A 144179-nucleotide genomic window follows, 5' to 3' on the forward strand; every position below is an offset into this window, starting at 1 on the left:
TAATCAATCACATGATGGGGCACACCTGCACTATTTGAATAGCAATGCCCATCAACTTTGGGGTGGCCCAGCCTCTTCAACTATTTTATTGGGGGGGGGGACCTTGGCCCCAGGAGTTGGCTCCTATGATATGGTTTTATACAAGGTCAATCAATATATATTCTAAATTGAGGGTGAAATTTGCACCTGAACCTTGTCAAATTTAAAATTGTCCCCAAGACCCACGTCACTGGTCAGCATTAACACCAGGCCTCCTAAGCCCAGCTCAAATGACCAGTCAGTGCTCAGAGGTCCAGGAGAACCGATCTGGTCACCCCACCACCTTTCTATTCTGTGGTCATCCTCAGGAATGACAAAGGGCAAATCCTCACCATACTTTCAAAGCACAGTCAACAGACATTTAAAGCACTTGACTCCCCCCTCTTAAGACGCTTGGAAACTGTAATTCCCCCCATCGCAGGATTACAATTCCCAGGATTCTTTGGGTGGGGGAGAAGCCATGTTTAAATGTATGTTGTGAATATGCCCTTTCAAGGAGGGTTCCTTGCAACAGCCGGGGGGCTTCACACAAACAAAACACTTTTCTCTTTTCTGCAGCTGTAATCGATGCCCCTGAAGCAAATTGCATTTGCAGACAAATTATTGGATCTGTGAGCTAAGCGACGGCTTATTGCATGGGGGAGCCAGAAAAGAGCGCAGGAGAGGGAGAGCTGCGCCCATTGTTGGGATGAAATGAAAAACACTTTTCAGTTACAAATGATAGCAATGGATAAACAACTTCTTCTTCTTCTTCTTCTTCTTCTTCTTCTTCTTCTTCTTCTTCTTCTTCTTATTCTTATTTTAAGGCCTAAAAGGGATTACTGGGACGCTAATTGCCTCGAAAGCAGCAGGGCTTTCCTTGCTTACAATAAAGACTTCAGGGAAGATACGTTTCGAATGAATCATGTGGCAGTGTGAAACAGATCGGAGATCTAAGAAAGCCCTGCCAACTTCGTTTGTCCATGTTGTGCCGCGTATGCCCTCTCCCCTTCCCCGGCCACAGGCTCCCCCTCCCCACGAGCAACACCGCCTCCGAGGGGCTCCGTTGGGGCCGCCGCCACGTTCCGCGACCGGCCCAAGGAAGCAGCGCTCTCCTTGATCCCGGCCGGCAGCCAGGGCGGATCCTTGCAGCTTAGGCGCCGGGGAAGGCGCGGACCGAGGCGCAAAGCTCTCGTCGAGGTCTCCAACTCCCTTGGCTCCAGGGATCGTGCCGGCGGCAGGGCCCCGCCTCGGGATCTCCAAACTTGGAAGGGGCGATGGGCTCTCTCCACTGGCCCGGCGCAGCCCGGCCCGCGAGGAGGACCCACCCCGGGGGAGGCGAGAAGCCGCCCTCACCGTTGCCCTTTGGGCGCCTTCTGGCGTAAAGCCTCTTCGGCGGCGCGCCATGAAGGTCGAGTTCGCCCCGCTCAACATCCCCCTGGCGAGGAGGCTGCAGACGGCCGCCGTGTTTCAATGGGTCTTCTCGTTCCTGCTGCTAGGTAAGCGCGTCTGCGCCCCGTCTAGGTGCCCGATTGTCGCCTAGATCGCTTGGACGTAAACAGAAATTGCAGTAAACGAATGTGTTCGCGCCGCAGGCTAGTGAAAAGTTTGCTTTTCTGAGAGTTAAGCCTGATTGGAGCTGGGAATTGTCGAGTTGGTAGAGATCACGAGGGTCATCCCCCTATAATGAAGGAATCTCATTGCCCAAGTGGGCCTCGAACCCACGACCTCATACTGTACCGACTGAGCTATCCCAGCTGTCGAAGGGTATGCATATACGATCGGGCTACAATGGAATTCTGTGCAGGCAGATCAGTAAGTTTTACTTTGGAGTAAACATGCATAGGATGGGGCAGGGTTCGAGCTCATGCACGGTGCAAGTTGACTCGCAAGTAAGTCTCACTAAGCTGAGGTTCAGTTCCAAGCAGCTATGCTGTAAGCCTGCTGCCTTACTAAGGAGTAAGTCGCACTGAAACAAAGTGGGATTTAGGAAACCAGAGCAGAGTCTGGCTGTTGGCTTGCGGTTCTAAACGCTTTTGCTAGGAAATAAGCCCCTCCTCGCTTGATGTGGCTTACTCCACTCCAGAGTAAGGCAGCAAGCCAGTGCATACGTCTTTGTGACGAAATCCCCATTTAAAGCAGTGGGGCTTGCTTCAGTGTAAAAGTGCTTTAAGCTCAGACTGCACCATCTAGAAACAGGCAAGATGCGTTCAGTGTCCCACGTGGGGATTTGGAAAACTGCCTACTGGAACTTTATACATTTGCGATGAGCTTTGCGCGCTCTCGCAGAAAGGTTGTGATGATGTGATGGCTCTAGCATTCTAAGAGAGCAATTCTATGCAGCAGAAGCTGGAGGAAAGCAGTGTTAAGTGCTACCCCACAAGTCATGTGACAGAGCTGAATAGGTTCAGGCTCCAATTTAAGTCCCTCCTCTCTGGTCCCACACCCAGAATGCCCCTTTTTGGAAGTTACATTTGGTCTCACTTCAACTGGCTGAGCTGGGATGAGAAAATTATGCAGGGCCATCTTTAGCATATATGGTGCCATGGTGCAAATTTTCCACCCAGCGCCCCCCAAAGTTGTTGAGCTTTTTTTAAGGAGTAGTAGGGAGTCTCGCACTGCTAAAAACATACCACCGATCGCGCCATGGAAAGCAGCACGCAGATTGTGCCAGTTAAAATAATGTATCAGAACGCCACCACCAGGGAAAACAGCATCACCGGACAGAAGGGGTGGCGATGCACACTTTTGCCCCCTCCCAAAGAGAAATCAGGAGTGCGCCATCCTCAGTGGCGTACTAAGGTCAGGTGGTGCCATTTAGGTGATTGATGGGTTAAGCAAATAAATTTTGATTACAGTACAGTGGTACCTCAGGTTAAGTACTTAATTCGTTATGGAGGTCTGTACTTAACCTGAAACTGTACTTAACCCGAAGCACCACTTTAGCTAATGGGGCCTCCTGCTGTTGCCATGCTGCCGGAGCACAATTTCTGTTCTCATCCTGAAGCAAAGTTCTTAATCCGAGGTACTATTTCTGGGTTAGTGGAGTCTGTAACCTGAAGTGTCTGTAACACCAGGTACCACTGTATTTGTATACTGTATTACCAAAAGATCATGATCTAGGATTCCATGATCAGCAGAGATGTCTTTTGGAGATATTTAAAGGACTATCTATACCCAGAAGTAAAAACTGCTAGAGTTTTTACTAGTGACACATTTCCAAATTATTACCGGTAATTTTGGATCCCGGGGACCAATGGGCGGGTCGGGGCCGGTTGGCCACAAGTGGGCAGGCAGAGTAGCTTCATTTAGTCAAGCGGGTCGGTTGCGAGAAGAAGCCTCGCGCCCCTTTGGCTCCGCAGGTTCGGGTTGACGTGTCCATCATGCCTTGTACCAGATCTCAGTCTGAAAGCCAGAGCACCATCAAATTCCCAAAGCGGAAATCGATTAGGAGACGTCACAAACCTCTAGAGAATGAGGAGGCTTTGAAACTAGACACAAGCCCACTGACAGTTTCACCCCAGAAGCCAGTCTTGCCTCTCAGCCCGTGTAAACGTCTTGGAGATGACAATCTCTGCAATGTCACCCAGTTGCTGCCTTGCTCCCCAAGTAAGCAGGGTAAAAAAAAGAATAGCTTTCCATCCACTTCTCCCAAGGGCCGGGCTTTACTTTTCAGCGAGCGTTCAACCCCCAAATCTCCAACTAAGGGCAGCAGTTTGGTTCCGCCTCCCTTTCATGGTGGTCAAGAAACCCCTAACACTTCACAGCAGCATCGCCACCCAAGGATTATTAATTTCGGAGGGTCACTTTCTCATAGCAATAAACTATTTCCCTCCACCCACCCAGCAAAAAATCACAGTTCTTTTCAGATGGTAACTTACACTGCTGCTGCCACCCGCTGCTTTAGTAAACAAGATGAAACCCTGCTGAGCACAACAGGACAACTGCCATGGTGCTCAGCCTCCCTTAAGTACGATACTTTCTGGAAATGGCCCTGGAGGTAGGAGCAGAGCCACTGAAGCACAGGGTTCCCAACCCCCACCTCCCTGAGATGCTCCAAAAGGATACCATGATACTGAAAACTGCCAGTCAGTCAAGAGGAGCAAGCAGGGTCACATTCCACCTATCTTTCTCCCAACAACTGTCATCAACCATGGCTACTAAGGCAGGTTCAGTGGTATGGCCAGCCATGAAGCCAGACTAGAATATATCCAAGTTGCCTCCAAGCAAGCCTGAACCTATCAAACCTATCCATTCTTAAGGAAATCAGCCCTGAGTGCTCACTGGAAGGACAGATCCTGAAGCTGAGGCTCCAATACTTTGGCCCCCTCATGAGAAGAGAAGACTCTCTGGAAAAGACCCTGATGTTGGGAAAGATGGAGGGCACAAGAAGAAGGGGACGACAGAGGACGAGATGGTTGGACAGTGTTCTCGAAGCTACCAGCATGAGTTTGACCAGGAGGCAGTGGAAGACAGAAGTGCCTGGCGTGCTCTGGTCCATGGGGTCACGAAGAGTCGGACACGACTAAACGACTAAACAACAACAACAAGCATGAACCTGGACTGTTGCCACCCTTTCTAGTGCTTTGCCCCCAAAGGGGCTATTTGCCAGTGTAATAGTTGTCTAACTACTAAGCCCAGGGAGATCTTCTTAAGGCAGGGACACACCACTGTATTCAGAGCTACAATACCTCTCAGATAAAAAGGAACCTGTGAAATTCAGAGCTACCCAAAATCCTGTCTCGCGGGCAGATGCAAGAGTGCTGATTATCATTGTGCTGATGGTTATTCTTTTTCAAATGGAACTACTGCACCCCACCCTGGGATCCCTTGTGAAGAAGGGTAGGCTGAAAATATTTCAAGCAAATAGCTAAATGAGGAAAGCCCTGTTAAGTTTTACAGCCTAAAACCGGTTAACAATACAAAAGATTACAACTGTTTTTCTTATAATCTGCTTCTGAAGTCAGAGCAGTGAGTCATTTTGATGGGTTCTGTTGAAAAGGGGCTTTCGTTGTACTCCTTTTGCTGCCTGCTAGAAACATTTTTGTTTACCCGGATATTGAGAATGCTGGTGTGTTCTTAGTTTATTGCTGCTTCCAATTCTTTGGATGTTTTAATTGTTTTCACTAAAAATTTCATTTTATTCTTCTTTCTGTAAACTGCCTTGGTTTTTTTTCGGGGAGGCGGCAGTTACAATCACTTGGTGTATAAATTTCACAAAATAAATAAAAATAAATAATATTTTTAAAAACAAACAAACTCGGAGATAGCCACATTTCACTTGCAAACATATCTTCACCCACATCCTAAGCAGCTCATCCAGGTGACTCTTGCCATATGATTGCCCCTTAAGTAATTTATAACTGCCTGACTTTAAGACTCTTCTGTGACATACTAGAAACAGTACTGGATGTACTGGAATTATTTAGCTAGTATATGTGTGTGTGTAGGATGGTAATTTCTAACAGGAGAAACTAATCTTGCAAGTTAGAATGTAGAGAAGAGGTGGAGTCAAAGAGATACCAAAGTTATTGCACAGGTATAATCAGATGCAGCTATTTGGGGGGGGGGGAGAAGGAAATAAAAATAATAGTAGCGCCATGGTGAAGTGCTACAGTATAACCCATGCCCTACTCCTTAAACCTGAATGATGAATAGAAATGGCATTAAGAAAGAGTGCTTCAAAAAAGCACGCAAAACAAATATTTATTGTTCCTTCATTGAGATGGTTTTGCAGGGCTTCAGTAGCCAAGCCTTCCTCCTCTCCCCTATAAAAACATAACATAACCATAACCAGTGGCTACTAATCAGCTCATTCTCCATTGGAAATAACCTTCTAAGATCCTTCACCATAGCTGTCGAGCCATTTGTTACAGCAAACTGAAGTCAGAGCTTCAATTTTCCAACCAAGTCTTGGTTCACTGAGACTTCTCTGTCACATTACTTTCCTCCCTTCACCTTCCTGGGGATTTTTTAAAAAGCTTTAACCACAGTTTAGCTGTAATTTTTAAGAGTAGTTTTTGTGTGAATTACCACAGATCGTTTGATGCTGTACTACTAACTGAAAACAGGGCAAAGAGGAGTTACTAAAAATAGCCATACCAACCGGTGCAGAGTTTTATATACAACCATCCAGATGGAAAAGATCCTGCTGGTTTCCAGTCTACTGCTTGGACCAACAAAATCTGCACAGCCCACCTGTGACTTGAAAAGCTGTCTTTCTGAAAGCACTTCCTTTGATGGGAAATAAAACTTTTCCAAAGCCACAAGTTTGCTTTGTGAGCTACCCTGTACTTTTGGAAAACTAGGCTAGACATTTTTCTAAATAAAGTCCAAGGAAAAGAATGGAAATGAGAATAAACTTGGGTCACTCTTGGCTGCCTGCACACCAGAGTTTTTAAGAACGAAAAGTAAGCCTGCTGGGTCAGGCCAATGGCTCATCTAGTCCTGCATTCTGTTCTCACAGTGGCCAACCAGATGCCTGTGGGAAGCTTGCAAGGTGGATGAGAGCGCAACAGCACTTTGCCCTGCTGCAATATGCAACAAGTGGTATTCAGAGGCATAATGCCTCTGGCTGAAGTGGTAGAGCATAGTCATCACAGCTTGTAGCTATTGATAGCCTTGTTTTAACAACAACAACAACAACAACAACAACAAAATTTTATATTCCGCCCTCCCCGGCCAGGGCAGCTAACACCAGTAAAACTACAGTAAAAACATAATAGGAAAAAAACCCAATTTAAAATACAGGTTAAAATGCAATTTAAAATGCAGCCTCATTTTAAAAGTAGCCCATAGATCAAAACCATAAGTGGAGGGAAACATAAGGGTCAGACTGAGTCCAAACCAAAGGCCAGGCGGAACAGCTCTGTCTTGCAGGCCCTGCGGAAAGATGTCAAGTCCCGCAGGGCCCTTGTCTCTTGTGACAGAGCGTTCCACCAAGTCGGGGCCAGTACCGAAAAGGACTTTGCGACTTGGGACCTCCAAAATGTTGTCATTTGTGGACCTTAAGGTCCTCCGTGGGGCATACCAGGAGAGGCGGTCCCGTAGGTACGTGGGTTTTATAACTGTTGAAATAGTTCTTCTGAAATCTCTTGCTTAAAAGATTCCAAAAAAGGTCCTGATGATGACTGCGGTTTTCTGAGGACACAAAATGTCAATACAATATGCTAAAACTTTTTTGTATATATAGGAAATTAAGATTTGTACATTTCGTTTTGAGAAGCTACCTGTACAATTTTTGCCAATGTGAGTTATGTACAGCTGTTCAGTTTCGCAATCCTAAACTCATTGATCTGGGAGTGAGTCCTACCGATTTCAGAAAATACTTCCAATTGAATGTCTTTAAGATTACTGCCATTGCAAAACAAGAAATGTGATCCATTTCCTAAGCATAAACAAATAAAGCAAAACTCAGCAGGATAGGTTACTAGGTCACTGTTACATATGAAGGCAACCTAAAAACAACTAATTAGTGGTTTTAGTAAATGTACAATACTCCAGCATATTGCAGCATAGCAATAAAGGCTGATTAATTGTTTCATGCTCTGAATTGCATCCTTCATTACAGTGAAGCACTGGACATTTGGCAATTCAGTTGAGGAAGTTTGAAGTACGATTTGTGTTCCATCACAATTTGACTATAACAGCGATGGACTTGTAATCTGGTGAACTGGGTTCGATTCCCCACTCCTCCACATGCAGCTGCTGGGTGACCTTGGGCCAGTCACACTTCTCTGAAGTCTCTCAGCCCCACTCACCTCACAGAGCGTTTATTGTGGGGGAGGAAGGGAAAGGAGAATGTTAGCCACTTTGAGACTCCTTGGGGTAGTGATAAAGCGGGATATCAAATCCAAACTCTAAACTACATACCATACTTTCCCGTGTATGAGACAACATCCCCCTCCATTTTTTAGTGCAGACTTTGGGGTCGTCTTATACATGGATTTCTACCATAAGTCTGTGGTGAGCTATGCGTCAGCTTGGACATTCCTGGCAGTTCCTGAGTCAATGAGGCTGGGCTTCGGAGGTAGCTGTGAAGCCAAGCCGAGACGAGGGAAGCAAGATGCAGGCTCCTGCCATTATGCAGTGAAATACATCACCACTTCCATCAACCAGGGCAGTGGGTCGTTCAGGTGTTTTAAAAGACTGATTTCTTAATTTTGGGCTCCCAAAAGTAGGAGTCATCTTATACATGGGGGCCTCTTCAACGCAGAAAAATACAGTAATTTTCTGTAGGGCAGAAATTAACCAAAGTACCTTGGTGTGACCAGCGCATATTGTTTCCCCCTTATGCTGGTGGAGTTGTAAGGTACAAGGAACATATGTGGTGACATGAAACTATGTACAGTGGTACCTCAGGTTAAGTACTTAATTTGTTCTGGAGGTCCATACTTAACCTGAAACTGTTCTTAACCTGAAGCACCACTTTAGCTAATGGGGCCTCCCGCTGCTGCTGCGCACCAGAGCACAATTTCTGTTCTCATCCTGAAGCAAAGTTCTTAACCTGAAGCACTATTTCTGGGTTAGCAGAGTCTGTAACCTGAAGCGTATGTAATCTGAAGCGTATGTAACCTGAGATACCAATGTACCAAAGTTCTGAAAGCAGGTTGTAATGGAAACTGATATTATTTTTGGCAAACAGGTTTGCCCTGGATGCTAAGTTATGTCTCATCCAATTTTGACGGCCAGTTCTGACCTTACTTCTCAGCCATTAATTCTATATATCTGTTGCTTGCCCCTTGATCTGTCAAGTGTGGAAGGATGCATCTTGTTATTCTATAGATCCATTGCTTTAAAAAAGTCATGTTCTTTACCATTTCCAAAAAAGCCTGACTCATAAAATATGTGCTGCCAGGGGTGATGTGGACCCTACCGACTTTGCTTCTACTTTGGGGCCGTTTGTTATTTATATGACCAAACAATCCCATGGTTGACACATTCCCACTAAATATGAGTTTATTTGGCAACATTCATGATTATTTGGTACAAATATTAACCCTGTATTCCCAGTCACATGGGCAGGGTATATAACTACTACTACTACTACTACTACTGCTATTACTACTAAAAAAACAAATAAAGCAAAACGTAGTATTTACCAAAATCTTAAGCATCCAGAGATTATGCTGATGGTGTTTACATTAACTTTTATTGCTGCTGCTTACCTTGTGAGGGGTGGCCCTGAGGTACGCCAATCAAGGGACTTACTTCTGAGAAGTCTAGTATGGCTTCGTACACACTGTAAATTGTGGACAGCTTGGTGTGGAGTGTTCCAGTTGTTAGTACTACATCAGACTTTTGAGCCAACATTACAAATGCAATTTCTTACTGGTGAGAATGTAGAACTTGGCTTCCAAATTCCAAATGTGTGATGTGTGGAGTGTCACATTGTATGTCTCAGCCTGAATCAGGAGGAACCTTTCCTTCAACCAGTGTGGCTAGTATAGGAGCAGTCAGAGCTGCAAGAGTCCCCTTCATAGCAGAGCTCTTGTGTCCTTATGAAACACTTCTCCATCACTAATATAGCAAAAAGCCATTTGCATGAATTCGTGAAAATACTCTCTTGGAACTTTCAGCTTGTGGCTCATTTGTCGTAACATACATCTAGTTTCTGCCAGAGGCTGCTCTCCAAAGCAGAACAGACAAAGATAGCAGTTGTTCTCTTATTAATCATCTGTAAAGATCAAGGACATGGTGACACGAGGAAGGCAACTGCATGGGGCTTCATGCAGATGAAGGAAATCAAGTCTCCCATCATTCCTGCTCGGCTTAGGCAAGTTTCTGTATATGGATGGGGCCTTACTGAGCATAGGTTTTTCCAGATCTACGAATGGTTTATGTAGCGGAATAACTGCTAGGGAATTATTGGCATCCATTTGTCTCAAAAAACAATGGAGTCTGCCTTGGGGGTGAAATCAAACCGCTGGAAGATCACAACGTCTGCTGTGGCTACAGAGACCGGTAACTCCTAACTGCTGCTTCCCAAGTTGTTTTTGTTGCATTAGCAGCACTGAAGTGACCTCTCTGGGGTGCAAGCCTGGGCAGTGTTTATGGACGTCTTGGACTGTCCAGATGACAATTCCCCTCTCTTGGCCTCACTGATGTGGTCCAAAGGAAAGCAGAGCAATACATTTGGCACCAGCTTGGCTGCAGGTGTTGCCAGAAGGAGGTATGCAAGACACCATCCAGGTATCTTAGAGACTCCATTCTGGATTTGTGTAAAATTTGCTCCTTAGTCTTTTCTTCTCCTGCAGATGCCCCGCAGGGTAGCAGGTACAGATTTTTTTTTTCCTCAGGGAAAATTAGGACCAGAGTTTTCATTCGCCTAGATGGGCTACCTTCCTGGGTTGATGAGCCACACCTGATCCTCACTTCCCTCTATGGCGCGTGCAGAAACCACCTTTTTGACCATTGGACCCACTATTGGTCCTGTCTGCTCAATCTGCTGGAGCCTGTCTACAGGGGAAGTCCCTAACCCACTGAGGGTTTGAGACCCATTGGCTACCCTCCCCTGGTTTAGTCAGCCAGTCGGAACATTTCCCAGAATGTGGCTGCTGTCACATGCTGACAGCTTCTAGCAGCCACAGGTGAGAGCACAAAGGTGGGCAAGCTACCCCAGAAGTAGCACGATGTGTCCCCCACCAGAGGTGTTCCTCTTAACCCCCTATACACTCCATACAAGAGAATAAAATTTTGCAAAAAAATGGCAAAAAAAGATTGAATCTTTAGCACAGTATGCCACTCAACTTGCCCAGTAGTGCAGGGCAGGAGTTCAGGGCCTCACTCAGCAGAATGAGGAAGAGGCCCCTGCCTCAAATGCAGCAGGGCTGGCTTGCCACATTTGAAACATGGCCATCGAAAGAAATTGCAATCCCACCTCTCCACATTCTTATACCATTCAGCCTGGAGTCTAAAATTACCAAACAGCTCGCTTCTTTGTCGGTGAGGATGAATTGACTTTCTGTCATTCCAGCTCCTAAACCATTTATTATTCATTAATAGAAGCTAGAGGCACAGCCTCGGACAAGTGTTTCCTGCTTAATCCAATTAGTGTAATAATGTTTTGTTTGCTGAACACCCAGCACGGATTAAGCAAAAGGGAGACAACTTGCTTCAGTGCAATGACTTTGTGTGGTGCTTTTCCGTTAGGTTTTTCTTTTATGCTTTGGATCCCAAATAATGTTGCGCCTATGTTGTATGTCTGACTGGAGTCCGGCTGTTTAGATGAGGAGCTATACAAGTGAGCCAAAGTGGAAGTCTGGCTCCAAGCGCTTGCTTTCATGTATGCTGCAGTTCAATACAGTTTGAGGGTGAAAATAGGGATGTTGTCTGAATGCCAACACAGCTCTCTCCATCGCTGCACATTGCTGAAATCTCCAATGACACCTCCTGCCATGTAACAGAAGCACAGTTATCTTCTTTTTAAACCTGGGGAATCTCTAATCTCATGATGAATCTGCTTGCATATGTCATCTAATACAACAAGTGGGTGTTGCAGTGCAAATAAATGTTGCAGTGTGTTGGGCTCCCTATTCAGGATTCCAGTTGCTCCATTCTTTTCCACCACCCTGAGCAGTTCGCAACCCACAGCCACGGAACACACTTGGGCTGGATCTAGACACATCGAAGAAGCGTTTCAGTTAAATGCATTGCAAAGTTTGTATGAGAAATCGGGTTAGCAAAAATGGAACTCCACATCGCCATTTGGTGTCATAGTGTTAGAATGCATAAACAATGCATATACAGTGGTACCTCTGGTTACGTACTTAATTCGTTCTGGAGGTCCGTTCTTAACCTGAAACTGTTCTTAATCTGAAGCACCACTTTAGCTAATGGGGCCTCCCACTGCTGCCGCGCCGTGATTTCTGTTCTCATCCTGAAGCAAAGTTCTTAACCCGAGGTAATATTTCTGGATTAGTGGAGTCTGTAACCTGAAGCGTATGTAACCCGAAGCGTATGTAACCTGAAGTATCACTGTACAGTGGTACCTCGGGTTAAGTACTTAATTCGTTCCAGAGGTCCATTCTTAACCTGAAACTGTTCTTAACCTGAAGCACCACTTTAGCTAAAGGGGCCTACTGCTGCTGCCGCTCCGCCAGAGCACGATTTCTGTTCTCATCCTGAAGCAAAGTTCTTAACCTGAGGTACTATTTCTGGGTTAGTGGAGTCTGTAACCTGAAGCATATGTAACCTGAGGTACCACTGTAAAGTGATTTTTCTTTGCCAGTGTAGCTGAGTCCTTAGTTCTCATAGGTTTGTTTGTGAATCACTTCCCTTCCTAGGCTTTTCCCCTGCACACTGCAGGGTCCCCAGCCCACTATCTTCTTCTTGTCTGTGAATGTTGCCATTTTTGGCTGCGAAAGCAACAGCAATCACAATCTGAACATTAGAAATGGAGGAGATTATATATATTTATTATATGAATAAACACTTACATCAGGAATGGAAGTGAAGCTGATGCTCCTCTGTGAACTGGCCACTACTATTTATTTAAAGGGAATCCTCAAAATTGTTGCCAGAGCCCCCGAGAGACAGTTTTTTACAGGTACAGTGGTATCTCTGGATGCGAACAGGATCTGTTCCGGAGCCCCGTTCGCATCCAGAAGCAAACACAACCCACCTCCGCGCATCTGTGTGGGTCGCGATTCGCCACTTCCACACATGCACGTGATGTCATTTTGAACATCTGCGCATGCATGATCTTCAAAACCTGGAAGTAACGCGCTCCGTTACTTCCGGGTTGCCGCAGCACGCAACCCGATAATACTTATCCCGAAGCTACTACATCCCGAGGTATGACTGTACTGGAAACCACAGAGGGTGCAAAGTTCATAATCATAGCAACATATATTCAGGACTTTACAAGGCTGTCATCTGCTGGTAAGTCTAGTATTCAGCAGGGAGCAACAAACTCTGGATCAGGTGAAGGAATTGCAAGATCTAGGCTAGGGAGCACACATGTAAACACACTGGAATCCTTGAGCTCTTCTTTCCTTATAGACAGCTTGTTGTAACACACAGTAATCTAAAGTCATTGTGTTTTTGGTTCCCTAACCCACAGCCCTCAGAATATCCTTGGGGAGTCTGAAAAAGTTTCCCCACCCCTGCTGCTAGGTCATGTGGGGTATTTTATTTCACTCTCACTTCCTCATTGGTCGTTAATGTGTCACCTATGGCCCTGTTTCCTTCAAGCCACCCTGTTTCCCTTAGGGACGTAAAAGCAGATGCAAATCGAGGGGGGAGGGACCCTGGCCAAACCACAAGATGTTTGTGCCCTGCCCTCAATTTCATTTGTGCTAGAGGTGAAACCCAGCAGAGGGAAAACTTTAGAATGCATTTTCAATAATAAGTCCTTGTCTTGGAATATCTGAGGGAAAGTGCCTCTGCTCATGGGAAACACATTTAGGTTGTTTACACATTTAAAGCACCCCCATTCCAATTGATTCATGGGAATTGTAGTTTTCCCCTCGCAGAGCTAGAGTTCCCAGAGCCCTTAACAAACTTCCATCTCCCATTTTATCCTCACAACAACCCTGTGAGGTAGTTTAGACAGAGATAGTGACTGGTCCAAGGCCACCTGCTTAAGATTTATGGTGTTTAGCAGGGGTTTGACCCCTGGGGAAAACCAAAGCCTGCAATTGGGTAGGAGAAATCACGCATGTGGAGAAAGTCAGGGATATATTGAATGGGAAGGTGCAGGAACTAAACTGAAATGAAATGCAAACAAGAGTGGTGGACTAGCTCATCCTGGATGGGGCTGGTGGGAGTTGTAGTCTAAATGACTGACCATTTACTCTTTCAGGTCCCTAACATTGCTCAGAGTGACATGCAGAGACTTACCAGTTGAACTGCCTGTGTCACTGTGTTGCCTTTCACCAAAAATATGTTGTTGTCCAAGGTTTATGTAACTTGGTCTTCAACTTGCTTTTAATCAAAGCTGCTTAAGAACTCTCTCATGTGTTTGTTGTTGATCTATTTAACACCATGAGCTTTGTTAACTTTGCTTAACAGGTCATTCAGACAAACACAGAAAGAACAGTGGGTGTGTTAGTTTGAGCCTTAGTGTTTCTGAGTTCATTTGGCTTCCTACCCTAAGGAAAGCAGGACGCACATCTCAGGGTAAGCCCTTGGTTAGTACAAAAGCAAACCTATCCTATCAGCTTTTGTTGCTATCTGGACTGTGTGGCAGCCTTTGTGAAGTCTTTGAATAGCCCTGCCAGGTACTAGTCATCAAACTTTGTGTGACTTTCATACCTCAAGGTCATGTTGATGTTAAGCCATGTGGAATCCTGCCAAGGAGCTGAAAGGGTAGTAATTCTGTCAAGCCAAGTGAGACTATATTGAGTCATTGTCATGTCAGGAACTTGCTCAGCCACAAATGGAATACGTACATCTCAGCTTTTGGAATAAGTTGCAAAACTTGTGCTGCAGGATATTTGTAATACAAGAACTCGTGACCACTTGCTTGATAAATCAAGAGGAAAGTTTATCATAACTGTCCTCTCCCCTGAAATGTTCTCAGGATGCCTTTGCTTTAAGTTCTGCACGTACATGGGATTATTGTGCAGGCTCTAAATCTGTTAAAGTTTGGCACTGGGAGAAGACTCTCTCTTTTGAAAGTGTGTTACTCAAGAAAGATCTGGCCTTCCATGTCTTTCACTCTTCAATTCCTTTCTGTCTCCTTGTCTCTTGCCAAATAATTTCTAAATTGTGTCGGATTATGTATCTTGGATACAAGCTATATTATGGGAAACAAATGGATTTGATTTGGATGAGAAAGAAAATGGAGAGTTTAAAAAAACAAAGTTTGGCTTTAGACAATTTCTTCTCAAGTTCATTTCCCTTAAAATGGTGAATTCCTATACACGTCTACATAGAAATATGTTCCACTGATTTAAATGAGCTTACCGCTAAGTGAATTGATGTAGAATTGAAAAGCATTGGAGCTTACTTCTGAGTAGACATGAACAGGGCAGCACTGTTGGCTGCCTATTTTCCTGAGGCTCTTCTTTGCTGTATCTGCCACTGTTGTGTTAGCCCTACTCAGCTCCTGACACCTGCATGTTGACTGTGGATATCTGGAAAGCGACTTTTGCATCTATTCATGTATACGTGTCAGGATTAGAATAGTTTAGCATTAGTGTGGTTGAAAGGTTCCTTTTTCGTCCCCAAGCTAAAAATAAATTATTGCCCAGCTTCAGCTTGAAACTATCATGGAATTGTAGTACCGAACCACATATTTTCAGCAGAATGATTAATATTTATCATTTTAAATTATCCAAGGCAGGACATTATGCCTCCGTGCTCTGATTTCTCGTTTTATCAGGCAGAATGACAAAAAAGAAACAAAATAAAGGAGAAGCCTTTGAAAGGGCAAAATAAAACCCCCAGCATTTGATGAAGGATTTCAAAGAGTATACAGTGGTACCTCGGATTACAGACGCTTCAGGTTACAGACACTTCAGGTTACAGACTCTGCTAACCCAGAAATAGTACCTCGGGTTAAGAACTTTGCTTCAGGATGAGAACAGACATCGCGCAGCGGCAGCAGCGGGAGGCCCCATTAGCTAAAGTGGTACCTCAGGTTAAGAACAGTTTCAGGTTAAGAACGGACCTCTGGAACGAATTAAGTTCTTTTTTTTTTTAATAATATTTATTGAACATTTTCAAATATAACAGAAAAATGAAAAAAAAGAAAAAAGAAAGAAGTTTTATATCCTTATTTTCATTAACATCCTTCCAGGACTTCCCCTCCCCACCCCCTCTTGTATTCCAATTCCTTCAAATAAATTCAACAAGTTCTTACCCCAAATTTTAAACTTATTACAATTAACCCAATGTTAAAAATGTTTTTCCCTCCCCTAAAAATCGACCTCGCTCCCTTCCACGAGTTCCCCTTTTAAATATGCAGAACAAATTAAATTAAAAGAAAATAGAAAAAAGAATAAAGTATAATTTAACACCCTTTGGATTCCAAATTTCCCTCCCCCCTTTTCCAATGTCCATCAATGCCTGTTGTCGTCCTGGAGATCCCACATCTAGGCCGAGATCCTTGCCAAGTCCACTTTGCCGTCTTTTTAATAGTCTTTGCCGTCTTTTAGATCATCTTTAATTTCGAACGTCCAATCTTGGAAAGACTTTATCTCAAAAAGGACCATTTCTTCCATCCAGATCTCTATATTTAGGAGTAAAAACTCCAATTTTATTTCTTTAGACCTTTCAAATCTGGATGTCCCAAATGTACCCACTTCCAGCTTTATCCAATTCTTGTTGTTCATATTATTCTTATTATTCTCTCTCCTGGAACGAATTAAGTTCTTAACCCGAGGTACCACTGTATATTGCTAATAAACAACAAAAAAAAAACCTCCTTCTATCTCTCTGTATCACATACTGATATAACAGTGGTGACCTTAGGCATAGGAATGCAAAGAATAGGATAGAGCCCTCCATTGCTGTCAACGGCAATATGGCAGTGTTACGAGTTTTGGGGGCAGAGAGCAGGTTGTATGTCAGAGTTGAGAGCAGAGAGTTGCAGAGAAGCATAGTAGCAAGCTGGTGTGGCTATAGAGGAAGCACCCTCCATGGATTAGGTACAAGGAGAGAACCCTCAAGAGGCTTCTGTTGGTCAGCCATAGGGATCATGATGGGAAAGGAGAAGAAAATGGCAAGGAGGTAAAATTATGAGTTGCATTCATCGTATCAAATGTTTTGTGTTTTCTGTGTCTCTGTTTTTAGCACAATGCTGCTGTGGAATCTTCATGATCTTTGTGTTTGGAGATTACTGGTTTATCTCAGCTATTTATGCGCTCTGGCTCTACCTCGACTGGGAAACCCCCCAAACTGGGGGGCGAAGATCCAAGTGGGTCAGAAACTGGACTGTGTGGAGATACTTTAAGGAATACTTTCCAATTCAGGTGAGTGAAATATTTTGCAGTGAAAGTTAATGTGTTTGTGTGTGCACGCTTGTGCGCTCTGCATATGTCCCAGAGCATGGGGAGGAAAGCCAATGTAGTTTGCATCTCGTTAGGATTCCACTTCTGTTTTGTTTTGTTCCATTATTATTCCTGTGCTGAAATTTTGCACGTGTGGATGGCCAACGTGAAGAGGCCATCACAGAAACATGGCCACACGTTGCACTAAACAATGGCTGAGCACCACATTATAGTCCTAAATAAGCCTTGGGCTTTGCACACTCCCCTCCTGTCCTCCAATGTGACTGGAAGAAATGGTTTTGAAAGCTTTCAATCCTTTCCTTGCTTAACTACAGCTTGCTATGCAATCCTAACAAACCAACTATGGTTGGCTTGGAACAGCTTGAGCACAACAGGACTTATTTCTGAGTAACTGTCATAGATTGCATTATAACTGAGAGCTGAGGTCTCTGTGTCTATATACTCTACAAGTTACACCTCCATTTCTTATTTTTAACCCAAATTGAGGTCTCTTCCAGAGAACCTGTTCTTTGAGCAATCTTCCTTATTTGTGGGTGTGGAGGTTAGGCAACAGGACATCTAGAGAGTGTGGTGTAGTGGTTAAGAGTGGTAGTCTCATAATATGGTGAACCGGGTTCGCGTCTCCTCTCCTCCACATGCAGCTGCTGTGTGACCTTGGGCTAGTCATACTTCTTTGAAGTCTCTCAGCCCCACTCACCGCACAGAGTGTTTGTTGTGGGGGAGGAAGGGAAAGGAGAATGTTAGCTGCTTTGAGACTCCTTAGGGTAGTGATAAAGCGGAATATCACATCCAAACTCTTCTTACCCCACACTTTCCAGAGCATTTCCCCATAACTTTCCATCTCATCAAAATGTCTGGTTGGGGGGGGGGCAGGTTTGTTTTGCAAAAGCAATAATTAGCTTTCGCTGCGGGGTCTGAATTGGCCAGTATGCAATTGCCAGTCAACTTTTAAATTAAGAGTGAACTTCTTACTGAGCCTTTATTTCAGCTCATAAAAACCTCGGATTTGGATCCAAGCCAGAACTACCTCTTTGGGTTTCATCCTCATGGCGTCCTTGTTGCTGGAGCTTTTGGAAACTTTTGCACAGAATACACAGGTTTTAAGAGGTTATTCCCTGGTCTGACTCCATACCTACACATCTTGCCTTTCTGGTTCAGGTGTCCTTTCTTCAGAGACTATATTATGTGTGCAGGTAAGCAGTAAACCCTAGTAATTCAGATGTGTCTGTTTTTCCAAAAATGGAAAATGATGTACAGTATTGTTAAAAAAAATACGACCCTACCTGATTTCTAAAGCAACCGAACACATTTAGCAAATCAGATAATAACAGTGGGCTGTATTTAACATACCACTAAGGAGAATGTTCTGCCAGTTTCAGGAGTTTTCCCCTCTGCTGCCCCCATACACCAAAATACAAGTCACAAAGATTCAGAACTGTAGAACAGCCATCAGAAATTGAGCTCGCAAAAAGATCATTCACCAAAGGCCTTTTCGAAAAGCCACGTCTTCACCAGCCATTTGAAGCAATGTGATGCTTTCACTGGCACACTTTGTTCACTTTGTAAAGTAAGCTCTGGGACGTGGCCTGATTCTCACAGCCCTATTCAGGTGTTCTCCATCTTCCACATCACCAGAGGATGCAGAAAGAGGAGATTCCGCTCTACAGATGTATTCCTCAGGTCTGGGTAGTGAGAGGGTAGGGGGTTGCAGATGGGGAAGAAGGATTTAGCTTCAGTCACCCCCTCACATGATTATTAATTGCATGAGCAGGGCCAGATTTACGTATAAGCTAAACAAGCTATGGGTTAGGGCCCCTCTCTCTTGGAGGCCCCCCAAAAAATTAAAGGGAAAATAAAACTGGATGTACATTTCCAAAATATAAGATAAAAAACAAATAAAACAAAACATACATACAGCAAGTGTTTCGTGTTGTGTAGGCTCCTATGGTGTAAGTAATGGGCCCCGCCTGCTAGCCTGCTCCCTAAAATATCACTGGTTAGATACCTATTAGGTCCATAAATTACCATATAGCATATATTCAACACAAAAAACAGCGACAATTTGTTGTTGGCAAAGGACAGCTGGACATATAAAGGGCCCCATTACCTTCAGTAGCTTAGGGCCTCATCAAACCTAAATCTGGCCCTGTGCATGAGGGGGAAACACCCAAACAGGGGTCATCAAATTCAATAGTAACAACACGTAGGCTTTACTGTTTCATAAGTTAAAATGGTAGTTTGTTACAGAGCATATATAAGAAATAATTGGATCTCAAATACAGATGAATCCACCATCTTTTGGGATAGCTTAAAAAAAGGACATAAGAGCAGAACATTGAAATCTAATCAGAGTATTAATAGCAGCTAAGTGGTGTACTCCCATAATTCCCACAGAACAAAAATAGTTTTAATAAAATTTGTTTTTTTTTTTGCCTGCCACAGTGACAGAATTAATAGAGCTGGTATGCTTAAGGGAAGGTAGACAGAGAAATGAGCAATTTGAGAGTCAGTGGGCCCCTTTTAAGTACATGAAATGAGAACCTCAGTTAATATTTTTTTTAAGCTTTTCCCACTGCTATCATATTCAATTAAATAATTTGATCATTTATGTTGTATATGTTTAAATAAACTGTAATATGAGTTTTTAGAAAACATTTTTATATTTGTCTTATAATTCATTAAGGGCACAATCTTAATACAGGATTTTTTCAAAATAAACAGTAAATTAGTGACTATTAGATTGCATTATGTAATATGTCATTTGTAGACTGTTTGCATGTTTATAATAAATAATTAACTACTGTACGGAGCACAAATTTAACTTCAGCAGATTTTTTCATTCCACCTGACTAATGGTTTCCATGCAACACTGATCGGTTGATTGGGTATTCTGTTATTTATTTATTCACACTTTCAGGGCTGGTTTCAGCATCCAAGAAGAGTGTGTCTCATGTGCTCAGCCACGAAGGCGGTGGAAATGTTGCTGTGATTGTAATTGGAGGAGCAGAAGAGTCTTTAGATGCCCGTCCTGGAAGCTTAACTCTTAGCATCCTCAAAAGAAAAGGGTTCATTAAGGTGGCTTTGAAACATGGGTAAGTTCTATGTGTAGACCTCACCCATTAAGGATAAAGTGGTAACACACAGGACATTAACTGGGAATCTAGAGAACTTGTCAATTGAAATAAGATGGAATGTAGGTACCCAAAACATGAAATGGACTACAGTGGTACCCCGGGTTAACTACTTAATTCATTCCGGAGGTCTGTTCTTAACCTGAAGCACTACTTTAGCAAATGGGGCCTTCCGCTGCTGCCGCGCCGCCGGAACACAATTTCTGTTCTCATCCTGAAGCAAAGTTCTTAACCTGAGGTAATATTTCTGGGTTAGTGGAGTCTGTAACCTGAAGCATATGTAACCCAAGGTACCACTGTACTTGATAGTATTCTATAAGTATATCTTGTCGTTGGCTACCGTCTGTCTCAGGAAACAATGGAGGAGTGTGTCTTTGGGAGTGAAGTCAAATGGTTGGAGAGTTACAGTTCTGTAGAGACTGATATGAGATAGACATGTTTTGTTGTGCTGCTGCAGATGCACCATGGCATTTCTTCTCTCTGCAGTCCTCCCCAGCAGTCACCCTCCTCTGGTCACTGCTGCGGATACACAACCTGTCTGTCTGTCTCTAGCACTGGGGTTGTCTGCAAGGCATTCTCCCAACTTTTGCAATGCAGTTCCCCAACCAAGTAACATCATAGTACGAAAGCACACCTGCTGTGCCACAGGGTGCGTTGACATGCGTTACATTAGGGGAAACTGCTAGAGAAAATTGCATACAAAATCTGTCAATTTCAGTTCTCTCAGTTTCTCATTTTCCCCACCTTCAATTCAGTTCTCCATATTTCTGCAGCAATCTGTGACTTTTTAAAATCATCATGAAAATTCATCAGCCTTTTAATGTGAATTTCTCCTAATACATTTTTGTACGGAGTTTCAACTTTTGCAAACAATATCTCCTAATATAAAACATTTTTGTATGTTATTTTCACTAATATATTCTTCCCTCCCCACTCCCCCCACTCCGATATGTGCCTTTTTGTAAATGGTTGGAGAACTGCATCCCAGAATTTGGATAAGTGCAAATTATGAAGAATTCTCACATTGTTTTGGAAAGTCAGAAATTGATGAATTTGGCTTTAAGTGTGAATTGAATTAAAATTATCCTCCACCCCACATATATAAAAACGAGGGAAGAAGTGCAGTGTTGTGAAATAGATTCCCCCCTCCAATAACAAGAACCAAATATTCACACACAGAAAATAGCTGTCCTATATATGTCTAAGAGTCATTTAATACGTAAGTATGAAATTGCACGTGTAGCAACTTCCTGTTTCATGACTTTTTTTTACTGTGTACTTGCAATATTTCTTTGTAAGTGAGCTATTAGCCAACAGCAGTCCTATGGGCCATTCCCTTCCTGTGGTTATTGTTCCCAATTTCAACATTTCTTGCATTTACTGTCATTTCTAACTTTATACCTTGGTAAAAGAGGCAGCCAACTACAATTTCGTAAAAATCCTATGCAATATTTTTTTCTGCCCTGTGCTCAATACTTCACTGATTTTGGCTGGGGAGAGGGCTGCCTGCCTGGGCATGTGCCCTGTGTGTCCATGCCAGAAATTTTATGCAAGCATATGGGCTGGCCATGCTTAGGTTTGGCAATAGTCCCCACTGGCATGTGGTCTCCCCATGGTTAGCCAAGGGTGAATGGGGCCCTCAGGCCAAAATAAGCTTAGCCACTGACCTCTGATCTATGCAGTGCTATTTTTCTAGAAAAACAGGTGCTGGAACTCACCATGAACACCTCCCTTATTCTCTTAGAATGGAAACGGCGCCCACCTGAGAGGTGCTAGAACTGAGTTCTGGCTGAAAGAAAGCCCTAGACGTATGGCATCTGCTTAGTTAGTCCCATTGGACTAACCTGGTTTAGTCCTGGACTAATATTGCATTTAGTTGTGTAAATGGAGGCTTAGTCCTATTGCCTGTTGAGCTTTTCCTAGGAGGCAGTAGGTAGCAACATGAATTTAGTGCCAAAGTTATTTGTTGTTGTTGTTGTTTAGTCGTGTCCAACTCTTCATGACCCAATGGACCAGAGCACGCCAGGCACTCCTGTCTTCCACTGCCTCCCGCAGTTTGGTCAAACTCATGCTAGTAGCTTCAAGATCACTGTCCAACCATCTTGTCCTCTGTTGTCCCCTTCTCCTTGTGCCCTCCATCTTTCCCAACATCAGGGTCTTTTCCAGAGAGTCGAGTCTTCTCATGTGGTGGCCAAAGTATTGAAGCCTCAGCTTCAGGATCTGTCCTTCCAGTGAGCACTCAGGGCTGATTTCCTTAAGAATGGATAGGTTTGATCTTCTTGCAGTCCATGGGACTCTCAAGAGTCTCCTCCAGCACCATAATTCAAAAGCATCAATTCTTTCGTGATCAGCCTTCTTTATGGTCCAGCTCCTTTAAATGGGTATACTTGTCAACCCATTGACATGAATTATGTCAACCGCATTGTTGCTTTTCTCTGGCAGGGCTCAACTGGTCCCAGTGTTTTCTTTTGGGGAAAATGAACTGTTCAAACAAGTTGCAAACCCCAAAGGATCAAGGCTCAGAACATTGCAAGAGAAACTGCAGAAGATTATGGGGTTTGCATTGCCTTTGTTTCATGGCAGAGGAATCTTTCAATATAGCTTTGGGGTGATGCCTTACAGGAAACCTGTTCACACTATTGGTAAGTTCTTTTTGCTCTCTTTTTGATCTCATATGCACATGTTTAATATACAAATCTGTGTCAAGAAATAGTAGCCACTTAGCCTTTGCAAACGGTTCCATATACCATTTAAGCACCAAATGCAGAAGAGGAGGAAGTTTGAAATAAGCATTTGTCTCTTTCCTGATCTTTTATTTATAGGTTTCCTCCTCTCCCCCTGCCCTTTGACTGTGTTGTGTTTATATGTAGCTCATAGAATTTGTCAGCAGAAAATAATCTACATAACATGCTTCAATTCATACTTTATTACCCGCATCCCTATGTTGTATGGTTGGTGTGGTATGTTGTGTTAAGAACATCATAAGAGCCTTTGTGGATCAGACCAAATGTGTGTTAACTATTATTTCCTTTTATATACTGCTCTTCTTACAAGATCCCAGAGCAGTTCACAAGTAAAATACAAACCAAACAACTGCAACAACAAATCAAATAAGATGATATATTAAAATCACCCAAGCTCTCTTGTAACTTCAATACAGCAGTGAGATAATAAATACTTTGATTGCATATCCAATAAAATACTGACAGTTGGGAAACTCTGGCCCACGAACACTCCAATTGGAGAACAGCCTTTACCAAAATTGTCATGGACTTTGAAGATGCTCAAACTCAGGATGAAAGGGAGAAACGTGCTAAGAGGATGGCACGTTTGGCAAAACCTCCCCATGATCAACTCCTGCCAGGAAACCTATGTTCCCACTGTGGAAGGACATGTGGATCCAGAACTGGCCTCAACAGTCACTTACAGAATCACTGTTAAGACCATGTTCATGGAAGACAATCTTGCTCAGATATGAGTGATCGCCAAAGGAGGAGGAGGAGGACTTGGACCAGAGAGATTTGGATTCCTACTGTACTCAACCAAGAAGCCCACTGGGTACACTTCAGTGATTGTGGATCCCATTATATCCCAGCATGATTACAGATCCCATTATCTTTCAGCTGAACTTACTATATAGGATAATTATGAAGATAAAATGGAATAATCCCCATGCATGTCTCCTTGAGCTCCAAATAATTAGTGATTTAAAAATGTCCACTTACATTCCCATTTGGTTATCTACCAAAACCAGGTTATTGCAGGAGTTTGATAATATGTTGAGCGGTTTGTATTTTTTCCTTTATTGCCTTCCACCATTCCTGAACTTTGCGTAGTTTTCAAATGGCAAACTTCTAGCAACACACCATATTCTTGAGGTCTTGTGCAAGTATTATGTCAGCTGCTTTAAAATGTAAACAGAATCATAAGATATGTTCTAACCACTTTTGTCAGGAGTGAAGAGAGGACTGAAAACCACTTCTGGCTCAACTTTTGATTAAGAGAAGTGCTCTTCTAAAAAGTGGCATATTGCTTGCTACAGTATGATAGGCCACAGAATATGTTGAGAGGTAGATCTGCATTTGTAAATACAAGTTAGAGATCATTAGAGGAGGTGTAGGAGAGAGGAGAAGAGGCTAAGAAAAGAAAGAACGCTAACTGCAAAAACACTAGAACCTAAAAGGACAGGTGCATTACTTTGTGCACTGACTGCTTAATTTAAACTGACCTATGCATGAGCCTTTTAGGGTGGAGCAGGTTCCAGGTGCTGATTCAACCTGTTGCTTTATGAAAGTGATTTAAAAATAGCAAGAAAGAAATGCAGGGTGGATGTGATTGAACAAAATAACTAACTTTTGGAAACTGAAAAGTATACAAGAACAATTTGCAACAAAGACACAGTTCTGTTAAACAAGAACACAAGGTGATCAATTGGCATACTGGTCATTTTAAACTGTGAACGTCTAGGTAAGTAGAAGGACAACTTCTACGATATTTTCTATGCCTTTGTATCTTTGAGTACTTGTAAACATATCCCATGCATATAATAGTGTCCCAAATTTACAAACTAGTTCTAGGTTTAGATGGCACCATAAAGAAACAGGTTGTTCAGATAGCAGCAGTCATTTGATTATAAATACTGAATAAGGAAAATGTGCCCATTTTACTAGCCCAATAAAGTACAATGGTACCTCTGGTTACATACGCTTCAGGTTACATACACTTCAGGTTGCAGACTCTGCTAACCCAGAAATAGTACCTCAGGTTAAGAACTTTGCTTCAGGATGAGAACAGAAATTGTGCTCCGGCGGTGCGGCAGCAGTGGGAGGCCCCATTAGCTAAAGTGGTGCTTCAGGTTAAGTACAGTTTCAGGTTAAGAATGGACCTCCGGAACTAATTAAGTACTTAACCCGAGGTACCACTATACTTCCATTCCTTAATAGGCAGTTGCCTGTAGTTAACAGAGCTGCAGCAGAAATCCTTCCCACTTGCAAATCTATTTTCTTTGGACATATTGACATACTCTGTTTTCAGAATGGCTTCCTTTCGGCAAAAGAATCTGTCTTCAGTATGTGAGACTGTTTGGAAAAGCAGTTCGTTGGATGTAAACCACTTTGATTTAAAAAAAAACAACAAAAAAAAATCGAGCAGTATATAATTTTTGCGAAATAAATAAATAAAATTGGGAATTTTACTTTTCATGTGACCATTCATGTTGTTTGTTTTCACTTGCGAATTGTTGTTGCCATTCATACTGTATGTACATGAAGAAGTGCTGTTAGCAGCCAGGTTGTATAGATCTTTGTTAACAGCTTCTAATGAAGTGGTGACACTGATCCTGCCAATTTCGCCAATATTTCCTCCTTGGACATTGCTGTTGCTCTGCAGTACTAAGATCACACAGAACCATTTTTGAAAAATGTATTCAGGAAACCAACATAGTAAAGGGTATCCACATGCCTCAGTGTGAGTGGTACTGAAAAACCAATAGGTAGATATTCCTACTGTCCACATTTGACAAGGTCATTTGTGATGCTCTGCTAACACAGGGAAGTTTAGAATTTGGATAGCTCTAGAGGTCCCTTACAATTTATGAAAGATCATTAGATATTTGGATCAGAGCAATTACACAGATGACTCTCACTGGGATTTTCTTATTTTGTTTTTGATTTTGCAGTTGGGAACCCTATTGCGGTGAAACAGAATCTGAATCCCACCGTTGAAGAAATTAATCAACTCCATGAGAAATATCTGCAGGAACTCCAGGAGTTATTTGACAAAAACAAAGAAAAGTATGGGATATCAGAGCACGCATCTCTCACATTTACCTAAATGCAGGTTCAAGTACAAGGAGAATCTGATTCAGAAGAGTTGCTTGCTGGTGAAAAGCAACCTTTTACCCCATCCAACCCTTCTCTCCAATAACTTACAAGAGTTACAATCTTCTTGTGTAGCTGGGTACAATGTGACGCATTTGCTTTAAAAAAAAAAAAAAAAGATTTGCAGTTCTCTCTGTATTTTTGTATACCTTTGCTCTATTGTCTGGGAATGCATTTTTATTCCTTCTCTCAATGGATGCAGTTTTGTAACAAAACATTGCAAATCTACAAAGAATCCTAATGCTTTTTAATCTCATGCTTTTTCCGAGACAGACTCAATCTGTAAGCACAGATAATTGGTCTGTACTATGTGAAGAGAGCGCTCATGGAATAAGTCTAGGGCTCCCATGTCTTCAGTCTTGTTCCTCCAGGAAATTTTTCCTACCTTTGAAACAGGTAGGGATTTTGCAGAGGTATGCTCTTGCAGAGTTCAGTTAGTATCCGAGTGGTTGCAGCAGAGAAGCCTTTGGTTTGTTTGTTTTTTTGAAAGAGAAGTGTATTGTGTCCATCTGAGTTGACTGAATAATTTTAAATGTTTTTGCTGAATGCTCGTGTATGGCTTGTTGCCTAGCTATTGATCTGTATTTAACTATGCAATGCAATATGTGGCATATTAGGCGTTCCTAAGCCATATGGTATTGTACTTGAAGTGATTTAATAAGCCAAAGATGCTCATTTAGCAGGGACGGGAACTTTGTACTTTTGTAATTGGTGTGTTTATTTAGAAGAGTAGTGTGATGAGGCAAAATTGATGATTCTCTGGGAAGTTTTTTCACAGCACCCCTCCCAAATGATAATGATAATAGAGGAAGACAAACCACTTTTGCTTCTAAAGGAGCCATGCGTTGTGATTTTTTCCCTTTCAAAGCTCATTCACCAAAGAGACTGTCTTGCAGACTCTCTAGCTTTCAGGTTGAGAGCAACAATTTCAGTGGGGCAGAAATATTTTGACAGAAAAAAGTATTTGTAAACAATCACTCCCCCCCTTTCTGTTCTGTATTACTGTTTTCCCTGGAGGCAAGTGCTTTTGCACCTATTTCCGCTCACTCTGCACTGCTGTCTTTCCTCATTTAAGTCACATAGTGATTCCCACTAGTAGAGTATTGAGTAAACAGGATGACATCATTGCAGCCCAAGGACAAGGAACCTTTTTCAGCTCCCGGCCTGCATTCACTCTGGGGAGTCACATGACAGTGGTGAAGAGGGCCAGAGCAATGGATGGCATTCATTCCCTTTCCACAGTAGGCTAGATTTTACACTCACTCTTACACTCCTCACGATGCTCCATCCAGGCATTAGATGAGTTCAAGGACACATTCCAGCCAGGCAAAAACTCCAAGGAGGCTGCAAAGCAGTGCTGATGAGGGCCAAGTGGGGTGGCTGGGGAAAGTCCCAAGAACAAGATACCATAATAAAGGCCTGAATGGCTGCAACTGGCCCGTGGGTCCGAGATTCCTTCTCCCTGTAACCAATTAAATACAGCAGTGCATTGGATGGCACTGGGATCAAGAAACAGGATAATGCTTCCTGGTTTAGTCACATGAGTGACCCCATCAAATTTGCTTGATTTTTTTGTTCTTTCAAAAGCATGTTTTTTAGTAATCAAAAAGCTTCTGGCAGAGGGGAAATTAAGTCTAAGTATTATCAATGGAAACCATGAAAAGTGAGTTGGTGAAACAGCTCAGTCGGTAGAGCCTGAGACTCTTAATCTCAGGGTTGTGAGTTCAAGCCTGACATTGGGCAAAATGGTTTCTGCATTGCAGGAGGTTGGGCTAGATGACCCTTGTGGTCCTTTTCAACTCTACAGTTTTATGATTCTATGATCTGAATGTGTACAATTTCAGGCATTTGTTTCACTGGAAGCATTTGTCAGTTCAGAATTACACACGCGCACACACAAATTCTAAATTCTTAATTTAGAGTTGCTGAGAGTTGCACCAACTAACCAAGCATGTAGCTATAGTTTTTCATTTGAATCGAGCCCCCAGACAACTGGATCATGCTTTGGAGACACTGAGATTATTCCAGTGCAACTGAACAGCTGCTTGACATGAGTGATGTAATGCAAGAACTTAATTAAACAAGACTGAGAGGAAAATAAAGAGATAATATGAAAATTTGCCAATATTATTTCCCTCTATGAACCACTCATGCTTGAAAAGGGAGGCTGGAAATGGGGAGAAAAGAGCATATATTGTCTGGTCCAGTCCTTTTAGTTTCTGATGAGAACGCTTGCTGAGGGACAAGCTAGCTAAGGCCGGACATCCTAGCAGCTGCTCTCCCTATACACAGAAGGTTGGCTTGCTATCAGCATTTGCTTCAAATTCCCCTTGATACCACATTCTTGGTTCTTATGTCATTCTCAACACTGCTGGTTCACAAAATTATTCAAAGCTCATTACTTCCTCATGCATCAGTTCACTTAAAAAGAGCTGTGTGTGTGTGTGTGTGTGTGTGTGTGTGAGAGAGAGAGAGAGAGAGAGAGAGAGAGGGGTCATGGGTCATATAGCCACTGATTGCCCTATACCTAAGACATCAATGATGGTTGGCCCCACTGAGATTGACAGAATGGATGGCAAGGAGTCTGACAGTAGGCAGAGTCAATGACAAGCAGAGCCATCTCATTCTAGTTTTGTGCCCAGTCTTCTGCTGAGTTTTACAAGGACAACATGGGAAACTGAAGAGAAGGAAGCTGACACGTGGGAGTGGTTAAGGGCAGATTGACTTTGGTGGGACAGTGTCCCGTTCATTCTAATGGACCCATCTCCACTGCCCACACTTTCCCTTAAAACCCCCAAGGAAAAACAGTTCTCTGACCATCTCTAAGCCCTCCCAGAAGAGAGTGACCACTTGCTAGATATGGCAGCAATCTGACTTAGGGAACGGCAATTTGCAACCTTCCAAGTGAAAGCATTTCAGAGTGGGAGTATTGCTTCCTATACTAATCACATAGCCAATCAAGAATAGCCCTTCAACAGGCCTTGCAGTGTGTTGAACAGTTTTGCAAAATACATACATGCAACCTGCTGTTTTCCGCTGCTCCAGCCTTGTTGCTGTATTATGGCTTTTTAAAATACAGATTGATTATTTTGTTGAACAGAAGCTTAAGAAGAATAAACCATTTTGATATGAATATGTGGGTGTGCTTACATGTACTCAATTTTTTATGTGTGTTCTTTCATAATTATCTAGCAGCCCATTGATGAAGAGATTAGCTTCATGCGGTTTTAGCTTAGCCAATGTCTTTCCATCATGGGTTTAACATAATATCTTTATGCTATTTATATTGGCAGCCAGTCCACTAAGATAATCTGCAGACACATCATGTAGTTCCGCTCCATTCAAAGGAGCTGGGTGTTGGTGATTTTCATATTCTTTCCACAATGGCATGTATGCAGCATACTGTAATATAATGAAAATGAAGAAAAGGCAAGAAGGAGGTTTGATTAAGGCTACAATCGTATTCCCACTTACCTGGCAGGAAGCCCCATTGAACTCTTTGGGGCTTACTTCAGAGTAGACATGCACTGTAAATGTCTTGATGTATTAGTGTCTCATTACTGAATGAATGAAGGAAAGGAACAGCTGCTTCCTAGTATAAGGCTCTCAAATTTAATAATGGAAGATCAACATTGCAGCTTGTTGCTATGGAAGGGGAGAGAGTGAATTGTCATTTGGAATATGAGAAGGGGGGGATAATATTATTAGTGTTGTGCATTTACAAAGTAATCTTAAATATTAAATATGTTATCCTTTGCAACAACATTATCCTCCTATTGTGGCTGGATTCTGAAGCAAACGCAGCCTGTTGACCAACTTCTTTTATGATATATTCAGTGAAGTAAAGTGGGTGAACTCCAACTCCCATCAGCCCCAGTGAGTCTGGCCATTAGCTAGGGATGATGGGAGTAGGGATGGGGGAGATATTTGATTCAGGTAGCATGTAAAGCCGAATTTATCAAATTTGAGCTTTCTGAAACAATATGAAAACACAGGCATCCTTTGAAATTTGCAGTTAACTGAATTTTGTGGTGTAGTTTTCCAACCAACCAAGGTCAACCAAACAGTGGTCAAAACAGCATACGAAATGTGTTTATCAGGAGAAATTTGCACTAAAATGCAATTTAAAAAATCATGATGGGTTCTTCCTGGGGGGGGGGGTCACAAATTGCTGCAGAAATGCAGAGAACTGAATTTGAGAATGGAAAAATGAGCAAGTGTGAGAACTGAAAGTGACAGAATCATCCGCCTCATATGAGCATTCTAGTTCAGTAACATCTGGAGGGCCAAAGGTTTCCACACCTGATGTTGAGGAAGAAAACTAACCGATCTCATATTTCAAGGAACATGTTGACTTTACCTTTGTGTAGTAATGCAGGAGCGGGTTATTCCTTGCAGCCAGGTTATTCCTTGGTCCCTCATGGCAAGTATTTTGTCCTGGCACCTGCAGCACTTCTATCAGTATACCTCATATTTTACAAAAAAAAAAAAAAAAAAAAAAGGTTCTGCCTGCAGTTATGCAAGACAAGCACACCTGCTTTATATTTCTTTAGCTCCACTAGATGGCATATCTCCTTTCTCACCATCCATTTGTTATTCGCCAAATTGTGGAAGGGAAAGAAATAGCCTGGAGAGAGCAGAAAGTGAAAACCTACTCTCTGCTTCATTTTTGTAACATCAAAGCAAACCCCTTTCTATTCCTATGCTAAATCATCTTTCAGTGTCATGAGTAGTGGCTTATGGGTATGATTTACACATTAGTAAAATATTCGTATGGTCTGAAGGGAAACCAGAGTTTTATGTTAGAAACACCAAGAACGAGGCCAACACATACATAGCCAACTCCTGAATCCACAAAGGTGCTGTCTGCAGGAAATTTTAAAAACCTTAGAGATGATTTCCGCTAAGCAAGGAGCCAGGTGCCATTTAAACCAACATAAGAGAGAAAGTCATCAAAATTGGGCTGTGGTATATAGCCTTTGCCCCTGTTTCTTCCACCAAGGTCCATTCTATCATCCAATGCCAATCATAAGAAACCTTGCAACTGACCGTCTTTGCTCTGTTACTCATGAGAGGAGTAAGAAGCCTGTTTGTAAGTTCCTAGGTCAGTGTAGGTGGATTTGAGCTGTTTGTCCATCTGCCTTCATCCCTTCTATTCTTAATAAAGCTTTATTTAATTGGGTTGTTGGAGTCCAGAATGTGTGTTTGCTAAACTCAAGGATTTTTGTAATCTCCCATGTGCCCTAACTGCTGGGTGCATTCTACTTGGTATAAGATTTGGGGTGTTAGAGAAAAGGAAGCTATTCTGATCTCTGGGAGAGTTTAAGAGCTAAGTGCTGGCTTCACTCCCCAAGTGAACTAAGAGGGATCTGGCTGGAAAATGCAGGGTGTGTTGTCTCAGGATCCTTTCCCCCCTTTTTTTCTTGAGCATGCCAGGATCCTGCTCCTGCAAGTTTGAGAGACAGTGGTGTGGCAACTGTTACCAGATAGTCAATACACATCTGGCCTACTCTACAAGGCAGTTGTGCAAGGCCTCCTCCTTCCATCAAACACACCAGAACTAATGGTCCTGCTGTACAATCCTGTTGCATAACAGTTGCTTTTAAACCATCTAGTGCAAAAAAAAAAATCTGTGAGCAATGCAGCACAGCGTGCTTCATTCTTAAAGCTTATATCTGTAACGCTATGATCTAAGTAAATCATTGGAACTTATGCACCAACTTGCATAAGTTGTATGATGAGAATGATTGACATATGTGTGTGTAATTATATCTGTATTTAATGACTGGTGATTCTAACAATCAAGTGGGTGATTAGATGAAGTTGTAAGCTTATAAAGCAGCCTTGCAACTAAATTAAGAAAAGCTACCAGTTAGGAGGGGAAAATACTAGCCTGTCCACCCAGTCCCCACTCTTCTATGTTCATACTTGTATTGATGGATGGTTGTCTTGTTTTAAAAGAACTGACAGACAGCCGGTTGATGGGAGCAATATTTGACAGTGCTAATCTGTATTACATAGGATTAACCAGGCTGAGTAATTAACTTGCATAAGCCCTTTAGGGCATTTAGAACACCCAAGGCATTCTTTATATTGTGATGTAAGGAATACTGAAAGGCAGGCAGTATTCCTTGCATTACAATAATTCATTCATTTTAGAGGAATGAAAAGCAAGGATGAATATCCTGTAGTACAGTGATTCCCAATTAGCTAAAACAACAACACCTCAACAACTTTGCTAGTATCCGTATTTTTACTTCTAGAAATATGGCAACCCTACCTAATTGGGAACCACTACTCTAGAACAACAACAAACAACCTATATTGGTGCAAAAGACAGCAACATATGATCACAGATTAGCTAATTAAGATATCTCATTACCCAAACCAATCCGTTCTATTTAGTTTGCATTCCACTAGTGATCCTGCTCCTCTTCCCCTTCCAAACTTGCATATACCACCATTAAACCCCCAAGTACATGAATTGATTTCATGTAGAAGCAAACATATTGCAGTCCTATACACACTTACCCTGGGAATAAGTCCTGTTGACATACTGGGATTTACCTTTCAGCAAGTATGCGTAGAATTGCACTGCAGAACCTTTTATGTTTCTTCTGAACTTACATGCAAGTCAAAGACAGTTCTTACAAGCAGCAGGGAAGAGGCATTCAGGATGTCATAATGCTTGAATTTAGAAGTTAACTGTAAATTGTTTCAACTTCATTAATCCAACAAAATGAAACAACACCCCACCCCTGAGACACACTTGCCAATAAAGTCTGTCAATGATTGGCAACCAACTTTGCCAATAATGCCTACCTGATTACTTCCAATGTCCTACTCTAGGGGTGGAGAACCTCTGGTTCATGAACCAAATGAGGTCCTCAATACCTCTTCAACTGGCCCATGAGACTCTCTCCATGCCATGCTCCTCAATCTACTACTCCATGCTAGCCTTGGATTTCTTTTGACAGACTAGAAAGTGTCTTGTGGAGTGTGATAATGCTTTTTGCTTTCCTTGATGGAAAGATGGGTGAACAGAGGGGTCTCAAAACCTCCAGCTGCAGCATGAGTTGAATGTATCCTATCGTACAAATATAAACTGCATCCATTGCTCTGCTGATTTTTGCCTCTGGTCCCCGCCCCCCAATTATACCTATGAGGGAATGTGGCCCTGAGGCTGGAAAACATTCCCTACCCGTGTCCTACTCAAATGCTACTGCCAAACTCTGACCCTTGGGGAGAGCTGGTTGTGCCCAAGCTAATGTAATATTGACCACAAATTAGGGGATAAATGTTGAGGGGAAACTGACCAATGTAAAAGATTAACTGGACTTTCCTAGGAGCTGCCCACATAGGCATATCAAGTCCCACTAAGCCGTTCCAAGAAATACATTGTGCCAAATATAATGTAATTTTACTGCCCTGACAGAGAAATCCACATCTGGGGATTGGCCAATACTGCCATCTTATCAGGTGAACTCTCACCCACTGAACTTAGTTCCTTCAAGATAAGATTTGAATTGGGCACGTTTTTGTAACTATGCAAGTTTGCATGGACTTTGACTAATGATCTTTCTGCCCTTTGAGGCTGAACATGGTTACAGACTGAGTCTACAGAGCTTTTTTTCCTCTGACATCAAATGGGGTGGATTTTTTTGTTGCTGTTTTGTTTCATTCGCAGATCCTAGAGACTGCTTGCTGCCTGTTTACAGCAGACAGAGGATAGCCTGTAAGGTACAGAAGTGGGCAGGCAGAGACATGCACACTACTGGAGAAAATGTTATAGCGTTCTATCGGAAAAGATTTAAGCTGCATTCATTATACTAGTGCAGGGGTCAGCAAACTTTTTCAGCAAGGGGCCAGTCCACTATCCCTCAGACCTTTTGGGGGGGGGGGGCTGGACTATATTTTGAAAAAACAAAACAAAAAATGAATTCCTATGCCCCCAAAATAACCCCGAGATGCATTTTAAATAAAAACACACATTCTACTCATGTAAAAACGCCAGGCAGGCCCCCACAAATAACCCTGAGATGCATTTTAAATAAAAGCACACATTCTACTCATGTAAAAACACATTGGTCCCCGGACTGTTCCCTGGCCGGATTTAGAAGGCGATTGGGCCAGATCCGCCCCCCCCCCGTGTCTTAGTTTGCCTACCCATGTACTAGTGCTCTGAGCTAACAATGTTATAGGGATTCTGACAAAACATATAATCCACTTCTGTCAAAACAACCACTGCAATGCTTGTACATCCAGATCTGGCCCCTCTTTAGGAAATTCTCCTTTATGTTTTTTTGCTGACCGGTGTTCTTGGCAACCATTCACAAACACAGAGAAGAATGAAAATTCTGTACTGAATGTTCCAAACCAATCAAATTAAAGGATTCCTTGGTCTGACAATCTGGGGAAAGAGGCAGACAGCTGTTGCTTAAGAGTGCATGTGGACAGCTGTTTCTAATCTTATGGGTGAGAGTATTGCAGCATTTGTCTGAGAAAAAGGTATGGGTGTGTGTAATACACATCTGCAAAATACACATTCTGACTTCCATCCATTTCCACCTGCTGCAAGATTCAACCTGTCTTAAAAGTAAGCCAGCTCTACAAAATGTAGGCAGTTGTTTTTAACAGTTGCTTGTATGCCAAGTGAATCATCGTGGCTGTAATCCAAAGCTCTAATTCACAGTCCAGAATCCCTTTTTGGAAGGATGGGCTTGGGTATATCATAGTGTGAAGTACAAATTGTCTCTACCACCATTAAGGTGCCCCATATTTTTCTATACTATATCCCTGGCGTTTTTGCCAGTTGAAGACATATCAATATAGGCAAAGTATGGCATCCTTAAGAAAACCAACCAGTTTTAGGATAAAGGTAAAGGGACCCCTCACCATTAGGTCCAGTTGTGACCGACTCTGGGGTTGCGGCGCTCATCTCGCTTTATTGGCCAAGGGAGCCGGCGTACAGCTTCTAGGTCATGTGGCCAGCATGACTAAGCTGCTTCTGGCGAACCAGAGCAGCGCACGGAAACGCCGTTTACCTTCCCGCCGGAGCAGTACCTATTTATCTACTTGCACTCTGACATGCTTTCAAACTGCTAGGTGGGCAGGAGCAGGGACTAAGCAACAGGAGCTCACCCCGTCATGGGGATTCGAACTGCCAACCTTCTGATCAGCAAGCCCTAGGCTCTGTGGTTTAACCCACAGCGCCACCCGTGTTTTAGGATAGCTTGATCCGAAAATGGTCTGTTCAGAATGAAGTTCCATTCATTTCTATCCAGTCTTTTCAAGCCACAGGCATAGCTGGGATTGTAAGATGAAATGGCTACTACTGGTAATTCTGTGTTATTTAACTATAGTACCCACTCTTACATGGGTGTTCGGTTCCAAGGGTTCCGCTTATACATTAAAATCCTGTATATTTAAACCCTTGGAGTTGCTCCACAGCTAGTGGGGTGGGGGGAGAGAATCCCCAGTACCTCCAGAGTCTGTGTGCCTAGTGGGCCTTGCCCAGCAACAGAGAAGAGTTGTTCTATGACATGGGCGTTTTTCTGGTATAAAATAAAGAGCACACAAAGCTTAAAAGAAATTAAATAAGAAACTTGTTCTTCTGCAAACAATACACTGGGTAGTGCCGTAAACATATAACAGTTAAAATAATTGCACAGTTAACCACAGAGTAATGATCTCCATTTGGTAACGGCACCATGTTAGAGTCAAGAAAACAATATTGTTTGAGCATGAGGTATAGAAACATTGACATATTCAAACACAACCTTTATTACTTTGTTTCAGCAATGCTCTGTAAGCTGTGCTATATTAGCATATTCAGTAACTCCAGAAGTGTCAAGCTGTTTTAGGCAGAAATCCTAACCCCACCCAATAGGCATGGGAATAAGTCCCATTGAATGTAGAGGGACTTCCTTCTGAGTGATCTGTTTTAGGATTGCAATATGAGTGAAGATAAGAAGGGATAGTCTGTGAAGCGCATGTAGTGTTGTGCACTGTTTCAGTTTTTTACTCCGAAATAATGAAAGTATTTTAATATTTATGCTTTAAACAAAGGACCGAAGGTGGCAAGTGTTGATTTTGAAAGCCGCTAGCGCTGAATGGTTACTTGTTGGCTTCATCAGTGTAAAAGTTAAAAGGCATGATTATTGATATTTCATTTTTCACTTAGGGGACTGTCTATCTTTAGAGTTATGTTGGCATGTAATGCCAGTGCTATGGTCTTAAGGCCCATAATATAGCAACCTTGGTGGAGCTAATCAGATCTGCATATGGAAACCCTTACACATATCACATTTAACTCTATTGGAGAAAGGTGCCTGATATTGCCATGAAATAAACGAAGACTCCAGATGGATTTGGTGCTTTTCCAAGAAAGGAAAGTGGTACCTCAGGTTACATATGCTTCAGGTTACATACCCTTCAGGTTACATACTCCGCTAACCCAGAAATAGTGCTTCAGGTTAAGAACTTTGCTTCAGGTTGAGGACAGAAATCGTGCTCTGGCAGCGTGGCAGCAGCAGGAGGCCCCATTAGCTAAAGTGGTGCTTCAAGTTAAGAACAGTTTCAGGTTAAGAATGGACCTCCGGAACGAATTAAGTTCTTAACCCGAGGTACCACTGTACACTCAGCTTTTGTCTTTCTCACTAGCAGCCAGGTGAGTGAGGGGGTCCACCCATTTGCTCTCTGGCTCAGAGCCACTTCTTTTGTTATACTAATGACCGTCCTCAGGACCATTTACTCACAAAGAAACTAGCCTGACTAGTTCAGTAATGAAATTCTCCGTTACATTTTAAACCTTGCTGGATCCAGGACCCCAGGAATGAGAAGGGATTCGGGCATCATACAGATTGACACCCTGCCCACAAAAAACTCCCAACAATATGTTCTTGCCCCGAAGATCTTATAGCTGAATTTCTATGAACCTGTAATGGAGAAATTGCAGCTATCATAACTATAGAATGACTTTTCACTGATTTGGCTAGTGGAATTCTGTTCAAATTGCAACATACCACCTTACCTTAACCACGTCTCTTATTACTTGGTTCTAACATGACACAAGTGCTATATTTGACTACACACAAGTACACACAAAGTTTTTCCACCATTGTGGTTCTGTGATTGCAAAACTCTTTTCTGTTTTTAGGCCCTGTCATAACCTGCCTTGTACAAATATTTTCTTAATGGTAGGATATGAATAAGTAGAATAAATGTGTACCAGCTCTTCTTTCTAAAAATGATATCTAGCTCACCAGCTACTAAATAGTAATCATATTTGCAAGTGAAAGCTGCTAAAATGTCACTCCCCCTCCTCCCAGTCTATTCTACTCTTGCTGGGGTACTGCTCCCATCATATGCAACCATTGGCCATGCTGATTAGTGCTGATGGGAGCTGAGTTCAACAACTTCTAGAGGGCAAAAGGTTCCCCACCGCTGGTGTTGTCCAACACTAGCCATTTACCTAGTTAATCTGAGAATCTAGGGAATGGAGGGTAAAATTATAAATAGTATAATAAGCTATTTGTTTTTTCCTCCTGACCACACTTCACTTATTGTTGACATTTGAGTCTTCAAAAGGCAACTTGCAAAACAGGTCTCACCATGCTTCAAAGGGCTGTTTCTGGGGTTTGTGCCATCCATTCAGGTGGAAAATTACTGTCGTGCTGTTGGAGTTAAGGCCTTACAGTGTGAGAGAGAGACTTTTGGATATTATTTGCAAACAGATGGGCAAGAAAAAAAGATGGTTGTTGGAAATCTTGGAAGCCAAGACTCAAGTTTGGGGCAAGTACTCTTTGGTGAGAGAACCCCAGCAGAGATTTAACATTGCAAAACATGCAGTATAGAAAAGCATAGAAATATAGGATGTAAAACCTTAAAATTGACCCCATTCCAGTGAACTTCCATATCCCCAGACCACACATTTAATAAGTTATAAAATGGTTTACTTACAAAACCCTTCAAATGTCAGATTCAGGTGCTTTTCCATATAGGAGTCTGAATAAGTTGCACAGGCAGTAAAATGTAGCTTAGTTACAAAATGGTACAAGTTTCTAAACTATTGGTAGGAAAATTTTAGTTTCAGACTCCATTCTTGTCTGAAACAAAAAAGGCTGACATAATGTTTCATGAACAGTTCATCAAAGGCATTAAGTGCAATCCTAAATTGGCAGGCATTGGGGGAGGAAGAATAAGGAGGAGTGAGGTTAGAGAGAAATTAAGTGTGAAGCAAAGCAAGATAAAACCTACGGTGATAATTACATAAAAGCAAAATAGTTATAGTGACAATTGACACAATAATTGTTGGTGATAATGCAAACATTACACTTTATGAATCTGGTGAGAGAAAGTGGGGGGGGGCAAACTCGACAACCACTTCTTAAGTCACCTCCAGACTGTCATTATTTTGTAGGAGGGATTAGAACATACCCATTGAAGCAAATAAAGTGGATTAAAGTACTCCATTGCCCAACCCATTAAAAAACAACTTTCTACAGTTAGGAAAGAAATGGGGCAATGCAGTGAAAAATGCAGAAAAACACATAATGAACAAGAGAACATATAAGCATCAGGCAAGCAAAAACAAGGATGAATGCTCATTGCTGTAAAGGTAAAAAAGGTAAAGGACCCCTGGACGGTTAAGTCCAGTCAAAGGCGCTCATCTTGCTTTCAGGCTGAGGGAGCCAGCCTTTGTCCACAGATAGCTTTCCGGATCATGTGGCCACCATGACTAAACCACTTCTGATGCAACAGAACACCGTGATGGAAGTCGGAGCACATGGAAACACTGTTTACCTTCCCGCCACAGCAGTACCTATTTATCTACTTGCACTGGTGTGCTTTCAAACTGCTAGGTTGGCAGGAGCTGGGATGGAGCAATGGGAGCTCACTCCGTCATGGGAATTCAAACTGCTGACCTCGTGATCGGCAAGCCCAAGAGGCTCAGTGGTTTAGACTACAGCACCACCCATGTATAACCTCTCAGCAAACAAATCTGTACAAATGCTAAGTAAAGGGTAGATATAGCTTAACCTCCAAATAAATTTTGTGCTAGCCAACTAGGATGAATGTTCAAATAAACAGGTTGTCTAGAGGAGAGCCATTAAATGTTAAATAGCAGTTCTTATAATGACCAGCTGAAGTTGAACAGTTAGAGACAGAAGCTAGTTCTTTCAGCAGATGCTTCCCATCTCTTTCACTGCCACAACTTAGTTTTATAATAAGAAAAATAGCCCATGGGTGGTAGCGGGAGGTAAATCTCTCTCTCTCTGTTCCACGTGAATTTCCAAGTCTGATTTCAACCTCTGCCCCCCTCTGGGAGAACATTCATACAGCTGAGCATGATGTGCACTTTGGCCCTTAGATTACCAAGTTAAAGTGCAAGTGCAATTTCATTTGGAATATGTCCCTGAGATACAAAAAGTTGGACAAAGGTTTCTAACAGAGTAAAGTTCAAGTGTGTTCAGCTCCATCCTGCTGGCTCAGTTTTTAACGCTGAGATCAATGTCCAGCTTAGAGTACACAGGGCATTTCCTCCCTCACCGATAGTTTGGTTATTGATAGATAATCAAGGCTTTGGCCACAAAGAGGAAGGGTGGATGGAAGGGAGGGAGGGAGAAAAGCTTAGTCTCTTTCACCCATGCACTGTTAATCCTCCATATTTAGATATCTTGGCAATTCCCTTATGGTAGGAAAAGTACCGATAATCAGAAACTTGAAGAAATAGACATTGATAGACGTGTATGCCTTTCTGCTATCACCAATTTGGCAGTGACCTAGACATTTACAATGGCACCTCCTCCTCTCTGCTGGGTCAGGTCATGGGAGAATCTCTTGACAAGATGCCCTTCAGACTCTTCTGTTGTATCAGTGCTGAGTTCACCCATCATTTGAACCAGCAGTTTTGGGGTGGCTTAATAACTGTACATATATAACCACAAAACTAGGTAAAAGTCTACCAGTCTGATAAGTACAGTAGGTTGTGCTTAGATGGGAGAAAGGTCTTGCTGTATTTCATACCCTCCTGACCATTCCAGATCTGCCCATCCTCCATTTCAATTTCCTGCCTTGCATCCCTGCTGGTTCTTCACTTGTTATTGTTGAGCTCAAGCAAGGGACAGGTAAGGTAAAGGTAAAGGGACCCCTGACCGTTGGGTCCAGTCGTGACTGACTCTGGAGTTGCGGTGCTCATCTCGCTTTACTGGCCGAGGGAGCCGGCGTACAGCTTCCAGGTCATGTGGCCAGCATGACTATGCCACTTCTGGCGAACCAGAGCAGCGCACGGAAACGCCGTTTACCTTCCCACCGGAGTGGTACCTATTGATCTACTTGCACTTTGACATGCTTTTGAACTGCTAGGTTGGCAGGAGCAGGGACCGAGCAACGGGAGCTCACCCCGTCACAGGGATTCAAACCGCTGACCTTCTGATCAGCAAGTCCTAGGCTCTGTGATTTAACCCACAGCACCACCCGCGTCCCAGTAAGGGACAGGTAACTGAGTACAATAGAAGTGAAGAAATGGTCTTCTTGTAACTTAGTTATCTGCTCTGAACTCAGGCAAGAGGCTGATGAACTTAAACCAACATTCTTCTCACACCAGGTTGGAGACCTTGTGAGACTTGTCACACATTTAAAAGATTAGGATAGTTGATGCTCACACTGGTATCTTGTTCCAGGAAGCTGCCCATCATTGTAACACATATTCATGTAGACTAGTAAAACATTTCTGGTTAACCCCAAAAAGGGATGATCTCATGATTCTTGTGGTTTAGAAGCTGCCCCAAGCATTTTATTTGCACCAAATCAGGCACAGATTTTAGACCAGTCATTGTGAGGAAGGAAAGTGAGCATGAACAGTAGAGTTAACTATCATAAACAATGTAGAGTTTTGTGCCCCATAAAAGACTTGTTTTATTTTTTATAAATGTGTGGAAATTGTTTCTGTTCCCAGAATTTGAAACTATGGTGGCCAAGTGTGTGTGTATCTGTATGGAGGAGAAAGTAATTTCCCCTTACATGTTTATCATAATTAGCTTATCTGAATGAATGGAGTTGACAATACAGGCTAATATTGGACACAAACTGTTCACCTTAAAGCTTGAAAAGATTAATAATTATCCACTGCAATTTTTCTTAAATACTGGTTATTATTTCAATAATTGTATTTATATTCCGTCCTTCTGTCAAGGGGCTAATGATGGCATACATCCTCCCCCAGGTCCCCCAATTTTATCTATGCAACAACTCTCTGAGCTAGTAGAGAGTGACTGGCCCACAGTCACTCAGTGAGCTTCACAGTGGTGTGATGACTTGAATCTGGGTCTTCCCAGTCCTAGACCAACATTCTGAACATTATGCGGCACCACACTTTTCGGTCTTATATTTTGTCTCTTTAGCTCACTGCTAGCATTCTCCTGTTTCTAATGCTCAGTAGCCATTTGCAATGGCACATCCTCCTCTTTCTACTGGGTCAGGTCATCAGAGAAACCTTTACCAGCCTCTTGGGGACTTGTCCTTTGTAACTGGGGCCATGTAAATAAACCATTGACAAAGGGGCAATGATGATTAATAGTTGCCTCAACCAGCAGATTGGCCGCTAAGACTTACTTGACCTGCTGACTTTTATCTTGTCTGCTCATTCTACAGCTATCTGTTGACTTTACCCTGTCTGCTGATCTTACCTTGGCTGTTACAAATTAACAGCCTTTTGGGCCGCTGCTCCCTCCACAGTCTCTACCTTGCCCCACGCTTCCCTTTACCCCCACTTCAACTGGCCACCTCTTTAAAGAGACAGTAGGAAGGGCTTCTAAAATTAGATGGGAGAACAGAAGCAGCTCAGTTCCAGTGACTCCTGGTCAAGACCAAGGTGCCCTCTAAGGCGGTCAAGGGGACATTCTGCACCTCATGGATCACATGTTGTTTCTCAGGTGCAAAGCTCTGGCCATTGGCTCCCTACAGTGAATGGTCATTGTTATCAACAATTCATGGTTGCATGCATTAGAATTATTCTTGCAAAAGGCACAAATCTCTTAAATTCAAGGGGGGTGATTGCTATTCTAGGTGTTATGAGGTAATTTAACCATGCATTGATGCACTGAATGCATTATGTTGTTGCAACCCATTCTGGGGTCTATGACAAAGAGTGAGATGTTATTATTATTATTATCATCATAAATGTTCTTAAGTTAACTGTACATGTTTGTTTTATAGTTACATTGCTATAATATGATTAGTGATATAACAAACACGTGCACTTACTTAAGTTGCTACTAACTGAATTGCTCACCCACGTTTCATCCCAAGGTCCCAGGATGGGTTATAGCAATATAAATATACAATACGAAAATCAGTAAAAAGTTCTAAAGAGCTGAATAAGATCAGGGGCCCATCTTGTCTGGCAGCTTGTTTTCATGGTAGCCAGATTTCTATGGGGAGCCCCTCAAGGAGGACATGGTGATGCCTCTGACAATGGAATTTGTCTAAACCCCATTTAAAACCATCCAAGTTTACTTAACAGGCATAATGAAAGGAAGTCAGAAGAGGATGCAGGCCATTAGAAGGAAACTCCTATAAATCCCTGGAAATCTGCAAAATCAGTATCAATAGCCAAGAGGGGAAGTGCTCCTGAGCTTGGGTCCCGCTTGCAGGCATCTGGTGGCCATTATGAGAACAGGTAAAAGGTAAAGGTAAAGGTACCCCTGCCCGTACGGGCCAGTCTTGACAGACTCTGGGGTTGTGCGCCCATCTCACTTAAGAGGCCAGGGGCCAGCGCTGTCCGCAGACACTTCCGGGTCACGTGGCCAGCGTGACAAGCTGCATCTGGAGAGCCAGCGCAGCACACGGAAACGCCGTTTACCTTCCCGCTGGTAAGAACAGGACACTGGACTAAATGGGCCATTGGCTTGATCCAGTAGGTTTTTCTTATGTTCTTAACCATTAAAAGTGGCTCCATGCTTTATGTGAGTTGTTTGTCAAAGGTACAATGGTACTACCAATGCTTAAACTGCCAGGTACATGCTCTTAAATGCTCATGTGCTTGGGATGGAGGGTTTAGCACAACCAGGGCTCTCAGCCCCACGTCAGCTGACACTTATGGGTGTGCACCTGTTGCTCACACGTTGTACATTTGCCCCAGAAAACTCATGTAATATAGCAAACATGATTGATGTGTGGAGCTTCTCATAGTGAGCAGATTAGAGACTCAGACAACAGCTGCTTCCTGTACAGCTTTGCTCAGGACTTTAGCACTAAACTGAAAGCGTGGGGGAAAGACCTTAGAAAAGAGAAAGGATGTTGTGGATGGCAGTCAGTGCAACATCCTCCATTGTAGATTGTGGTGCCTACATTGTCCTTCTCCTCCGCACTGCTGTATGAAGTAGCAGAGTGTTGTGGGGATCACATTTGCCACACCTATATAGCAATTCTGTGTTACATCAGTAGGAAATAATCACCTGCCCTAAGGCTAACATCCCTGGTACACTCACCAGGAATCAGAGCATGTTCAAAGGTACAGAGCTCATTGCCAAGTGCAGATAAGTGAATCAAAAGGGTGTTGTAATCTCCATTTTAAATCAATGGCGTGAACCGCTATGTAAACATATGCAAGATTGTGTTGCCTTCTTCCTGATGCAGTTAGTAGCAACCATACTTGCTATAATATGCATAGCTGTCAACCTTCCCTTTTTTTGCGGGATATTCCCTTATTCCAGCGCCGTCTCCCGCTGCTATCCCGGATTGTTAGATATCCCATAGACTGTCCCCGGGACAGGTGAGGCTGCTGATCCCTTATTTTCAAATCTGAAAGTTGACAGCTATGATAATATTAAACATCTTAAATAAATGTCAAGTGTGAGGGGAAACCCCCCCCCCAATTTAAAATGGATTCCTTCCTTCAAATAAGCAAAAACGCTGAAGCCGAGTTTCCTGTGCTCCATTCATGGTTTTCCTGCAGTCTCTATAGTGGTTGAGAAAGAACATGTGGGGATTACATCGTTATGTAATAAATAATAACTTGCTTAGATGGTAGAATTAAATGGCAGGAGTCGATCAGGCAAGCCTCATTGATCCGTATGATAAACTACACACGAACCATTAATTGTATTTATTCCATTTCCTACCGGCCTTTCACCGCGAGGTGCCGGGAAGGGTTGCAACGATGTAGAATAACAGCATTAAAATCAATTAGCAATCAGAAGAATAGGGTGATTTCTCCCTCCCTCTCTCTCTTCCCGTATACATATCAGGCTGCAATCCTGTGTGCATGATATACTTAGGTGCAAGCGCCCCCGAATATTTTCTGACTGGAACATGCACGACACGACTTGTATCATCACATTGGATCAGGAGCAACACATGACGATGACGAAAGTAACGCTGCTGCTGCTACTACTACTAATGCAAGAGCCGATAAGCCCACGAGAGTGTCGTGTTTATTTGCAATGCAAAGACAAGATATATATAATATTGCACTTGGAGCCTACTTTCCCCCAGCAGCAGCTGTTAATGGGTCTCTTGTGTCATTCACCAGCGGCTCCCGTAACCCCAGGCCCGGCGGTGACCGATAGTAACCCTTCGCGCAGCTCCCTCGCGCAACCCTCCTCGCAGACACAGCCGTTTTAGAACGCGGCAGCGCCAGCCCCTCGCGCGCCACCCCTCGCCAGCCAATGAGGATCCTCCGCCGAGGCATATGGAATGAGGATGCTCCTCGGCGGCGGTGGCGATTGTGAGGTGCGCCAGCTCGGAGCGGAAGGAAGGGAGGGAGGGGTCGGCGAGCGAGAGAGAGAGAAAGGAGGCGGTGGCGGGGCAGCTCTGCGGCCTGGGCGCCGCTCATTGGCTCCGAGGGGGTTGGGCCCGCCCCCCGAAGCTGGAGCTACACAGCGCGGCCGGCCGAGGCGACCCTCGGCACACGCGCAGATCCCTTCGCCGGCTTCCCCCTGCTCCGGCCGCGGCGGTGAGTCAGGGCTGGGGAGCCGGTGGGCGAGGGCGAGCCCAGCTTAGCGGGCCTGCGGGTCAGAGGCGGCGGCGGCGAGGCAGGAGGGTCTCAGGCGGCGGGAGCCTCTTAGGCGCTGGCTGACGAACAGGGTCTCCTCTCAAGTGGAGGGAAGCGAGGGATCGGGGCCCACAGCCTAGGGACGGGGAGGCGGCCACGGGCCCGGAGGTGCACGTGGGGAAAGGGCCGGGGGTGGGGGCTTCGCGGCGGCGCTAGGCCTGCTGGCTTCGGGACCACCCGATTTCATTCCGATTAAATCCCGAGTAACTTCACACCGAGGTTACACGTCGGCACTTTCGCTTTTTATTTTTAATTCTTTTGCTCGGTTGAGGCCCGCGGAGGTGGCAGCTGCGTGCACGCTTTCCCCCTGCGAGGGTTTTGCTTCCGGGCAGACGTGCCCGGGGTTGCGCCGCGGCATGTACTTACTAGGACGTCCCGCCTTCCAGGCACGTCTCTGCCGTGCCCCGGTTGGGTGTGCAAAGTCGTGCGCGGGGCGCCGGAAAGGCAGCGGCTTTTTCACACGTGCAGATCCGTCGCCTAGAACAAGAGTCCGCTGACAAATAAGCAGGCGGTGAGCTTGTGTCCGCAGAGTCGTCCTATGCAGGAGGCTCCCTTGTGGTCAGTGGGACTTAGACCCCAATATGATTTAGGTTTAAAGGTAAAGGGACCCCTGACCATTTAGGTTTACGGTTGCCTTAAAAATACCTTTCTTATACTCTCAGCTAGGAGGGAAAAATCAAGAGTAGTAGAGCCTACGCTACTGTAAACAATACTGGGGTGCATGTGCACACACAGCTCTGAGGGCTCTGTCACTTCGTGCCAGCTAGAATTACAGTGCTAATTCTCTGCTTGTGTAAAGATAGTGGAATGGCTAGGACGCCACTTCTCTTTTAGTATGTTAGGAAGCTCTTCCAAATGCACATATAACAACAATATGATACTGGTTGGTGTACAGAAAATGTATAAACAAGCATGGAAAGAGTAGGGAAAACCCACTTTTACACTGCTTTTCCTTTTGCCATTTACAAAAGGATAATAAGGCTGTAATCCTAACCCCTCTTAATTTGGGGTACACATAAATGAATTCAATAGGACTTGCTTCTCAGTAGACATGGTTAGCGTTGTTCTGTCATTGGGTTAGGTTAGGTGGACCGCCCCCCCCCCATGTATATGAAGACAACTTTCACTCAAATCCTGTTCCAAATATGCATGTTCATTGATACACATTGCTGGGGTGCATAACATGTTGCCAAGAAATGCAAATGAGGCTGCAACCTGGCAGCCATTCATATTAAGCATGTTCTGGGTGTTTAGGGAAGCTGAAAACTGAAGTTGTTGTGGATTGCTTCGGCTTGTTACCAGTGAAGTTGGTAGGGACTGGCTAGTGTTACTACAAGATTCTGATCTCTCACAGATGTGTCATCTCTGTTGGGTTGCAACAACCTCTCATGGAGACATCTCCTGGTTTTTGTTTCCCTTTCTGATTCTAAAGAGCAGGGAAAGATATACAATAGTTTTAGTGTGGAGGATGAAAAATGTAGCCTCCCAGTCAGACATAGTTGGCTGCAGCTTAAAACATTGCTTATAAACTGATTCTGAAAAGTTGATAATGAGAAATTGAAATGAGCATTGTAACTAGAGGATCACAGCTAACATGATTGTATTCATACTGGCTGATGAGGTATGCATTGAGTTTGTATCAACAGTGTAGAGCAGAGGCCAACCTGTAATGTTGCACTTCTGACATGATCCTAGATTCTTTCATCAGAGTTGGAGAGGTAGTTCTTTGTTTTGAAGATGCTAATTGATTGAACTACACTGATACATGATTAATCATTAAGCTACATTGAAATCTTACTAGGGTTAATTAAATATCAACTGTTACGGTAAGCCTGCAACTTGCACCCATTTAATTTGTGTGTATTCAGCTTTATGCATGTGGCAAAACATTAAAAAATAAAATTAAAAAGGGGCAGGGTTCTGGGGAAAATGACTTTGGTAATTCCACCTACCATTGAACACAGTGGGTTTTGACTATGCATGATTTTGGCTTTAAGCACAATCCCCAGAACTAACTCTCACACAAGTTGAGGGTCTACTGTATTGGTAAAACATAAGTACAGGATGTGCCTTCAATAAATTCCTGCAATTTTTCCATGTAAGCCATATTTCTGGCTAGTTTTTTTTCCTCATTTTCATTTCAGGTCATAATTATGGCATTTTGAATAATTCAAGCCTTTTGTTTACTCACTGGATCCTGTAGATAGGTAATTGCAGTTACTAATTTCCAATGGGCAAAAGTAGGGCTCTTAAAATCATGAGATTTCATGACATAACTGATAGGCTTTGATTAGGTTGTTTCTTTGATACACTATAGCTGACTATTCATTGTCAAGCTACCTCTCCATTATACGGGAGATAAGACATATTTATATTAAAAGAAAATATTTGTGTAAAGAAAAATAAACAGACAGACCATGTAGCATAGTTCAGTGGTAATGCTATTACTTTCTCTTTTTCTGGATTGCCAGAACCAGGGATGCCAACAGGATTTTCTTGGCCTAGTACACTATATGTAGCTTGTACTTTGTCCCTCACTCACCAAGGGTTATGAAGAAAGACATGAACCTTTTACATAGCTATACCCATTTTAGCATTTATATCAGCAGCAACTTTCCGCCTGGAGAATTTCTTTATCCCCTCATAAGTGTGGAAACTGTCTCCATGTTGCTACTACAGTTGTATCTCAGTTTACGAACTTAATCCGTTCCGGAATTCCGTTCTTAACCCAAAACCGTTCTTGAACCGAGGCATGGTTTCCCTAATGAGGCCTCCCGTCACTGGTGCCCTTCCACCATTTGGCTTCCGTTCTTAGACTGAGTTTGCAAACCAGGACACTATTTCTGGTTTTGCGGAGTTCGTAAACTGAATAGTTCGTAAACAGGGCTGTTCTTAAACCGAGGTACCACTGTATAACCAATAAACACCTCCCAGCTGCATTTACCTAACCCCCACCCCCTCAACATGTCAGGGTTGGGGTACACTTCAGAGCTGTTACTCTATTCCCTCTGCCCCCCAAATGGATATACTAATAATGATATAATTTTCATTGCAGGGAATTAAAATGTCCGTACACTCAATGATTGTTTTGCAAGTATTTAAACCGGAATGCAAGAGTATAAAGTCCTTGTTTCTACCTTCTGCCTTGCAGTAGCAGTTGTTTTTACTGGGCAGCAATCACAACTCTACAAGAAAAGGGGGGGGGACAGCTTCAGAATGAACCATGCATTCTCTTCTGTTATCTGAATCCGGGGGGGCGGGGGGGAACCACACACACCTGAAGGAAGACCCAAAGTCAGCTTCACAATGAACCAGGGTCTTCCTGGTTTTGAGGGTCTTCCCTGGTGGATGTGTGACTCTAATATTTTTCTCTAGCACTTGTCTGTCACATCAGTTGTTTCAAAAATTGGCTAGAAGCACTGAAAAGCAGGAATAGGCTGATGGCTCACAATGCAGACATGGCTCTGCATGTCTTGCTTCATAACTCTTGGTTTGCAAAGGCTAAAGACTTGTTTTTTTATTTTATTTTAAAATGAAAGTTCAGAGTCCAAACTCTGCTGGCTTTGGGCCCAGTTTAGCAGTACTCTCCTCCTGCTGGGCCTGGAGAGGGAATTATACAAAACTGCCTCAATCTTGCTCTTCTGGTGGCACACTAACGTTTCTATTACACAGGTGATTTTTTTTTGTGATCAGTGGTTGTGTCATGTTTTGGCAGTGTTCCGCAAGTATATTGAGGTGTACCAAGAGTGTTATCTGTTGTTGAAGTAAATGTAATAATAGAGATAAGTGTAGGCAACGGTGCCCTACAGCATGTGTCTGGATGAGTAGGAAAGGGCATTCACCATAAATGTATGAATGGTATGTGGAAATTTCTAAAGGTTCAGAGCAGTACATTAAACAGCAAGGGTTATTAGTATGACAAAAAGAGACACGGGTGGCACTGTGGTCTAACCCACTGAGCCTCTTGGGCTTGCTGATTGCAAGGTTCGCCGTTTGAATCTGCATGGTGGTATGAGCTCCTGTTGCTCTGTCCCAGCTTCTGCCAACCTAGCAGTTCAAAAGCACACCAGTGCAATTAGATAAATAGGTACCGCTGCAGCAGGAAGGTAAACAGCATTTCCATGCGCTCTGGCTTCTGTCATGGTGTCCCGTTGCACCAGAAGTGGTTTAGTCATGCTGGCCACTTGACCTGGAAAGCTGTCAGTGGACAAACGCCGGCTCCCTCAGCCTGAATGGAGATGAGCGCCGCAACCCCATAGTTGACTTTGACTGGACTTAACCGTCCAGGGATCCTTTACTTTTATCTTTTTTTTACTAGTAGTGGGTAGGCACTTTCTTCTTTATAGGAGTTCACACCAGAGATGATGAAACATACAAAGCTATCTTTTTTCAGAATAAAATTGCATACTATGGGAGGCAAACTGAGTTTCTTAAATTTGTAGGTGCTATACCACAGAACTATTACCCATATAGGGTGGTGTAATATGGTGTTTATTTCTCTGCTATCACCTGCATGTGGGCACGTTTCATCATGGAAATGCTTTTCTATGTATACCACAAATTGCTTATCCCAGTGCTATGTCTGCTGCAACATGTTCATAATGGTACCACAATTTATGCATGGGGCCTGTCCTTCAGTTTAACCCAGTAGGAAAAGCTTTGATGGTGGAAATGTTTTGTGAGCATATTGCAAAGGCTTCATTAATAAGGGCAATTGCTTATAACAAATGTTTAAAACATCATTATCTTGTTTGTGAAGGAACCCCAGTGTGTTTTGCGGAATTTGGGAAATATTTGTTGGCACATATTGGCTTGGTTAAGATGTAACATTAAACTATGGTTTACCAGTATGTGTTTGAATCTTGTCTGATACCCATCTGGTAGGGCCACAATGAGATTAAAAGTGTCAATTAATAGCAGTCTGGTGTTGTACCTGCAGCCTGAACTGTGATTAAATCTGGGTTATTGAAACAAACAAAAAACTATGGTTAAAAATCACTTTGTCTAGGTTTGGGCATAATGATAAACCATAATTAGTTTAAAAACAGAAGTGAAAACTTCCGATCTTGTCGCTGCAGAAAAGAGAAGGGGGCAGTGCATGACCCTGACCCTCTTGCTCATATAATGATAAACCATGGTTTACTATTATCTTAATATAGTCATTAATGTCGTGTGGAACTCTAGTCAGACCTGCCAGCCTTCACTGTGGCCTCACATGACTTTTAGAGGTACCTTGTAGCTCTTTGGCTGTTCTCTGTAGGAGGAGACCATTTGTGTGAGCCAGGTACTGTGCAAGAAACCTTAGCCCAGGCATAGACAAACTCTGCTCTCCAGATGTTTTGGGACTACAACTCCCATCACCCCTGACCACTGGTTCTGTTAGCTAGGGAAGATGGGAGTTGTAGTCCCAAAAGATATGGAGGGCCGAGTTTGCCTATACCTGCCTTAGTCCCTATTTCTGCTTTCCTTATTGAAGAAGCTACTAAGGCTTCCTAGAACCACCAAGGTTCTACTGGTGTATAAGACAATATATGTTTTGCTAGGATTTACCATGGCAAACATGGATTTTTTGCTTTGCAATGTGTGAATTTACTCTACTTCTCATGTGTGAAAGAATGTAGAGTGCACGGAATGCATATTTAAACAGTACAGTGGAACCTTGTGTTACGTACCGTGAACACTTCAGGTTACGAGCTCTGCTAACCTGGAAGTAGATGCTCCTGGTTGCAAACTTTCCCCCAGGATGCGAGCAGAAGTAATGCACCAGCAGCGCAGCAGCAGCACAAGGCACCATTAGTGAAAGTGCTCCTTGGGTTATGAACGGTTTCAGCTTAAGAACAGACCTCCAGAACGAATTAAATTCGTAACCAGAGGTACCACTGTAAAAGGTTTGCTATTTTTTGTGCATTTTTATAGAATGCTTCACTAACAGTACAGGGTGAACATATTGCTTGTGTGACTTGTCTTAGAAAATAAATTTAAATGTAGCAATTAGACTATTTTATAATTCAAACTTTATTCTTGAAATTGCATCATTGTAATTGTAGGTGACTTTTGGGGGACATCTTCTTACTTCCTATGTATATATAATGTACATAGATGGTATTGTATAAAAATGATATATATGACCTTAAAATAGAACTCCTTAATCCAGGCATAGGCAAATTCTGGCCCTCCAGATGTTTGGGACTACAATTATTATCATCCCTAGCTAACAGGACCAGTGGTCAGGGATGATGGGAATTGTAGTCTCAAACATCTGAAGGGCCGGAGTTTGCCTATGCCTCCCTTAATCAGTTGATTAAAATATAATGGCATAGTTACCACCAACTGGCAAAAGATATGTCTTCTTTCCCCCTGTATAATCTGTAGCTTGAGTCTAATGTGTGGCAAGCAGTCAGTAACAAATGAGATTTTTACAGATGAGATGTGGCCTTTTGAGAACTTATTTTCTAAAGTTCCCTGTAATGTCTTGGAGAAGTTTCTGTTTGTCTGTCTGTATACCTGTGAATATCAAAATGGGAATTTAGGAGTGAGTGTGCATTCATATGGCTGCATGGAACTTATATTCTTTGTCCTGGAGTATATTATAATTATTTTAATTAATTAATTAATTAATTACCAACTGGCTTCTAAGCATTTAATAGAGACCACGCACATTAATTTTTGTCTGGATAACCAGCGTGTTAGAAAAGATGACTTATGCAGAGGGGTCAACAAAGATGTAGTTTCAGTGGAAAAACATTAAAAATGTGGGTACACTTATCCCAGACCACCTTTTTCTATGTGTTCTATGTGTTCCAGTGTTCATGGAGGGCCTGAGCCTGATGAGCTAACAATGGATGGTATTCAACTAAGTTTTACTTGGAGTAGCCGGATTAAAATGAATGAACATGACTAAGTTAGGTCCATTAATTGCAGTGGGTCTCCTCTGAGTAAAGCTTAGTTGAATACTACCCAACAGCCTTAAAGATAGGCTAGCTACTCTGCTTTATCAACATAGAGTTCATGATTTGGGGTATTTGCTGTCTTGATTAGCATTGAAACCTAGTCCACTTGCTGTCCTTAAGTAATCACTTGTAGATACTTCAGAGATTAAACACACTAAACTTAAAATCAAATTACATTTTTCTTGTATCTGAGGTCTAAAGCACCTTCTAGCAAGTCCTTCAACAAAATGATAGCATTGCATTTTGCTAATAAGGGAAGAAAGATGAAAATTACATGTTTCGTTTATGGTTTGCCAAAATCAGAAGTGAGGGGAGGGACAGAAGGGGCCTCTACTGCTGGCAGGAACTCCAAAGGTATTTAGGAAAACTCCTGCATTAAAAGAGAAGCTCCTTCAGCCCAAATATTTGTAGTTTGTGCATCTTACTGCTGGTTCACCAAGATCTAGTACTCATTTTGAGACAAACTTGTATCTGAACTGTACCACTTGCATAATTGAATGCTTTACTGTGTGAAATCCTCGGGATAGTCTAATATTTTATTTGTAGAAGTGGGTGCAATATTCAGGTTTTACACTGTGAAATGCCCTGAGACCTATGGATGAAGGGCAGTATACAAATTTGATTTATTATAGTTGTTTATTATTATTATTCAGTTATGGAAGCTGAATCTGCAGTCTGAAGTGGTATAGTCATGGTGTATCACCTCAGTAAACACCAGGGACTTACGGTAGTCTTTGCTCTTGTAGACTGGATAAGTTTGCATCTCACATCTCCCCTACCTGTAGCTTGGTCATTATTGAAGGCAACATGTCTGGGTATCTAGAGCTGGTGACTATAGTCTTCTGTTTATCCAATTAATCTTAGTCAACTACCAAGTGGTACTTAGTCACAATGATGCTCTAATTCTGTAGACAAAGGACATCTGTTGTATCTATAGTAAGGAATGTTATCTCTCTCCTTATGTTTGAAAGGCTTAATAATAAAGGTTTTCATTGTTTCTTAACCATGCACACATGATGCAAAGCCTAAGCAACTTTTTGATCTCATTGGATAAATGAATCCGATGGGAATTACAAAAGATGAAAGTGTTGGGGCTGCTTGGCACAGCAATGAATTAGCACTATATACTGATCACATCTTACTGTAACATTTGAGGGTTACTTATGTTTCTGAAAGCGGGAAGGTAAACGGCGTTTCCGTGTGCGGCTCTGGCTCTGGCTCTGGCCAGAGCAGCGATGTCACGCTGGCCACGTGACCCGGAAGTGTCTCCGGACAGCGCTGGCCCCTGGCCTCTTAAGTGAGATGGGCGCACAACCCCAGAGTCTGTCAAGACTGGCCCGTACGGGCAGGGGTACCTTTACCTTTACCTTTACCTATGTTTCTGAAAATACAGAACAAATGCCTTGAGGACCTCCTCAAGTGTGCATGCAAGCCTGAAGTTGTAACATACACCCCTGCTCACATTTTTAAAGGCTCTTTTGACATTGAGTCCTGAATGCACTCCAGAATTTGGCACCTCAAATGTCAACAAGGATAGCAAAAAAAGAAGAAGAAGAAAGACCATTTTATTTTATCAAAAAGAAAATAAGCATTCTTACTAAAAAAAGTTGAAGAAGCTGTGTGTGTGTGTTAACAATAGGTTGAATTAAAAACCAATAAAAGAGTATAATTAATTATATTGAAAAGCATGCCTCAGAACATAGAAAAACTAGGATGCAGTAAAATTGGTTAGAGAAAGTGGAGTTTTATGTTGGACGAAGGAGATTTGTCTAAAGTTGATATTGGAAGGAAAACTGAGTAGAACACGGGTGGTGAACCTCTAGACTAGAGTCTGCAGGCCAAACTTAACCCAGCAGGGGTTCAGATTTAGTCCACAAGCATGATTTCCCCAAATTATGCCCACCTGCAGAAAAGCAGTAGTCTGTGATCACCAAATGAGCAAAATAGAATGAGAGATTTAACACAGGAAAGGGACAGATTTCCCTCAAGAGGAAGGGACCCAATTAGGGGCTTGAAAGCACAAGATAAAAGGAGCAGGGAGAGAAAGGGACTGGATGAGACACAGAGAGACTGGGATGACAGAGTAAAAAGCTAAAAGAGAAGGGGCATTCTGCCCTATGGAGCAGAAAGTGGGTGAAGTAGATGGCTTGGGGCTGGTAGAGAAGGCAAGGGGGGAAATGAAGGGTTTGGCTAGCCAATGGACTTGCTTGCCAGGGAAGAGAGGAGTGAGATTTCATATCTTCCTTTATTTCTCAGTTGTTGGAGTTTGTTGGGGTGGTAGTATGGAGACCTCTGAAGTAAGAAGTAGCAGAGGATAGAAAAGACACAAGGACAGTGATGTGTATGTGCTACTGTGTGGAAAGTAACATTTCTGTAGTGGGTTCCAAAGATTCCTAGTTGCTAAGGTGAAAAACATGTTTTATGCTCAAGTTGGGCTTAAATATTAAAATAAAAAAGGCTACAAATGCTGTATTCCTGGTAGTAATTGGGTGTTAAAAGTTTTTAAATGGTGCCAGACAGGAAGCTTGTCCTAAATATCTGAGGTATGGCTCCTACAAATGCATCTTTATTCTGCTGTCCTAATGGGTAGAAGGAAAGGGATTAATTTCTTTTGTGGGTTTTCTGGTGGGAGCCTTGGGCCTTTGAAACTACCAGATTAGCTATTGTGGGGAAAGAAGTAAGATTTTAGGTATTTGCACTCTGGCTTCACATGTTTAGAAAGTGTCTGTTGTTCTTTTCTTTAACTTTCAATTTAGAAGTGTTAGAAAGATTCACAGTGAAGGAATCAATTGATTTCACAGGAGGTGTTGTATCTCTTGAATGTGCTCTGACTGAGTTACTTTAATGGGAGATTCTCTCCAGGCCAAATTAACTTCACTTCTCAGGTACAGGCTACCAAAACAAAAGCTGGATTTTTTTGGGTACTTTGTAACACATTATCTAACATTCAGGTAATAAGTGTTTAACATATGAATGACTGTAGCTCAGTGGTAGAGCACATGTTTTGCATGGAAAGGATTCCAAGTTCAGTTTCTGGTATCTCCAGGTAGGGCTGGGAAAAAACTTTGTCTTGAAACTCCAGAGACCTATTGCCAGTCATTGTTGAGAATGCAGACCATAAGCAAGCTGGACCAGTGGTCTGATTTGGCATAAGGCAATTTATACCAAAAGCACAACAAGCAGAAGGAAACTCCACATGTTAAAAGAAAGATTCTTTGGAGACTACCTCTCCCCATACATGTACTGATTGCTTCCTTGGCTTCTGGTTTGTGATTATCACAGTCGGCTGCAGTGCCTGAGTTGTGCAATTGGGACTGTGACTACTAGTTAATAGTAAGAGATATTCAGCAAGTTACATTGACATGATAAAGCATCAATTAATACCAGCCCTTGCTAATTCAACCCGAAACCTACCACTAAGTAACAGTACATAATAGGGACAGCACATGAGCCACGAAGAAGCCACTATTTCCTCCTTTCCTCCTCCTCTGCTGCCTTCTGTCATGCAGTTATTTTATAGCCCAGGCAAAAGATGCTCCTGCTTGCTTGCCTAGTCTTCACTATCAATGACTGCATGTACAATTCCTATTCTCTGTTGCTCTGCTATTTCTGTTGTCTGCTACTGGAGATAACCCCACCCCCTGCAAGATTCAGTGTAGTGAGGAAAGTGCTGGATTCTTGTAATATGCTTTCAATCCTCAGTGTGCCCTGGGTTGTGGAATATCTCTCCTATCCTTCCCCAATCTCTGAAACAGTTACAAAAAAACAGTCATTGTGTTGCACAACTACCGTAAGTGAGATACTGCTAGCTAAACAGTCAATCTTAAACTACTTCATAAAGTCTATGGTGTTATCTTTATGGACCTTACACTTCTGATTGCTGTACCTCAGATAGTGTGAGACACCTGGAAACCACTGAGCCTCTTGGGCTTGCTGATAGGAAGGTCGGTGGTTCAAATCTGCACAATGGGGTGAGCTCCCGTTGCTCTGTCCCAGCTTCTGCCAACCTAGCAGTTCAAAAGCACACCAGTGCAAGCAAATGAATAGGTATCACTGTGGCAGGAAGGTAAACAGCATTTCCATGGGCTCTGGCACTCGTCACTGTGTCCCATTGCACCAGAAGTGGTTTAGTCATGCTGGCCACATGATGCTGAAAGCTGTCTGTGGACAAATGCCAGCTCTCTCAGCCTGAAAAGTGAGATGAGTACCGCAACCCCATAATCACTTTTGACTGGACTTAACCGTCCAGGGGTCCTTTACCTTTTTCTATATATATATATATGATTCATCTGAGGTATATATAATTTTGCTTGCCAGCTTTAAGCTGTGGCTTTTCAATTCTCGCAATGCAGAGTTCATCTTTGGAATGAATTGCCATAGATTGTTCTTATGCCCCAGTGCATAAAATAGGTCTCTTAAAACCACTTAAGGGATGACTAATGTGTTTGTGGCCATTAAATCAGTCTTGTATTTAACAACTTGCCAGGTAGCTGTGAGTGATGAGGAATTCTATGCAGGTGAGTACTCTTGCCGCACTCCACTTGGATACCATGTTAATGGCAAAGGATGGAAAACTACTTCTCTTCCACATTCAACACAGGAGGGACACCCTCTGCTTTTCTTTCTAATAGAAGGCAAGCTTTTTGTTTTGTTTTCACTAGCCTGCTAAGAGGCCACTAAGTTTGCATTTCCATACTAGCTGCAGAGGAGGGGGCTTGCACTAAATTTTTTGCTGGGGAGTAAGCTTTGTGGGGTGCGACGCGGGTGGCGCTGTGGGTAAAACCTCAGCGCCTAGGACTTGCTGATCGTCAGGTCGGCGGTTCGAATCCCCGCGGCGGGGTGCGCTCCCGCTGCTCGGTCCCAGCGCCTGCCAACCTAGCAGTTCGAAAGCACCTCCAGGTGCAAGTAGATAAATAGGGACCGCTTACTAGCGGGAAGGTAAACGGCGTTTCCGTGTGCTGTGCTGGCTCGCCAGATGCAGCTTGTCACGCTGGCCACGTGACCTGGAAGTGTCTACGGACAGCGCTGGCTCCCGGCCTCTTAAGTGAGATGGGCGCACAACCCTAGAGTCGGACACGACTGGCCCGTATGGGCAGGGGTACCTTTACCTTTAAGCTTTGTGGGCTTAATTTACAAGGCTATGCTAAATCACAAAACCCTATTTTTAATGTAGAGAATATACTTCTGGGTTTTAGGTAGCAATTGACTAACAAAGGGTGAAAATCGTCCTGCTCTTGTGAAATCCTCTACAGGCATCTGGCCAGGAATTCCTTTCTAAAGTGAGCAGTGCTGGGGCTCAAGACCCTGTGGAAGTACTAGCCTCTTCTATTGGAAGGGTTTATTCTAATTTACAATACAGTATGGTATAATTACTCGGGATAAGAGGGAGAATATTTGTTTGTGTCGTCAATTCTAAAGGTAAGAGCTATGCTAGTGAGTTACAGATTATGTCAGAGGTTTTCAACCTTTGTGAGTCCACCACCGTGACCAGCTACATTCTTTCTGTGGCACCCCTGTGGGGCTCAGGAGCCCAGTTATGTCACCATTTGCCTGCAGAGCTGGCAGCCTCTCACCCGTTTTCGAACACCCTTCCATGTGGAGTTTTCCCTTAGCCTCCTCTACTCTCCCCTCTCTTTGGGAGTCCTCTGAGCGCTGCCCGTCCTTGGTCTCTGAGCTGCCTCCCCCCAAAGAGGGGTGCTTTCCAGAGGCACCATTCACCTGCAGAGCTTATAGCCAGGACTGCTGCAATAAACAGATGTGCAAGCATCAGAGAGGGCATCAGAGGTAGGACAGAGGCACCAGAGAAAAGTGTGACAGACGCCAGTGTTGCCAGCGGCACCCCTGACCATCATTCAAGGCACCCCAGGGTGCAGCAGCACACTGGTTGAAAACCACTGGATTATGTGTTTGATGGCACTGCTGTGTTATAATGTCCATGCATTTCCCATTAGTGAGGAGCCAACATTAAGCTCTGCATCTGGTTAGCCAGTACTGCATCTAGTTAGCCAGAACTGCTGACAGAATGCTGAGCTAAGACATCTGCTTGTCTGATTTAATACTGGTTGCCATGTCTTCCCAATACTGTGTATATAACATCAAGCAGTTGTTGCACAGGTAGAGCTTTCCTCATCTTCTTGATGCAATTATGGAAAGAGCTATAGCAATTAACCTATAAAGTGATAGAGGGGCAAGGATTTTTTAAAAATCAGTTCACAGGTAAGCAAACAAATGGTAGACATTTACATTTGCAGTTACTAAACATGAACAATAAAAACCTTATTAATTCACGTCATTTTTTATAAAGTATAGCAATTATTTGTTTGGCTGCATTAGCAGAATAATACTGTGTCTACTGCAGTGTTTCCCAACCTTGTGCCTCCAGCTGTTTTTGGACTACAATTCCCATCATCCCTTGCCACTGGTCTTGCTAGTCAGGGATGATGGGAGTTGTAGTTCAAAAACAGCTGGAGGCACAAGGTTGGGAAACACTGGTCTACTGCAATGTAGAATGAATAAGAATACCCCACAATTGCCACCTTTTTATAGTGTGAAAACTTGTTTTGCCTGAAAGCTTGTTTATAATTTAAAAGCCCCCCCCCCCCCCGGAAATTTTGAATCTAAAGGCGTATTAATAAAATATTTACCAAATAAAATCTTAAGGCTGTGGGTGTGCCCAATACATGGTCATTTCACAGATCACTAGACTGTATTGCTTTTGTGTGGCAATCAACATTTAATGTTTACTATCCTGATGAGCTAATAAAAAGCTCCAGAGTAAAACACCTATGTCATGTATCATGACAGTTTGTTTACCTTCACACACCCCAACTTGCTGTTGACTTGCTCAGATTATATAATTTTGATGACTATCCTGGTAAAAGATCTATTTCACTTTACTTTTGCCATTTCATTACAAAAATAAGAGTTTGAAATCGAAGCAAGATTTCCAGTCCATTAGGCTGCATATGTGCCTTTAGAGTGCAGATTGTCAAACATGGTGACAGGACCTGCCCAAGGGATGAGGAAACTGTGGTCCTCCAGACATTGTTGTACTTCATTTCCCAGCAGCACCAGCCAGCCAAGCCGGTGAGCTGCAGATAATAGGAAGTGTAGTCCAATTTTTAATAGAGTAACCTTCAGGAAAAGTGTTGCATGAAGTAGCATAGGAGACCCGTAAAAACCAACACATGGCAGCTTAATCGACACTCCTGTAGCTGCATTGAAACGTAACACATTCAAGGAAGCAGGGAAAACCCTACAAGTTTGTGAGATCGCGCTTAAAGCATGTTGCAGCTCTCCTAAACTCGTGATGGGCTCGTTGGGCGTTTCCCACTACCCGCTCCTGTGCAGAAACATGTGCAAAAGGCTTCCTTAAAACTACTGGGAGCTCCATAGCGGAGCTTTTCCTCCCTCCCCCCCCCCCACTGAAACAACCGCAGCCGCACCTTAGAAGGTAGGGCTCCAACCCGGCAGCCAAACCTTGCTTATCTTTTGACACCGAACCCCTGTGGAATGCGCGTGAAGCCTGGTTTCCCCGATGCGCGGCGCTCCCTGAGACACACCCCCCTCGAGGGGGGCGGAGTTTACGGGCTGAGGGCGTGGAAACAGGCCAGTGCCTTGCGGCTTGCAGCCACGTGGGCTCCGAGCGGCTCCTTTTGTCTGGGTCTCGGATGGGGAGGGGCGGGCTAGACTCTAGAGGGAAGCGGCCGCTCTTCGAACCGCGTCACAAAGCGGATTTTCCGTTTCCACGGCAACGCCTCCTCCTCCTCCTCCTCCGAGGCTGCTCTCAACCCCCGGGACAAGGAATCGGATGGCAGTGGGTGCTGCCTGGTACACCTAGCGGGTGGGGGGCGGGGGGACGAAGGTCGCCTCCCCTCCCTCCCGCCCACCAAGGGATCCCACTTGGCCAGGTAAGGTTTGCACCCCAGCCAGAGTTGCACCTTTCGAAACTGCGCTGGGCCTCCTCCGTCATCCGGGTGACGATGCTGAAAGACGCCAAGCAAGCGTCACTCGGCTCACTCAGCGCTTTCTCTTCGCCAACTTCCACGCGTTTTCCCCGAAGCTATATATAGATATATATAGATACAAGTTGCCCCAACGCTTTCCTGTTCTCCTGTTAGAAATGAATGGCGAAAGGCCGTTCTTTGGTTTTAGCTCCAATTTTAAGATGCTTATTCTCATGACTGGTTTTTGGTTTTGTAAGATAGCGAGCCACAAACACAGCGGAAGAAATAAAAACATTAAGGCACGTGTGCTATCAAAAAGGAAAGAGGCCCCAAATAATCTTTCCTTTAATTCACGTAATTAGTTCCGGATTTGACAGTTTCCCCTTGAACTGAATACTGCTGCCGCATAGCTTTTTTTTAATTATTATTTATATAATATTTATTAAGGATTTTTTAATTACAACACACAAAACAAAACATACAAAAATATCACATATCATGACATATTTTCTTGTCCTCTTTGGACTTCCTCACATCTCCCGCTCCTGCGTTCCAAATTTATAAAAATTAAACCAGCAATTTATCGCCTTATCCTCACCCTGCAATCAATTTTTCCAATGTTATATCTTAAATTTTAGATATGTTTATTTCACTCTTTAGTACATTAAACTTAGCCTAATAGTTATCTAAAAATTGGTTTTTTCATAAATTTAACTTATCTTCATAATTCACTTCATCTGTTTCGATGGTGCCAAATTGTTTATGATCAAACATCCTGCTTAACATTCATACAATTTACAATATTTCTGCAAATAAATCTTAAATTTTCTCCAATCTTCTTCCACCGTCTCCTCTCCCAGGTCTCGGATTCTGCCCGTCATCTCAGCCAATTCCATATAGTCTATCAGTTGCATCTGCCATTCTTCCAGTGTGGGTAGATCTTGAGTTTTCCAATGCTTGGCAACGAGTATCCTTGCTGCTGTTGTTGCATACATAAAAAATGTTCGATCCTTCTTTAACACCCCTTGGCCAACAATACCCAAAAGGAAGGCCTCTGGTTTCTTAAGGAAGGTATACTTAAATACCTTTTTCAGTTCATTATATATCATTTCCCAGAAAGCCTTCACTCTAGGGCAAGTCCACCAAAGGTGAAAGAACGTTCCTTCATTTTCCTTACATTTCCAGCATTTATTATCAGACAAGTGGTATATTTTTGCAAGTTTGATTGGGGTCATGTACCATCTATATATCATTTTCATTACATTTTCTTTCAAAGCATTACATGCAGTGAAATTCAGCCCAGTAGTCCACAACTTTTCCCAGTCCTCAAACATAATATTATACCCAATATCCTGTGCCCACTTTATCATAGCCAATTTAACCGTTTCATCTTGTGTATTCCATTTTAACAGCAAGTTATACATTCTTGAAAGTACCTTAGTCTTAGGCTCTAACAGTTCCGTTTCTAACTTCGATTTTTCCACCTGGAATCCTAATTTTTTGTCAAGTTTAAAAACTTCTTTAATCTGAGCATAGTGTAACCAATCTCGCACTTTGTCTTTCATTTTCTCCTGACTCTGCAATTTCCAATTGTCTCCATCTTTTTCTAATATTTCCCAATACTTCGGCCATTTGGCCTCCATATTGAGTCTTTTCCGGGCCTTAGCTTCCAATGGTGAAAGCCACCTTGGAGTTTTGTTTTCCAATAAGTCTTTGTATTTTGTCCAGACATTAAACACTGCTTTTCTGACAATATGGTTCTTGAAATTCTTATTAATCTTAACCTTGTCATACCATAGATATGCATGCCAACCAAACGCATTGTCAAAACCTTCCAAATCTAATACATCAGTGTCCTCGAGGAGCAGCCAATCTTTCAACCAGCAGAAAGCTGCTGATTCATAGTACAGCCTTAAGTCTGGCAGGGCAAAGCCCCCTCTTTCTTTCGCGTCAGTTAATATCTTAAACTTAATTCTGGGCTTTTTGCCCTGCCAGACAAATTTGGAAATATCTCTCTGCCACTTCCGGAAATACTCTGTTTTGTCCACAATCTGTAATGTTTGAAATAAAAAGAGCATTTTTGGCAATACATTCATCTTTACAGCAGCGATTCGGCCTAACAAGGAAAGTTTCAATCTTGTCCAACTTTCTAAGTCTCTCTTAATTTCTGCCCAGCATTTCTCATAATTATCTTTAAATAGACTCAAATTTTTTGCTGTTATGTTTACCCCTAGGTATTTTACTTTTTTGCTGCCGCATAGCTTTTGATGGGGCTAGATTATCACCAGGCTTCTCACCCAACACCTGTTACTGCTGCTAGTTGATGAAGTAGCTGAAGACTTAACTGCAGTCCTATGTACACTGACCCAGGCTCCCTAGTAAATGTGCATAGGATTGCAAGCTAAGGTTGCAATCACACAACAGAACGTAAGACCAATTTAACTCCCATCACACTTAGTAGACTTAGTACACTTAGTAGACACACACAGGATTGTATGTGAAGTACATATGAAATAGATCAGTAGCTTAAATTTTGTATCTGGGTGTTTTCAATCCATTATTTTTCTATATTGTCGCCACCCAAACTGGGGCAGAAGCAGATGGTTTGCTGGTTCACTGTGGAGCCTGATACATGTTGCAGCAAAGTAATTTTGTGACATATTTTTCTTTGTTTGCAGTATAGCCCTGAAATGCAACTGAGCAGTGCACAGAAAGTTCAGCAGGTAGTAAAATTAAACTGTATAATGTGCAAACAACTTTATGATAAATATGTAAAATTTATAGCAAGGTGCATTTGTTAAAATACTGTTTTTATTTACTACATTTATAGTCCACCTTTCCTCCAAGGAACTCAAGGTGGGATACATAATTCTCCCTCTCCTCATGTTAGTCTAACCTACCTCACAGGGTTGTTATGAGGATGAGTGATGGTGACTGGCCCAAGGCCACTCAGTGAACTTTATGAGCGAGTAGGGTTTTGAACTGGACGGTCTCCCAAGTCTTAGTCCATCACTAACCATTACACTACACTGGTGTAGCTGATACCTCGTGCATTTATACTTCTGCTCTGCATTATACTTCTGCTCTGTAAAAGGTGCAGGGGAGCAACTGTGAGTAAGATTGTGTTTTAAGTGGGAGTTTCCTTTTCATTAACAGCTATAAATTCACATCATGTACTGTATGGGCCTACACATTGTTTTCCTTTCATGCTCCCTTCCCTTCACTCTACCAAGTGAAACCCTTAAACACACAGTTAACAAACAGCCACAAAATACCCAACAATGTACGCTAGCGGAAGTGCATCTGATGATAACATATGCAGGCTATTGCACCCAAATAAAAGTATGTAGTGAGTATGGTGATACCAAGCCAGAAAAATATATATTCAGGTTTTGTTTCTGGATTAAATATGAAGCATAATATTATCGCCCCTTCGACACCAGCATCATTGTCATATTCTGCATCTGTTTTTAGATATTTAATCATTTTGTGTATGCTTGAATTGTGTATAAATTAAATTGATAATAATAATAATTCTGATACTCATGGGTCCTTGTTAATCTTTTTGATAATTTGACTCTGTGTAAACAGCCTCATGCACTGTTCTCAGAAAAAAAGCAACCAAGTTCAGGACCAAGTACAGATCTTATCAAACATCCATAACTTTTCCTTAGGCCATCTGAATGGAATTCATGGATTGCAGTTTGAGAAACTGTGCCCTAGGACTTCACTCTCATATTATCGTAGAACCATAGAGTTGGACGGGACCACAAGGGTCATCTATTCCAACCCCCTGCAGTGCAGTAATTTTTCTCTCAGTGTGGGACTTAAACCCACAACCCTGAGATTTAGAGCCATATGCTCTAATGACTGAGTTATCTAGTAAAAACTCATTATTCTATATTAGATTTGACTGTTGCGAACTGAGTTGAATGCTTTTATTAAAAAAGAATAAACCTAATCAAGGTTAGGCAATTGTCAAGGTGATTCTAGTTAATTTTTTTAAAACCAAGACAACCCACTTACTTATCAAAAATGAAAACTGTACACTAGAAGTTCTTGTAGTTTTAAGCATTTTTGAATTCTTTTGGATTCTCACCTTATGATCTTGGGGGCAGATGGCCTTGGCCTTCCTTAGGACATATGTGCAAAAGTTGAAGAGAGAATTGTTTTGTTAAGCCCATCAGTAATTCTTCTAGTCCAGTCTTTCAGCATGTTGTTCTTGCATGTTTGAAATTTTATTATTGTTTGCAAAGTACACATTTCTACTATTTGGAGGATACAGGCCGTTGTGACTTAATTCCTCTGTGTGAGATAGTGGGCTTTTATGTTGTCTGCAAGAGAAGCACCTGAAGATGTTTTCTGTTCCAGTTCCTAACAGTAGGCACCTGGTTGTCTGCATCCACTGCTGTGAGCAGGACTCAAATTTTAGAGTATGGCAAATTATCAAAAAGCAATTGTTCCCTGTGATGTACCAAAAATGCAATACCACACGTGGTGGTAGATGTGCATGATCCGCTAGGCATGGGCTAGTAACCAACAGAATCCTGATTTGAGTGAATGGTGCACGTCTCATAGTTGGATAAATTGGCCTGTGACTTGTAATCAATATGATGTATAATTACTTAGTCTTGGATATTAGGTTTTAGTCTTTTTGGTTGTGAGCCTTCCTGAATGCTGTGTTGGTGGGATACAAATCCAGGAAATAAATAAAATGTGATGCAATGGACTATGGGGTACAATGGCAGTAATTGTGTTTTGTCTGTATCTAATTAATGTAGTGCAACTTGGAAAATTTGCAGGTTGGATCTTGCATCTATTTAGGTGAAAGGGCAGCAATTAGTTTTTTATAGTTGCTTTAATTTAGTTTCACATTTTTGTCTTTAGATTTCTGCAACGTTGTGGGTGAAATACTCAGCTGAGACTGAAGCGTCTAGAAACTGCTGTCTCCCATCGGTACCAACCACAACAATGAGAAGTCATTTAAGGTTTCTTTGTCTTGACACTTTGTGCTTTATTCTAGTTTAATTGTTCGTCACAGGATTATCAGATCAGCTGGTAAACACATTTTTATCTGGATTTCCTCCCACTTTCCCATTTAAGTACCGTACCTCTGAAAGTAATTATTGTATAATAATTGTATAATGGGATCGGTCAGTGCATTTCCCAGAACTCTGGACAGACTGATTTTGAATAAATCCTAAAACACATTTTCTTTGAAACAGGCTTTTTTATTTAATACTTCAGTGGAACCTGGCAAAAAATTATTTAAAGCTGCAACCATAATATAGTTTGTCACCAAAGAGGTGTGGGCGAAATAAAGCAAAGAAAGGCTATATAAGCCACCTTGCTCCTTGTAGTACCAGGGTGCAGCTTAGAAAGGGTGAAGTGGGGAATCAACCTGCCTTCTCCCTACCCCCTTGTTTCTCAGAGTTGACTGGGACTACTCATTTTATCTCTAACAACAACCAGAGTTAGCAGGTGCTCTTGAAGAATACCTGCTCTTAAATAGTATTTTTTCAATATAATTTAATTTTAGCTGTGCTGAAGAGTGGGTCTATGATATACTTGCTTCTCTCTCTTTAGTTTATTCCCACATCATCCTTGTGGGATAGATCAGGTTAAGAGACAGTAACTGGCCCAAGGTCACCCAATGGGTTTCATGGCTAGGTGGAGGTTTGAATGCTGGACTCGCTCGAGTTAAGAACTTAATTCGTTCCGGAGGTCCGTTCTTAACCTGAAACTGTTCTTAACCTGAAGCACCACTTTAGCTAATGGGGCCTCCTGCTGCTGCCATGCCACTGCTGTGTGATTTCTGTTCTCATCCTGAAGCAAAGTTCTTAACTTGAGGTACTATTTCTGGGTTAGCGGAGTCTGTAACCTGAAGGGTCTGTAACCTCAAGTGTCTGTAACCCGAGGTACCACAAAGTACTCCACAGTGGCTGTTACTTAATTACTTAAATCTTGTTATATTTTTGTAAAATCACCCTATTTTTATCGTTATTGTTATGCCTTATCATGAATTAATGAAAACATCTCATTAAGTTTACAGTAAAATTAAACTTTCACATAATTCAAAATAAGGTCTAACTATATTTTAAAAAATAGGGTGGTATTCAGCTAAGTTTTACTCATAGTGGAACCATAGGAATTAATTAAAATGACTAAGTTAAGTTTGTTAATTTCAGTGAGTCTACTCTGACTAAAACTTAGTTGAATAATACCCATAACAACAAATATCATACTACCAATAACAGCAAAAAACCACAAATCTTGATCCCAACAAAACAAACAAACACAATAGCCATCTTCTAGCTTCTAGACATCCATAGTAGGAAGTATTTCAGGGGTCACAGGATAAACAGGTCTCTGGCCGCTGCCACTGCCACAGCACCACCTCTTGTAGCTGGAGTCAGTCAGCCCCCCCCCCAGGCCAGGTGAAAATAGGCCAGCACAAAGGGGGCAGTTCCTGCAGGACTCCAGACCATTTCCAGTGAAGAGGAAAGACCAAGGTTGTGGCACTAGAACAAAGCCAGTATTTTCTGTTCAACCTAGATGCCCACACTATTGCAGGGAGACTGCAAGAAAGAGAGGCTTTAGAAATTAAGACCTGCGCTACAACAAGTTGGTTCTCTGTTGGTTACTAGAGGAACTGAACAATGGGGAAGACACAGCTGATCTCTTTGTCCAGTGGGCCTATGGGCCTTTTATGACCAAGCCCACAGGTACAATCTCCCTGCCCAAATTCTTACTTGAATTGTTTACTAGAAGTATACAGAAACTGCCATCAAGCCTGCTTTGCACTGCATATTTGAGGACAGAAATTGGGGCTACTGGCACTGCTTTCTCTTTACATGAAGAAAGGAATCTTTAATCAACTTCATAAATTCGTTAGTTTTTAAAAGTAAAGTGCCACAAAACTGTTAAATTCATGGATGTTAATTGCTGTCTGAAACTGGTTGGCAGAATTCTCTCTAATGTTGTGCTGGTACCAAGCAGGGATTTTCTTGTCCTCCCGGGCCTTTTAGCATCCATTTAAATATTGATATTGGCACATTTAGCTGCTATTTTCTTTTATGGTTATGACTCCTATATTATTTATGTTTTTTAGTGCACATTGTGCAATGTTCAGTGCTACAATTCAATTTTATCGATAGCATGACTGTTTGTTGAAGAGTTCTGTGTAAAAGTTTGCATATCCCCTAGTTTGTAGATTTTGACCACAATATTAATAGCATTAGCCAGACTTGTCTGTAGCTTGCTTACTCCAGAACACATGCAGAAAGGTTGGCTGGGTTGGGTTTACTGAATGTTGTGGTAGCCTTGGTTAATAATTGTGAAATGTAATTGCATGTAAAATATTTAGATTTGTAGTATATTTTTATCCCATCCTTTTTCAGATAGCTTATTATAGCTTATAGCAAGATTCATTTGAAGTACGATGAATGTAGTATGATAATTTGTGGAGAAAGCATGCCCTTCTATCATTATCTGAACTTTGGTTTGTGAGCTAAAAGCATACCATTTCTCTTGCTTTCTTACAGGCACAACAGAAGGTGTTAATGCAAGTTCTGCCAGTGAATTAAACATATATTTAAAGGCCACATAGCAATATGGCTTGGTAAGTAAGGTGAACAAGAAAGATGACATTTTATGATGTTGTGCCATTTCTCAATGTTCAAAAAACGTTCCTTGTTTTTTTTAAAAAGGGTAATTGTAAACACTGAATGTGTCATTCATATTCCTTGCTTAATTTAGCTTTAATGTATGTCTATAATTTGCAGTAAGTACTGGATAGGAGGACTGCAGCTAGTCAGTTTGGTAGGAAATTGTGAGCTATGCGGACCAGTGGCACATTCAGTAGAAAATTTCAGTTTCCTGTGCTTTTTGAAAAAAAAGATTTTGGGGTTTTTTGCAATTTATTTTTGAGTATATTTTAAGAATGACTCTTCTAAGTATACTGAGAATTTTGTACTATCCTTTTGAACAACATATATTTGACTTTATGAGGTCTAGACATTGTTCACAGGTATCTTTATACAGTGGTACCTCGGTTTATGAACTTAATCCGTTCCAGAAGTCTGTTCTTAAACCAAAACCGTTCTTAAACCGAGACATGCTTTCCCTAATGAGGCCTCCCACTCCCCGTGCCCTTTCACCGTTCGTTGACCCAGGTAACGTTCTCAAGCCAAGATACTATTTCTGGTTTGTAAACTAGATCGTTCTTAAACCGAGGTACCACTGTATGGGCTCAATTCAGATGTCCCAAACACATTCTCCAAATCATGGTTTGGAGGCTCGAGAATGTGATGCAAACTCCTTGTGCCTGCAATGCATCTTTCCTTCTACGCTTCCCAGTTTACCTAATCATTTTATCATGATCAGCCACTTGGCAGCAGTTTTCCTATCAACTACGGTTTGAAATAGGTTTGTCAGCCATTGCTTGGAGGCAAAGTGCTAAACATCATTTGTCAATTGGGCTGCTGTTGTGAACTTTGATTAGATAAACCAGGAACCCTTGGAGGAAAGTGCTAACCTTCATTTGACAATTAGCCCCACAATTCTGTGATTTTATGAGTTCGTCGTGAAAAATTTGGTTAAAGAAAACAAGGAAGTGGAAGAGGGACCTGTGTAGAGAGGTAAAGGTAAAGTTAAAGGTACCCCTGCCCGTATGGGCCAGTCTTGACAGACTCTGGGGTTGTGCGCCCATCTCACTTAAGAGGCCAGGGGCCAGCGCTGTCCGGAGACACTTCCGGGTCACGTGGCCAGCGTGACATCGCTGCTCTGGCGAGCCAGAGCCGCACACGGAAACGCCGTTTACCTTCCCGCTGGTAAGCGGTCCCTATTTATCTACTTGCACCTGGAGGTGCTTTCGAACTGCTAGGTTGGCAGGCGCTGGGACCGAGCAGCGGGAGCGCACCCCGCCGCAGGGATTCGAACCGCCGACCTTTCGATCGGCAAGTCCTAGGCGCTGAGGCTTTAACCCACAGCGCCACCTGCGTCCCTTGTGTAGAGAGGAGGGGTAGGTAAATGTCTTTCTCAGTTTCTCTGCCTCAGAACCCTTTAACTGGAGGTGCTGTGAATCAAATATGGGGGACTCATACATGAAAGATGTGCTCAAACATTTAACCTCTCCACTTTTGCTTGGCCTTTTACATAAATGGAATATGAATTTTAATTATGAAACCTAAGTCAATGCGGTCAATGTGTAATGATAATTTCCCCCCTCCTTTTTTGTTTCAGGACTTCATTGATCTTTTTGTGATATACTTTGTAAGCTACACAGGAGAACATGAAATCTTCAAAAATGGACTCTATGAAGCTAAAGCATGATATCAATCCATTGCTTCTTTTTTTTATAAACTTTGTAATCTTGCTTTACACAGTTATAACTTTTATTCCATGGTATTTATTTTCTGGAGCAAGACATGTCATAGCCAAGTCAAAGCAAATTAAAGCTAAACCTGTGAGTTGCAGGCCAGGCAGTGCATACAGATCTGTTAACAGTTTGCATTGCTTAGCATCTGTATTATACCCTGGTTGTGATACACTCGACAAAGCTTTCAAGTATGCTAGGAGTAAATTTAAGGACAGAAAACTCCTGGGAACACGGGAAGTCTTGAAGGAGGAAGATGAAATCCAGCCATCTGGAAAGGTTTTTAAAAAGGTAGGCTATGTTTCCGTCTTTTTTTAAACCATCCCTTTTTAAATGGAATGTGAAGCAGAGGTGAGGAACCTGTAACCCTCCACATACTGCTGAACTACATCTCCCATCATCTCTGCCTATTCGCCATGCTGGCTGGTACTGGTGGCCTTTGGGAGTCTGCCAACATCAGGAGAGGCCACAGGTTCCCCACTCCTAGTGTAATCTTTTATGTTGTAAGGAAGGAGTATAGACATTGCATGTGCAGTCGTGGTATGGAAAGCAGGCTAGCGTATGTTTTTGCGGCAAATTTAAATATAATAGTGCTCCTTGGTAAGTTTGATTTGACAGAGGGAAGCTTGTTTACTGTGTGGACCTTTTCAGAACAGTTGGCTACAGATGAGTTCTCACAAACCTTCTCCTAGGTCTTGATGGATAATTTGTATGTTTGCTACCTTTGGTTGGGATAGTGCCATCTCAAACTTCCAGTTTAGTAATCAAATTCACGGAGGTGGGTACATTTTTATGGCTGATGGTCATCTACTGTTCTAGTTTTTCAAACTTTGTTGACTTAGACCCTTGTTGGGAGAAGTTCCGAGGCTTAAATGGTGGAGGGGACAAGAAGGAAAGGCTGGCCCGGGCAGCAATCGCCTGGAATCTTGGAGGGCCCCCACAGGCCGCACAATAGTTTGTGTGAAATAGCACTGTGGGAAATGGCTGGAGACTTCAGACTTGCTTATGATAGTAGAGAATTACTGATGCATTGCTTAAGTGGGTTTTTACTTTGTTTTCATGAACCCAGAAATCCCATTGCCAAGTTACTGATGGCATCTGCTCCTCCCTCTTTGACGACTGTACTGAACGCAAAGATCTGTTTGCTCAAGTTCCCCATACACTGCAGAGAAAATACTTGTATTTGACAGACCAACACCTCCCAACTCCAAGTCCTTTGACTTTTTCTCTTGGCTCATTTTGGTGAAGGAAAGAATCGGTGCAAGTTGTTCATGCCACATCTTTTTCTTCTCCAAAACAGTTCGAGGTGCTCTAGTGGGCATTTTGGTGTTGGGAGACACTTCCATGTGCCGGAGTTAAACTCAACATTCTTGATTTAGTTCCAGTGCTTCAAAAGTATTGGCCCAGTACATACGTAAACCCAGGACATAGCTTGGCTTAGTGAAAGCAAGCAAACTGCCACAGAAAAGAATGGGACAGTTTTGTTCCTCCCTGATTGTTTTGTCACTGTACTGAACCAGGCCAAGGTTTGGCTTAATGTGCCATTCAGACATGGGCTTGTGGGTTAGGTCTTTCCAGACATGCCAAGAGCTGTGACAAAAGGTTGCCCAAGATTCACATTTTGTTGTTTGTCTGGAGAGCTAAACTAGGAGACTGGGTTCAAATGACAACACAAAGCCAAAAAATGGCTTAGCTGCACAGCAAAATGGCCATTACCTGTGCAGGTAATGTGAACAACGGTGCTGTAAAAGGGAGGAGTGCTCTTGTGATTTTAAAGTCTGGATAATTAATCCCTTCCTAGCATGGAGGTACAGGTTTCTTACAGATCTGTTCAGTAGCTGTCTTTATTTTCTGTCCCAGCAGTCACGTCTAAATGTCCATTTAAAGTCTTCTGTTTCTGGAGAATCACGTAACTGGGATATGGTGTTAAACATAGCTTAAATTGTGCCAATAGAGTAGCATTATTAGAATTGAGAAGAGGTAGGAGCGCTCATTAGTGCCACAGCTGCTACTCTTTATTAAAATTGTTGTTATAACTATTAATAAATAAAACAAAACAAACGTTATACACTGAGCCAGCTTTTGACTTTTCTACCATTTTCTTAAAACAAAGAAAATTGTGTTAATGCCTGGCCAGTCCATCTTCAGGGGTCTTTTACCATCCCCATATAGAGAGACTGGGGACTAACCTTGGACCCTCTCTATGTGCACTACTGCTGAGTTGAGACCCTCCTTCCCACATTCAGCAGCAGTGCAGGGAGCTCAACAAATTAGTCATATTGCCCTTGTACCACTGCTCTCTTACCTATTTTTTATCCTCTTAAGTTTCTTCTTGTTGCATATGGAGGATTTTAATGGGAAGCACGGGCTGTGTGCTCTTGGTTTTTTATATACCCTTGAATGTAAGATGAGGAAAAAAGTATGCCATTCCTTGCTTGCATTCTCTCTTCCTGCCAGAGGTCTTGAGGCAGGGGATGGATTGGTGATAATTGCGGGCAGCCACAAATACTGGCTTCCTAGTGAGTCCAGCTAAAACTTGCTATTCATGAGCAGCGAGGGCTTGTGATTCATAAATGTGCATGACCCTCATCCTGGTTGGCTTGAAAAGTTACAGAAAACAACTTGTTACTGCCTGCACACGGCTTTTGAGCATAGATTAACATTTTAGCTACTTAGTAAGTTTATTTTCTAAGCATAATTAGTGGAATGAATGTTCAGTATGAGGGAGCTTTAGGCCATTCTATTATGCAAGTTATTAAACTACTTGGCAGTTGCAAAATGCAGGGATGGAACTGCTTATTCTCTTACTTTTCTTTTTAAGGGAAAGAGGTGGGGGCAGGGAAGAATGATCTGATTAAAATGTTGAGTTTATCCACTGGCGGACCACTTTTGAGTTGTGGGAGCATTGTAGTTCTTTGGCCCTGAAGTGCAGCCCAGGACAAGCTTTTCCAGGACACTTCAGCCCACGTGTCCTTCCTCTAGCAGCATGGTCATCTTAGTTTCCCCAATTTTTATAATAATGTGTCTGGCAAAGCTTTATGAAGGGCTGTCTTCCATTCTGAGCTTCTGTTTGACCCCCCGCCCAACTGGATCTGGGAGGTGAGAAGAAAGAGAAGTGAGAGTTCAGTTCTTTGCCCCTTACACTCTAAAGCAGCTTGGATAACGTCAAGGGGGGACCGTGAACTCCACAGAGCTGACCTCCTCTCCACAATTGTGTGCGCCACTTTTTGGGGTGGGGAGAACCGATAGAACCTTCCAAGTTGCTCCTGCCCAACCTGCTGCAGAGAAGTGAGTCACATAACTGGAACAGTTATTCCTTCAGTAAGCCTCATTCTCCCAGCTCCATGTCAGTGTTAACATGGTGGCTAAAGTAGGGGAAAAGGAGTTGTCAGACTGCATTTGGTACAGCTCGCATAAAGTATTTTAAAAGCCATATTGGCTTTTATTGAACGTGCTAGACCACTGAAATTGTGAGTGTGGTGTGATGTTAAAAACAGATTCAAATATGCATGCAGATAAGTCATTGGATAATTTTTGTTACTGCTTTCAGCCTTTTAGCTAAGATCAAGTGTAGATTTATATCATGCCCCGTCATCACCAGGTTTCTCAGGGCAGTTCACAAACACAAATACAATAACCAAAAACAAACAAAAACCAAGCTGTAAAATACAACTAAGTATCATAGCCTCCAATTCATCTGTGCCGATTTTTTGAAACATGCTGAAAACTTTTCTGTTCCTCCAGAACTATGCATGTAGCTAAGAGTACACCCCCCCCATGGTCAATTGATGTATGCTTTTAATTTCTATTTGTTTTAAACTAGTTTTTAACTTTCTATAATTTTATCATCTGGTTTTATGTTGTTGTAAACTGCTGCAATATATATATTTATGAGACAGCAATATATAAATCTAATCAATCAATCAATCAATAAATAAATAAACATGACAACGCTGTCCTGTGTCCATAATACTAATGTCAAGAAGGCTCTCTGGTGAATAGCAATCAGAATAAGCACACTTGCTGCTATTCTGTTTTGTTCCATATGATGGCAGTATTGGATATGTTCTAGTTTATTTAAACACAAACAAAAAACCCCCAAGTGTAGATGATAAAATCCTGTTTATTTTCAAGTGCATAATTGCTGGTGAATTTAACTGCTTGTCTTATTTTTTCCTTCCATTACTGAAATTTAAGAGCTTATGCATAAAAATCTAAAGTTTTGGGGGATATTTACAACAACATTCTGCATTCCCATCTGAGAATTGTTTATTTCTTTTGTGCTGAAAAATAGAATTTTATACATTTAGGAGAAAATTGCAGTGCAACAAACGTTTGTAATCTTCCTCTGTGTCCTAAGTGGCACATAAGGTTAATAATTTATGTCAAAACTCTTGTATGGAATCTGAAGAGGAGGCTTTCCTTTTAATTCAGTGAAGGAATGCAAGCTGAAGGGTGCAAGTTGCCATTTTGTGCATGTTGATTTGAATGCAGGTCTCATTGACGGCAGTGGGGGCTTATTCCTAGCAGGTTTTCTTAGGAGCACAACCTTAGTAACCTCATGGCCACATTGAAATTTACTTTATTTTTGATCACAGCAGACTCGTATTTGTACTTAAGTGTTATAACAGAAAGCACACACTAGAGAGCAGTGCTTATCTTTTTATGCTCACTTTTGTTGAACGTTTTTTGCTTGTGCGGTGCAGCACTAGGTAAAATAGCCTTCTGTGTGCAAAATTGCATAGATTAGGCACCCCAGTCTCTTCCTATTAAAGCTGCTGTCGTGGTGTGAGGCAGGGGTCTGGCGACCACACTCAGTTCCTCAGTGGGAGACCAAGAGGAAGGCAGGTTTTGGATCTGGGGCAAACACTGTGCAGCATGGACCCCTTACCCACAGTTGCTACTCCATGTAGGAGCTTTAACAGGAAAAAACTGTTATCTGTTTTGCCAATCTGGAAACCCATAGCCTAGATCAGGCATGTCCAACTTCCAAGAGACTGCGATCTACTCACAGTAGGATTGACCAGAGTTGTTAAGCTTTTTTTAGGGAGACAGAGTTGAGCTTTTTTAGGGAGAATGGACCACAGTTTTTGTAATCAACCGGTTGGACATCCCTGACCTTAGATGTATTAGTAACTTCAGTCCTTTTTTTTATAAACACAAACGTAGTCCAAAAGGCTGGTATGAATCTGAAAATCAAAGTTGTTCTTGGGTTTTCAATCTGAAATGTCTAATTGTTGATAACAACGAACACCCTTTGAAATCCCTTTGAAATTTATTTGAAACCCCTCCTGATGTTGTGAGTGGCAAGACTGCTTTTGGGAAACCGCCTGTTGCAGTCTTAGCCCCTGGTTGGCAGCGCACTTGCACTAGCCAAGGCAGGAGGTGGGGTCCAGGTGGGGTCATTTGTGGGTCATCTCTCTGGCTGGTACAGCATGGATGCTAAGATTGGGCCTGTCGCTATCATGTGGCGGTGGCAGGTCTGCATAGGATCTTCTGTCATCCCATCCCCACTCCAAAATGCCCTGCTTCTGGGGGGTTTCTGGTGGAGATACTACCACTGGTACATTCCACCTGCCGCTTGTGTGGGCACTTTGGGGCACTCCTCACCAGCAGGCCTTCCTCAATGTCGGACGCTGGCAGAGCTTTCCTGATGGTGAAGGCCAAAGAAGCTGTGCAGCACTGAGTAGAGGACCCCTCTGCTCTATTCAGTATCCTCTCCAGCATGGTGGGTTGGGGCTTGGGATTGTTTCACCTCTGAATTCTTCTTGAATAGCACTTACAGATAATTGATACAATTCTGATACCGTATTGGCCTGAATATAACCCGCACCCGCATATAAGCCACACCTTTAAAATTCAAAGGGGGAAACAAAAGCAAAAAAGATAATACCCGAATATAAGCCGCTCCCTTAAAATTGGGTTGCAGGCTGAAAATTGCTGCAGTTGGTAGAATTGTAACTCTTAGCCAATTTAAGGCTTTGATCTTGCAAGCCCGCAAAAGTTACCGTACAATTGCTAAAAGTGCAAATTGCAATTTAATTGCTACAGTTCCGCAGGCCCTCACACCTGCAAATGGCAAATGAACCATCTTAAGTTCTCAAATAGGCAATGAAACATTTTTTTGTTCCATTTTACCGTATGTCTGTTTCAGCAGCGTTATCGTAAAATCCCATTTTTGTAAGGTTGCGAATTTAAGCCGCACTTTCACTTTTCACGGTCGGAATTTGGGGGGGGGGAGTGAGGCTTATATTCAAGACCAATATGGGCATTTGGTATAACAGAATTAATCCATTCACTTGACTAGGGAGATAAGAAACAGTTCCGTACCCTTTCTTTTTCTTTATTGTATTTTTATTCATACAGCACCACTTTGCACGGTAAGTTTTGGAAATTAACCTATGCAAAATGTCATGTCTGCGTCTCATGGGCCTTTCAATCTAACTATTGTTAGACAGGAAAACAAACATGGAGATGAAAGATAAAGGCGAGCAAGTACACAGAAATGCAGTTATGCATGCTTAGGCTTGTTTGTGATTTTTTAAAAAGTCTTTTTTTATTTATTAAGGTTATCCTTGGAAAATATATGTGGCTCTCGTACGATGATGTTTTCAATAAAGCGAAAAAATTTGGAGATGGATTAACTGTGTTGGGCATTCAACCGAAGACAAACATTGCCATCTTCTGTGAAACTAGAGCTGAGTGGATGATCGCTGCCCAAGCTTGCTTCATGAACAACTTCATACGTAAGCATTTTTTTATGGCATTATCAGTTTTGTTTTTTTTGTGTGCTTTTGGATACACTGAGAAGGTTTTCCTAACACTTTTAATAACTTGTGTAGGGCAGCTACTATTGTCCCTAAATTAGTATGATTAAATTTTGTTTTGAAGATTCTTCCTCTGTCTCCTCCTAGGACTTGGGTTGCCATCTCCATGGAATTGCAAAGATACCAATTCCTAGGATGAGCCGATGGTTCTGGCTTTGGGAAGGGTGGGAATTTCCCTTTCTCACACAGCCTTTCTTAGGTTTGGTTTCCTTCAAGCACGTGTGACAGTTTTGGAGGGCAGGCAGTTTTCTTCCAAGCACCACACTTCTTTCCAGTCCGGAAAGCCATCATTACAAGTCCAATTCCAGTTCATTTGTGCAAGAGCAGTGCTTCAGCAGTGCTAAAGCATTAGGAAGAACTTTGTGACAGTAAGAGCTGTTTGACAGTGGAACGGACTACCTTGGGAGGTAGTGGACTCTCCTTCATTGCAGGTTTTTAAGCAGAGGTTGGATGGTCATCTGTTAGGGATTCTCCATTTATAATTCCTGCATTGCGGCCTTTTGGGTCTCTTCCAGCTCTACAATTCTGTGATTCTGAAGGACACCAATAAAAGCATCTTTCTTGGTAAGAGGCAAAGAACAATGTCTGTAGAAGACTGAACAATTCTTTCCGATTTTATATATTTGTATTGTATGTTCTCAGCAAAAAGTTAATAGGAGCAACCAAAAGACCCTTTCATAGTAAAAACAGCAAACATAAATGAATGAAATTTGTTTCATTCAGAGAGCAGTTTTGCAGAATGTTAAATTACAACTCAAAAGAGAAATCACTTAAAGCCCAAGTAGAAAAAGGAACTGAGACTGGTATAATAGGCCATTGTAAGCAATTGCAAAAAGCACTTTGAAGATTTGGTAATTCTTCCTTGGCAGATTATTATATATAGCTTCTCTATAGCTGTGGGAGTAGCTTGTTACAGCTTTTCTTTCAACGGAAGCTTTGCTGCTTCTGTCTCCCCTCATAGTTTTTGCTCTAATTACTTCAGTATATTCTGAGGAAAATAGAACTGACACCCATTTAAAAGGAAAGCATCTCATTGAATGTAAGCTGGACATGTAACATGTATCTTTACAAAATCTCCACAAGCTTTGCATGTAATACTTTTGTTACTTTCTGGAGCTGCTGGGCTTGGCAAGAACATGGCCCGGGCTTGGGCAGTAGTCCCCTTTGCCAGTGTAAAGATGCAACTTCTGGAGCTAAGCCTATGACAGGAAGTGGTTGCTGACAGGAGAGCTGCCTTGCTATCGTTTCTAGGCCAGGAATCAATGATATCATGCCCTCCTGATGTTATGAATTGTGACTCCTGTCACTCTCAATTATTATTGGCTGTGCTGGTTGCAGCTGATGAGAGTTGTAGTCCAAAATTGTGGAAAGTACCAGTATCATGGCTACTTCAGTTCTAGATGATGGAATAAAAGAAAAGCTGGCACAGCTTCCATTATTGTATAGGCTACGTAGTGATAGTTGGTTCATTCTTCTTCTTCTTCTTCTTCTTCTTCTTCTTCATCATCATCATCATCATCATACAACACCCTATACCCACAGGTCTCAGGGTGGTTCACAGGATAAAATCACAATATAAAACCACAAAATATACATACAGTCATACCTCGAGATAAATACACTTCAGGTTGAGCACTTTCAGGTTGCGCTCTGCGGCAAATGACGGTAAAAATGACGTCACACGCATATGCGGAAGCGGTGAAATGTGACCCGTGCACACGCAGACACACTGTTGCACCTTACGTTCTGTTTGGGTTGCAAACGGGGCTCCAGAACGGATCCCGTTCGCATCCCGAGGTACCACTGTAATCAAAATAAAGATGAGAACAACCCAATGGTAGGGGGATGGTAAGCTTAGAGGAAGTTCAAGCTTGACATTCCCGTCTTCCATTTTTTGTTGTTCTTTTCCAAATGATACTTGGTGTGTCTTGGTGGTGGTTTATAGGATAAAATCTGAGCATGCTCAGTCCCCCTTTTTTTGGCGGTGGGGAGAGACTCATTATGGCTCTTTATTTTTAGGTTTTTTTTTTAAAAAAGGTAGTTTATAAAACCTTTGCCTTCCCCTGTTCCTCAGCGAATGAATGTTTTCCCCCCCGAGTTCCATTTCTCTCAGCACTCAGCAGCTTAGTTCACTACTAGATTGAGTGGTGATCGTTGCTTCTTTTTTATTCATTAATCTCACATCTTTATTGTGTAGCCAAGGGCTCTCACCAAATCATACAGTACTACAATAAAAAAGTACACCTCTCATAAAAAATTTCAGTATCCGATATCTTTTACAACAATAAAAACGTCAACCCTCTCAACCGTAAACATTTCCTAGAAAAAAAAAGGATTTTACTCACTTGCAGTCGTATTCTGCATTTAGTTTCAGAGCCAACAGTTCTCTGCTATCTGTGACTTGCTTCATCCACCTTGATTATTAAATCATTCTGGCAATCAAGCATATGGGATTTCCATGAATCACAAATATTGGAGTTGCAAGGAACCCTGAGTGTCAGCTAATCCAACCCCCTGCAGTTAGGAATCTCAATCATTTTAATAGACAGAATCACAACTAGAAAACTAGCTGAGTCAAATATGATCTGATAACTACTAGCTGACTTGGCTGCTTCTGCTCTGCATCTTTCTTCCCTCCATGTTCATCTCTGTGGTTCCATGTTAAGTTCCTCCTCCATCACCACCTTGTTCACTAGTATGCCTTTACCTGGCCATGCCTGTCATAGTTTTGTAGAGTTTAGTTCCCTCCTCCAGCGATCTGTGGAGCACATGGGGTATGCACATTATCCTCAGACCTCTTGGAATATGTTTATGAAAGTAATGGAAATGCTCCTATACTCCATTTTATAGCTGCTTGTAACCCTGTAATACTGTACACAAATACAGTACATAATACATTTCCAGTGCATTTTCTCCCTTGTCAAACACTTAATAATTCAAAACAACAGCTATCCACATCACATTTGCAAATCCTTATTGTGAATCAATAGAGACTTAAGTATCAACACAAGTAATATCTACTTTGGTTCTATGGCATACACAAATTATGGTTTGCCTTGGTTTGGGTGAAATTGCAAATTATTGTTTGCTGACACCTTGGAGCTAAGAGAGGTAATCAGAATTATGGTGTGGTAATAAAGCTCATAGTCACAAAGCCATCGTTCATAATTTGGCATGACATCTGAACTAGCTAAGTATTTGCCTGCAGGGGGCATTGTGGAAAACACTGCTGCAAAGAAATAAATTACACTGGAAGGCAACATTATGGATAGTTCCCCCACCCTGCTGTTTGCCTTAAAAAAAATTAAGGAGAGTTATTAAAGTACCCAAAAACTGGATGGATAGATAGATAGATAGACAGACAGACAGACAGATAAAAAACACCATCAGAAATACTGCAATTCTGTGGCAAGTTCCACTTAGACCTTTATAAGACTTTTAACTTTCAAAAGGGTCAATTTAAGGTAACATGAAAATGTAGGAAATGCTGAAATGTGTGGAATCAAGAAATTTGCATTTGAAAGGGGGGTTGGTAGGAAGGGAGATGGTGGGGATTTAAGTGGATGTTTCAAGTTTCTGAGACGTGCTTCAGCTCACAGCGTGACACAGCATTTGGTGATGTCAAATGAATGAACTTGGCTGACTTGCTTGCTGGCAGATGGTAATATTGTCATATGCTTTTCACGTAGTCGTTTTTGAAACTTGAGTTGCAGGCAGTGAAACGCAACGAATTAAATTTTGTTTAATTTTTCAAGGAAATATGTTTGCTAATGTAGATTTGGCCAAGTACTGCTCTTCCTGAATAGGCCTGATCTAACTGTGCTTATTCTTCATTCTTCTGTGGCACATGTCCCCTCCATCCACTAACTGCATTTTAAACTTTACTGTTAATTCAAAGGATTTTTCTGCCTGATTGTTATGGTAACATGTGCATATTTAGCCAAAACTGCCCTGATTTTTGTTCTTGATAATATTTTATTCCTTGCAGATAAGTGAATGAACATTGTTCACAGTCCAATGGGACAAACAGTAGAGCATGTCCTTTAAATTAGCCCCCCCTCCCCTGTCCAGAATTAATTTCTTTAAGTACCGTATTTTTCACTCCATAAGACACACTTTTTTCCTCATAAAAAGTAAGGGGAAATGTGAGTGCATCTTATGGAGCGAATGGTGCTGCGCAGAGAGGGAGATCTGCTCAGCGCCCCTTGAGCGACGCACCTGTCCTGCGAAGCCAGAGGAAGAACAGAAGGGGCTCCTTCTGTTCCTCCTCCCACTTTGCTAAATGGGCGCTGCGCAGAGAGGGAGAACTGCACAGCGCCCCTTGAGCGACGCACCTGTCCTGCAAAGCCGGAGGAGGAACAGAAGCGACTCCTTCTGTTCCTCCTCCCGCTTCGCTAAAGGGGCGCTGCGCAGTTCTCGCTCTCTGCGCAGCGCTCCTTCAGCGAAGTGCCTCTCCTGGCTTCTGCCTTAGCCGCCCGCAGCCTCTTCAGGCAGGGGGAGCCTTCATCCCGCTGCCCAGGAGAGGCTGTGCGTGGCTATCCCATAAGCCAGGACAAGAGGCTATCCCAGAAGCCAGATCCCACTTGCTGTTCTGGCTTCTGGGATTCAGAATATTTTTTTTCTTGTTTTCCTCCTGCCAAAACTAGGTGTGCCTTATGGTCTGGTGCGTCTTATGGAGTGAAAAATGTGGTATTTGAAAATACAGTGGTGCCCCGCAAGACGAATGCCTCGCAAGATGAAAAACCCGCTAGACGAAAGGGTTTTCCGTTTTTCGAGGCGCTTCGCAAGACGAATTTCCCTATGGGCTTGCTTCGCAAGACGAAAACGTCTTGCGAGTCTTGCAAGTTTTTTCCCTCCCCCCCCCCTTTCCTAAGCCGCTAAGCCGCTAATAGCCAGTAAGCCGCTAATAGCGCTAATCCACTAAGCCGCTAATAGGGATGCTTCGCAAGACGAAAAAACCGCAAGACGCAGAGACTCGCGGAACGAATTATTTTCGTCTTGCGAGGCACCACTGTAGCTCCATAACAAGTCTTGGAAAGCTTTTTCTGCTTTGTCATTGCTAGAAAGTAACAAATCTACACCTGGCAGCTTTTACTTTACAGTTTGTAACACTATAATTTATAATCAGATTTTATGTGTGCATGAAGAAGTGCTATACACCGTGTTAAGTGGCAACTGGGTAGATCATACTGCACGATAATCACTTGCAGCTGCTGTGGCTCACTTCATCTTTTTCTCCATGACATCAGTGCAGCATTTTGTAAACTGGACAAGCTTCTTGACTTCATTAACTGCCTAATTGTTTTTCACTTCGTTCATCTCCCCCCCCCCCTTTCTCCCTCCAGTTTTTAGGTGAATAATATCAATGGTTTTTTGAGAGATTATACTCTTTCTTCCTCAGCTTGCTGAGAGCCTGCTAGGGAAATCTTGTGTTTATATAATGAGGGTCATTGGACTGAGCACAGAGAGCACATGGGAACTAATAAAGGCAATCTTTTGTACTTTGCTCCCACCAAATTAAAGAAAACAATGTACATGTGTACTTGCTTTGCAACAGTTTGGAATTGTGTTCCTTGTTAAATACCCTCATGGCAACCATTCAGATTTCTGAATCAAGGAAAATGGTTTTTGTTGTAACCAGTGACTCCAAAGAACTGCATTGCAACTAATAGCTGAATTGTATGCCTGGAACTATCAATTTCAGGACCTTGTATCTGAGTATAAGGCTGCAATTCTACAGCACATTTCCCTGATGAAATGTCCTGTTGAACTTTGTTTAGGATTACACTACATGGTTTTGATTTATCAACATACAAGGCTGTTTTTCAGGTGCAAATGCACACTTCAAAATCCACAAGCAAGCAACAGCAAATTCTTTCGCAGCAAATATGTGTGCATATCTTTTAAAAAGCACTTTACAATCCCATACCGTATAGGTTAATTGCTGTTGATATGTATAAATAGTCATCTTAAACATGTTCGCTGAGATGTATGAGCTGATGTGCATGTTATAGCTTTAAGCTGAGACTACTGGAAACCATTTTGTTGTGTTAATGTACTTCTGCCAAGCCCAGGCTTTCATTCTGACACTGAGAATTCCCAGGCTACTGCTATGGCTTCTGGGAAGTGGCTGACACTGACACAGAAACTCTCCATGCATAGGACCAGAATGATGAGATGGCTGGCATTACATAGCACAGCTACGGTTGGGGTCAGAAAAATGGCAGAGGCTGCTTTTTAAAGCACTTTGCACAATAATCAGGATGTTATAGCAGAGCTTGCTTTCAAGTGAGCAGCGTAGATACACAGCTCTGATGTCCATAAAGCAAACCCATTTATATTTGTAGAATTCCCGAATTGATCCAGATCCTTGTGCACAGCAGTGAGTTGCATACAGAGTGCTATGTATGAGGTCCTTTCCTGCCAAAGTAATAAAGCAATCATCTGTTTTCTCAGTGCTGAGGAGACTAGCTGAAAGCAAAGTCCACAAGCAGGTGATCAGAGTGCCATATTCCTGCAAATATTAGATACTCCTTCTGCCACTGCAAAACCAAATTTTGCTACATCACAATACAGTCGTACCTCGGGTTAAGTACTTAATTCGTTCTGGAGGTCTGTTCTTAACCTGAAACTGTTCTTAACCTGAAGCACCACTTTAGCTAATGGGGCCTCCCGTTGCCACCGTGCCGCTGGAGCACGATTTCTGTTCTCATCCTGAAGCAAAGTACTTAACCCGAGGTACTATTTCTGGGTTAGCGGAGTCTGTAACCTGAAGCGTATGTAACCTGAGGTACCACTGTAACTTAAATATAATTGTGGCCAATGTTACTTGCTTTTCAAGTTTGTTTGGAGAATAATTGTATGCCCGAATTAACTCTTAAAGCAGGAGTTGGCAAAAAATGTTTAACCGAGGGCTGGTCCACTGTCCCTCAGATTTTGTGGCGGACCAGAGAAGCAGCTGCCGCTGCTGCTTCTCGTGGGTAGGTAGAGTGAGCTTGTCTGCTCTGCTCTCTGGCCCACAGGAGCACCAGGGCAGCGGTGGAAGATGAGTGGTGCGAAAGGGCTGGCTCTGGACTGCTTAAAATGGCGCTCAGCCAGCTCAGCCCAGCCCCCTTCCTCCTCTAGGCAGGGCAGGGAGAAGCCAGGAGGAGGGAGGGAGGCACCGCCGCCACGGTGTGTGTGAGGAAGGGGGGGGGGAATGGAATGGCACAGGAAAAAAACGGCACAGCCCGAATGAACAGAATCTCCATGCCGATCCACGGACAGTCCGCAGGCCGGATCTTGAAGGCAAATGGACCTGATATGGCCTGCAGCCCTTAGTTTGCTGACCCCTGTCTTAAAGTAATTACATTAAGATATTACTTCACTGGGATAACTCAGTTGGTAGAACGTGAGAGTCTTAATTTCAGGGTCGTGGGTTTTAGCCCCACATTGGGCAAAATATTCCTGCATTGCAGGGGGTTAGACTAGATGCTCCTTGTGGTCCTTGCCAACTCTACAGTTCTATGATCCGATGATAATATGGGAGGGAAGTATCTAAGGTGGAAGTCCTTTCTGTGCTCTGTGCTCTCATATTGTGTTGAGAGTGCGGTGTAGAACTAAAAAGTCACATGACCTCTTCTGTAAAGAAAAGAAGAGGGATCCTGCTAGTGTGGCTTGGAAAATAAGACCTCAATTCTTCAGAGTACAAATATGCATAGTGAAACCAAAGTACATTTGCATTTTATGTTTCTCAAAGTTTGAAATCTTGAATTTGAAGCAGCAGTGTACTGCGACATTTTCAGCATGCAGTGTATCTTTTGTATCCTGGACATTTATAGTATATGAGTCTAATAATCATAATTAATAATAGGAAATTCATTATTCATTTCCTCCCCAGTTGTTACACTTTATGCCACTCTAGGAGGCCCTGCGATAGTACATGGGTTAAATGAAACTGCAGTGACAACCATTATTACCAGCAGAGAATTGATGCAAACAAAACTGAAGGTAAGGATTGTCCTTGACTAGACAAATTGGATGCATGTATACAAATGTGGATTTTGTTCGTTTGTTTATTCAATTCTGTAGAGGAAAAGGTGATATACATATAGTGCAGGTTTTTTCTCTTGCTCTACAGATTTATGTTCTTATGTAACAGAAAATTATGGAAGTGTAAATGATTTGGATGCACCTATAGTTTCCATTTAAAAAAGGACTGTGATCCCCACCTCCAAAATGGTGCTTAACTCAATACAGTGGTACTTCTGGTTGTGAACGGGATCCGTTCTGGAGCTCCGGCCGCATCCCGAGGAATTCGCAACTGGAGGTCCTGCACATGCGCGTGGTGCAGTTTAGTGTTGCCGCGCATGCGCACGGCAAAATCCGGAAAAATACTTCTGGGTTTGCCGTGTACGCATCCTGAAGGAGTCTGTTCCTGAAGGATACGTAACCAGAGGTGAACGCAACTAGAGGTACCACTGTACTAGATAGTCCTCTGACACTGACACACACTTCAGGGAATGTGGGCAATTTTTCATTCTTGCAAAGTGTCATGTACATGGACGGTGTGCTATGTATAAATGTTTCATATCCTAGTATTGTGGTAGTAGTAGTTGTTGTTATATTTATTTATATCCTACCCTTAGTAGGGCTATGCTGCCCCATATCTTCCATTTGTGGCCTCTTGGCCCTGGATCAAGCCAATCTGCCCTGCTTGTAGCAACCTGGGAACCTACCACCCTGTCCTGGATCTGTCCCCAAAGCAAGTTAGGAGGTGCAGCTCAGGTGGAGGGTGGGTTTGTGTGCTTCTGAATTTGTAATTTAGCTGCCATGGTTTGATCTTATATTGTAAAAAGCTGTGTACATCAGTTAGCCAGTAATACAGCCTAAACAATTTTAACAAGATTTGCCGGGGGGGGGGGGGAGGGGAGCCAGCAAACTTGTCAAGACGTGATGGGTTGCTCTCTATTTGCTTCTAATTGAACAAAGCATGGAAAAATCATCGCAGATCTGAAGTTTCTTTCCATAAAAGGGTTTGTTAAATATCCTGGTTTTGAGCATTGGCTTCATAGGCCAATATCTTGACTCATAGTGTAACCATAAAAGCACTTTGGGGACCATATGTCTCCAAGTGTAATCTATATTATAATTCACTAAAAGTATTTGTAGCAGCAGAGCCAGGGAACCAGAAGATAAGATGGCTAGAGGAAGGAGTGGACAGAAGAAGAAGAAGAAGAAGAAGAAGAAGAAGAAGAAGAAGAAGAAGAAGAAGAAGAAGAAAGGATATATGGAGAAGAATTCTGAGGGGAAATGACAGGCGAAATGGGCAGCTGAGAAAAGCCGTGCCTTTTTAAGTTCATCATTAGAACTTTAATGCACACCGTTTTTAGTGTCAGCAAGAATTGTTATAAATTACATTGATACTGTTTATTCCAAACATATTGAAATTTCACAACTGGCTGGTTGTGGTAGTAAATAGTAATTAATCAACTTGCCCTCTTTTTACCCACCCTTCACCATAAGGTTCCAGGAATAGTTAAAATGTGAAAATTAAATCTTAAAATTGGTTAAAACAATTTGCAACCAAAAGAATAGGGTTAAAACAAATAACGACTGAAAGAATATACCTTAAAAATATATTAGCACTGTTAGCAGCTAAAGGTAAAGGTAAAGGGTAAAGGGACCCCTGACCATTAGGTCCAGTCGTGACTGACTCTGGGGTTGCGGCGCTCATCTCGCTTTATTGGCCGAAGGAGCCGGCGTACAGCTTCCAGGTCATGTGGCCAGCATGACTAAGCCACTTCTGGCGAACCAGAGCAGCGCACAGAAACGCTGTTTACCTTCCCTCCAGAGTGGTATCTATTTATCTACTTGCACTTTGACGTGCTTTCGAACTGCTAGATTGGCAGGAGCCGGGACCAAGCAACGGGAGCTCACCCCGTCATGGGGATTCGAACCGCCGACCTTCTGATCGGCAAGCCCTAGGCTCTGTGGTTTAACCCACAGCGCCACCTGCGTCCCCACTTAGATGACATCAAATTAGCTTTTTTGAATGCGCTCTATTTACAGCAGGTTGAACTATTAAAGTATAGAACTGCAAATGTAGGGCATTATGATTATTATGATGGAAACAGTTAAACTGTTTGCCCCATCTTTTTCTGCAGAGTATTGCTTCTCAGATTCCTCTGATGCGCCATATTATTACTGTGGATGGCACACCAACAACATGGTCAGAATTCCCCAAAGGGGTAATCGTTCACACGATGGCATCTGTTCAAGCTATGGGAGAGAAAACAGAAAACTGTACGTATACTTTTTCCTTTTTCCTAATGATAGTATTTTCTTGAAAAAAGTGAAGGAAATCTAAGACATGATAATGCTAAATGTGGTTAATATCTTGCCAGTTATATTCTGCCCAGGGTATATGGTGGATGGGTGTTGTGTTGATAACTTATTATTTTTAGCATATGTTTGTTTAATCAAGATACAGAGTTTGCGTAGCAGTATTTTTTTAAGAAAATAACTTCTAAGGAATACCTGATATCAGGTGAAACTACCAGTGGAAAGATGCATCCTGGTTGCTAGTAAAACATGAAGGGCAAACAAAGATTCCAGGGACTACTAGAAAATAAGATGGAAGCAGGAAAAGTGTATTGTAGGGTTGCAGGAAACAGCAGCACTTTAGGACTCCTAGGGTTCCTGTTCCCTAGTGTTCAGAGAAACCACTTATCACTCACAGCCCTGACTTCACTCATTGGCTTAAAATGGTGACATATAAAAATGTAGAACACATTAAGGTTACAACAAGAATAACTTAGTAGTCAATATTTTAGATTTTCTTTCAATTTTGCTTTCTTTCAAATTGTTTTGACGCTTGCTTCTTTTTTGTTTCAAGTTCCAGCCAACAAGCAGAAGCAGAGACCGTTGCCATCGGACATTGCAGTAATAATGTATACCAGTGGTTCTACAGGTGTCCCAAAAGGCGTTATGATCTCGCATTGTAATCTTATTTCTGGTATAACTGGGATGGCTGAAAGGATTCCTAATCTTGGGTATGTAACACACATAATCCTAAATGATGCTTTTATTGCTTTATCACTAAAATTATTGAAATGAACACATTAGTGTGTATGTTGTTAACGTCCTTAGAGAAATATAGTACAATGCTGGCTTTAATTAAACTTCTGTTGCACAAAAAGAACCCCTACTTTAAGAACTTTCCATGCTCACCTAAAATGTTGGAATATATGTGGTCATATTGTTCTGGTTTATGTTCTTTAGTATTGGATATTCAGAAAAGAGAAGTTCTGTGACTGTTTTGCAAGTCTGGCAAGAGTACCATTTTCAGTACAAATAGATTGTCAGGAATGATAAATCACAATAAAACCCAAACATTTTTGCACTAGTGTGATTGTATTTTGCAAAGACAAACACGATTATTGAAACCTCAAAGCTATTTCGAACAAGGGCTTTCCTGTAGCTTTGTTTACCCTTTGATAGTTTAAGCTTAAATATACTGCAGAGGCACCCATTCATGGGCAAATGGGTGGGGGCGTCTACTTGCCAATACCTGAAATTGCAGTAACATCAAGTGACCTGTTTTTGGCCAAGCAAATTTTGAAATGAAACCACGCCAGAAAAGTCACAGCACCAGTGCCTGCAACCTCCCTTTTGGCTTAGCCCTGTATTTACCTTCCCCGACAACTGATGTCCTATGAATTGGGCCTGGGGCAGATGAGTGTGTGATTTGGCCAAAACTGCCTCACAGGCCAAATGGGGAGACTTTGTGGACCAGAAGTCTGCCCCACCCCCCGCAATGGTGCTGCATTTTATGTTAATTAAGTAGGGAGATGAAATGTTCTGACTGATTTAAGAAGAAGAATGGTTAGTAGTCTTACTTTTGGTAAATCATGCTGCCAGAATGCTTTACCACATGCATGAGGAGAACGTATAATTCAGCCTGCTCTTGTTTAAATATGACAATATGCCAGCATTGCAAAGTTGTTGGGCCAGGATGCTCTTTAGATTATAATGCTGCTGCAGTCTCAAGCAGTGGGTTGACACAACTTGGCACAGAGCTTACCGTAATCTCTCTCTTATTCCCCTAGAGAGAAAGATACTTACATTGGATACTTGCCACTTGCTCATGTTTTGGAGTTAAGTGCTGAACTTGTTTGCTTGACTCACGGATGCCGTATTGGCTACTCATCACCTCAAACATTAAGTGATCAGGTAAGGTTCTCCCACTTCCAAACAAATAGCACGCTTCTTAAAAGCACGTTTTTCTACTAGACAAATTCCCCATCTGACACTCCACACTAATAGGGGAAAAAGCTGAACAAGCACACAGTCTGCTTGGCTTAGACCTTGTATCAATGGTAGCTTCTTCATGGCAGTCAGTAGTTCTGATCTACTATGCAGCAATGATTCATTTATGAATCTGCCTCAGTTCAGCAGAAAAAGCACTTTTAAGGGTATTTACAAGGAAGGGTTGCCTGCCCAAAGATGAAGGTAAAGAAGTGGTGTTTCTGTCCTAAAAGAAGGTTCTTTGTATGGTTTGGGCAATTTGTTTTAAGCATGGAAACAGTGCATTTTACCCTTATAATTTGTGCACATTCTGTCCTAATACTGCCTGGCATGTAAGTGCTTAATAAACACACAAGCATAACGTGACTAATCCCCCCCCCCTTTTTTTCAAAATCTGCATCCACTTTCCAACTGTACACACAACATTTTGTGTCCAACTACCCACTGAAAACAACCTTGGACCATAGTATCAAATTATGCATTTTAAAATTATGCATTTTAAAAGTTGTCTAAAATATATGTGAAATTAAGTATTTGTCTACTTAACAGGATATCTGTTTCAATATCTCTGACGAAAATATGTTGTAGATGCTTTCTGACCCAGCGCTATGGTGAAACATGATTTTTTTCCAGTGTGTGCATCTTTTACGCCGGGCAAACAAGAGGATTTTTGATGAAGACTAACTTAAGGTTACATGTTGCTTTCTTCACTTCTCTTTTAGTCCTCTAAAATAAAGAAAGGAAGTAAAGGTGATGTTTCTGCACTGAAGCCAACTCTAATGGCAGCTGTGCCGGTAAGTTGTGCATTTGAAGCCTGCCTTTTTCAAGAGTAACATACGATGAGATGATGATTTGAAGGTAGTTTAGTACCTTAGGAATTTCTCTATTGCCTGTTTAAGCGGTTCCCATGTAATCCTTCATTCCACTATGGGACTGTGCATGGGAATAATATGCGAGATCTCATGACAGGTCTGTAGTTGCTTCACTAAATGCCTCCTGCTTCTGGAACTTCCCTGAAATATCCACATGGTTGGGTGAATTCATGTTTTCAATAAACAACAATGATAAAACTAATCCTGCCAATTTATATTATTAATAAGTTGCTTAAAACATAGTATTAATATTTACTATGACATGTTTCCTGACAGTCACAAGTGGAATAAAGCTTATTTTCCTCCTCTTGCCTCCTCAGAGCAGCCCCTCAAAAAGTAGTATGAGCAAATAGATTTGAGGGGAAAACAGTTAACGTTTGAAGTTTTATGCCAAGCTTTCTGTTATAGTTCATGCTGTGTATCAAGGGCGGGGAACTGCTGGCCCACAGGCAAAACTTGGCATGCCAGGCCTCCCCATTTGTCTCACCAGGCCATTTTTTAGGAAGCCATGTCCACCCACTCTAGACCTCTAGACCTGAAGTTGTCTATGATGTTGGTAAGGATGGGGCTTCAGAGGAACAGTTGGGAGCTTAAAGTGAGCTCTGGTGAGAGCACACCTTGCTGAAGGAGGGGGAAGCTGTTTCCATTCAGTTGAAACTTCTTCTCTCTCCCAGTGCTACTCTTTGAACCTCCAAAAGCTGGCGGTTAAAGTGTTGTACTGTTTGAAAGCCCTTTCCCAAACAGTCCTACACTGCTCTTTAAAATCTCTGTGCTGCTCCTCAAACCTCTGAAGACTTTGGAAGCAGTGCAGAATGGTTAGGGAAAGGGCTTTTAAACAGCCCTTTGTAAACAGCATGGCACTGTTCCTTATGGCCCTGTTTTAGGAGGTTTCAGGAGCTGCGTGGGGATGTTTGCAAAGGGCTTTCAAGCAGCCCTACACTGCTCTTTGAACTCCTGAAAAGCAAAGCCCACCTGTCAAATTTGGCCTGCCCCCTCTAATTCTCTCTAATACTAATGCCCTCAGAGACCTGTGCAGTAAATCTAAATTTATCACCTGTTGTTGGCTTGCTTTGATACGCCTAATTCATTTCTGTAACTAGGAAATCATGGATCGAATCTACAAAAATGTCATGAATCGAGTTAACGAAATGTCCAATTTCCAACGTAATCTGTTTATATTGGCTTATAATTACAAGATGGAACAGATTTCAAAAGGCTACACTACTCCATTGTGTGACAGGTAGGTAACTGAGGGAGTGGTGTGCATGTTTTTCCCCTTAAGGGGTGAAGATGGACGGATGAAGAGCGGCCTGCATGGCTTAATCTGTCACGGAACCAGGACACTTTTGCTGGCTATTAGAAGACAGGCCTAGGTAGCAATACACAAATCTGGTAGTCTGGATGGGAGGATAGGTACCTTAATTAATGATCAAAACCAGTACTTTGAATTGAGCCTGGAAATAAATTGAAGAGTTTTTCGAGTGTCTTTGGGCATATTTATGTGGGAAAGCAGCATGCAAATAGTAAAAATAATAAAGTATTTAAAAGAAAGAAAAAACCATTTATATTACTCTGTTGCCTAGTCTGTATTCCCTCTCATCTGCCTTTGTTTATAAACTTACACACACACTTTCTAGGAGTACGGTAATTCCCATTACAATCAGTGGGACTTCTCAATAAGCATGCATAGAATTCAAAGCATAGAATATGATGCCTTTCCATAGAAAAGCCATGCTCAAAGTGGCTAACTACAGGAGTAGCTATAAATAATAAGCAAAACACATCAAAAATTTTACAAAATTGAACAATTTCCACATAAATTGTGCCATATATGTTGCAGAACTTGCTATGTGCAATGATTTCCGATTCTTTATTATTGATATTATTTTTATTGAGCAATAAAAAAATATTCTTAACATTTTTAGACTTATTTTCCGGAAAGTCCGGATGCTGCTGGGTGGAAAGATTCGAGTCTTGTTGTGTGGAGGAGCTCCACTTTCCGCAGCAACTCAGAGATTCATGAACATTTGTTTCTGTTGCCCAGTGGGACAGGGCTATGGACTAACAGAATCCTCTGGGGCTGGAACGATAACAGAAGGTAAGTGGTGGGTTTAGGTTCAGGTGCCAATCCAGGTGTAGAGATGTAGTTGGGTGTTACCAGTAAAGTCATAGTACTTTACTCCAAAATCTCTGTAAAGTTGACGTGTATTTTAATATGGAATTTTCTTCTATATTAATGTATTTTTTAACTGCTGATTTGTCAGTCTTTTAGTTCAGCTTGTTTTTACACCTGATTTTCTTGGTAATTATTAATGTCTAGTTTAGAGGTTTTTATGATTTAAGTGGTATACAAATTCTATTAAATAAATAAAAACAAATGGTGCATGGGGTATTCAAAGAAATATTTATTTATTTATTTATTTATTGACTTCTTTTTATTCATTTTCTATAATGGGTATTCAAAGAAATATTTAGATGGTTTCTAAGCTGTACCTCTTGAGTTCCTAATGATGTTTTATTTTCCAAAATTTCAGTTTGGGACTATGCCACAGGCAGAGTGGGAGCACCCTTGGTTTGCTGTGAAATCAAGCTCATGAATTGGGTAGAAGGTAGGAAGTTCTTTATTCAATGTGTGATTATTATCCTTTTGTTTGAAGACGGACTGAAACGTTTTGTTTAAATAGAATAATGCGGCAGTGATCCAGTGAGCTCTTTATTAACATGCTTCCAAAGGCTGGCTTGCTGGTGGCTGGACTAAAAGCAACACCCTCTGATATTTCATAAACTACCTATGAGAGCAGAACTAGCCCTAACATCAGAGATCATTTATCAGCTTTCCCATGATGATATTTCCTTCCATTAGTTTTAAAAACAGCCAGTGGCACCTGATTTGGGTTGGAGATGTAGCCCTGCATTTAATGATCCCTTTCCTTTGACTATTTCCAAGACTGTGAAGCAGCCCACTGAAACTCTTAGCAACAGGTGGAGGGGAGGAAACAGCGACGTCTCTGAGAGAGAAAATTCGGCCTCGGAGGACATGTGTTAGGCGCATAGTACCCCAAATGCAGGTCCTCTCTGCCACACATTCTTCCATGCCTTATGTTCCACGGTGAAAAGTTTGAGGTCAAGAGGCAGGTTGCTTGTTTTCCTTCAGCCTCACTGCCAGCTGAATACCACCCATGATCTCGGTTCCATGCCATCTGAGGAAAGAGAGTTCTTAGCTAAAACCCCTCTGCTCAGCTCACCCTTCCCTTTAAGCCTTTCCCCCCCCCATGCAAGGTTCACTTTATCAATTAGCACAAGGTTTTGTTTGTGTCTTCTCAACGACATCTCAAAAAGTAGTAGTCGGTGGAGAGACAGCTTAGTCAATTCATTGAGCAGAAAGAACAAAGGGTTAAACACAATCCTTTTTCCCTGTCTCTAATTACATTTCCTAAGGCTGCAAACTTATGATCTCATGCTATTCTGCACAATATCGTACTGCTGCCTCTCTCCCAGGTGTGAAGTGTTTTAAGTCTCCATAGATTTCCCCCTTAAATTGCCCACACGTAGCTAGATACTGGTAGGTAGCCGTGTTGGTCTGACGCAGTAGAAATATATATATAAAAAATAAAATTGTCCAGTAGCACCTTAGACACCAACTAAGTTTGTGCTTGGTATAAGCTTTCTTGTGTATGCACACTTCTTAGTTGGTCTCTAAGGTGCTGCTGGACATTAAAAATATATATATATTTCTATAGCTAGATACTGCTGGTCTTCCCCTATCTGCCCTGTGCAGGTTATAGGCACAAGGGGTTTTTGGAGCTCTTATTTCCCATCTTTCAGACAAGAGAAATGTCAACCTAGGAACATAAGAACCCAGGAACATCTACTCCAACATCCTGTTCTCATGGTGTCCAACCAGCCACACATGCCAAACTCATAAGCGGGACCTGAGCACCAGAGGATTCTTCTCTCCTGTGGTTTCCACCAGTCGCAACTTATGGAAGGCAAATGAGTATGGATGTATTACATAAGAAATAGGAATGCTGAATTCATGCTGGGAAGAAATGATACATTGGTTTTCTAGCTGAACATCTTGTGTCAATTTTTTAATAAATCACCCATCGTGTTGTGCACAGAAATGTTGGAATAAATATTCTTAAAAGAAAGCACAAGAAGATGAGCAATATTTTCAGCGTATTTGTTCTATTTTCAGCAGTCTGGAGAAATAATCCAAGCACTATATATTTTTGTTTCTCTTTCAAATTATATTATAAAGTCTGCTAGATAAAGAAATATTAACGAAGACAAACATAATACACAAGGCAATGCTTCAAAATGCTGGATTCACTAAAGTTCAGTGTAAACTGCATTTGATTTGTTTCCCTGCTTACTTTGAGCCTCCTTATGGAAACTGTGAGTCATTGTTAATGAGATAAATGTAGACAACTAGGTCTATAAAACTGGCACCCTAACAGCTGTGTGTTAGAGTGGATTGTTTGTATTCAGATGTGGAAGACTTGGGCTCAAAATCTTCTTCTTAGGCATTGCTTTCAGGGCCACTGCACATAGTAACCTCTGTGTTGAGAAAAGTAATCTGCATATTGGAAGAGCACATGTTTTGCCCCATTGCATCATATATCCTTTTCCATTTTACTAAGTATGTGTGAAGTGGCATCTCATTTCATCTGTTATTTAAATAAGCTGTACAATCAACTAATTACATCTCTAGACAGCTTTAGAGGTGCAAATTGATTCATTCACATCCCGTGCTCCCTGAAATTGGCTTGTCTGGGGTCAGGAGACACCCCAGAACAGCACACAAGGGAGGAAAGGGGGATTGTTCTATCTGGCAAGCTGTAATACGTGCGCCGTTAGAACATTCATCACAGTGCAACAGTGAATTCCACCCAAAGTTCTCTTCCTCTGCACACATCCTTGGTGGTTTGGGCATTGTAACATTCTGAGGTATTATTGCTTACGGTTTTCAAGTTTCCGCTGCCTTGAAACATAGCATAACATATTTTGGAATGTGGCTACTCTGTATTTTATAAATATATACAGTACATATTTATACATTAACACTCCCACTTCATGAAATTTATATTGCAGGTGGATACTTTAACACAGACAAACCATATCCTAGAGGCGAGATTGTTATTGGAGGTCAGAACATAACTATGGGCTACTACAAAAATGAAGAACGGACCCGAAGTGATTTCATGGTGGATGAGAATGGACAGAGGTGGCTCTACACTGGTGACATTGGGGAATTCCAGGCAGATGGTTGTCTAAAAATTATTGGTGAGTTAATCCTGTAATACTTGACTGAGCAAGACTATTGCAGAAATACCATTTCATGCCACAAACATGGTTTTTCTATTATTTATATGAGCATGTTCAAGATTTAAATGCATGTTGTGGGACTTTATGAAGTCACTAGACAAAAGGTTTAATGCAAGATCATTTTTTTAAAAGTCCAGTCCGTGATTGATCTGTTGAAGGGCTAAGCACATTAGCAGAAGTTAGCCACAGAAATCCAGTCTAGATCATTAAATCTCAGATTTCCCTGAAGAGGGAGTGATTATGGAATTCTGTTAAGCTGGTCCTGAAGACCTTCGCTTCATTACTGTATTTTAGTTTTTACTATTATATTGATGATTAGGCTTTTGGTGTTAGGAAATGGATATCTTAAATGGTTTCATATTGTACGAGATTTGGATGGTTTTGTATATCTTTGTGAGCTGCTTTGTGGAGTGTGGTTCACAAAAGGCAGAATAGAAATCCGTTAAGTAAATAAAAATAAAAGAAACTCCACGTCTGCAGTGAGTCTCCTCCTGTATACCTGTGTTTAATGTATTCTGAACTTTTAATGAATATCACATTAATTTTATTTCCCCTTTTTATAGATCGGAAAAAAGACCTTGTAAAACTTCAAGCGGGAGAATATGTTTCTCTCGGTAAAGTTGAAGCTGCTTTGAAGAATCTTCCATTGATAGATAATATTTGTGTATATGCGAGCAGGTAAGACAGCCCATGTAATCTTGCGTTTGTGCTAGAGCAGTGTTTGCATCTAGAAACTTTTATATGCTTTTAGCTGAAAAGTTATCACATGCCCTTTTGAATTTACATAGACTTGATAGCAGAATAAATTCCTTCTGATCCATTCATCACCAGCTGGTGAATCAATGGCAAAGAAGAAGAAAAATTAAAGCTAGCTGTGAGTTACTGTTCAAAAACATCCATATTTAATTGTCTTTGAAGGGAACTGCTAATAGGTTTTTGTCCCAAGACCAACTGCTGAATTGGTTTACAGAACTCCCATAAGCTTAGATCTTGGCTACATGTTACAGCTGTTCATACTGGAAGCAGATACTGGAATCCTGAAGCTCTCCTTCCCACATCTTGTCCTATCAGGCAAGGAGAAATGGAGTGTCTTCAAGCCCAGGCTCACCCATTGCCTTCCCCTGATCTCCTAGGAAGGAGGAAGGTTCCGAGCAAATGAAAAGAGTAGGAAATAGCTTTTTGCCTGACAGAGGTGTTTTGTTTTTGTTCATTTTAATCTAGTGTGTGCTGTGGAAACTGCAATAGCAAATCTTCATTGTTCCCCATCAACTCCTACTGACACTTAACAAACAAGATTTAACTAATCAGTAAGATTTAACATCCTGCCAACCTAGCAGTTCAAAAGCACCTCAAAGTGCAGGTAGATAAATAGGTACCGCTCCGGCGGGAAAGTAAACGGCGTTTCCGTGCGCTGCTCTGGTTCTCCAGAAGCAGCTTAGTCATGCTGGCCACATGACCCGGAAGCTGTACGCCGGCTCCCTCAGCCAATAAAGCAAGATGAGCGCCGCAACCCCAGAGTCGGTCACGACTGGACCTAATGGTCAGGGGTCCCCTTTACCCTTTTAAGATTTAACAATTGTCTCTTTGCCTGAAAAAAAGTATTTCCTGCTCCTTTGGTTTCCCAGGGGCTCTATTGCGGAGGGTCTTTAAAGATTTGTACCTGTAATGTCAAACCATGGTTTTGGTATTATGTCTGAGCAAGTCTGGTACAATGGCTTTACAGCGTAAACTTGCCATGGTATGTGTAAACTTGCCATGGGGTGCACACTGCAATAGTAACTCTTTGGCAAAAGTAACATGTGCTCCACTCTATACTTGGGCTTAAGTTTAGGAAAAAATGTGATCCATGTACAGTGGTACCTCGGGTTAAGTACTTAATTCGTTCCGGAGGTCCGTTCTTAACCTGAAACTGTTCTTAACCTGAAGCACCACTTTAGCTAATGGGGCCTCCTGCTGCTTCTGTGCCACCGGAGCACGATTCCTGTTCTTATCCTGAAGCAAAGTTCTTAACCTGAAGCACTATTTCTGGGTTAGCAGAGTCTGTAACCTGAAGTGTAGGTAACTTGAAGAGTACGTAACCTGAGGTACCACTGTATAGTAAAATACGAAAAGTTGCATAAAGCCAAGAACAAATATAAACATCAGTCTGAAATGGTGTGCATCTCTCTCGCTCTCTCTTTTTAGTTTCCAGTCTTACGTCATTGGATTTGTTGTGCCAAACCATAAAGAACTTAAAGAGTTAGCACGAAAGAAAGGATTTAAAGGAACTGTGGAGGAGATATGTAACAGTCCTGAAATGGAAAAAGAAGCACAGAAGATTATAGCTGAAGCTGCTCACATAGGTAAGCAAAGTTGCACAGTAAAATGCAGAACAACTGTTAATTAAAGAAAGCTATCAGAAAAGTGATAGGATCTTCTTGAAAATGTTAGATTCTTTTTCATCACCACTAGTTGTTGAGAAATTGCTTAAAAAGCAAAAATTAAAAATTACAGAAGAGCTTCATCTGCTTTCCCACATCCTGTTTCCCACACTAGCCAACCACATGCTTCCAGGAAGTTCACAATCAAGGCATTAAGGCAACAGCTCTCCCCTGCTATTGCTGTTCATATTCCCCATTCACATACTCATCTTCCATGAATGTGACTAATCTCCTGTTGAAGACCTCTAAGCTCATGTTCATCACCACATCTCATTGCATGGGATTCCACAAATTAATGGTTCATTGTGTAAAATACCTCATTTGTCTGCCTCTTTTATTGGATGACACCAGCTTTAGTACAGTATTGTCAAAGCGAGAGGAACTCTTTCTGCACCCCATACCTGTTTTTCTGTGATTCCCATTCTTCTAAGCTAAACACCCAAAATGTTTCAGCCTTTCCTCAGAGGGGATGATGCTGCAGTTCCTTGATCGTTATGGTTGACCTTTTTCTGCCCCTTTCCCAGCTCTGTGCTGTCCTCTTTGAAATACACTGTATAATTGGATGTTTTTTCTCTCTCTGCTGTTGTAGCTAATCTGGAGAAATTTGAAATCCCACTCAAAATCCGTTTGAGCCCTGAACCTTGGACCCCAGAGACAGGCTTGGTGACAGATGCCTTCAAACTAAAACGGAAAGAGCTTACTGCACACTACCAGGAAGATATTAATCGAATGTATGGAACAAAAATAAAATAATGGTTTTTTTTCTTGCACCACTTTGCTATGGTGAGCTCAGATCAAATAGGAAATACTTGAATCACATGTCTCATCACTTGGGACCAACATTAAAAACATCTTTACTCACTCTCAGCTTATGCTGTTTCTTCTGATAATATCAGCGTCTTTAACGGGCAGGATTAGTAAAATGTTAAGGCAGAAAATTGGTGTCTGTCTCCTTTTTCCCTCCCTTAGTTTTTTTTCTGCTACCTTGTCAGTGAGTGGATTTTCCTAAACGTCCTTTTGGGCTAACCTGATTTTGAAGCCTCAAGTTTTTAAACCTGATTTATAAATCCTGTATAATGTTTCCACTCGTAACTTTTTGAAGTTTGGATATATAGAGGGAGAACTTGGCTATATACAAAATGATTAGTTTGGGGGCCTTTTTTTACGTAAATATTTAAATATTAAAGAGGTATCAATGTGAAATTATGTACAATGAAATGACTTATAGGTGAAAATCATTGTTGGCCAGAACACCAGATTATTTGTTGCTGTGCAATTGTTTTGTATAAAATTGCTAGAGAAATAGTCTGATATTCTGACTTATAAAGTAACAGCTGAAGTATGTGCCTGACAATTTCCTCCTACATATATATTTTATTTTTATCTGAAATAAGGAAAAATGGTCATGGCAAAGTGCTGTATATAAGCAGGCCTTCCTGCAAAACAAGGGGGAATGAGGCTTGAGTCATGCAAAGTATGTTCTAACACAGCAGATGTGACACCTGTGAATAATCTGTTTAACAGACATAGTTCAATTTTGAAAATATATTGAGGCCATTTTATAAAGAAATTGACTTGTTAAAACTAGTGACAACTCAGTTTTAAATGAATTGCATTCTGATTGACAATGTCCTTTACTAAGATGGGACTTTTATGTGTGTTGATTTTTATCTGCTTTACAATTCAGGCTGCTTCTCGCTTTTTTTATTATTATTATGTGCGTATAAATCAGCAGTTACAGTCCAGTTCAGGTCTAGCTGAAGCCCAAATGTTTTAAGAACACAGTCGATTGTGACGTTCTCCTGCACAAGCCTAGCCAAAATGGATTTGAATTGCGTGTGTGTGTGTGTGTAGGGGGTTTGCACAAGATAAATTCATGGTGGATTGTGCCGTTGGAGAACATTTTCAAATGTACTGATGGTGATTTGTTTACTATTGTCTGTCTCAATGTCATGGGTGCTGATGGAAATGTCGTCTTTAATTATCCCATTGTTGGTACCTTACTCCTGAACGCAAGTTACTTGGGCATATAATTTGCTGTTTCGAAAGAAAACATTCTTCCAGATTAACCGTATTTGAGATAATAACCTTGAGTCACATTTTTTTTTTTTTGGTCATTGTTGTGCCCAAAATCTTCAGTTTGAAAATGTGTTCCTTTGTGTGCTTCATTATAAGTACTACCACTGGGCTCTAGTCCACATGCTCTGGTGTGTGCACAGATAACTGTAGAAGCAGAACAGGACGGACTGCAGAATTGGGGAAAGCAGTGTGCAGGCAATGGCATGGGCATGCTGTGCTTTTCCTGACATTGAAGTGGTGGCACAGCCCCTGCTGATTCAGTTCTGTGTGGGCATCTGAGGGTTAGCTGGAGTTCCAGATTGTTATGATGTGTTGAGAAATTTTAAGTGCCACATAAGGTCTCAGTCCGGAAAACCTTTCAATATTTGGTTCATCTACTTACCCCCCCCCCACTCCCCTGGCAATATTACAAATATAATTTCTATGGTCAACTTGAGAATATAGATGTAGAGTAATTGATATCCAATTGTGACATCTCACAAATGAGATTTCTCCTTCCTCTCCTCTTCCCTACAGCCCCCTTGTGCCCCCCCCAATTCTACTTGGTTGGGTGATCCTCTGGAGCAGGTTGGGGGCTGGGAATGTGGGGGGGGGAGGCACATCTGCTGGTGCAACAGTTGATCTCTCTCATACACAAGTCTGAAGTGTGGAAGAGGCTTTAGTTTGAAAAGGTTTACTTTCTTTTCTATCAAATTACAAAAACCGTGGCCTTGGACCTATATCTTGGTAGTAGGGCATTGGATATTCAGATTTTGGGCACTATCTGGCCAGCATTAAGCACTTTAAAACCCATTGATGGAGAATGAAAGCTTGCTTCTCTCCCACTGAAAACAATGGAGCTTACAAATGCTTAATTTTGGTTGAATCATGCCCATCCTTTACTTGAAAAAAATCTGTGGCCACAGATTCTTAAAAAACTTTAATTGGGGAGGCAAATTAACTATTGCATTTTAATTAGAAAAAGATTACAGAATGTGTATAGAGTGTTATGTTCTCCTAATATATGGAGTTCTATTGCAAAGTGTCAGGTAGGTTTCTATAATTAAAATCAGTTGGCTCACTAATTGAAGATACTACTGTATTCCTTGGGAACTCAATTAATGCATTAGGACTTTGCATTTGGTTTATTCTTTTTATGTTATGAAACGAAATAGGCTGGTGGAATTAGCTAAATCTGCCTTCCCCAACCTGCTGTTCACCTTATTTTCTGGACTACAACCACCCCCCCCCCCAAGCCAGCAGGGCCAGCATGGTCCAACAATGCCTAGAAGGCACAAGGTTGGGGCAGCCTGATCTAAGCTAAGATACAAGATCCCACAGCTGCAAATGAGTAACTGAAGTTCACTTTTTTAATTTTTGAAATCACTTTGGATATCATTTTAAAAATTACGGTGTTTAAGTTGCCTTGGCCATGAAAACTCATTTGGAGAAAAATAAGGTAGATGGGTGTTAAAAATATTTCTTTCATCCTGAATTGCTCAATTTCACATTTATCTAGTTCCTCTATTGTGCTTAAAAATGTTACACACCTTTAATAACAATTTGTGGGAATAGCATTTGTGACACAATCCAGAACTAAATCCATTGTTCTACTGAAATCAATAGATTGATCAGTCCATTGAGTCCAGTGGGTGTGCTCTGAGAAGGACAAACGTTAGATACTGCCCTCTGTTTTTTAAAAACATTAGATGACACATTTCTGATTGTATGGGTTCAGCCTTGTCATTAAAACTGATGGATTTTTAAAATCATTGCTAACATATCTCTGAGAATTTTCACAAATTAGTTTTCTGAGCATCACTGTGCTCTCTTTATTGGAGAAATGTTGTATATGACAGCTATTGTTTGCAGTGAAGATACCAAACGGCCTAACGTGTGGCTCCATGGAATAGCTTATTATTTCCATTTAATGGTTTTCATGCTGGAGGGTTCTTTATGCTTTTTTAGATTCAGGTACTAAAGCAAAGAACCAAAGTGAAAAGACTATGGGCCATAAATAGTCTTTGATCACCAAAATTAAAGGAGTGGGTTTTTTGGGTTTGTTTTTTGGCAGTCTCTTTTCTATTTTCCTTGTTCGTGCTGCAGTATCTTCTAGGCTGTTGAACTGTGAGCATTCTTTTATCTCTCTGGCTGCATGCCATCGTGGCTGCTCTGCAGCAGGACCAGAAGTAGAAGTGAGCAGAGGCAGTAGGCCTTCCTTAGCAACCAGACCTGGAAACGCAGTTGTGTAGCTTCAGAACCTTAAGAGCCTTGCCATTTTTAAAAAAGCCATTGCTAGACATTGCATGGCAAATGTGTGTAAACATCTTTTTGGAAAAGAAAAAGAAGAGCTGTAGAGGAGAAGTCCTTCTGGAGCTTTGGCCTTCAAGCAGTTTTCTGCTTGCCTCTATCACCACTTTTCTACCCACACAGCAAAAATATATTTTGAAAAGCAGTTCTGAATTAAAGAAATGGGCTCGAGTGAGACAGGATTCAGCAATTCCTCCCTCTGCTTAAAGACTACAGCTCCCATAGCTGCTCCCCCACATTTTTCAAAATAGTAGGGAGATTGTTATGTAGCTATATGCTACTTTAGCTTTGATCCACAGGCACATTTGGGACCATTCGCTTCCTGTCCCAGTAAAAAGATGTAGTTTTGAAAGATGGATTTCGGCATTAAATGTGATTAAGATCTTCCTGCTACCAAGGGGGATCTACCTTCCCATAGGATTCCACAGCAATGTGGGATCTGGTGAATAATGTGACCACCTGCATGTGAGTGATCCTGTGGATCTTGCCAGCTTAAAACCACAAAGGTTCAAGCCACAAGAATGTGATTTCCACAGGACTGCAGATGTGGGAAAGAGGTCCATAGTCATTCAATATAGGAACTATGGGGAAACAGAATGAACTGTAAAAGTGCCACATTAAAAAAAAAAAAAGTTCAGGGTTTAAAAAATCAATACGTTTTGCCCTGGATACTGCATGTATTCTTGAACAAGGAGAAGCAAAGCTTCATGTGGAAATGAATGTAAAAGAAATTGCCCAAGCACTGCTTCCTGTCATTCATTTCACCAGGTCTTGTGATGGAGCCCCATGCAAACTCTGTAGAAAAGAATAAAGCAGCAGTGATTGTACCCTTTTATGTCAGGAAACACTTTTTATGTGGTTTTACTGATGCTGCTGCTATTGCAGTTTACAATTAATACATCTATTTACCTCAAGGGGAAGCTGTCTTTTTAGCAGTAAAATAATTCACTGAAGTTAAAGCTAAAAGCAGTGTGCAATTATAACTCAAAATGAAGCCTACAAGTGTTCTCTGGGCTTTTGCTTTTTAGCAAAGATGAAAAAAAATGTATAGAGTTGAAATAAAAACTTCCTTGAGCCCATAATGCTTGAGAATTTATGCAGCAAATTCAGCAGAATAGAAACCCTTAGAAAATAACGGTTGGCTGCAAAAATTCCACAAGCTGGGTTTTCTTTCTTCCTGCTTTAAGACTTCCACTTCACCCATTTGACTAATTTTTGAAATTTTTAAAGTAAATGTAATGTGTGTGTTCTTCTGGGCTTGTATGAAAATTGTTTGCATTTGTTGTCTTCTAAAGTGGCAAAAAGAGAGAACTGTTTTAAAAGGCTGTACACATATTAGACCAAGCTGAAAACATAACTGGATGACCAGTTGTTCATTGTACTAATTAATTATTTAATGTAAATTCATTCATCTTGGTTGTTATTCTGAACTGCCTGAAAATGTGTCTATCATAACTTGAGTTATATTGTATGAATTATTTATTTGTAATTGGACATTTACACTTCAAAAATAAAGTTAAAATTGAGTTTCACAAGTTAATTTGCTTCCTGTTTTGTATTTTTCTAGAGAGTCACCCTGATGGGCCTTTAACCCTATTCCTTGCTTCATAGAATTAATGACAGTGCAAGCTTATATATTATATGCCTGCCCCATGGGAATTCCCCCCAAGTAAGTGCATATACCAGCCTTTCTCAACCTTGGGTCCCTAGATGTCAAGACCCCGAGGTCTCCCTTTATGTCGAATAATAACACCTGGACACAGTATATTAGGGTAAATGGGCAAATTTGGGCCACAACTTTATTGGTTACAGAATGTGAGCGGTATTAGCTTAGGCACTGGCATTAAACTGACTATATCTGACTCCTTCCCACCATTCAGGTAGTCCAGTAAGGGTCAACCACCAATAGGGAGAGCCCTGTTGATGTACTCATCAACTAAGAGCTCCCCCAGGGTCCCCGATGGGGTCGTGGCATGGCCCACGCCCCCAGATCCCTTTAACGAAATCCCCTTAAAATGGAAATACCCTTAAAATGGAGGGGCAGGTGATGGCCACACCTCCCCTCTCCCGAACCAGGTTTTACCAATGCCTAACCGCCAAACCTTCCAAAAGTTGTGACGATTGCTACGAGGTAGGCGAAAACCAAATGGCCAGTGCCAATTTGCCAAGTGGAAAAATTCCTACCAGGCCCCCTCAACAGGTGACCAACCGAAGTCCATAGCAAGGCCAATATGTCAAACGCTTGAAGGAAGGGCGGGAGATCTGCGGAAGCCGGAATGAGAAGGGAGATCCCCTGGCCGCGAAGCACTAAGCCACACCTACACAATTCAGCTGGCCGGGGGCTGTGACGCAGCCAGGGTCTCCCTGATGACTTGGGGGATTAGCCCAGCCCCTGTTGTGTGCGGGAGGCCACATGGCCTGTCCGCAACACCACCCCACCTGGAAGTGGAGAGGTCTTGTTGGACTACCACTCCCATCATCTCTGACTGCTGCCCCTGCTGGCTCTGGATGATGGGAGTTGTAGTCCAACAACATCTGAGGACCCAAAGTTGAGAAAGCCTGGAATACTGTATATCATTGCAGCCAAACTCAGAATTGGGAATGCCTTCTTCACTTGGAAGAGGAAGCAGTGTCTGCAACCCAGGACTAAAACACTCACTTCTTTGATGCCTTTATGACTGACATTATGACTTTGATGCCTTTATGACGCGCCAGTGCTCCATGCCCCCTGTTCCTGTGACCTAGTCTGTCTTATGTGAACAGCAGCATAAGCAGTGGAGGGGAGAAACTGAGGTGTCTCTTGAGGCCTCCTTATCTCGTATAAGCACCCAAGAGCTAGAAAAAGTTTGCTTTCAAAAGCAGCCCACCGTTCCAAATTCCTGTGAGCAATTGTGCATTTTTTGCATTTTCTTAAATGGTGAAGCCCAGTATTAGGTGGAGTTGTGTCGTGCTGTAGTCTCGCAACTCCTTGGACAGTGTTTAGTCCCCTTTGGGTTTCTGGGAACATTTTGGCAAGAAATACAGAATGTGCATATTTCATGTGAAGAAGAAAAAATCTTGAGAATGTTACTTAAATGCCAGAACGGAAAATGCCAACATTGATGTAGACCAGATGGTCCAGCAGCTCTACTCTTTTATAGAGGGTTTGCTCCCATTGGAAATGGTGCTTATTTCATAGAATCATAGAATCATAGAGTTGGAAGAGACCACAAGGGCCATCGAGTCCAACCCCCTGCCAAGCAGGAAACACCATCAGAGCACTCCTGACATATGGTTGTCAAGCCTCTGCTTAAAGACCTCCAAAGAAGGAGACTCCACCACACTCCTTGGCAGCAAATTCCACTGTCGAACAGCTCTTACTGTCAGGAAGTTCTTCCTAATGTTTAGGTGGAATCTTCTTTCTTGTAGTTTGGAACCATTGCTCCGTGTCCGCTTCTCTGGAGCAGCAGAAAACAACCTTTCTCCCTCCTCTATGTGACATCCTTTTATATATTTGAACATGGCTATCATATCACCCCTTAACCTCCTCTTCTCCTCTTCTTTCCTGATTCTGATTCCACAGCACTTTCTGAGGTTTAGTATACACTGCCGGCAGAAGCTGGGGTGCTGTAATTGGACAGGAGTTGTCTGTTTAAAAGCCGTAGTGAACACACAGTGATTTGTACAAGCAGCTACATCGCTTCTAACATCATATTGCTCATTGATGCTTGGCTGAACTACAACACTTTCCATTGAACTATAGTGCATTTGAGGTAATACAAAGCTTTCTGCAGCATTTGATCTGTGTCTGTTCTTGCATGTCATTGCTTCTTGTAGCAGTTGCCAAATGATGCACATTAATTTTCTTATATTTCATAACATTTATATACTGCTTGATTGTCAAAAAAAGAAAAGAAAAGAAAAACCCCGTAGCACTTTGTAGGTTTTACCTCTGTAGCCTCTCCCATAATAACGTGTAGTGCAGGTATAGGCAAACTTTGGCCCTTCAGATGTTTTGGAACTACAACTCCCATCATCCCTAGCTAACAGAACCAGTGGTCAGGGATGATGGGAGTTGTAGTCCCGAAACATCTGAAGGGCTGAGTTTGCCTATGCCTGGTGTAGTGGGAGAGATTAATGAGTGGGGTCCTACTTTGGAGTTCTTGAAGAAGCAGAAGCCCCCTGAACTTCAGCAATTGACCACAATTTTTCAATGAGAGAACCTAACTTGGGTTAGTTAAGGTTGTGCCTTCGATATGTTGTTGGTCTGCAAATCCTAGCAACATGACTCAGCCTAGAGAATCATCTGGGATGATGAGATTCTGGAGGGGCACCACATTGACTATCCCAATCTAACTTCTGGGACTGGTGATTGCAGAACATGTACGTTGTGCCGTTTTAATAGGATTCATTCCGTCATAAACTGGCAAAGTTCGTCAAACGACCTTGACCCAATCTGACATGTTTACTCCCACGCTGTCAATACTTTGGGGATTTCATTGCATTCATCTGTTAGGTTCTTTTCCCTCTCTCACTCTCCTTAAAGAAAAAACAACCCCTCCCCCCCAAAAAAAATATTCCAGCAGTTGTGAGCATAGCTTTCATACTTCCTCTGAAATAGCATACAAGTGACAGTGTTTGTTGTGGACAGTCGAAGCTGAGCTTGCTGTGTGAGGCATAGGACTAGTGTTATTCTATCTGGACTGGTTACTGTTTTTGGACCCAAAAGTTCTGCGTTTCACCTTTGGAATCCTATACTACAGGGACCAGGATATCCAAAATACCTTGTCTCTTATGTGTGCCTGTCACTTGGGTCCAACATCTGAGACCCTGCTCCATGTTCCTCAGCCACAGGGGTGGTGGGTGAGCACACATGAGGCAGGGTCTTTTCAGTCTTGGTACTGCAACTCTTGCTTGACCTTCCACAAGGAAGGTCTGCCTGGCATAATCAGTGCTGCCTTTTTTTAGTGAATGGTGACTACTTGGCTGTTTAGGAAGGTCTTGTGATAAAAATCAGACTGGTATTCTGCTGCTGTTGAGGCAATATGATTGTCTTAAATGGCATTGAGAGTGGGTTGGGTTTTTTATGCACTTTCTTTTTCATTTATTTTTGGAAATGTTTTAACAGTTCTATTTTTTCTTAGGAATGCTCTTGCATGACTGTTGTTAAATTACTTGGGCATCCATTGAGATCCCCTGAACTAAGAAATACTGTAAATATGTAATCACTAGGGGCTACCACCACTGATCACTCTGCTCACCAACCCTCACCACCTCTTCTGCTACCTTTAACATCTGGAGGGCCACAGGTTCCCTACACCTGAGGTAGAGGTTGCCTTCACATGTAGCAACACCTGCTTAGGTCTGATACATCTATCTGTGAATCTTGCCATTGGATAAATATGTAGAAAAGTTGCAGCTTATTTAAAAGAATGCAACATTCCTTCTGTACAGTTCTAATTTCTTCAGCTATCTGCTGAAGAAATTTCTTGTTCACTTTTAGTTTAACATTTAATAGATTGGATCATATCTGTGCTTTGCTCCCATTGAAATCAATGGGAAATCAAGTTAACCATCATCAATTTATTCCATTGATTTCAGGTAATGAAAGAATTCCCAACTTCGCCTGGGTTCAACCCAAAGCAATATTAATTTTAAATGTAAGATTCTGCTACTCAGAAGGGTGTGCATTTTTCAATTTCACCAGAGATTGGAGTAAAAGCTGTCTGAAATTCTCATTAGATTTCTGAACAGTGGAAAGCTGTGCACTGTGGCTAAACTTTCCATTCACGATTCAAAAGACTCAGATGAACAGGTCAGCTTGGACTGAACATTTTAACTTTTCCAGGATTGGCCCTTGGACAAGAATTTTTCTTTATCCCAGCCACATATGCCGTGGAGGGTCACACGTTCGGAGGAAGACATGACTGATATTCTTATGCACTGTTTTAGACTCGGATGCATTTACTGTTGAATTATGTTGTTTGATCCATTTGAAATCAACATTTTTGCAATTAATTTTGAGTGTTGCAATGAAAGAAAATAGATACAGAGTTGCCTGACACCAGACCATTTATTCTTGCACTCATCCAACTTTTCAAAAGCTCCAGAGAAAATTTCAGTGTGTGCTTTCCTCTGTGATCATCCAAGCAATAATGTGGACTGCTTATTGATGCTGTTATAATGTTTAAAATATTTTTTTCTAATCTCATTTGATCGTGTTTCTTTTTTCTTTTTTCTTTTTTGCACCCTAAGAATATTGACCGGGGGACTTCTGAATCTCCACATGGTTCTGACACTGTTGCAGAAGTATCTGGATGTCTCCCAGACCAACTCCTTTTTAAAGCAAACCATGATTCACTGATTTCTAAGATGCTATTAATTGAACAATCACATTTCTAACACAACTCTGAGGGTTGGTTTGTTTATAAGAGTCATGCAAAGGAATCGTAATACAGTGGTACTTTGGTTCTCGAACTTAATCCGTTCCAGTAGTCCGTTTGACTCCCAAAACCATTCGAAAACCAAGGCACGGCTTCCGATTGGCTGCAGGAGCTTCAATTGGAAGCTGCGGAAGACACATCGGACATTTGTTTGCAAACCGGAACACTTTCTTCCGGGTTTGCAGTGTTCAGGAGCCCATTTATTCGACAACTAAGCTGTTTGGGAACCAAAGTACCACTGTACATATTTACTCAGAAGTAAGTTCCCCTGAGTTCATTGAGTTCAGTTAACCAATCATGTGAATGGTGAAAACAGCAGGTTATTCTGTGGGAGGGTAATATAAACATTCTCATAGTAAATAGACGCACACAATTGTTGTTTACATAACACCAATAAATGAATACTTGTGTATGGCTGTTTTTGCAAGTCATGCATAAGAGACCAATTTTATGGGGGGGGGGGGAGTGGGGAAGAATCCATGGGAGAGAGATCACCAAGTCTATAGTCCTGTTTGGCTTATGCAGGCAGCCCCTGGAAAGAAGGGTGGTGTTTTCCCCTTTAAAAAACCCCAGAAGAACAACTCTGCTTGATCAGACCTGTGGCACATCTAGTACAGTATTCTGTTCTCATAGTGGCCAACCACTTATGGAAACCTGCAAGCAACAGTACTCTCCCCACTTATATTCAGAGGCACACTGCCTCTGAGCGTGAGCAGAGCTATAGCATACACATGCACGCACATGCAAACACACACACACACACACACATAGCATTGGCACTTGCTTTTTCCATATAAAAAAATAACATTTATCCCCCCGCCTCTATTTATGTTTCATTGTGACTATATTGCCATGGCACATTCTGCACCAAAGGGTGATTTAAATAAAAAACTTCAATCAAAAATATTTATATGCTGCTTTTCTAGTCAAAGCCTGTCCAAAATAGCTTACAACAATAAAAATTACAAGTAGTATATTGAATAATCAATATTACAAAAAATAACTAAAAATAAAGCAGATCTAAACTCAACTTGTTAAAAGTCCTATGTTTGTGCACATGCTTCAGAGGGTTTGCTATTTGAAATTCGCTGCACTTAAGCAGAAATGAAATAACAAAACCAATATGTTTTGGAACTGTCCTTCATACAAAGTTACATCTTACAGGCTCATATGCTTTCCAGATGAAGAATATGAACCCTGCCTGGTTCCATCAGCTGGCTAGACCCAGCCTGGCTTCTCAAATGCATGAAGTTTGCCAAGAGAGTTTTCCATGATGATATCAGATGTCACTGCTGGAACTAGAACACTCTGTAGTTGTGAGCATCAATACTAGCTGTTTCTCCAAAACAAAGGCCAGCTGCCGCAGAAAAGACTCCTCTCAATAACTAGCTTGATGTCGGGTAGATCAGAGAACAAAACTCTTGCTGTATTTAAAGCAAAATCAGATTTCCCAGGGAGAAAGAAGGGATGTTTTATTAGAGGAAGTGATCAATAAAGAAATCATCATGAGCTTGGACTGACTGTTGATAAAGACTTCCCAGAGTAATAAACACAGTATCTCAGCAGCTTAAGCACATCATTTGGGCTGGTTTCCTGTAATACCTTTTCATGAGCATCTCAAACAGTAGATGCTTATATGTCTCAAATCACAATCTGATTGTCATTGTGGCTACTTGAGCTTCCAGGGATGAAGGTGGTTCAAGGATAAGGATGGGAAACTCTGTCTATTTTGGTTCCTTTCATTTTCATTTGTCCACTCCTCAGTTTTCCACATTTCCACATCAGTTCCCTCATGAAAATTCACCAGCACCACACCCCAATCAACTAATATACACTTTTTTGGTATGCAATTTTACCTAATAAACCTATCTTTGTGAAGCAATTTTCTGCAGTAAAAAAGGTGTTTGTCATTTTCACGAATATTTGTATTTGTATTCACTCTTTAGTATGTGCATTTTTTTTTTAAAAAATACATTTTATTATATTGCAAAGTTTGGAGAAATGCAAATTTCGAAGAATGGTTATGTTTCAGTCTTTGTATTGTTCTGGAAATTACAAATTAAGTAAGTTCACCTGTACTATTCAAGGAACACCCTAATCTGCATATTTAAGGAACTACATACAGCTGGTCCAAGGCAACCAGCATTGGAGAAATGGCAATCTCATCGCCATCGACATTATAGAAACATATGGCTTTGCTGTGTTATAATTCAAATGAATTGCATTGTAATGTTTGTCTTCATTCTATGATGTGAGTTGGCTTGAGCAATCTCTTCTGGAATGAAAAGACAGTGTGAAAATTTTGATAGGCAGTCGAGTCCCATGGCAGACTGTGTGGGGCATCCCTTGCTTGAATACATTCTCTTGTCAGGATCTCCATAAAAAAACACTGAAAGCAGCATTTCCAGGGAGGAAAATGAATGATGCTGTGGAAAATAAGTGGGAGGAAGAATTATGCGCACACACACACACACACACACAAAATTGTGTCTTTATATTTAATGCAGAAACTGACTCATACAGGCATGTTTTCCTTCAAGTGGAACTGTAGGTAGGCAGCAGAGTTCCTAAATGTTCCTGCCGATATATTTTCCTGAAACATCAGCGTAATATCATTGCTAGTGATGTAACATCAGCACAGCAGCTGGTGCGTCAAATCGCAAGTGTTTCTTTGCTGGCACAATGCGTCTCAGAACAGGAGTGTAAGAGAATCGGAAGCAGAGCCAGCAGACCTGCTGCTGTGAAATTTTGTGCGTATTCAACATTGACTTAGTTCAAAGTAATACGTGCATAAAAGGGGGAGGGAATAAAGTATTGCATATCAGGGAATGGGGTGCAGGGGTGAAAGCAAAGGTGCTAAAGAGGGATTGGCCATTCATTAAAAGTGTGATGGGGAGGGATTTTAAAGGACACTTTAGAAGTGTGGTATTCTTTGCCAACTTGCTTCCCAAACATGTTTGACAGTTATGGCTCCTCCACACAAACTATTCACGGAGCATTCGTCTTGACTTGCTTGCACTATCTTTGTTTAGAGGCCACATGATGCCTAGTCTTTATTGAACATTTGTTCTGATTTGTTTACAGGCTGGTTATAAAGCAATGAGCTGAGCATTCATTCTGCATTCATAATGGTTTGCTTGTGGGGTATTTATGCCACACTTTTCAGAATATGATCCCATATAGTGTCCCCTCCCTCAACTTACTATTTCATCCAGTTTAGCAAATAGAGTCATTTCAAGTGCTGATCATTTTTTAAAATATAAAAAGTCTGTTTGTTTTTACCAAGAGTTAAATATGCCTTCTCAACATCTCCAGAAGTTTCGCTCTTAATGACATCTTCAATATCTTTGCCAGCCTGCTACAGTGCAATAATCAAATAAATCTTTAAAAAAGAGCTTTTCCTCATCACTTTCGTAACTGCAAAGAAGGCCTGCTTCTTTTTTAAAAAGCAGATTTGAAGTGCTAAGGTGACACAGCACCTTAGTCTACTTTAATTGGTCAATTTATGGTATGAGCTTGAATCCTTCCTGCAAAATACTGACAATCTGGAGGCGCTCTTAGAAGTAACATGGTGGGATGGTACTTGCTGGAGGGTCTCGCCCTCCCAAAAAACCACCACCCCATTGTTGAGAATTCCACTCATAACCCATAACCCCCCCCCAAAAAAAAACCTCATGTGGAGAACCGTGAATTTAAGACTGGAAAATGGAGAAAGCAAAATTGACATATTTGTCCAACTCTACTTGAAACACTCTTATTTCTCTTGTCTCTGAAAACAGCAGGCAAGCAGAGCCTCCTGGGATGTGTATCCTTTGAATAAAGTGCCACAAATGTTTCTTTTTGCTGGCAACCACCCTGAGCCCTTTAAAGCACTTTTATTTAAACACTAGCCTGCTAGCCCCAGTGAAGGGCATGCAGGCAAGTGAGTGGGCTGTCAAAAGGATGAATGAAGTGCTCCATCCTTGCTCCAGGCCCAACATAGAAACCAGGTGGGCTGCAAGAGGAGGAAAGGCTTCTCCACATCCAACAGAGATTTGGAGTGCACTGCTTCAGGAGAGATGGACTCTCGGTCCCTTTTCTGATAGCCACCCCCCACCCCAGCAGGATTAAATTATTATTATTTTATTTATTTATTTATTTATTTATTTATTTATTTATACATACCCCACCCTTCTTGGTTCAAAAAGCAGGCTCAGGGCAGCTAACAACAAATTTAAAACATTTTAAAACACTTAATTATAAAAGCAGCATAAAATATAGTATAAAACATGAATAACAATAAAATTCAAAAATCAATTAGATAATCCCCAGGGCTAGCTGGTTGAATTGGTCCTACTTGGAGCAGCAAGGAGGCCAGGGGAGAATTAGCTGTGGGGTCTCAGAGCAGGTAATCTTCATAAAAGGGGAGGGGGAAGGAAGAGAAGGGAAATAAAAGATCAGGCTGAATTCAAATTAAAGGCCAGGCAGAATAGCTCTGTCTTACAGACCCAACGGAAGGAGATTAAATCCTGAAGGGCCCTAGTCTCATGGGACAGAGCATTCCACCAGGTCGGAGCCATCACTGAAAAGGCCCTGGCCCCGGTAGAGGATAGTCTGACTTCCTTAGGGCCCGGGACCTCTAAACTATGGTTATTCATAGATTTTTGCAGGCTTGTAACTTTTTGGGGGGTGGCTGGGGAGGAGACTAATTTACAAGGCTTCTTTAATGGCAGATGACAGCCAGATATTCACCCGGGGTAGCTTCCCCATCACTCCATCTCATGGCCTCCCAGTAGGGTAGCAATAAAACAGCTAGCACATTTGCAAAGCTAAGCATGGTCTGGTCTGGTTTCAAATTGGATGGGGGACCGAGTGTTGAGATTCCTGCATTGCGGGGGGTTGGACTAGATGGCCCTAAGGGTGCCTACCAACTCTACAGTTCTATAAGTTTATGAATCTATGTCAGGAATAGCTTTGCCTGTCTAATTTCTGCCTTCCATGCAACTACTAAAAGCCTAGGAGCCCTAGCTTTTAAGACATTTTAGGCAGCAGTGTATTAGAAGGGTCTCACATTGCAGCTTCTATCAAAAAGAGGATGAGATGAAAAGGCAAGCTATATAATCAAATCATCAGCCTGATGGAGTTTCCAAATGTGTGTAGCCTGTTGTACATAACGCAGCTACTGTTTCATTTCACAGGCCTGTCAGCTACATTGCGCTTCAGGCCGTGATGTTCAAGAAGCCATGCTCTGATAATCATTTCCCTATCATCAGAATTCTTTGAGTGCCAGCCTTTCCTGGAATAAGCAATTTGCGGCCCCTTATCATTGGTCTTTTCTTCTAAACCTGGAAGAGAAATGAAACACACCTAAGAGGAACACGCCATCTCATTTATGTATAAGAAGGGAGGCAAATTATGGCAGTTCCAAAATCACTGTGCTATTGCAGTCTCTGCTACAGCTGCTGATGAATTTCCATCACAAAGAAAACAGGGAAAACTCTTTTTTTTTTTTAATAATATTTATTAAAGATTTTCAAATATAACAGAAAAAGAAAAACATCCAAATTTAAAACCTTATTTTCATTGGCATCTTTCCAGGACTTCCCCTCTCCTCCCCCTCTTGTATTCCAATTCTTTCAAATAGATTCAACAAATTCTTATCCCAAATTTTAAAATTATTATCATTGGCCCAATTTAAAAAAAATATTTTCCCATCCCCTAAAATCGACCTGTTCCCTTCCACGAGTTCCCCTCTTTAATATGCAATACAGATTAAGATAAACAGAAAGATAAAAAAAAGAATAAAATGTAATTTAACACCCTTTGGCTTCCAAATTTCCCTCCCCCCTTTCCCGGTTGCGTTCCCAATGTCCATCTATGTCTACTGTCATCCTGGAGCTCCCACATCTAAACCACAGTCCTTCACCAGTCCGCTTTGCCGTCTTTTTATTAGTCTTTGCCATCTTTTGGTCATCTTTGGTTTCACATGTCCAATCTTGGAAGGAGTCTATCTTCCAACTTTGTCCAGTTCTTGTTATTCTTATTGTTCTTGTTGTTCTCTCTCCTCCTCTTTCCCCCCCCCCGCTCTCCTGCACAAATGTTCTAATTCCAAAAAGCTTCTAATTCCTCTGCAGAGGCTTTGTTATTCAGGAACAAAACATTACGTCAAGTCCCTTCCATTCTTCAATAGATAAATCTATTGTCTCCTTTAGTGTGTAGACCTCTGTAGACAAAATAGTGTTCCATTTCTGCAGTTTCCCAGGCGATAAAAAGTCCTATTCAAATTCGATGCCAGCAATACTTGTAGTGTCCCACAGCTCCTCTAGAGGGATTATAGTAACTCAGTTTCCTTCCCGATCACACCCAACAGTCAAAGTAACTTATTATTCCTTGTTTTAAACAATTTATATCCAATTTGTTTCAAATGTGACCAGCAAAGTCCTCGTAACAAAGTTCTCTTTTTGTTCTTCCGCTTTGACAGCTCCTTTGACAGCTGTCAAAACCTCTATTTCTCCTCTCCCGGCGCTCTTTCAGATCGCTCCCGGGGTTTCCGGGGGGGGTTGCATTTTAATTCACATTCCACTTTTCTCCTCCAGCCCAGTCTTATAATTTTCCATCGCGAAGTTAATAACTTTATCAAAAAAAGGTTACACTCGATCTTAGTTGTCAAATCCTTTGCTTTAGCTCCTCTACAACAGGGGGGAGGCTGACTTCCTTTTTGCACCTCCCCCGCTCGCTCCGAATTTAAATAGAATTTCCCCCCTTTTTTAATCCAAGTTCCAATTACTCACGGGTTATTCTTTTAAAGACCAAATTTTCAATGGAAGAAGTCAGCGCTCTCCGTCGAATGGCATGCGGCTTCGCTCGGCAGGGGAAGCGGAGGACTCACAGCACCACCCCCCGGTCACCCGCTCCGCAGCCTTTAAAAAGGCTCCTTCGCGGGTCGGGGGGGCGCAAACGGTGCCCGCCGAGTCACCATGCCCATGGGTTTCAGCGCCCATGGTTTTTGAGGGTCCCCGCGTCGCCGGCGCGGTAGAACCCAGCCCCTGCCGAGCAGGCTCCCTCCGGAGCTCGGAGGGAGTCCGCCATTCAGCGATGGCGCCAACCCGGAAGTCCGAAAACAGGGAAAACTCACTTATTTAACCCCTTTACGTTCTACAGTTGTAGCTGCTGGTAGATTGACCAGAGCTTGACTGAGGAGAACATCTTTTATAGTGTGACACATTATAAATGCGAATAATGAACTCAGATTCTGAGTTCTGACAGCTATGGGATTAAGACAGGAGAGAGAAGTATTGGTATGCTCAGAGGAATCCCAACGTTTCCAGATAAAACCCCAGGGGGGGAAAAACACGACAACAGCCCAAGACTGAGCATATACAGTAGCCACAGAATACCAACCTTAGCTACCTCAGTTCTTTTCTGCTGCACCTGGAGCACAGCAGCTTGTTGGTCAAGTTAGTTTACCTCATGAAGAGCAGTAACTTCCCACAGCTGTGCTTGGTTTCCAGAGAGGAAGCCTATTTACAGTGGTACCTCGGGTTACATACGCTTCAGGTTACATACGCTTCAGGTTACAGACTCCGCTAACCCAGAAATAGTACCTCGGGTTAAGAACTTTGCTTCAGGATGAGAACAGAAATTGTGCGGTGGCAGCACGGTGGCAGTGGGAGGCCCTATTAGCTCAGGTAGTGCCTCAGGTTAAGAACAGTTTCAGGTTAAGAACGGACCTCCAGAACAAATTAAGTTCTTAACCTGAGGTACCACTATATTTGGCAGGCACAGCTGCAAGTGGGTCACCGCTGCAAGACCAACCCCAAAAAGGAAGACACAAAAGGGACAAATTCTTTTGTGTTACTCCTCCAGGATGTGATGAGACTGAGGGCGTTCGCTGTGGGTGAGTGGCATTTGAAGAGCTTCCTCTTAGGTAAGAGATTGAAGCAGTTGGGCAGGGCAGAGGGAGATGTGTGTTATCTTGGCTTCCAAGTGAGAAGGGAAATGCTAGGGAGCCATACCTGTGTTGAATACATGAATGGAGTTCATCTAGCGTGATCGCTGCCTATTTGGTGATTCCGCTATTTTATATTGTTCTGCTGATTTATTGTCTCTTTCTTTGGTATGCTTTTCACTGCTTTGGAGACATTTGGCCCAAGAAGTGGCATATAAATAAGCTATAACATTAACAGAACCCAACCCTGAGGGTCTTGTGGGGGTCAGCAAATGGAAAACCAGGAGTATGGAGAAGAGTCGAATGCAGTTTTATGAAAGAAAGGAAAAATATCTAGCTGGAACACTGAACAAGATGATTCTGGCAGCCAGCATACTGTTTGTACTGCCCACTTGAAAACCCATATTGCCATTGCAAAATGGTTAATTCTTTCATTTCTTCATGTTTTCATTAATTTTAGTAGAGTTGGTGCAAAATACACCAGTGTCCTAGTTCCACAGGAATTATTTCAAAGGCATGCCTTAGCTAAGCAACAGGCGTCCCCATATAGTTTGTGTGAATTAGAATGTCTTGCCACATCTTGAATCTAATATGCATGCAGCATCCAGATGTCTGATCTTCCAGAGCAATTTAATTTCCATAGCTGACTTGGCCCCCCTCCCCTGCACCTTTGCAGGTAGCTATGGCAACCAGCATTTCACCGCTGACATCTGAGCAGGCCACTGGTAACCATGATGACTTATTCAAGACAATTATGACTATTGGTTGGTTTCTCCTTTTTGTGTGTGTGCGTGGGGGAACATCTAAAGCATTCTGCATCTGTATCTTTGGGGAAAGAACAACTTCGTTTCAATCCTTTGTAAGTAGGCTAGACAATCTGTCAAGCACAGCCAAATCAACAGCACCTGTCCTTTGCTTGGCAGTGTGCAGATGGTGCCGCAGACCTGCCTGCACATCACTAGGTGATAGATGTGGTATTTTGTTCCTCCAAACAGCATCCTCCTCTCTACTGTGTGTGGAACCATATTTAGAAGAGCAACTCCTGTACAGAAACCTGTTACTTCTCACAGCCTGACCAGGGCAAAGGATGGAAAACACTTTGCATGACACAGTTGCTAGATTAATGACTGAGCTGGGATCCATCGTACATGTTTGCAGGGAAAGCATGGCACTGAACCCTGTGCGTGTTGACTTGAAAGTCCCACTGTGCTCAGTGGGGTATATTTTTCCTAATAAGTGAAGGGGGATTGATTGTTAACCTACCCTGAGAATTGTAGCTCTGGGAGGAGGGGAATATGGTTTCCTAAAAACTCTCAGCACCCTTAACAAACTACAGCTCCCCGAATTCTTTGGGGCAAGTCTTGAGTGTTTAACGTTGTATGATAGGGCTTTTTTTCAACCAGAACTCACCGGAACTCAGTTTTGGCACCTCTCAGGTGAGTGCCATTGCCATTATAAGAGAACAAGGGAGGTGTTCATACTGAGTTCTGGCACCCCTTTTTCTAGAAAAATAGCACTGATGATAGTGCTTTAAAGGTATGGTGCGGATGTGGCCTTTATCCTTAAACTGGACTTCTACTGGGCAGCCCCTCAAACATGTGGCAGTTGCAAATAAAGGATTGTCCTCTGAGAGCCCTTCAGGTTGAGGGTTGTCCTTTGCAAAGTAACAACAACAACAACAACAACAATTTATTATTATTTATACCCCTCCCATCTGGATGGGTTTCCCAGCCACTCTGGGCGGCTTCTAACAGAATATTAAAATACAATAGTAAGGCTCCATTGCCACACTATGGTGCTCTCATCCCCTGTATTCAGAAGAACTAAGTATTCTCCAAGCATGGAAGGGTTGGGCGGTGGTTGAGTTTGTTTGTTTTGGTAATTTCAGTATTTAAAGGCAGGAATGCATTTCATGGTGTTCTTCAGCTTTGAAAGAAACTGTGTTTGGGAATACTATCTTTTAGGAATACTGATTGTAAACTCCTAAGGTTTTCAATACAAGGATGCCTTCATAAAGAATATTTGCCTTCTTGCACATATCATGTCAAAAAGATAAGACTGTTATGTCTGGAACAGAAGCAACAATGATATAACTGTTAGATTTCCATAACCGTTTCCAAGCTAAACAGTCTTCTCAGATGTTCGTAGTTTTCTTGAAATGTTCTTTGCCTGCCAGCTTTGGAACAGCCAAAGGAACCACAATGCAGTTCCTCTCAAGGAACATAAAGTCAACATTGACTCTGGTCACACTACTTTAGACAGAATTAGGGCAAAACAAATAAAACCAAGACAGATATAACACTGTGTAAATTTTGTAAATTTTAATCTGGACACGTCCTCTTTGCTGACCAAAGTGCTAACGTCTTGTATGGAAATCAGCTTGGGAAATGTAACTTAATTCTATTTGCAGCTTATTTGCAGAAAAGCTGAGGTCTTGCAACAGGCCTTGCTTTGGCACAGAAGTGCATTTTAGAAACTTTTCAAATATTCTGTTTTCCTGTTGCAGGGATGAGGGTTTGCAATGTATTGTCATTGTTATGTATTGTTATATTTTAGGTGGATATATATATATATATACCAACCCAGTGGCTCATAGACTGAAACTCTCAGGTTATTTCAACCCTTTGGGAGTCACCAGCAATATGTTGTGTCAGTTGCAGTGGCAAAGCTTCTTGTCCGAGTGCATTGTGTTATTTGCTCTTTCCTATGCTTCCATATCTGATGTGCATTTTATTTTCTCTGATGACTAACTGAACAATCCCTTGATATGTGTGTGTGTGTGTGTGTGTGTGAGAGAGAGAGAGAGAGAGAGAGAGAGAGAGAGAGAAAGAAAGAAAGAAAACCTGTGGCCCTCCAGAGGTTGTTACATTACAGCAGGTACAGTGGTACCTCGGGTTACATACGCTTCAGGTTACAGACTCTGCTAACCCAGAAATAGTACCTCGGGTTAAGAACTTTGCTTCAGGATGAGAACAAAAATCGTGCTCCGGCGGTGGTGCGGCAGCAGCAGGAGGCCCCATTAGCTAAAGTGGTGCTTCAGGTTAAGAACAGTTTCAGGTTAAGAACGGACCTCCGGAACGAATTAAGTACGTAACTAGAGGTACCACTGTATTCTCATTGGCCACGTGGGCTGGAGCTGGTGGGAGTCGGAGTCTAACAACTTTCCCCCTCCCTATTTGATATACACCTATCCTACCTTTCGGCTGACAAGAGGCATACATAAAACCAAGGCAATCAATAATATCTAATAAAACAACAAAAGTGACACAGTTAATCATGATAAAAAGCAGCATTACAGGCAAGAATTGTTGAAATTCAGCAGAATATAAATCCAGCACTTTTAAGTAGCAGGAAAGGGTGGAATTTGCCCATTCCCCCAAACTGTGATAATTTTAAATACTGTGACATTTATCCTATAGCAGTTCTAGGATGTCATCTGTGCAGAGAATTCAAGAGAAGCATTTAAAGGCACCATAAATCATTAAGGATACATAGTAAATAGGTATTGCTGACAAGGCAAACTCTGAAAGGCTGTATTTCTGCCACATTAGTATTTTTTCTCTCTCTTCAAACTGCTGCTGTTATCAGATTCAAGAGTGTGCCTTAATGTAGGCTGAGCAGCCAACAGCCAAAGTAGGCCCAAGTTGAAACACCATTTTACCATTTCCTTTCCAATGACCTCCATGTTCTTAACACGTGTGTGTGCATGCCGTGTGTATGCATATGGGAAGATTGAATGCCACTGACCATCTGAGTCACTTTGTCCATCTAGCTTAGTATTGCCTTGACTGGCTATGGCTCTCTGGGGTTTCAGAAAGGGATATCCCTCCCAAGAATGCTAGAGAAGGTGTAGCTAAATTGGTGCTGCCCAGATGTTGCTGGATTACAATCAGGGATTGTCAAATCCGTCCGTTTTCTGCCTCTTTCATTCATTCATTCATTCATTCAAAAAGGACATCTTGAAAATCCAACAGCATTTGTGTGCTCATTTTGCCTAACATACACATTTTTGCAAAGCCATTTCCCTTCATACAATGCATTTTTTGTATGTTACTTCCCTAAATATATGTGCATTTTTAGGCACACTTATACATGCATTTTTGTACACTTTACTTGGCAGGAGTAAAGTGCCATCATCCAAAGTTATTACTTGCATTGTAAAATTCAGAGCAGGGCGGATTTCAAAGGATGGCTGGTGTTTCAGTCCTCATTATTTTTTTCAGAAAGTGTGAATTAGACAGGTTTGCCTTTAAATAGGAGCAGGTTAGAATTTCTTCCTCATCCCACCATCCCTGAGCATCAGCCATGCTGGCTGGGACTGATGGAAGTTGCATCCCAATAACATCTGGATGGCATCACATTGAACCAGTGAACTTTTGTATGGAAAGGTTGCACTCTGCCATTAAGTCGCAGCCCTATATATTTCCTATATCCTTGCAATGGCATACTGTACACTTCTTGGATTTGTTTTCTTTAAGAAACTTCTTTTAAGAATTGCGTCATCTAAGCCCTCACTTTATTCCCTTTTCCTGGATTCTCTTACATGCTTCAGAAACCACTGACCCATGCACAGCAAAAGGACCACACACATTTTTGGTACACCAGCTGTTCATTTGTTTACACTGAGTGTCTAACTGCATGTCATTAGAAGACAACTGGATATCACTTAAATACCTAGAGGAGGAGCCCCAGCATTCCTCTGGATTAACAGTGATCTTTATTCGTATTATCCCTCTTATTTAAATATACAAGTATTAATCATACCAAGTTGGTTGAAAATTTAAGCAAAAGTATTCTAGAAACATCCCCATTTCCTTGATAATCCAAAGTTATTACTTGCTTACTCACAACAGAATCAAGTTTTTAAAAATATGATGTTAATGTATCTTCATGTTGCAGATTTTATATATACAGGATGGTATACAAAGAGATTTTAAAAACTACAATGCAGTGTAAAACACAGCCAACCGTACAATAAAATTAAGAGGAATAAAACCACTAAATACAAAGGTAACAAAAAGCAGAAAAATCTGGCCCCATAGCATCATTGTACAGTCGAACTTCTACTTACCACGCCTCTTCTTATGGTCCTTCCAAGTCGTGACTGCGGCAAACCCCGAAGTAACTGGCGGATTTGCTGCTGTTCATGCATGCACAGAAGTGGGCAATCGCTGCCCGTGCCTGTGCACAATGGCGCCTCTCCCAGCGACCCATTTCGACCTCCGGACAGACCTCCGAAATGGATTATGGTCGCAAATAGAGGTTCCACTGTATAATAACTGGGGCTGGCATCACTTCCCCATTTCAAAATGAAATGAACAAACATGCCTTTCATGCTCTGTGGACTATGGTCTTGATCCCATTGTCTACTTCTCTGAACTCTACAACATGGACAGCTAACATGGGCTTGATGCAGCCTCACAAGCAATGTTTTCTTCACCACAAATTTGGTCAGATGTGGAAAAAAGGAAAGAAAGAAAATGGTCAAAGTGTTTGGCACTCCGAGGGAAATGTAAATCACCCCCTCCGCAATAATCAGAGCAGTCATTTGAGGAGTGGGTAGGGGATGAGCCATACAGATCAGCTGAGGAAGAGTGCATGCATGCATGTCTTGTATGTGTGTGCATGTGGGTGAGGACAGCCTGATAGCCACACCCACTGCCAACACACACACACACACACACACACACACACACACACACGTGTGTGTGCGTGTCTATGTAGAAAAGAGAAACTTGAGAGTAAATGGATATGTGTTGGCCCCAGTGAGCTCACCCACCCCGCAAGTAGTCACAGTTCAGAATCGTTCAGTCAGGGAGCTTGACAATAACTTTATCATTTATTCCTCAAACAGGAATTCAATTGCTGTAGGAAACTCCAGGTTCCACCCAGATGTAACTAAGTCCAGTGCCACCTAGTGACTACCCTGTAGAACGACATTATCCGTGCAATTCCTAGTGCATTTGTGCAGCCACAGAGAAATCCAAGAGGCTGCATAGCGCCACATGAACAAGCTGCTCCCTTTCACATTAATTTTAAGCCAGAGAAAAATAATGTGCAGCGTTTAAAAAAAAAAAAGAGGCTTCTTCACCAGTCATCCTAGGTCACTATGACCTTAATAGCATAGCAGCTGTTTCATTTCTACATGGATAGCAGATACTGAGCTGCTGTTCAAATGTACCCTGCTTGGGTCTTCTTCCAGCATAAGGCGATACACATTTCACACGCATATGGCTTATTTCTGCTGAATATTTTGGTGCGTGTTCACAGTATGTTGTTTTTGTTTTTGCAAACAACATGACCGTCTCCATTAATGTCTAAGGCCTCTGCTGTCTTGAAGCATGAGTTTAGATGCTGAACAAATTTCTCAGGACACAAAGTTCTCTTTGACTCCCCCTCCCTTTTACTTACGGTTCATTCATAGGCTGCATTTACACAGTGGTTTATTCCATTTCCCTAACTGTTAATTTCTGCATTATATTTGAGCTTTCACCTGACATAAAAGCACTTCTGGAAAACTAATGGAATACACTACTTGTTTAGCGTTCATTTCCAGGCTGTTTGATTCCAGGAAAAAATCCATTTACAGACTCTTTAACTTGGAAAGTAGCAGAAGTAAAGTGACAAAAGTTGGGGTTGTATACTGGCATACAGATATTTTCCGCTGTTTTCATATTAAATTCTATATGAAGCATTGTTTTTTCTTTCTTTTCCATTAATTTTTTTTGCAGTGTCAGCCAGCTTTCAGATACATTGTATTTCCCTTAGTTCTGTTTTTAAGTATTTGAAACAATTTATCACAACAAGTCTTTCCTACTAATGATTTGTGGACTGTTTTAAGTATTGCAACTCCTGCAGGTACACCAAAATGACACTGACAAACATGTAATATGTGCTGATGAGGGAAAATGTTGCTTGGACATATATATTTTACAAACAAACATACATACTGTACATACGCTATCTATTGGCTCTTGATCAATGACTTTCCATTTTTTCAAGAATTTGCCCATTTTACAAATAGCTTTTCTGCATTTATTAGGGGGGAGAATTCAGAATTCAGATTATATGAATTTGGCTGGAGTAGGGCCGTGTTCACCCATAAATAGCTGGTTGTTCTGCTTTTGTGTTGATTGAAAGAAGCGGCCTGCAGTGGTACCTTAGTAGTTGAACGGCTTAGATCTGACATCCCCAAACTCGGCCCTCCAGATGTTTTGGGAGTACAACTCCCATCATGGCTAGCTAACAGGACCAGTGGTCAGGGGTGATGGGAATTGTAGTCCCAAAACATCTGAAGGGCCGAGTTTGGGGATGCTTGGCTTAGATGAACAAATCGGCTCCGAAATGTGGCAAACCCGGAAGTGAGTGTTCTGGTTTGCGAATGTTTTTCGGAAGCTGAATGTCCGACGTTGCATCTGCTTGAGTGCAGGAAGTTTCTGCATCCAATCAGAAGCTGTGCCTTGGTTTTCGAACTGTTCCGGGAGTCAAACGGACTCCCGGAATGGATTAAATTTGAGAACCAAGGTGCCACTGTGTGGCGTTTGCCCGTTCTTTTGGAAATATCTGTACAGGGGGAGAGAAAGGGTTAATGGGTAGACCAATAGAAAAGCCAGAGGTGGAGCCTACCTGTTTTTAAAAGGCTTAGCCAGAGGTTTAGACAGTTGGGAAAAAGCAGTTGGGAAAGCAGTTGGAAGAGAGATGGAAATAGAGAGACAGTGCAGTTGGTTCTTGTGTGAAGGGAGATAGAAGAGTTAGAGACAGGATAAAATAAGACTAAGAGGGTAAAGGGTAACAGCGTTTCGAATGTGTTTAAAGTTTATTTGTGTTTGCAGTAAACTACAATCTTCGTTGTTAACTTGAGAACCCGACTGAGACTAAGTGTTTTACCAGGGAGAACCTGGTTGGTGGCAGCGGATTAGTGGTGTACAGGTCAATAGTCTGTGAAACGACCGGGGGCTCCATACGAACACCACACACTGTATTATCATTTATTATCAGTGTCAAATGGGAGGAAAAATCCTGCAGAATGAATAAATCCAAACAAATTGATTTGCCCCAAGTGTGCCAAGTTCAGATCTTTCAAATGTCTCTGGCAGATTACCTCTGGTATGTATCTCTGGGTTACAATAATCTTCCGTGAGGTGCTAAGATTGAGTAAAACCAGCTTTCAGTATCCCAAATGGCATTCAACAAACTGTTGAAGGATACTGGAGAATCTGTCTCATATGAAGATCCATCTGAATCAAAATCCATCTGCTATCACCTGCCCTCATATTCTCTGCCAAGTTAAGACCTGCATCGTTTTCTGCCAGTTGTTGCAGTCTGTCAAACTATTAGTTTGACCAAAAATCTTTTCGGTACAACAGCTGTTGTATAGTTTATTAAGGAGACGGATTGGTGGCCTCTTTCCATTTTCTGTAGTAGAGAGGTGCTTGGGGGGGAAACAAACAAACCCTCAATGCTATTTGACTCCTCTTACAGATTTCAAGTTTGACTGAGGTGTAGACTACATGAAAAACCAATTGCATCAACACCAATCACATCCTGTTGCTGTTATTATTTTGATTATCTACATTGTGGCTTTATATTCTGATTTTATCCTGTGAACTGCTCTGAGTCCTGCAGGTATAGGGCAATACATAAATTTGATAAATAAAATAAATAATAAATGTACTACATGAATAGAGGGCAAAACTGGATTTTCCTGGTGTGCTGAACCTTGTTTATGGAATGCAGGCTCCAAACTGATTTATTTGCCAGGTCATATACAGCTCCCTGGCAGGGCTCCAACTACAGGCCTCTGCAAGATTTCTCCTAGTCTCTGGGATGAGAGGGAGAAAGGCGTCTGGAGGACAGTAGTACACATTTAATTCACTGTTCAATGCAAGCCATTTGCGTTTAGTTAGAACGGAGCAGACTTCCTGACTTCAGAGCATTTGACTTCCCTGCTGGTTAATTTCCTGATTTAAGCAAGAAATAGTTTTCTTTGCTTTATTTGCACAGTGTCAGGTCATGAGAAAACTCCACCAAATCATTCTTTACTAATGGAAGCGCTATGTTAAAATCATGGGAGCTCTTGCTCTTGCTCTGCTTGCTTCGCTGTTAGCGATGAGAGCCATGCTACAAAGTTCAGGAAAGGGCAACCCAAATGACAGAGCTTTTGTAGTTTAGCAAAAAAAAGTAAGAGGTGGCATGAGAGAAGTCTGAAATTATGCATGGCATGGAGAAAGGTTTTTTCCCCCTAGGAGTGGAGAGTGTAGGACGAGGAGGTTAAGTCAGTTATGATTCACTGGGCCAAAGATTTTGGGTATAATATACAGCTGAGTGATTGGGTAAAATTATGGAAAGAAGGTTTAAAATTTACTGCATGCAATGCCCTTAAAGAAAATGTGATGAAAATGATGTATAGATGGTATATTACACCTGTCAAGTTAGCTAAAATGTATAAAGTCAGTAATAAATGTTGGAAGTGTAAAGAAAAAGAGGGACCATTTTATCACATGTGGTGGGAATGTAAAAAGGTGAAATGCTTCTGGGAGATGATATATAATGAGATGAAAAAAATGTTGAAATATACATTTATAAAGAAACCAGAAGCATTTTTACTGGGCATTGTTGGGAGTGATATAAATAGAAAGGAATATAAGCTCTTTTTATATGCAATAACAGCAGCAAGAATATTTATGGCCCAAAAATGGAAGCAAGAAGAATCACTGACGATTGAAGAATGGAGGATGAAGTTAATGGACTATGCAGAACTAGATAAACTAACAGGAAAGATTCGAAACCGGCGGGACCAGAAATTCACAGAAGACTGAAGTAAATTTACGGACTATTTGAAAAGTATTTGTGAAGATCAGACGATGTTAGTAGGTTTGCAAGAAGTTTTGTGAGGAGTATTATTGGAAGTATTGCAAAAATGGAGAAGAGGAAGGATGATTTGTTAAGAGATGTAAAGGCAATATAAAGTTAAGAAATGCATAAGAAGTGGTTAAAACGGTGGATCATCAGAGGTGCTGATGGAAGTCTAAAAAGATCGTATAAGTGATAAGTTCTGTGGTAAATTTTATAATTTATAATTTATATGTTTATATATATATATATATATATATATATATATATATATATATATGGAGGGAAGTGTCCCTTTGTGCTTGGGTCCTGCTTGTGAGTTTTCCACAGGCATCTGGTTGAGAAGACTAGTTGGGTCATTGGCCAACAGGCTCTTGTTGAGTTCTTAAGGAGCCCCAACCTCTTCCACTTTCTGTTCATTTCAGATTGCTCCTCCCACCCCACAATTAGAAATGGAGATTTTCAACTATTATTTTCAGAATCTTCCAGAACTGGCAAAACTGGAGAACGTGGAAGATGCTCATAGCCAAAATATTACCATTTGAATTCACTTCCTATATGAGATGTAGCATTGCGTTCAATGAAATTAAAATATTGTGCTTAATTTGCTTCCAAAACTGGGGGTTATAAGCATCTACTCCAGAGTTAATTCCCCAAAGCGTTCTGACTTGGAAAATTCTCAATCCCTTTGTGCCAGATTTATGTCTGAATAATAAAATGTAATTAACTGTTCTCCCTTGCTTACTGTATGGTGTAAACCGGGGAAAGTAATGTTTGAAGTTTCCCTAATGGGGGCATCTGCTGGGAAAGGGAGAAATCACCCCTAATTGGGCAAATGCCTACTCAATTTTTGGGTGATTTCATCTTTGCCCAGCAGCCCCTTGTTTGCTACCCCACATTAAATTTGTTTATTTAAACCATTTGAGGTCTCCTTATAGGACACAGTCCTCTTTCGGAGGCCTAAAAACAAGCAATGGACACCACTGTTCGTATAATACAATTTAATATAATATACAGAATTTTCAAACCACAAAATGTCAATAAGCCAGCAAGCTTCCCTGTAACTTGAGTTAATCAACATTTTAAAATATTATTCATAAAAATGGCAAAAATTCAGTAATCAGCAATCTAAGCAATATTCTAAAAACAAAGGACAACAATCTTAATACAATCCTCTTTACCAAAAGCCAACTGGAATAGATGGGTCCTCAAAGCACATTATTCAAGAGATGCTCCTAATTCTCCCTGGAGACTTTTTTGGGGGACACAGATGTCTGCAGTAGGGAGGATGCAACAGGAAGCTCTCCTCCTGTGAAATTTCTTATGTTATCTCAGGATCCAAAAAAATTCCCATATTTATCTTCATGCCTCTCTTTCCGTAAATACCCAGTGCTAGAAAGTGGGGGAAATCCTAACGTCTACTCCCTTGTCCTCCTCCTGCCCTTCCTTTCACACTGATAATAAACAGATTGCTTCAGGGAAGGATAGTCACGGTTTGTATACATGCCAGTGGGAATTGAATGGGGATCAGCATCTCATGCATCAAGAAAAGGGTTGATGTCATTAATCCTCTCTGACTCAGATAGAATCTGGCAGATACACACAAGGACTATGCTCTTTTCCAAAGGGTTAATGCAGCAATTTTTTTTCCACAGAAGGCTGCAGGATTTAGCTATTCAGCTCCCTGGGGAGAATAGTTGCTTTCAAGCAGGTTGTGTAGCGGCAGATGTGTATCGTCCTATTTCCTGTTCCCCTAGACCAGCAGTTCTCAACCTGTGGGTCCCCAGATGTTGTTGGACTACAACTCCCATCATCCCTGATCTCTGACCTTGCTAGCTAGGGATGATGGGAGGTTGTAGTCCAACAACATCTGTGGACCCACAGGTTGAGAACCGCTGCCCTAGACAGACATTGGAATGAAGGGGATGCATAGATTTATGAGGGGAGGGGAGGGCTGGCAGAAGGTCCAATGGGTGCACCTTCCTTGTGGCAAGGGGTTGGTCTTAATCATCTTTCGGTTCTTTCCAGCACTATAACTCTAGGCTGCTAAGTTGCTCTGGAATAGTTGCTGCTATTTCTCATATTCCCATACTAGAGGAAAGATGGAGAACTCTTGACTCACCCATATGACATGTTGGGTTGTTATACACATGCATCATAGGTGGAATTGAGACTCAGGAGGAGACTTCCAGATAAGCAGGTCCCTTTGGTCTTTGGCCACACAATGGAACTAAGCATCTTCTCACCTTTTGAGCCCACCCCCAGGCTCCCTAAGTATCTTCGACAACCCTCAGGAGCAAATTTAGAGGAGAAGGAGGGGAAGTTGTGTAAATGTAAGAGCCATGCTCATCATTTCTCATTCTTTCATTTCATCCATTCCACTCCACTCCATTTCATTTGTTTCATGTACTTTCTCTAAGTATCCAGAGCAGTGTTTTAGCCTCATAGCAACCTGGTGAAGCAGGCTGCTATAATGGAACCTCGGTTGTTGAACACTTTGGAAGTCGAACGGTCTTCCGGAATGGATTACATTTGACAACCGAGTTTCCACTGTACTAGGGTCTTGCTTTACATAGGACAGCTTTCTCTCTGAAGGGCTGTCTATCTGAAGGAGTCTTCTCTTTGAAGGGCTGCCTAGTCCAAGTCCTGTTTGTAGGCAATGAACCCTAAGAAGGGGCAGTGGGAGGGGCCCAGAAGTTGCTCCTCCACAGTTAGCTCCTGAGCCAACATAGTGAGAAGTTTTATACTTCTATTTGAATGATCTTAATTACTTCTAAATGTGCCTCTATCCATTCAAATCAGCAGATGCAAATTCAGTGCAAAACTGCATCCCTCACCCAGGAGATGCATTTTGTTATGTGTGAGTGGCACTCTAGTCAGTTAGAGAAATGAATTGTCTGAACTGAGCTCTTGACTGAGCAGGAATTCGAACAAAGGTTTCGGATCTAAGAATTTTCAATCTCCCAACCCAGCAAGCTACCTATTGAACCATAAGTTGGAGCAATATTTTGTTTTTGTATGGGACATTACTGACAAAGCACAGATGGGATTGTTGTTTTGTTTTCTGTATGCCCTATCATATCAGGAATTATATGAATTGGAGGAGAGGCGACAGGAGGGAGAAATGAAATATTCCCAGAAGGTCTATAGCCACATGGATTAATACCAAAGAGTTCTCAGCATAGAAAATTACATGTTTTTCTTTCTTCTGGGTGTCTAGAAAAGCTATTGTAGCAATTCCTTTGCCACCAGGGAGAAAGGCTTCTGTGTTTTTAGCTGCTTTCCAATTGCTATTTATTCAGAGATTAGCAGGGGAGTGGGACTGAATTTGGACCCAACAATCTCCACAAAGTTGGAAAAAGCAAACTTTGGGTACTCAGTTTACAGATGATTATGCAAGTCTGTGGGGAAATGAAATGCCAGATATGATATACTTAGGTCAACATTAGAAATAATATTACGAGATAAGGCACTGGTGGGTGACACACACACATACAGACTTGGCAAAGCAATGCTGCAGACAGATGATGTTGTATCAAATCCCCATGGATGTTAATCCAACATCAACAACTCCTGAGCCATTGTATGGGAACGTGTGATGAGGGGAAAAGGTCGTCATCTTAGACAACAAAGCCATGTTGATTTCAAATGATGGGAAGCCCATTATACTAGTCTTTATGTCTCTGCATTAAAAAATAAATAAGTTTGAAGATTGAAAGTTTTTGATTCTATAATTACATGCTTGTTTAACCTTTAAAGAGCCAAGACTCAACTGGGAAATATCCAGGCTCTATCATCAAGAAGTCTTCAAAATCCAGTGAGAAATTGAAATGCCCTTTCACATACACATCCCTGAAAGTTACGCAGTGGGGATATCATTTATGTTATACACAGAGAGCATGGTTGATTCAGGACTATTTTCTCATCTTGGCCCTAGATCACTCTATTTGCTTCTGGGATAGATTACATGATGTGTAATTTCAGTAAATAAAAAGGAAGATAGCAGGATGGCAAAGAATGGGTGGTTGCACTTGCCTGGTGAAAACATAATGGAACATAAACAGCTGCCAAATTTCACTTACTTAAATCTTTAATAGCTGCCTTTCTAAATAACTAATTCTTCCACAGCAACTGACAATAAAAATGATACAACACCTAAAACAAGCCAAGTGAAAAGTAGGACAGAAAAGTATGCCATAACCCAAATACTTACGTTAAAGAAAGAAATGTTTTCACTTGCAACTATCTGGGTGGACTTTGCAGCTGCTTCCACACTAGCTGTGTGGTCTGGAATTGTCATATTTTGTTCAGTCACTTCTTATAGAGAATCCTGACAACATGTTTGCTAGCCTGTTACATGGCAGCCTTTCTGCATAGTCTTCTTCTCCCCCCCCCAACATGATTTGTGGCAGAAATGCAGTGCAATTGTATCACCAGCCTATTCACAGTGTTAGAGCACTGAGATTTTTCAGGACTTCTGTGCCTTTCATTAAAAGCTTCTGCCTCATGTCTCTGCCCTCTTTATTACTTCCTGTTGAGGGCAGAAGCAGTATAACTGAAGGAAAGCATCTTAAATATCCTCTGAAGGGTCACTTCAGTTACCTTTAATGGCAGTTGCTGTTCCTGTGATGGTGGTGGGGTCTGAAGAGGATACCATGTGGTTGGTGCTACATTTAACGGGGAGATTCTATTGCATAGTACAAAGTTGCATTGCTGATGCCTTAATTGTCCTTCGAAAAAAGACCAGTGATGAATGAATGAAAATACACACACACACACACACACACACACACGCTCACAGACACACAGTTTCTTCCTGGGCAAAGTGGATGAAAACCACATTGCTGGAAGCAATCAAAAACAGCTCCCCAAAAGCAGTAATATAGGAAACTTGACATTCTGCCCATATGCTTCTCATGGATGCCTGTCATAGACTGACTGGATGCAGAGCAGTGGTGGGAGGCACCAACTGGGGACCCTCCCAAGAGAAGAAGGCTCAGAGCTAGGAGATTCGTAGTGGGATGATGAGTGGTCAGAGGGAGAAGAGGGAGAAAACGTGGAGGAGTCGTCGTCCTGGAAGCTGAAGAGGTAACAAGGTTTAGTGAGCAGGAAGAGACTGGGGCAGAGAGCAGTCCAGAACCAGAGGCAGAAGAGGAGGCTGGAGAGGAGAGGGAGGCCAAGAGGCAGAGATGAGTCCAGCTGGTGAGGAAGCCAGGCTGTCTCCCACTCTTGCTGCGACCAGCGTTCCTGCCCCCTTGTCTTCCAGAACCCAAAGGGGTGTGAAGAAGGAGGAGCAAAGACAGGCAAGACGATGTAGCCTCAGATTGCTTGGGAAGGAACCAGGGGAGAATGAGACTTAGGGAGCTGTGGGAAAGTGGGGACCTTCAGTCCTCATAGCTACCTCGTAGGGGCAAGATCTACTGGGAAGAGTTGCTGTGCTCTCTAGATCTGGCCTTCTGAGTTGTCTTGTTTCTTTCAACAGAGTCAACTTCACTGAAGCCATATGAGTTATAGCTGACTTGCTCCTGGCACTTGCTCCTGACAATGCCTTATTTTATCAGTTAAAGCCATTGCTATTAACCATCACCACAGCTGGCAAAGAAAAGACTGCAGTTTGTACGATTTACTACTTGCAGCAGCTATATTGTACTAATGCACCCAAGGATAGCGTCAGATGGATTGCTGAGGAAGCAATTGCAACATGAACCAACGTGTCTCAGACTCCAGCCAGACACTGTGAATGTTTGTATCTGGGAAGTGCTATTCTAGCACATCCTGGAACTTTCCATTAGAGATGGGGCAAACACTGGAAGCAGAGGGGTTTCACTAACTGAGCACCCTTGAATATCTGTGAGCAGTGAGACAAGTCCACCCTAAGTCAGTTAAGTCAAATTTCAAACTATTGTAAGGTTACAGTGCCTGCTGTAGCTGTAGAGACTAATACAGGAGAGACGTGTTTTTCTTGCAGCTGTGGCAGGTGAAGGTATCCAGCTGTGCTGCTGCAGATGTGATCCTCCCAGTGGTCATTCTGTTAGAATTCCTGATCCATGATTGCAGTCATAGGATTGTTGTCTATCACATGACGGTGTAGGTTTTGACTTCACAGAGTGGGAAGTGACGGAGACAGGATGTTTGTGTTACTGTGTTCCGTGAAGTGGGACTATTGTCCTTTATTCTTTTCCTCTTTGCTGTCTGATGCTAGAGAGAGAGGGAGCCATGTTGCAGTGCTCCATGTGTGTTTATAGGTAAATAAAGTAGATTAGCCAAAATGCTGAGTTGCTGAGGTCTGTTACGCAACTGTGAAGACTCTGCGGATCCCTAAGTGTGCCGATGTCTGTTGGCATTGGTCACTGTGATGTTCAGGCAGAAGAAAGCTTTTGAAGCTCCTGAACGAAAGACCAGGAGGGAGAGAACATGCCAGTTGGGCATGTGTCTCTGCCAGGGTCCTACTCAAGAGTAGGCTGAGCTCCTGACACATTCATCATTTGTTCACTGCTCTGGATGCACAACCTATCTGTTTCCAGGCACTGTGGTCGTCTGCAAGGCATTCCCACATAGCGGAGTTGATGTTGCCAGCCTTCATATCTTGTTTGCCTTTGCAATGCACAGTTGGTCTGCCAACAGGCTTGGTGCCTGAAGCCAGCTCCCTGTAGATCACATCCTTGGGGATCCTGCCACCTTCCAGAAGGACTTAGGCTTTCAACTATCATTTATCACGTTAGAAAGCAAGAGTGTGCATCTTGCTGAAAAGAGTAAAATGGGAGTGGGTCAGAACTTGAAACTCTTACTATTGTCACTGGTTTGACCTATTTGCAGAAGGAAGTGGCACGATTTGATTAGAGTTCAGAGTGCACTGTTGCCAGGCTTTAAACCACAATGCCATATAACTAGTTCCCCAGAGCAATTTCAAAGTCGGTCTGCAACAGGACATATGGATGTTAGAGAAATTGGATTCCATTAGCAAGCTTACCTAATTCACACTTCCGAAACAATATATGAACTGAATCTTTTGAAATTTGCACTTCTCTGAATTTTTCAGTGCTGTTCTTCTCTCAGGCAATGTGTACAAAAATGTACATACTAGAGGAAAGTGTGCCTATAAATACATACATTAGCATACAAAAATTCATTATATTAGGCAAAATTGTTTTGCAAAAAAACAAGGAAAAATAACACTAAAATGCTGGTGGATTTTCATGAATACCTTTTCTTTCAGTTACAAACTGATGTGGAAATGTGGAGAATTGAAATTAAGATAGGGAATTGAGATACCTATATATACGTCCCTATATTTGACATATTCCTCCATCCCTACTTGCAGATGGCCATGAAAGGGATTTTTTGCTGTTTGCTCTTTCTCTTAACTGTATTGCCCTGTAAAGCTTCTTCCTCCATTGGCACAAAGCGACTGTCGGTACAAATCACAGTTTCCACCAGTGGAGTGTGAGTGCCTGAGTTGTGTTTGTGTCCACACTCTCTGGCACTGAGCTTTGTTTAGGAAAAGTTACTCAGCATCCTCAGCCTTTTTCATTTTCACAGAGGTGTCAGGAATCCAACCAGTTAAACCGCAAGCCTTTGAGTTCATGCACTGACTCCAGCATGCAGCTATTGTAAACTCTTGGGAATCACGTGATGAAACCTCTCTTCAGAGGCTATTAATTCTGGCAGCGGACGGAGAAAGTTTCCAGAACTCAGGAAACTGCTTCGTGAACAGTCTTCTTGGGAGCTTTGGGAAGCACAAAATTATTTGCAGACTCACGTAAGTTGTTCAAGTCTCTTTTCCTTTGTTTCACTGCGCTAGATATAATAGTGTTTTCTTATTATTACCTTGTCTAGAACAACACTGATAAGCTATGTATTCAGATTCTCAGAGCTTTGATGCATTAAGCTTGTCTTGATAGTAAGCCTTCCCCCGAAACTTTTTTTGCCTCCCACGTTTATATATTTCTTGTATTTTAGAATGGCTTTTTCACCCTTTGTTCATTTGTGATCACATACTCTCTTTGTGGTGCTGTCTGCTGGATTATCTTCAGACAAAACCAAAGTATTGCTCTGGTAGAAGCCCAAGTCTGTGAAGCTCTGTATCTTTTTTTCAAAAGGAAAGAAAAATTGCCATATGATTTTTATTATAAGAAATAGCATTTTGTATACTTTTTCTTAGTAAGTCGTGCAACAGACTAGGGCAAGTATTATCTTCATCTTGCAGAACTGAGAGTGGATGACTGATGCTGAGGAAACTCAATGACTATGGTGACATTTGAACCAGAATCTTCTCAGCTCACACTCCCAGGCTGCGTAAACACTATACCTTTAGAACACATTCGAAACACATGTTTCCCTCAGAGTATTCTGGGCACTGTAGTTCACCTCTCACAGAGTTCCCATTCCCAACAACCTTCAATCAACTGCAGTGGTCAGAATTCCTTGAGAGGAGAACTGTGCTTTAAAGGTACCATGTGTATGCAGCCTCAGCCACCAAACATGACACCAGCTCTCATAGAATTAGGGGACGGCAAGAGATGCACACTGCATAAAGGATAGACTACACCTCAGGGGCACAACACCATGCTATTCATGCAGAAGATCCCAGGTTCAATCCCTGGGATCTCCAATTATAAAGGAGCAGGCAGCAGGCACTGTGAGGTGCCAGAAAGCTGCTTCCAGATAGGGTGGATGTCATGGGGCTAGATGGAAACATAGTCTGACCTGGTGTAAAGTCATTGAGATGGACCTCCTCTTACCTTCCTTAAAATATTCCTAACTGAGAAAACTGTTCTATTATTTCCAGCATAATAATATGATGGCCCTCTAGATATTGTTGAATTGCAACTCCTACCAGCCCCAACCACTATAGACAAAGGCCGGTATGATGGGAAATGTAATCCAGCAATATTTGGAGGGCCACCCTGTCTCCATCCCTGGTCCTGAATATTAGCTCCCACAACCGGAATAAAGGAATAATAATACTTGTCATCTTTCCTGGGCAAAGTATATAAAATACTGATTATGATGATGGTGGTCGTTTGGGATTGTTCCTTTTCTTTTGAAAATAGATAGACCAAGGATTTCCCATTTGCAGCTATTTAGCTTTCTAAAAATGTTTGTATTTATTTTGTTTCCTGGGTTTTGATTTCTGGGTTTGATGTCCCGACCTATTTCCTCTTGCAGGTTCCTGGTTCCCCCACAGTGCTTTGATGTTCACGATGGATCATTTGAACATGACCCAGCCCATGCTTGCTGCTGAAAGCACAGGACCTGCTGCGTCCACTCTTGAGAAAGGCGGAGGGAACGGAAACGAATACTTCTATGTCCTGATCGTGATGTCCTTCTATGGCATCTTCCTGATGGGCATCATGCTGGGCTACATGAAGTCCAAGAGGAAGGAGAAGAAATCCAACTTGCTGCTGCTCTACAAGGATGAGGAGAGGGCATGGGGACAGGCTGTCAAGCCTCTGCCCACCATCTCGGGACTGAGGTCTGTCCAGATCCCCATGATGTTCAGCATGCTGCAAGAGAGCATGGCACCGGCTCTCTCCTGCACCCTCTGCTCCATGGAAGGCAGCAGCGTGAGCGAGTCTTCCTTGACAGACGTTCACCTCACTATTCAAGAGGAAGTGGCTGACGCCGAGCTGGGAGAAACAGGCGAAGTGGCTCTCCTCGATGACAGCAGCGAAGGTTCTTCGGAAAGCATCCACCAAAATTCCTAGCGCTTGCAGGACCTGGAGACACAGCATCTTTTGAATGAGTAGAACTGAAGGAAAACCATTTCCCATTTTGCCTCCTGTCTCGATTTGTCGAGCACCAGTGATGGAAGGGGTGCCTGGAAGCAGGGAGGAGAGGCAGCAAGCAGAAAAACAACTGGGTAGGCATTTGTTGTGCATAGGAGAATAGTTTTGTTATTAAGGACAGGGAGGGATATTTCTCTCCTGGCAAATGTGTTTGCGTAGCCTCTCTGTTTGCTTTAGAATGCTGCAAATATCTGGGAAGTAGCTGAGAAACATCAGGGATGTTTTGTGAATGAGCTGCCAGCCTCATGGATCTGGTCTTATGTGTGTTTCACCCCCATAAGCAAGTCTAAAAGAAAGAGTTTCTGTGGAAAATGTGGTCACCAAGGGCAGGGATAATGCAATACCAAACAAAGAGCTTTGCTTCAGCCAATGACTAAGCAGGAGCACAGTTTAATTCATTCTTGACTCTCAGATATGTGCAGCTGTGTCAGAAGAAGTAGGTCCATGTGCGAGTATATCTGAGCAAATATTTCTTTCAGAGTGTCCGTGAAAGAAATGAAGCTACATCCATTCATACCAGCAGACCATGATCTCAATCCATGGGGATACTCAAACTCTTTTTATTTTAGTAGCATTTAGAGGGGGTGGGGTGGGGTAACACAATGCAACGGAGTGGGCACCATGGCGAAATTCTACAAAAACAGACACAGATCAGGCTAGGTCTGCATCATGATGCATGTATTTCTATGCCCTGATTTGCTGTAAGAATGTTAACCCAATGGCTCCATTCAGCTATCATATGAAAAGCATGAATTAGAGCCCAAATCATACTTCAAGTTTCATAGCAGATGGGGGCAAATCATGGTTCAAATCTGCTTGTCTGATTTTGTTTTCCATCTGTACAACACTTGTTCCAATGAATCAAGATATGGAACATGGCCTGTAACTGGCAATTTAGATTTCACACTGTAGCACCATTATCACAAAACACTGGGCTGGATTCAGACTAAGTTAGTCATGCTTGAAATCAGTGGGAGTTAAGTTAGTAATGATAAAATTGTCCCACTGATTCTAATGGGAACAAAGCGTTACTAGCTTAGCCTGGATCCAACCTTTGGTTTGCAAATGCACTTCAAACTTAATTCCTGATTCTCATTTGCTGTCTGTCTGCAAACCATAGTTTGTCAGTTCAAATATCATGCTAAGCCATAGGTAAGCTTTTTAACCATAGTTTGGCACTGGTGTCTCTGCAGAACTGAACCACACTGTATGTTCATATTACAAACGCTTGAAACTTGCCAGTTAAACCTCTGCACAATTTTCATAGAGGGTTTAATAGCACTGGGGCAGAGGGGTTTTGCTTCCACTGTGCATTGCACTGGACAATAACGTCAGATTGGTCTCATAAGTATGAGAACAGAAATGCTGCCAAAATGCCTCTCTGAGTTTTCTGAGTTAAATAGCTCCAGAACATATTCATTGCCATGGGATACGGTGTGGGAAAACAGAGCATGAAAAGGGGACAGGCACAAATGAGGCAAAGAGCTCTCATTTCCCACTCCCATCTGAAAGTCTCAGTTCCAAGTTCTGTATGAGTGGGGACAGACTAAATGGGACCTTCACCTCCTCTTTCTGATGTCACTGGGGATACTTTTGTTTGTGCAGAGACTTTGTTGCTCATTGACAAGTGGCTGCAGATCTCATTAAAGGCAATGGGAATATTTCATTGACTCGGCCAATCAACCCGCAAGCATGAATTCTGGGTTGCTTTATTCCAAGAGGGACTGTTTTAAGTTTTCAAAGGAGCCAAATTACTTCTGGCATGTTGCCTGGAATCACTTGAATCCTGAAACTTTCCAACTCCGACTTTCGAGTTGTCATGTTTTTCCATTGCTTTGTCCTCATTTCTTTGATTTCCGTACAAATCTACTTGTCACTCTCTCTTTGCTTCAAAAGACAATTGTGTATATACTTTGATACCAAGCTGTATATATTTGTCTTACATATTTAAGTTTAACTGTTCCTTTCTGACAAACACTAATTTTTATTTAAATAAAGTGATCACACTTTTGTGAATTTTCTGCGGTGTGTGCTCAGTACTCCAATGGGGTCTCTGTGACTCAGGATTCCCTGGGGCAAATCTCACCTTTGCCATGAACTCTGCCTTGAGTAAGCGGCTCTGTCTCAAACTCAGTCCTCCCTTGCTTTCCCACCACTTCAATATGGAGCTAAGGTTGTTGTAAGGATTGCAACAGACCAGAATTACGGTGGCATGACTTCGACATCAGTCAACTTCTTTCCTCCCCCATCTAGCCTGATAAAGAGTTCTGGGGAACTCAAAAGCTTGCACACAGCGTGTATTTTGAGCCAACATACCTACTTTTATTTTGTGCAACAAGATAATGTTTCTGAAGCACTTGGTAGCACAGAACAAGGCAGTGGGAATTCTAGTTTATGGACATTGTGGCTGAAATTGCCATTGAAAGAAGTGAACAAACAGGTCTGCTTTTGATGGTAGGAGAAGGGAGCCTTTTTCAGCTGAATGATTGCATTCCTTCACAGGGAACCTTTTGGGGGTTGCATTCCAGTGGTGGGCAGAGGTAAAAATGTGTGGGGCAGCACCAGATTTAAGGTGATTCCCCTACACACGGTGCCAAGCCGAGCGGGCACAGAATTGAGAAAATAACTGAGAAGATCCATTTGGGGGCACCAAATTCTGGCCTCTCACAGGGTGCCATATTATAAAAGATTCCTCTAGTCTTCCCCTGTGTGGGTCAATGAATAAGACTCTTACCTTTCTACAACAGGCTGCATTCCAGTCATGCAAAATTCACTCTCTTTTGCACACATCTCTCTCTCTCTCTCTCTCCTCCATCGAGGCAGGAGGCATGATAATAGTTCGAGGACACATTTTGGCCATGCAAAACACAAAAAGGCATAGAGCAGGGCTGAGAAGAGGGAGGTCTGGAGTGGAGGAGGGCCAGGGGAGCATCCCAAAGGCCCGATAGACTAGGGGTGCTGCATTTGGCCACAGGACACAAGGTTCCCACCCCAGGCCTGGGGAGAGTCCTGAGGGCTGGATAAAAAGGCTCAGAGGGAGCTGAATTTGGCCCATGGGCCTGAGCTTCCCTACCACTGCACTGCTACAAGTTTTCTTAACCTGAATGTGGAATGCCATTCTGGTTGAGCATTTGGACTTGTATCTAATACACAACACGATCCCCTTGGAAGTCTGTGGCGGCACTAGTGGTGATAATCCCAAGCGGCTAGTTCCCAAATTGCCACCCTAATATAACTGGGACATTGCTTCTCCTGGGATTAATGCTGTCTAATGTGAAAGATTACCTTACAGCTTTCCAGCGATGACATTCAAACACTAAGAGCATCAATATTGCCATCTTAGGACATAGCAGTGGTTGAGCCTGGAAGCTGCCAACCAACAATTAGCACTTGAGCAGCAGACTGAGCAGACACACAGGTCAACTGGTCACAATCTTCCTCACGATGTTATTCTATTTAAATTACAGTTTCTAAATTTGCCTCTATATGTAAGAAGAATAAACTTATGGAAAGCCATTCCTTCTTTTGTCCTCTATTTGGGTGATGCATATTTTCTTTTTGGGCCATCCTACTTCTGATGATGTAAGTGGAGGAAATGTGACTGGGCTAGCCTTAGCTAAAGGACTGTTGGGCTGTCTTGGTACTCCTTTGAAGGCCCCACTTGAGTCACTGGACTCTGAGTAGCAGGCTGCAGGGGACGGCATGAAGTGAGGTAGGCTTCTGAGTGTGGCCCAGACTGGTCCGTAGGAAGCCAGTTAGAGACGACATAATTGCAAAACACCTTGCATATACATGCTGGTAGCATAATGGGTTTAAAGTGATTTAATTGGATACCAAGGGATTGGAAAGAAGCCTGCATGCACACTTTCTTGATTTCTGCAAGACAAGAGAACAGAGATGTGCTCTTTAGCACAATAAGTAATAAATATAAGAAAATGAGAAAAGTAATGGGTAAGTAGGTACAAGCAGCTGATGCAAATCAGAATCCCAGCAACCAGCTCCATTGATTAAATAAATAAAAAACTGATAAATGAAATAAGACATTTTTAATATTCTCCCAGATCAGTAATAGGAGAATTGCAATTTAACAGCCATGGCACAAAAGGAAAAAAGGCTGGGAGGGCAGAGGGGGGAAAAGCAAGCTCATGTATTACCTGAGAGCAAGCCCCACTGAGTTCAGTAGAACTTACATCTGTGTTGACATGGTTGCAACAGCACTGTTAGTTACTATCTGTCTTGCGCTCCCTGCTTCAAATGGCTAAGCTGTAGGATTTTAACCTTTTTGAAAGGGCTCCAAGGGTGCAGGATTGTAAATGATGGCAGCAAAGCCGGGAAATGTAGGGCAAGCCAGGCAGAGAGCAGCGGCTTCACCAACTACCTTGCAGACCAGACCAATGGCTCATCTAGCCAAGTGTCCTGTTCTTACAGGGGTCAGCCAGATTGTCTGTGGGAAAACCCACAGGCAGGATTCATGCACAAGAACACTCATTAATGTATGCATTTTTAACAGTCTTTTTAAAACATACATCTTTTTGTATAGGTCTCTTTGGTCAGAAAATCACACTGCAAAATTCAGAGGTCAGTGAATTTTGAAGGATAGCTGTTTTAGTTTGTATGTTGTTTCAGGAAATGCAAATTTCGCCATTAATATGCATTCCAAACTGAATTTATTCTTCAACCCTCCTGCAAGGGACACACAGCTTTGCTTGTACTGTGATCCACTGGAAGATGTCAGGGCTGTGAAGGGAAAAGTGATGGCCCACTCCATGGCAAAACAATGGCTTTTGAGACTCGGATGACCAAAACGTACCATCTGAAAATGTATGTTTCTCTAACGTCTGCTCTTCTGACTCCCAACTCTGCATGGAGTCTTCAAACATTTCCATTCACTTTGATTTTGGGTTGTTATGTAATTAAGCTGGTGACCTTTAGCAACATTGGAAATAATATGAAATGAAAACAAACACTGAAGTTCAGCTTAACCTGATCCAGAAATTCTTGAAATATTTTTAACAAGGGACGTAAGCCAAAAACTATATAGTATATATGAATTAGCTGACAGGTCCACAATAAAATTCTCTCCAAGATCTAACATAGGCCTGATTTGCCCTGGCTACATGCCGAGGTGATCTGGGGGGCAGGCAGGGGGAATGCAAAATGTGCTGGACTTCCATAAAATATGTCTCATTTGCTTGGGAGAAATAGGCCTTGGCACAAATGCAATGCATGTTCACATCTGGCCAGAGTAAACATTAAAAAAACCCTCTTGCTTAACTTGACTAGTTAATTGGCAATGACATGGAAAGCAAAGTGGTTTCCTGGATGCCTGTTGACCTGAATACCACCCCTTACTGTCCACCCCCTGTCCCCTGCCAGAATGAAGGCAGTTGTGGTACTCAGGGAAAGGGATGGCAAAACAACATGAGCCCAGCATAGACTTAGATTTCAGTGAGGTGATAAATTTAGTTCTCTGGGGACAGACACTTCAGACTATAGGCAGGGACTTCTGTGGTGGAATGCTCCTCCATGAGAAAAATATTCCTGTACATAGAAAATGACAATTTCAGGAAGAAGGCCAGGCTACAAAGCCTTCTGCCAGTCACCCACAAGGTGTGACCAGAAAGTTCGGTGAATGGTCACAGAAATGGGACAGTGAGAAATATTTAAACATACAATTGGCATCGGAAACCCACAAAATGCTCACAATTGTGTGCGGAGATGAAGCTTGTTATGTACTGAAGTTCTCACCCTGGGCCAGCAGGCGGATACTGTAGATAGTTATGCAAATGAAGGATCGAAAAGTGACGTTCAGTGATTGGATAGTTTGTATGCAAATGAAGGATCGAAAAGTGACGTTCAGTGATTGCATAGTTTTAGAAAATGGCAACAGTTACATTGTTCTGGAGCTCTATATAAGCAGGCTGACTGAGCCCCTCAGCTCAGTTCTGTTCTGACATCTGAATAAAGAAGAGCTATTTGAAGAATCGCTGTGTCGTCTGCTATGTTACAAAGCTGTAACTCAAAAAACAGTGTATGAGTGGTTTAAGCATTCCCGTGAAGGGAGGCTGAAATATACTCGTAGTCGAGGGTGGATTTCATGCTCTTTATTCAGCTCATAGTGGTGAGGAGGAATGGCAAAGACCCATTGCTGAAAAATTGACACACAAGATTTGCTTAGTCAAGGGTGTGGGTAATTTAGACTTTTACCTTGTGTATGGCATGACACTATAACCTACTCAAATGGAAAAGGGTCTATAAACACCTTTCTAAAATCTTGGTTTTTTAACTATGGAAGAGAGATTAAATGATTGATAGCATTGGTCACCAGTCTTTAAAATTAACTGCTTATCTGGGCACTACGGACATTAACAGCTGGGCAAACCTAGGATGGGAGAAGAAAAGCAAAGACGAATACAGAACTTAAGATCCTTGATGTACTTTGCTGTGCGAACCTATAAGCAATGACTTGTACCTCTTTGTTCTGTTTTTTTCTTTCATTTGTGTTCATTTTTATGCAGTGTTCGTTACTTAGTAAATAAATAAATAAATAAAGGTGGTTCACATGAAATGATTCATGACTGGATCTCCTACATCATCATCATCATCATCATTAGCTTTAAGGGCCTGCCAAACCAGGTCAGGGCTGTGGTGCTAGAGGGTGCAACATAAACTCTTCCCCCCATACACAATTCCACATCTAATGCTGTTACTGGCCCCATGGGGAAAACATACAGGTCTCTTCACACTAATGAATGCAGAAGGGACATCCTCTTATTTTGCCTGGCTTGGGATGGTGCAGTGAGTTGATCCTCTTCCGACAGCTAGCCTCTATGTGCATTGGGAGGGTTTAGGTCCCCTGTGCTCCTTTTAAATCTTAACATCCTTCGTTGAGACTAGCTATGTTTCTGTATGTGGTTATTTTTTAAAAAAATTCTACTGCAAATGCTAGATCAAGTGCTCTGGGCTTGCATGGAATAGAGTCCTTGAACAATTGTTAGTCGTAGAACGAATTATCAAACCATATGAGACCTCATAGGGAACTGATATCTGTCATTGCTGAGGAAAAAACAACAACCATTGAATTACATTTCTGCTCTGAAGCATGGGAAATTTAAATATTTGAAGTTGGATCCAACTAGGTCATAGAGGAGACCCATTGAAATCAATGAACTTCACGGAGTCATTACCACCAGTTGAAAGCAGGCAATTTTATAGCTTTTAGTAACTTGTAGTTGCAGATAATATTTCAGAAAGCCAACATGAATATGCAGCAAAGGGAAATTTTCCTTGTGGGTTTGTGGGGCTGTCTACAGCAAAAGCCCTTTGTTTCCGGGGGTGAGAAATCCTATAGTTGTAGAGCGGGAAGGGACTCCAAAGGTCATCTAGTCCAATCCCCTGCAGTGCAGGAATAATCCTTCCAGATTGTTTCAGAATATTGCAGGAGGTTGGACTAGGTAAACCTTGGGGTCCCTTCCAACACTACATGTATGTTTCCTATGTTTTTGGGTTCAGCTAAGTTTTATTCAGAGTACACCCACTGAAATTAAAGAACATGACTAAGTTAGGTCAATGAATTTCAGTGCATCCACTCTAAGTAAAACTTAGTTGGCTACCACTATTGGTACGTGTGTTCCTCATGTTGCGTGGTGAGTCCCCCCCCCCACCCAGTGGAAATAAAGACACATGACACAATTATTAAGGTTAATGGGCTAAATAAGGCCACAACTTTATTGGTTACAGGTGATGAGTGGTATTGGCTTAGGCATTGGTCCTAACCTATTATATCCGGCTTCAGCCCGTCTGCTTGAAGTCTGGGAAGGGTTAACCACAAGTAGGGGGAGTCCTGCTGATGCACATCCATTAGGAACTCCCCCGGGGTCGCTGCTCGGGGGCGTGCCTTAGGCCCTCACCTCCATAGGTTTCAGACAGGGCCATGCCCCCCGGAATCCTTTATCAGACTACCCTTCAATATGTGGGGCAGGTGATGGTGCTTCCTCCCCTCTTCCATCTACAAAACAACACCAATACCAATGCCTAACCGCCAATGCCAAGAAAGTTGTGACGATTTGCTATGAGGTAGGTGAAAACCAAGTGGCTGGTGCCAATTTGCCAAGTGGAAAAATTCCTACCAGGCCCCTCAACGGCGACCAACCAAGGTCCATAGCAAGGTCAAGGAATGAAAACCTTAAAAGGCGGGAGGGTGGGAAACAGGAACAGCTGGTAGGTGGGAAAAGAGGGAGATCCCCAGCTGCAACCGCATTAAATAGGGCAGGTCACGCCCCCAGAGCCAGCTGATTGGCTGGCCAGGGGGTGACGTGGCCAGGGATTCCCCCAATCATGTGGGGGTTGGGCTCCAGCCGCCGCGCATGTGGTGAGGATGTGAGGCCCGCAACCCCACCTTTCATATAATTCCACCTCCTACAATTACAGTGGCACATACGGTTTTACCAAGCAATGCTTATGCGTGGCCTATATTTGTTTCACATTTACAACAGCAGAGGATGTGCTAAGTAACATAGCCTGGATAAATAATAGGTGCAATTTCGGAGCAGAGTTCTTCCTACTCCAAACAGACTAGGAAGCTTACAGATGACCATTTATCACCACTCAGTGCCTGTAACCAGTCGGTAATAATATGTGCTCATTGTTTGGTAGAACAGCAGACTCTTACCACATCACTTCTGCAGCAGGATAGGAATGTAGAAAAGCAGACAAGTGGTAAGATGACCTCACTATGTGCAAGGAAAATACAGACGATGAGCTACCAGTCAT

General features: G+C 42.1%; 3 protein-coding genes and 1 long non-coding RNA gene across 10 annotated transcripts; 3 read left to right on the forward strand and 1 right to left on the reverse strand.

Annotated features, from left to right (window-relative positions):
* The first annotated feature begins 845 nt into the window (after positions 1-845).
* Positions 846-29119, forward strand: MOGAT1 (monoacylglycerol O-acyltransferase 1). Its single transcript, XM_079975895.1, is given in 8 exon segments — positions 846-1091; positions 1093-1229; positions 1231-1517; positions 16759-16937; positions 17965-18169; positions 19894-20068; positions 22550-22749; positions 25785-29119. Coding segments are annotated over 8 exon segments (1428 nt in total). The 5' UTR covers positions 846-1001; the 3' UTR covers positions 25940-29119.
* A 15659-nt stretch (positions 29120-44778) lies between these two features.
* Positions 44779-102958, forward strand: ACSL3 (acyl-CoA synthetase long chain family member 3). 6 transcript variants are annotated; one of them, XM_079975882.1, is made up of 18 exons: positions 44779-44944; positions 62618-62662; positions 64827-64997; positions 67484-67560; positions 69183-69606; positions 75884-76061; positions 84022-84131; positions 86288-86426; positions 87019-87175; positions 88232-88355; positions 89153-89224; positions 90403-90542; positions 91228-91400; positions 91837-91911; positions 94397-94588; positions 95194-95308; positions 96815-96972; positions 97640-102958. In XM_079975882.1, the coding sequence occupies exons 5-18, from the start codon at positions 69232-69234 to the stop codon at positions 97801-97803; spliced, it is 2172 nt and encodes a 723-aa protein (XP_079832008.1). In that variant the 5' UTR covers positions 44779-44944; positions 62618-62662; positions 64827-64997; positions 67484-67560; positions 69183-69231; the 3' UTR covers positions 97804-102958. The 6 variants fall into 6 exon arrangements, with proteins under 6 accessions (XP_079832008.1, XP_079832003.1, XP_079832005.1 ...); XM_079975877.1 differs by having other exon boundaries at positions 64827-64927; XM_079975879.1 differs by having other exon boundaries at positions 62623-62662; positions 64827-64927.
* LOC307216092 lies at positions 51332-59696 on the reverse strand. The gene is made up of 3 exons (XR_013838906.1): positions 59439-59696; positions 55880-56000; positions 51332-51547 (listed from the first exon to the last, which is right to left on the reverse strand). It is a non-coding gene; the product is annotated as an uncharacterized lncRNA (long non-coding RNA).
* A 20324-nt stretch (positions 102959-123282) lies between the features above and the next one.
* Positions 123283-138923, forward strand: KCNE4 (potassium voltage-gated channel subfamily E regulatory subunit 4). 2 transcript variants are annotated; one of them, XM_079978387.1, is made up of 3 exons: positions 123283-123548; positions 133159-133378; positions 134788-138923. In XM_079978387.1, the coding sequence occupies exon 3, from the start codon at positions 134814-134816 to the stop codon at positions 135324-135326; it is 513 nt and encodes a 170-aa protein (XP_079834513.1). In that variant the 5' UTR covers positions 123283-123548; positions 133159-133378; positions 134788-134813; the 3' UTR covers positions 135327-138923. The 2 variants fall into 2 exon arrangements, with proteins under 2 accessions (XP_079834513.1, XP_079834512.1); XM_079978386.1 differs by lacking the exon at positions 123283-123548 and having other exon boundaries at positions 132732-133378.
* Positions 138924-144179: the final 5256 nt, after the last annotated feature.

This window comes from Podarcis cretensis, assembly GCF_951804945.1.
Source record: "Podarcis cretensis genome assembly, chromosome: 5".
NCBI lineage: Eukaryota > Metazoa > Chordata > Lepidosauria > Squamata > Lacertidae > Podarcis > Podarcis cretensis.

Coding starts and splice junctions, on each gene's coding strand:
- ACSL3 (XM_079975882.1), top strand. CDS start 69,232: ATGAAATCTTCAAAAATGGACTCTATGAAGCTAAAGCATGATATCAAT. Junction 86,427..87,018: donor GGGAGAGAAAACAGAAAACT/GTACGTATACTT, acceptor TTTTGTTTCAAG/TTCCAGCCAACAAGCAGAAG. Junction 87,176..88,231: donor GAAAGGATTCCTAATCTTGG/GTATGTAACACA, acceptor TTATTCCCCTAG/AGAGAAAGATACTTACATTG.
- KCNE4 (XM_079978387.1), top strand. CDS start 134,814: ATGTTCACGATGGATCATTTGAACATGACCCAGCCCATGCTTGCTGCT.